The 119,277-nt window shown below is 39.5% G+C and overlaps 1 protein-coding gene across 1 annotated transcript; it reads right to left on the bottom strand.

Moving 5' to 3' along the window:
• Nucleotides 1-21,971: 21,971 nt before the first annotated feature.
• On the bottom strand, nt 21,972-118,551 carry C5 (complement C5). The gene is made up of 41 exons (XM_036261327.1): nt 118,463-118,551; nt 112,788-112,980; nt 109,653-109,815; nt 105,121-105,191; nt 103,742-103,833; nt 101,660-101,742; nt 96,185-96,275; nt 94,382-94,496; nt 92,253-92,379; nt 89,637-89,752; nt 87,407-87,592; nt 85,734-85,937; nt 83,981-84,190; nt 83,708-83,857; nt 81,242-81,371; nt 79,751-79,813; nt 78,479-78,676; nt 75,850-75,940; nt 72,199-72,272; nt 71,243-71,382; nt 69,492-69,719; nt 67,498-67,558; nt 62,676-62,765; nt 61,146-61,355; nt 60,608-60,683; nt 56,782-56,941; nt 54,821-54,916; nt 53,316-53,487; nt 50,381-50,586; nt 48,594-48,746; nt 45,920-45,982; nt 44,624-44,705; nt 42,591-42,642; nt 37,687-37,789; nt 36,591-36,665; nt 36,368-36,473; nt 35,175-35,258; nt 34,200-34,289; nt 24,726-24,809; nt 22,647-22,785; nt 21,972-22,110 (listed from the first exon to the last, which is right to left on the bottom strand). The coding sequence occupies exons 1-41, from the start codon at nt 118,525-118,527 to the stop codon at nt 21,972-21,974; spliced, it is 5,031 nt and encodes a 1,676-aa protein (XP_036117220.1). The 5' UTR covers nt 118,528-118,551.
• Nucleotides 118,552-119,277: the final 726 nt, after the last annotated feature.

The raw sequence follows: 119,277 nt of genomic DNA, 5'->3' as shown, positions 1-119,277 counted from the left end.
TACCGCAGGCCAACGCTCCAACCGCTGAGCCAAACCGGCCAGGGCTTTTTTTTTTTTTTCCAAAGAGAGAATCTTTTTTATTTTTATTTTTATTTATTTATTTTTTATCCTCACCCGAGGACATTTTTCCATTTTTTGTTCAGATAGAGCGGGAGGGAGAGAGAGGGAGAGAGAGAGAGAGAAACATCAATGTGAAGGGACACATCGAGTGGCTGCCACCCGCACGACCAACCAGGGCCGGGGACAAACTGCAACCGAGGTACATGCCCCTAGCGGGAACCGAACCCGGGTCTCTGTGTACCGCAGGCCGACGCTCCAACCGCTGAGCCAAAACGGCCAGGGCTATTCTTGCATATTTGATAAGGACTCCTCCATAGAGCCCTCAGGTCTGTCCGCAGGACTGTCAGCTGAGGGAGGAGTGAGGCTGCCTGCTGGTTGGTTTGGTTTTGTTTCGGTTCTTCAGAGGCACCCATTACATTCTCTTTACGAATCAGGGTTCCATTTTCTGTCTTGACACCCAACTGGAGTTCAGAACTGTGTTTTAGTTCTCTGTTTTTATTTGTTTTTTTTGTTAACCCTCACCAGAGGATATTTTTTCATTGATTAGACAGAATGGGCAGGAAGGAAGGAGGGAGAGAGAGAGAAACATCATAGATTGGTTGCCTCACGCATGACCCTGACCAGGGCTGGGGATCGAACCTGCAACCCAGGTACCTGCCCTTGACTGGGAATCGAACTTGAGACCCTTTAGTCCTGGGACCAGCGCTGTAACTAACCGCTGAGCCAATCCGGCAGGGCCTTTGTTTTTAAACCTGGGAGTATTCAAGCCCCCTACCCAGGGCAGAGCTTCTTCCAGCCTCTTGCTGAGAAGCTGGTGCTGCAGGACTGAGTCCCTCTGGTGAGTAGGGCGCACACCGGGTCTGGACGAGCGGAGGCTCTCGGGGACCTCCAAGACAGGCAGTTCGTGGGAAGTTGACCAGAGGTGGCCTCTGTGGGACCTTTCAACTCTAAGAGAAAAAAAGGATTCAGAGTTTGGAGTCTTTGATTTAAAATGTCACTGATTCTCAGTCTACTTCATGAAGGGTTTGGGACCTATAAAAGCCATTCTCGGGTCCCAGTTTCTCCCACCACCCCTTCCTCTCCGCCCCAAGCCAGTGTAGTGAGTGGGCAACCTGACCTCACTCTCTTCATGTGCCACATCCTGTTTTCAGATTAATGAGCTCATTTGGTGGAAATTTACCAAGGGAAATAGTTTAATTTTGGAAAGTACCAAAAACTTATCTGCAGTCACTTGGTTTATTTTGGGGGGCTCTTGAACGAGAGGGGGCATCACCGGGGGACCTCTGAGCATGCAGGGAGCAGTGAGGCTGCAGAAATCGAAAGCCAGGCCTCATGGGGCTGAACCTGACTCAGAAAGGAAATGAAACCTCTTGGAGATCACTCATGTCTACCCAGGAGAAAAAAAAAAATTTTTTTTCCAAAAATAAGTTTAAAAAGAAAAGTAGTCCATCTGGCGAAGGCCTAACATCTGGTGGTCTAAGCTTGGGGCCACGATTGAGGAACCAGAAAGCAAACCCAGGGAAGTCGGGCATGCTGGTGCCTCCGAGTCCCTTTCACATCCACGTCTGCTCTGCCTTCAAAGGGGCACGGAAAGGCTTCCATTCTCCAGTTTTGCCCCAGTTCTTTCGCCGTTAATTTCCTGACATCGAAGTTGCCCGCCTAGGAGCAAGGGAATGGCCAGGAGGACGCAGATGTTAAAGTTCTGTGACCCGCGCTCCATCCAGGATGGTAGAGCACATGTGACTAGCCCCCTGAATGTCTGACCACCTTCTGGCCTGTCGTATTTCCCAGAGTAGAGCTTTCTAACCCTTTTTCAGATGCAGGATAGAAAAATGGTGAAAACTGACAAAACTCTGACAGTTTAGCACTGGGATGAAAGGAATCGTGTCTCTCTTCAGTCTGCCCCCGTCTGAAACCTGTAGTGACATACTGGAGGACATATTTATATATCGAAATGAGCCCTGGCCGAGGAGTCAGGAGACGCATGTTCTGCCCCCCCCTCCCCCGGCCAATAAATCCGTTTTTGGGGGGTGAGGGGTAGAATGGGAAGATAAAGAAATGAATGCTTAAGTAATAATTTAAAAAATTTAAGTTCATAGATTTTTTAAAGCAGAAAGTGATCATAAAGAATGTGCTAGCGCCCTGGCCGGTTTGGCTCAGTGGTTACAGCCTCAGCCCATGGTTCAGAGAAAAGAATGTGTTAGGTTTTTCAAACTTTGTATTAGCTGTAGGACTGTGTCTTTGAATGTGTTCTCACTTGGAGCCCAAATATGTAAACCAGCCGGAAGCTGAGATGCTTTGTGAAACAGAGCACGTGGCCAGGAGTCTGTGCACTGGGCTTCTCTTCACCCCATCCTGACCTCTGGCTCTGGGGACGCAGTTTGAAAATCATGAACCTTAAAAAAAAAATCATGACCCTAATGAAATGTGAAAACTGGGATTCTCTCCTAGCTCGCTTGCCTCTGCTGTCCCAGCCTGTTCAAGCTTTTCCCTGACAACTGCCTTTCCATGTGCTATAGTTCAGGATGCTGGTAGCCAAGGGCGTTAGAGGAGGGAGAGATTACACTGGCCTGGGGGAGGCAGGACCAGATGAGAGCGTAAGCATCTGGAGGACTGGGGCCCGTGCTCATGCTAAAAATGCTAACAGAGACAATACTAGTGACTACCCTTTGTTTAATCTCAGAGACTGCTCTAAGCATATCACATGAATTGCTCTATTTATTAAAATCACCAAGAAGAGGTGAGAAAACTATTTTCTACTGTCCAGATGAGAAAAGTAAGGCTTAAAGAGTTCAGTCACTTGGTCAAAGCTAAGCAGCCAGAATTTGGCAGCACTGGGGGTGGGAAGGGCAGTCATTCAGGCTTTGCATGTTTTTTCCACATGTTCAGACCAAGCTGGGATCTCACCTGTTCCTCGCTGGCGAGCTGTGAGTCATTTGCCTGCTCTGGCCTCAGTTTCCTCATTTGTCAGGTGACAAGAATGGAACAGATACTCCCCCGGATCTTTTGCACACTGTCACTCTCGGTTCATGAAATCCAGGCCTGCAGTACAGGTAGGGGAAGGGGGCCACTCTCTAGCCTCTTCATTCTTGACATTTCTTTAAGAGACAGATCGATATCTTCTTCGGGGGAGAGGGGAAGAGCCAGTCATTGTGACCCACACTTGCTTTAAGAGTCAGGAGGAGAGTCTTTCCCGAGGGCATGTTGGGAGAGGAGAAGGAAATTGACTGTCCAGTCTGGGGGAAAAGTAGGCTCCAGGAAGGGGTGAAAGGGATGGATGGTGAGTCACAGTTGCTGCAGACATTTTCATTTGCTTCACCCCACACATACTTACTGTGAAGGTACATAGTGTGTTTGGTCCTGAGCAAGGCCCCAGATTATAGCTGTGAATGAGTCAGACAGGGCTCTTCGTCTCATGACTGCTACGTCCTAGATGTGAATGAACCAAGTGAGTGCATTCAGTCAGCTGACGACAGCCATGCTCCTGCTCGTCCACAACCCTTCAGATGTGGAGCCCAGAGTGGGCTACCACTCCCTGTGCTTATAAAAACCAAACGCTCCCAATTCTGCCCGCCTCATGCCTTGTCCTGGTCGTATTTATGGCTTATGTTTAGTACAAACAATTAGTGAACAGCTTTCCTGTTAGCATCATCTTAAACTCTGATAACTTCTGATTCCTGAAGCAGAAAATTTAGTTAAATGGATGATTGATTACAGGTTATCAGTCACCTGGTAGATTGGAAGACCAAATGGTACTGGGTTCTTCAACCCAAATTCAGTACCTCCCTGAGGTAACTTATACAAAGCCAATATCAACAACAAAACTAAGAAATACACCAAATGATCTTGTAAAAAGTATAGCCTATACTATTCATTTTCTGCTTTGGTGATGATTAAGAATGCCCAAGTTTCTTTCTATTAATCTCCATCTTGGTTTTTATTACACTTATTTTAACTGACAATTTAAGAAATGCACCTGTTTACAAGTTCTTTTCTTTTTGCCCCACTAGAATATGTGAATTATATTAATTAAAACTGTTAAAGTAAAGCTGTGTCTTAATTCTTCATTATTGTTTTCCCAGGCGTAGCTCAGTGCTAGGCACACAAGAGGCTCTCGATAAACACCTGTTCAATAAATGACTAATATGCAAGACCTTATCCAGAAACGTTTTTACTTAAGTTAACAATAGTTAATGATAATGTCACCAACATCAGAAAGCATTTATTAAGTATCTTTGGCCTGGCCTTTTTCAGGGTGTTATAAAGTTAGAAATAGCATTCTAACAAAAATTTGAAACAAAACCTGGGGTTGTTTGCTGAAGGGAGTGTCCATGTCTGGTGATTTCCTCCAACCTCAACAGATTTCCAGGTTTTAAGGAAGGAGACAAAGTAGCTCTGAGGTTATGTGACCTGTAGGCTCCAGAATTGTTCCTGGGGTGTTTCCAATTATCTGTGGGACTGGCCACTTTGAAAGTGCAACAGGGATTTCAATGCATGATGGGGGTGCCGATGATATTCATGGGGATGGTGACATGGCCCAGGTGAACGGCTTGGCAGACAGACCTTTCGATAAGAAAAGCTCCTAAGGTGCCAGTAATGAAGAAGGCAAATATCTTTGGACTAATACTAGCCAACCAACTGCCTCTCTTTGCCATCTCCGGCCACTCAGGTGCCGTGTTCTGAGTGATCGGCTTAGCTATGTGTCAGATTCCTACTTTCATGGACTTGGACCATAAAGACTTTTGCAAAGGTGGATACCCTGGGCCTCCAAGGCCCTTTGCTGGTCTGTGGAATCATTGCTCTCTCACACTTCCCTTTGTGAGGTTGGGTTTCCTGGGCTCTGGGCTGGTGCAGAATGAGAGTAACTCAACCTTCGAGCTCAACAGCAGTCACCGTCTGGCTGAGGAGGGGTGCAGCGTGCAGTCCTCATGCACACTGTCCTGAGGGAGACGAATCAGGGAGCCCCTGCTATGGGCGGTAGGACTGCGGGGGAGATCCCGCCCATGCCAGCTTCACATTTTTCTCATCTGCAGAGGACTCCTTCAGGGCGAACCCTGAAACCATTCAAACCCTGGTGCTATGGAAGGGCCCAACTCTTACCCCAGTCCAGGAGCTGCTCTCCTCACCTGGACCAGCTGGACCAGATGCTGGAAGCTTCCATTAGCTGCCTGATCTTTTGGGACTCTAGACATATTTTCTCTCTTCAAAAAAAAGCAATGTGGAAAACCTCCTCTGATGGATTTCTTTCTTTCTTTTTTTTTTTTTTCAGAGCTCAAGCCAGATGAATTCCCAGCACAAGCTAAGAGTTGGAAGCAAGGATGTGGGGGTGGGAGCCCGGTTCGATTCCTAGTCTGGGCACATGACCGGCGAGGCAGCCGATTGATGTTTTGCGCGCTCTCTCTCGCTCTCTTGCGCGCGCTCTCTCTCGCTCTCTCTCTCTCTCTCTCTGAGTGTAGGGTGGGTGTTTGGTAGTCTCTTCTGACCTTCTCCTCTTACAAAAGGGGAAATGGGCCCAGAGAGGGGCAGAGCTTGCACAGTAAGTCAGAAGTCCAGAGGCCTCTCCTCTATGTTCTGGTGCCCTTTAGTCTCAAAATGTCTCAATAATACCCTGTGCTTTCTTGTTCCCACTTTCACTGTTCCTCAGATACTTCTCCACAAGGGGGCCTGGGAGCAGGCATATTTGAGTTTATAGGCCCCTGATGCCCAGCCCACACCTTGTACACTGGAGGTAGGGGTGGGGGACACAATCAATGCCTATTAAGAAGGACCCATTTGCCATCTTAAAAGGATCCAGGAAAATATCATTCCTACCTTTCACATCTGTGGGTTCCTAAAATGTGTTTAGCAAATACATCTTTAGCTTCTACTGTGAATCAATTTGCTTATTTTTAAAAGAATCATGCTTACAACACTTCCGGGGAAATCATTGCCTTAATCATTTTAGAGCTATAATTGAAGAAGTTTAAAATGTAAAAGCCAATGGACAAAAAATCCATTCTGTCTTGCTGCCATTCTGGGTTACTGTCTTCTGTAACCAGTGTCCAGCCTCACGGCCAGAGAGCCTGGGGTGGGGCCCACAGCTCTCCCTGGTGCCCCCGATGCTGGAACTGGAGCTTCCTGGAGGCTGGGGCCCTGGCACCAGCTCCTGCTTGGTCCTGCTTCTCCTTTCACAGAGAACATGTCTGCACAGGAGCCCTCCCAAGCCACCTTGGAACTCCTCCAAGGACAGTCCTGGAGACTGGCCAGGGGAGAGGGTGCTCCTGGGAAGGACACATGGATGGGAAGTAGAGACTGTGGCATGCAGTCACACACATGCAAATGCTTGCAGGACAGCCAGATCTCCCAAGGTTTCAAGAAAAACAGGAAATCTGGATTTTCATGTGAAATGTCTTGATTTTTAGAACACTCAATTAGCAACAAAACCAAACAAAACAACAAGAAAAACACACCACCACCAAACTCAAACCAAACAATCATCCCCATAAACCACGTCTGTGGACCACTCTGTGCGACCTCTGACAGAGCCTGGCACTCCATACACACAGCCGAAGCAGAAGAGCTAACACCCACATGGAGCTCACCCGGACTTTGCACATTGCATGTGTTTATGCAGGTGCACATAACGGACCCATTGAACATTCACACACGTTATCTCCTAGGATGGCACTGTAACACATTCCCCTTGTAGCCAAGGGGACGGAGCGTTGGAGATCTCCAAGGCCGCGTAGCTAGTGGCTGGACTTGCATCCCAGGCTGCCCGCCCACAAATGCAGTGTTCCGAGCTGCCACCCAGCTCAGAACTGCCTCCCAGACGCCTGCGCTCCGAACTAAAATGCCGCTATCTGCCTCCCTCACTAAACTCAGCTCTGTAAGTTCAGAGACTTATTTGCTGTCACGTCCCCATCACCTAGCACTGTGCCCAGTGGAACATAGAAGGTGCTCAATAAATACTTGTGGGATTGCGCATAGGCACATGTAAACCCACACACAGGCACGTAACTCCACTGTGCCCAAGAACACGCAAACACTCACATTCCCACAGGCACACCACCCACCCCCACTCCCCACCTCCCAGGGCATCAGACCCAGCTGGGCCCCTCAAGTCCTCTGGCCAGCCTTGCCCAAAGCCTTCATAAATTGTTTCCTGGAAATCTCGAGGCGGCTGTGGTGTTCTTTTTCCCTAACTCAGGAGACAGCTCAGCAGTTTTGTTTTTCAAAGTCTGGGACTCATAAACCTGGATCTTTTCTTCGTTTTTTCCACTAGAATTTTCCTTGGCCTGGTGCCTTTCTCCAGGGCCTTGGCCTGGAGGTTATTCTCAGAGCGCCCTCTGCTGGGCGCCATCTTCTCAACCTAGTGGACAACTGCAGGGAGGGGAAGGAGGGGACTTGTATCAGACTCAACTGCTTTACAGATGGGGAAACTGAGTCAGACGGTGGTAATGGACAGAGGTTGCAGGGGCTGAAGGCTCATGCCAAGCGTGTGCCAGGTTTTGTGATTTTTTTTCATTGTTAAAAACAATAAAAGAAGAAATCGTTTCCAGAGCTCCGACACAGCAGAGAAAGGTCCCCTGCTCTCCCCAGGGCCTCTGTGTGGGGCAGAGGCTTAGGAACTTTATTAGATTCAACTTTCTCCTTGAATCCCCACCACATTTAATAGTCAAGGAAAATGAGACACAGAGAGATGACGGGAGGAGTAGGAGGAATATTTATTGAGCATCTGTTATGTGCTAGGTGGGCTTACAAATCTCTCACAGTTCATCTTCACAGCAACCTTGTGGGGTAGGTAGCTTTGTTTCCATTTTACAGATTAAGATGTAGAGGCTCAGCAAGGTCTCAAGATCAGAGAGGGAAGGGGGTAGCGAGGATTAGAATTCGTTCCTGCTGTGTTCTTGGCTTCATAGCCTTCATAGCCTTCTGGATTTTTCCCACTTCGCTCCAGTGGGCCCAGAGTGGAGCCTCTGTGGCTGGGGTTCTGGGGGCAAGGTTTTCTTTTCCTTCCTTCCTTCCTTCCTTCCTTTCTTTCTTTCTTTCTTCCTTCCTTCCTTCCTTCCTTCCTTCCTTCCTTCCTTCCTACCTACCTACCTACCTTCCTTCCTTCTATCCTTACTTCCTGCTCACCCGAGGACATTTTTCCATTTTTTGTTCAGATAGAGTGGGAGGAAGAGAGAGAGAGAGAGAAAGAGAAACATCAACGTGAAAGGGACACATTGAGGCTGCCACCTGCACGACCAACCAGGACCGGGGACAAACTGCAACCGAGATAAACGCCCTCAGTGGGAACCGAACCCGGGTCTCTCTGGTCCGCAGGCTGATGCTCTAACCGCTGAGCCAAACCGGCCAGGGCGGCAAGGTTTTTATGGCACTCCTGCTTAGAAAGGGGAGCCCCTGTCCTTGGCCTCCTCCAGATGGCTATATGGGGGGCCACGGGGAGATGGGTCAAGCAGCCCCATGAGGCTTGAAGCTGAGGCCCTCAGAGCTGGGAGGGGGGTCCTGGGACTGGCAGCTGTGCCAAAGCCCCTTAACTCACAGTAAAAACAGGATTGGGTGTCTTTATAAACTGAACTCAAGAGAGGTTCCAGAGGGCAAGGGTTTTCCTGAAAAAGAAAGCAGGTCCTAGAAGGTTTTTGTTTTGTTTTTCTTCTTAATGGGGTTCTGGTTAATGACACAAGGAAACAACCATCCTCCATCTTGCTGCCCTGTTCAGACCTTCAAAACATCTTACTTCCTGCAGGAAAAAAAATCCAACCTCCTTATCTTGTTGTTCTTCTTTGGTCTGGCTTGGCCTTCTTGTCTACTCGTCTCATCTAAACAGAACTCCTAGGGGTCTCTGTGCACGACTCCCTTCAGTACCACCACTGGGCATTTGCTCACATTATTTCCTGTCTCTGAAAAGACTTCATCTTATCCAGATCTTAGTCATTCTTCAAGACTCCACCCAGAAGTCACCTTCTCCACGGAGCCATCTCTACTGTGTCCAGTGGGAACCATCCTGCCTTGTGCTAACCTTGCATGTTCTAGTTCCCCTAAGACACTAAAGCCCTTGAGAAGCAGTGGTGGATTCATCTTTGATGCCCCTATATGGGCATGTGTGCGCGCGCGTGGTGTGTGTGCCGCCTTTTATACCACTTAGCAAGCAGGTGCTCTAGAAAGAGCCCTGAGACCCCAGCTGTCATTTGGAGATTAGGGCACCTTGCAGTGCAGCAATCACTGGTTGGGAGAAAAGATTGAACTTTAAATCAAATTTTAAATTTTGCTTTTTTTTTTTATCCTCACCCGAGGACATTTTTGCATTTATCTTCAGATAGAGTGGGAGGGAGAGAGGGAGGAAGAGAGAGAGAAACATTGATGTGAGAGAGACACATTGACTGGCTGCCACCCACACGACCCCAATCAGGGCTGGGGACAAACTGCAACCAAGGTACGTGCCCTTAGTGGGAACTGAACCTGGGACTCTCTGGTCCGAGGGCCAATGCTCCAACCCCTGAGCCAAACCGGCCAGGGCAAAATTTTGCTTTTTTAGGGAACTGAACATATACTTTAGAAAGAGTTTGGTGACTGCAGTGATCACAGGACTTTTTCTTTTTGAAGAGTGACCAGAAAAGTCATCGCTCGAGTTTTCATTAATGAGCAGAGTAAGGACTTCCCTCCCTTTCCTCTGAATAAATTTTATAGGGGGTTGGGAGACAAAATAAGGTTACCGTATAACTGTGCACTGTGAGTTTTATTTACTCACTGTATTGACTCGAATTGCTACTGTAAAATGGGTTGTCCCCTTCCACTATATTTTCCTAATTGGTGATGTTTTCTTCTATCACTTCTTCCAACACAATGAAGTCCTTGTTCTTACCTCATATAAAGCAACTTAACCATCACCCAAAAGTTCATCTGTGCTTCAGGCTTAAGATCCCCATCTTCTGGGGATCCTCACCCGAGGACTTTTTTCCATTTTTGTTCCGATGCGGGGGGGGGGGGGGGGAGAAACATCGACATAAAAGGGACACATTGAGTGGCTGCCTCCTGCACTACCCAACCAGGGCTGGGCACGAATTGCAACCGAGGTGCGTGCCCTTGACCGGAACCAAACCCGCAACTCATCAGTCTGTGGGCTGATGCGCTAACCGTTGAGCAAACCAGTCAGGGCTATTCTGGGGATTTTAAGGAGCCTCACGTCTGAGGGTCTATGGACTTGCTATCACCCTGCCTTTACTTCTAGGTCTTATGTGACAATCAAATTCTGATTCTGTTTTCTATAGAATGTAACAGACTTGACTTTGTGTCTCCTCTGTGCCAGTCTTGGGCTTAAGGCTACAGAGAAGATTGATCCCTGTCCTCCAGGAGCTCACAGTGGGACAGAGAGACACGGAGGAGCAATCGAAGCACTCCAGCACAGGTGTGTTCACAGAGAATGACTTTTTGGGGGTGTTACCGGGTCTACCCGATGCTGCCACATGCCTGTGGTAAGCACTCTGCTGCAGGCTGTGCACGTCTTTTGCAGAGGTCAGCTCTTCCAAGAAGTCTTCCTTGCTTAATTCCACTTGCGCTCTGATTGCTTCTTTACTCTGCCATCTCAGGGCTTTCCAATTCGGTCTTGTGTTCACTTACCCTGGTGCCACAAAGATACTGAGCAAACATAACTTGTGGGATACAGTGACAGGCGGCTTATCCCAGGCCATTCAGAAGAGTTGGATCTGGGGCACGAACCCAGACTGCTGCTCACCCGAACAGTTATTACACAGTGACAAGCACGGGCTGTGTGTGTGTGTGTGTGTGTGTGTGTGTGTGTGTGTGTGCAACCTTAGGATGAGTGCTTTCCAGGTTGCTACCTAGTTTTATGATGCTTTTTTTTAAAGACGGCATAATATTTAATAAAATGTATGTACCATTATTTATGAAATGATTTCTCCCTTTTGAGGCCATTACTTTATGTCTTACATAAAGTACTTCAATAAAGTACAGTGCATTACCTTCTAATATAACATACTTCCAGACTCCTATTTCATCGCTACTTGATCTCTCCACGGACGGCTAAAGACTCCTCAAACGTAACCAGGCCCCTGCAGAAACCCTTGTTGTCTTCTCTGTTAGATTCCTAAGGCTGCCATAACAAAGGATCACAGACTGGATGGCTTAAAACGGAAGAAATGTTTTCTCTCACGGTTCTGGAGATCAGAGGTCTGAGATCCAGGTGTCAGTAGGTTAGGGTCCCGCTGAGGGCTCTGAGGGAGAATCTTTTCCATGCCTCTCGTGCAGCTTCTGACGATGGCTGGCAATCCTCGGCACTCCGTGGCTTGCAGACATCACTCCGATCTCTGCCCGCCTTCACAGACTGGCTTCCTTCGAGTGTGTGCGTCTCCCCATGAGTTCTCCTTTCTGTGTGCCTCTATCTCTGTGTCCGAATTTCCCTCTTTTTATAAGGACACCAGTCACATCGGAGTAAAGGCTCACACTACTCCAGTACAATACACTGACTAATGACACCTGAAAAAACTATTTCCAAATAAGGTCACATTTTGAGGTACGGGGGGGTTAGGATTTCAACATGTGTTTTTAGGGGGACACTGTTCAACCCATAACACCTTCCCTCTTCTTTGCCCTAAATTTGCACCTGCTCCTGTCTTTCCCAGCTGTGTAAATGGCACTTGTACCAGCTCAAGCTGAGAATCCATGTGTGATCCTTGATCCCTCTGCCTTCATCACTTCCATACCAATACCTTCAAAAAACCCTTCAGTCCGACCTCCAAAAACATCCCGAATCCATCCATTTCTCGTCCTCTGCTTTGCTGCCACCCTAGTTCAAGCCCCTACCGTCTTTCATGGGACAGCGGCAACAGTTCCTAACCAGTCTCTTGCCCCTTTCTCATGTGCAGTCCGGTCTCACACCCTTGCTTAGCACTGTCTAATGAATAAAATTCTAACATCTCACCTGTGCTTACAAAAGCCTATTGATTTGGTGCCTCCCATTCCTCTGACGTCATTTCCAATCACTTTCTTTCCTTGATCCAGCTACACCAGCCTTCTTGGGGTTTCCTGGACCGCGGGCTTCGCTTTCTGAGTGCTCTCACTGGGCCTCACATGGCTGCCCCTTCTTGCCATGAGAATCTCAGCTCAAATGTCATCTTATTTAGTGACATTTGAAAGACCTTCCCTGACCACCCAATGTACAGCAACCGCTCAGTTCTCTATCACAGACTTTTAATATTCTGCACAGAATTTGGTAAATGTACTACTTTTCTCCTTTGTGTGGGTCTTTATTGTCTTTCTCCCCAGTTATCCCCAGGAGGGCAGGGACCTTGTTTATCCTGATTACACCACCTAGCGTTGTGTCTGGCACATAGGAGGAACTCAGTAAATATTTATTGAATGAATAATCAATCCTGCAGAGAAGATCGTTGTGTACAAACTTCTTTTTCTCCCTTTTGGGAATTTACTTTATATAAATAATCCAACGGGAGAAGAGTTACTGGATCAAGGGATATAAACATACTTTGGCTCTTGAAATGTATTCTCAAATTGCTTTGCAAAAAGGTAAGATCAGTTTTCATTTGTTAGGCAGCCTTGTGAACCCCAGCGCCAAGGCAGTGATTTCTGGTGTGTGGGGGGAGGGCATGGAGCAGAAGTGAGGGCGGCAGGTCAGGGCTGCTGCCCCCGGTGAGTTGGGCACTCCGCTGCAGCAGCAACCAACCTGCTTAGCAGGTCCCCCATTCTAGCGCCTGTCAGGATGGCAACAGCCTGGCTTCGCAGGCCTGCCTGGGGTGGTGCACGCAGGAGGACCCATCTGTGGCATGAGCTTGGGTCTGGCTATAGGTACCAGGGTAAGTAAAACAGCTGACCGGGGCACCTGCTCTGTAGTGCAGCGAGACCCATCCTATAGGCCAGGTGAGGAAGTGGTGAGGGGGTGGAAGCCAAGATCACAAAGTGGGCTTGGACCCCAAGGCCCCTTTGCTGAGGCCATTTCTGGATTGGAGCTTTTCTGCTTAGGACATGGGGTTTGGAACATTGGGTGATTCAACACCTCTGTTATAACCCTCTGGGAATAGAGAGGCCTGTTTTACACACCTCTGCACACAGGCAGGCCCATTCAGCAGTGCCTTGCCCATGTCTCTTAGAATTGCTACAAGAGCTAAAGAAGTAAATGCACGTAAAGTGCTCAGAATAACACCTGGCACATAATAGGCATCACCCAAGTGCTGGCCATTAGTTCTAGCCCATATATCTCACTGGTCTATAGGATTCATTTTTATTTATTTATTTTTGGTACATGCCCCTAGTAGGAACCGAACCCGGGACTCTCTGGTCCACAGGCCGACGCTCCAACCCCTGAGCCAAACCGGCCAGGGCTATAGGCTTCTTGAGTACAGAGATTATATTTGAGACAGAATAGTCTAGTGCTGATGAGTCAGGCTGCCTGAGTTCTCAATCCTGGCTCCACCATGTAGTAGCTAAGCAACCCTGGGCAAATTACCTAACCTCTCCATTCCTCAGTATCCTCCTATGTAAACTGGAGATAACAGTACCAAGCTCACTGGGTTGTTTTGTGGATTAATTGAGTTGATGAATATAAACGTAGAACAGTGCCTTACACATAGATGGATCTTAGTGAGTGAATGGATTAATTCATGGCCAAACCTGCCCTGGGCACATTCTGCAAAGACAGACTGCTTTTCCTTCACCTTCCTTCCTCCTCTTTTTTCTTAAGACTTCCTTCTTGTGTTTTGTGTTTCTCTTGTCCCCAGAATTCCTTTGCCTTTTCTGCCACCCGTTCCTGAAAGGCCTTGAGCACCTTTACACTCAACCAAAGTGCTGGCTGTTAAAGGGCTGCTTTCCTTCATGCAGGACTCCTTGACTTCACAGGGCGCTCTATGATCTTGCTAGGTCCAAAACCTGCATAGTACTCATCACCTGGGAGATGCAGAATCTTGGGTCACCCCAGATCTACAGCATCAAAATTTGCATTTTCACAAGTTCTAAAACAATACTTATTTACAGCCCAATGGCTATTCTGTAATCCCCAATTTGTACTTCTTAACCCCTTCACTTTTTTTTTTACCCATCAAGTACAGCATAGGGAATATAGTCAATAATATTGGAATAACTATGCATAGTGTCAGATAGGTACTAGATTTATTGGGATGATCACTTTGTAAATTATACAAATGTCTAATCACTGGATTGTACACCTGGAACTAATATAATATTGTGTATCAACTGTAATTGAAAAATAAAAAATTACTTAAAAAACAATACTTCTTAAACTTTAGTGTACCTGTGATTTTCCTTGAGATCCTTTTATAATACAGATTTCTGGGCTCTACTCCCAGAGTTTCTGATTCAGTAGGTAGGAGGTGGGGGCTCAGAACTGGCATTTCTAACAGCTCCCCGGGGCTGGGGATTGTGCTGGTCAGAGACTACACTTTGTGAACCACTGTTCTATGATGGACAGCTTCCAGGACCAACAAAATGAAGCTCTAACAGGGAAATCTGAGGCATTGAAGGAAATTTCTTCTTAAGATAGTGGACCCTTTCCCAGTCTTTTAAGAACACATGAGAAGGTCTCTGCCTGTGGTATCTTAGCACAAAGATGCTTTTGATTATTAATGCTATTTTCATATTTGTTCACAATTCTACAGTTTCAGGCTTCTTTCATTCGTTTGATCGTATTTCATCCTGCAACAATCCTATAAGTTGAGCCAGGAGAAAGTATTACCTCATTTCCAAAACGGAGAACTGAGGCACAGAGAGCTACGTGAGTTAGAGGTCTCAGGGCCAGTAGCTCCATTGGCTGACACCTGCGCTGCTCGCGGGTATTACTTCTAATTCCGACCACCCTTCAAGGCGGGTAATGCTCTTCTTACCTTACAGAGGGGCAAACTGAAAGGCTTGATGAGGCTCGGGAACTTCCCCAAGGTCACAAATGAATTCCTACTCTTTACCTTATCACTTCCGCATAGTGATAACTCCTTCCTGCCTCTGTCACACACACACTGGCCAAACCAAGGGGCCATTTTAATGTTTACGCTCAGCCTCAGTTAAGGAACAGGCCACAGCTTTGCCTTTCGCCTGTAGAGGTGACAGGAAATGGCAAGAGGAGGAGGATGATGACTGCCCCTGCCCCAAGGCCCCCACAGACTCAGGAAACCTTTCTGCTTTCTCCTCCTACTCTGGGCATATTTCCTTTCTCGTTCTCTGTGCCCAGAGAATTAGAGTTTAGTCTTGGCTCTAATTTCCTAAAGATTCTCTATTTGGAAAAAAATTTATTAAGCCAAACAATTTTTTCCTCAGCTCCAATTTCTCTTGCCTAGCATCAACCCCTCTTCCATCAACCCCGACAACACCAACAGCACACACACACACACACACACACACACACACACACACCCCAAAACTCCAGCCAAACAAAAACCCTCTTTCCAGGACAGTTAGGATTTCTCTCATCTCATCTGTAAGAAATGGTAGCCTGGACCCCACCTGGGGCTCTGTTCTCTGCTGGCCCATTTGGCCCAGCTGGTGGGAGCAGACACCAGGCACCAATATGAGGAAAGGAGAGCCTGGCACTCTGGTTCCAGCCCCGACTCCCCTGTGGGACCCCAGGAGAGTCCCTGCTTCTTCCCAGCCCACCTCATCTGTGAAATAGAGGGCAGGTGGATTAGATGATCTCTCGGGGGTTTTCAAACTTCAGTATTTTGATTCTACATGGGGGGTTCACACAGGAAAAAACATCAACTCTACTTCGAGGGGAGGTAAGGGCACCTGTCAATTGAGTTTGACAAGTTGTGTTGTATCAATGTAGAACATGATCTGAGGACACAATTTGCAAATCTATTTCTGGTGCCGCCTTCCTTCATTTTTCTACACTAGCGGCAGTGTCCCCACTGTCTCGGTACCCTGAACCCCGAGCCCTCATCTGCCTCACTCTGCCTCACCTGCTGTCCTAGCATGGGAGACAGCTTAGAGAGCATGTAATGAAACACACTTATTGGGTAGGGGGGGGCACTGAAGCCCAGAGAGGCAGAGTCTTTGCCAAGATTACATAATAACAATGACTGCCCTCCAGTATGTGAGAAGGCCATCCAGCTCCAAGGCTAGGAGCATGGGCCCCAGAGCCCAAAGGTACCCTGCCTCTTGTGAAGGTTTGCAGCTTAGCCTCCTGGAGCCTCAGCCGCTTCCTTCCTAAAGGTAAGGATGGTGACAATCAGCACAGGCGCCGTGCTCATCACTTTACGTGCAGGATCTATAATGGCCTCTCAGAGCTCAAGGGACGTTGGACATCATCGAGGCCAACTTCCCACCTTGAATGGCTCCTGCAACATTTCTGGAAGGAAGTAGCAATAGGGTCTATTCCGTCTTTGAATAGCTCTGGCCATAAGAAAATGCTTCTTACAAGGAGCGAAAACTGACTTCTCTGTAACCTCTACTCATCTGCGTGGAGGGAAGAACACGGGCTGTCAGAGGCCCTGGGCTAGTGCTCCAGTCCTTACACCTACCAGCGCTGGGACCACGGCAAGCTGCTCCTCGGGGCCATTGGATAAGATGAGCTCTAGATGCTTCTTGGTTTGGACAGTTGAGGGTTATATAATTCATGACTATGCACATAATACACACATATCTGATTATAATGGTGGAAAGAGTGAAGAAATGGGCTGTGTTCCAAGGAACAGGTCCATTTCTGCCAACATGTCTGTCAGGGCAGAGACCCTGCCAGCTGAGAAGAATCCAGAAGGTTCTTAGAAATGAAGTTCTCATCTTGTCTTAAAACAAAACCTCCTCCCTTTCTCCATTTTCCTCTCCTCTTCTCCTCCACCCTCTCTCCCTCATTCTTCTCTTTCTTCCTCCTCACTGCCTTTCTTCCCTTCTTTCTGATTCAGAGGCCTCAAGGAATATTTTAATCTCCCAATTAAAATGAAAGAGCATGTCCCTGGCAACAGGTTTCTGACATCACATTAATTACGCAGAATCAATCTGTGTTCAGGAGCAGGGAGAGCCTCTGGAAACATGACCCAGAGTCGCTTTGTGTCTCTGAGAACCTCCCAGATTTGGCTGCTGAATTCCCAGCTCTCGAGGTAGGAGTTTTCAGTCATGAGGTCATGCCTGGTCTCTCACGGTGGCCTCTGAGCTAGTATGTAAGTGTGCATTGTGTGCACAGGTGCGTTTTCCAGGGTAAAGGGTGTGCGGAAGGGAAGAGCAGCCCTTGACAGCTGGGAGGTAGGCTGGGAGCTGGGACTTGGTGTCCCCGGGGACTAGCTGGCCTGACACTCAGAGCCAGGCTGCGGTGTTCTCCGTGTCTGATGTCACAGAGCACCAACACCAGACAAAATGGATCAAGACCAAAAAAAACCCCCAAAACAAAAACAAACAAATCATGTTAGAGAAAAGAATAAACTAAGAACATTATCCAAACCACAAAAATGACCACTCATCTCCCTTTCCTGCCTAATGTGAATGACTGCAACTTCTTTTCCTTCTGGTTGGATAAGAGTTAAGATACTCATAGGATTAGCCTTGCTTCCTGATAGCATCCAATTAGAGCCAAGCCCCACCTTCTTGAACCCTCCCTAAAATAATTCATCACAACACCAAATACTATATAATAAGTCCTTTCTAATTCTCTTTTACTGAGAAGCTCATGGTTCCCATGGTGTGTGTTCCTTTTCACTGCAGAATCAATAAACTCAACTTTGTTCAATTACCATCCTCTCTTGCCTGGTATACTGCAGTTGCCTCCTGACTGGTCTCTCTGTCACTATCCTAGCTTTATTTTCAATATAGCAGTCGAAGTAATCCTATTCAAAGGTAAGACAAACTCTGTCACTCGTCTGCTCGAAACTGTGCAATGGTTGCCCCTCCCCTCTGAGCAAAGACTACATCCCTTCCATGACCTGCATACTCTGGTTCCTGGGGCCTCTCTGGCCTCATCTTACCTAACTTCCCCTTTGTTGCACAGCCTCCTTGCTTTTCCTGTCACACACCAGACACGCTCCTGCTTTCGGCGTGGGCACTAGATGCTCCCTCTGCCCGGAACACTTGTCCTTTAGATAGACACATGGTTCACTTTTTCAAGTCTCTGCTGGAATATTACCTTCTCACTGAAGCCCACCCTACCTAACCACCCTATTTAAAATGTAGCCCCTCCCTTGACCATTCCCAATCTTCCTTACTCTGCTCTACTTTTTCCTTTCCCCATAGTCCTTATCGTCGTCATCGTCTTCTTTTTTTTAATCCTCACCCCAGGAAACTGTTCCATTCTTTTTTTTTTTTTGGATAGAGTGGGAAGGAGAGGGAGGAGGAGAGAGAGAGAAACATTGATGTGAGAGAGACACATCGGTTGGTTGCCTTCTGCATGACCCCAACCAGGGTCAGGGATCGAACCTACAATCAAAGTGCATGTTCTTGACTGGGAATTGAACCCAAGACTCTTCAGACTGCGGGCCAACGCTCTAACCACTTAGCAAACTGGCTAGGGCAGTCCTTATCACTTTCTAACATTCAAGGTCAGTCCCCTAGTTTTATCTTTACTGTTTATTGCATGTCTCCTTCAGCGGGAATCTGAATCCCACAAGGGCAAAGATCTAGAACCAAGCACCTATAATTGGGTCTGGCCTACAATTACCAATCAATACATATCTGTTGGATGTTACTGAATAAATTAGCATCACGGGGACTGGAAAGTGAAACTAACTGGCTCAGGATCCCTCACTGAGAAATAGGGAGTGAGGCTGCCTGTCTCAACTTGGCTCATTGTCAAGTCTGTATATTTCATAAAGCTGAGTTTCCTGAACTTCAGTCATGTGCATGCCAACCTCATAATTTTTGCCCTAAGAACAACCTATGCTTTTATATACTTAAAACTTCTCCTTAAATAGACTTATTTTTTGACAAATAAATTTATTTTAAAAGGAAACTGTATATGTTGGCTTTTATGTGCTACTTATATATATTTTTTCTAATACAGATGCTCCTCAACTTATGGTAGGGTTATGTGTTGATAAACCCATCATAAGTTTAAAATATCCTAAGTCAAAAATGCATTTAACATACCTAACCTAATGAACCTAGCCTATCTTAACCATGCTCAGAACACAATATCCAAACATCTCTGGTAGCACAGTGCACTGTACAGTACTGGCTGTTTACCCGTGTGATCACGTGGCTGACAGAAGCACGACTCACGGCCACGGTCCAGCATCATGAGGAAGTAGTGTGCCACATATGACTAGTTTGGGGAAAGATCAACATTCAATGTATGGTTTCTACTGAATGAGTATCACTTTTGCACCATTGTAAAGTTGAAAAATCTTAAGTCAATCCATTGCAAGTCAGGAACTGTCTATACATATTAAAATAAACATATAGCTATTAAAATGAACAGTGTTCACCCTGGCTGGTGTGGCTCAGCAATTAGAGCATCGGCCCTCGAACCAGAGTCTTGGGTTTGATTATGGTCAAGGGCATATACCTTAGTTGCAGTAGTGGTTCGGTCCCTGGCCCTGGTCAGGGTTGTGGGAGAGGCAGCCAATCAATGTCTCTCTCTCTCTTTCTCTCTCCCCCTCCCTGCCTCCTTCTCTCCCATTATATCTGAAGATAAATGAAAAAATATCCTTGGGTGAGGATCAAAAAAATAAAATGAACAGTGTTCATCTGTACCACCTAAATCATCCTCCTTACCCCCAAGTAGAAACCTGCCTCCCCCTTAATCGCAAAAACCCTCCTGTTTTTACCTATGTAAATCCCACCCATCTTTTTCCACGAAGCCTCCAAAAACCCCTCCAGCTCACTCACTAACTTCTCTGAACTCCTTTCACACCCACAGAAAGAAATCCACACCCAAAATGTGAATGCTTACATGCAACTTTGTTTTCTGTTTCACAACATAAGATTATAAAATATCTTCATAGAGCTATAGATAAAAGAGATATTAGAGTGTTCAACTACCTTATTTTATTGGCTACCAAAGAGATAAAGAGGCCAACTTTAAATCTCTTCCAGGGGCGAAACCCAGACTAGACCTTGGGTCTTCTGATGCCCACACTCAGTGGGGAATCCACAAATATTTCCTGAGTCCCTATGTTTCTAGCACTGCGCCAGGCACAGGAAACAGTGGTGAAGAGAACAGATCCACACTTTGCCGACGTGGAGCTTACAGTGGAGCCAGAAGCTGTACACTAAACAATATACATGATTAAATAAATAATTGCAAGTGCCTTGGAAGAGAAGCACAGGGTTGAGTAAGGGCCCCAGCCCATCTGGAGGGAAACAAAGTCTCACTAAGGACGTATATTTAAATGCATAGGAATTACCTGAAGAGGAGCTGAAGGATTTTTAAGCGGTGCCAGGCTAACTCACAAAGGTCTGCTTTGATGTCTGAAAGCTCAGCTGCATTGTGGGTGAATTCGGCCACTGTGGCCCCACCTATTGGCCAGAGTGCTCAGGGAGAAGGCTGGTGCTCCTGGAGCACTACAGTGGTCTCCTCCAGCCTGCATCAGAAAGTGACAGCAGACACTTCAGGCTTGCCTGGAGGGGCCCTCACCCCTCGCTGGCAGAGTTTGGGCATATTGGACACATTGGTTGTTTTTGCCAAGGGAGTGCCTACAATGTGAGCTTTGACATTAACAAAAATAAATCCTTAGTTCCTGGAAGTGGAAAATCTTAGTATTACTTACAAGGCACACTGCAAGGCTTACTGTAGTTTTACCTAACTGGTAAAATGCAGATTTTTAATAAAAGGAATGCATTTTAGTCCTGTTCCTGTTATATCCAGAGTTTATCTTCATACTTGCTTGCTCATATTTCAGTGGGGCTGGTTCAAGTACACACATCTGAGAAACTCCAATGGCGTGCATCCTGCCTCAGCCTTACACAGCGAAACCTGACCAGCAACATGGCGGCGCAGTGATGCAGAAGAGGGGTGTGCTTCCATGGAGAGAGAGCCTTGAGGTGTGGTCACCAACTCTGCCCCTTACTAGGCTGGGAAAATTGCTTCATCTTTCTGAGCCTCTATGTATTCATCTGTAAAACGGGGATAATAATAATTCCTGTACTTTGTGAGATGCTTAACACATTAAATGGGAATATATGTGAGTGCTCTAATATGCTGCAAATGTTATTTAATAAAGAATCTCCTGTTATAAATCCTCTTTTATAAAACGCTCAAACTGAGGCTCAGACACCTGGTTGGGACTACAACAAAGGTCTCCTGATTCCTACACACCTTCTTTTCACCAGGTTACTGCGCTGGGGCCTGCCTTCCAGGAGAGCAATTATTGGCAAGAGTAAGTTCCCGGGGAAACCAATATGTGCTGGGAGGGAGGAGGAGGGAGTAGACGGACATGAAAGGGGGTAAGGAGAGGGCAACTTAAGGGGAGGGGTAAGGACAAACTCTCCTACCTTTCTCAGTTTGCCCAGGGCTCCAAGGTTAGGCCTTCTCAGGTCTCTACTGCTGCCTTCTCCACCTCCCTCGATTTGCCTGTCTTTGTGTGGGTGAAACTGACCTAGCATAAAATAACACGCTTTTCCGCCTTTTCGCACATTTTGAAAGCAAAGTCAGGCTTTAATGATCAGTTTTCTGTTCCTTGGTATTTTCTTTTAAGCAAAGGCTGTGTTTTTGTAAGATACTACATTTCAATGGGCTATTCTTTTGTCCCCAGCAAACATTCCTGAGTGGTAGGTTTTAGGAGACGTTCCAATTTATTCTTTCTGGTGTCCAATAACCTTGGAATGAGTATCTGTCTCCATGCCCCCAAGGCCATGTTATTTCAGAAAGTTACAGCTCTTAAAATCATTCTCTACTAAAAGCAAGTGCCACTAATTCTAAGTAAAGTGAGCTTTCCAAATAAGAACAGCTGTGAACGTTTTAAAAAAGGAAGAAAGAAATTTCAACAACAGAATCCATAGAGAAAACTGTACACAGATGAACTTTTTCAGGCGTTTTCACAGCCATTTAAAAAGATGTCTTCAGCAAAATCATCTAAATTAGCTAAAAATGCTTGGCATGATGGACACCTTGTGTCTGTAGGCCAATATTCAATCCAGGTGGAGGAATCTAAAGGGTAGATGTACCTGCCAAGAAAAAATGAAAATGAAGCATTTGCGATTATGGCCACAGAGAGGAGAGCCAAATTGGACTGAGGGGTCAGGCTGTTGGCCAAACTCTTCTGAACTTGCCTCCCCGTGGGAAGGTCCACAGGCCCCTGATGGTTGTGAAACTACTTGGGGCTCCTGCCGTTAAAGGCAGGAATGACATCTGTTTCAATGTCTATTTTTTAAAAATGATAAAATGCATATTTAAACATTTTTCTCTTTACAAACAGAACAGCCTGATGACTTATTGAGGGGGCAGATGTGGTCTAGGGTGTTCGGATGAGCACCCTCAGATTCATCTTCAAACCCAGACACTCAGTTTATCTGTCAGCAAGTCCTCAGCTGCCCTAATGGTTTTAAATAGTTCTTTGTTTTAAACTCATATTATTTCATTTATGCTTCTAATGGTTTGCTGGTTAACAGCAGGGCACATAAGAAACATGCAGTGTATTTAAGAATAAATTACACTCAATGTTGGAGGGAAGATCAGAGACTCCAAAATATTGGTGACTTACTTGATACTGAAATTGTGTTTTATCTGGAGAGCTTCTTTACCCATAATTAAATACTGTCTTCCTTTTTGCAGGTCAGCATTAATACAAGTTGCCTTTTTAATGAAGGTGACTTCAGAGTCTTTCTCAGCAACAGCTTCGCCTGAGAGGCATACAAGTCAAGTTATCACATTCATGCTACAGTGTCACAATTATACACTCTCTCAAGCATTCCAGTCCCTTGTGGCTATTAGTGAGTGTTAATTTATATTGAGAGGCTAATGGCTATTGGAGAGCAACAATGCCCACATGGTTAAAGCTTCAGACTAGGGTGCCTGGGTTATACCCCCGCTCTGTCACTTCCTGGCCGTGTGGCCCTAAACAAATGATTTATGCTCTTTGTGTAAGGGCTCAGCCCCCTCATATGAAAACTGGGCACGACAATAAAACCTATCTTGTAGAACTGTTATGAGATTAAATGGATTGATATATGAAAAGTGCTTAGAACTATATATACAGTAAGCGCTGTATATTTGTTTGTTATTATTACTCTTGTAGAACCAGGAAATAAAAGAACCTCTCTCCAGTTAAACAAAATTAATCTCTATATGTTGTATAGCAAAACTAAAACGTAATTGGTAGCTGGCAATGGGAAACTCTGTAGAAAAGTGAGAGACATATAAAAGACTTGTAAAATTTTAAATATCTGTCTTCCCCTTACTCCCATTATGCTTGAACTTCTACCACAATGTTTCACTCCACATGTCTGTTTCCTCAGCTCAGCTGGGAATTTCTTCAGGCAGGGACTGGGTCTAATTCATTGCTATATATTCAGGACTCAGCTCCAGTTAGTTGTCAGACTCTGGCAGAGTCATCCTAATTATTAAACCCTGAAAAACTTCTGAACATGTTGGTAAATAGTATACAACAGTAACTGTGCAAATGATCTACTTGAATTAGTAATACAAATTCTACTGTACACACATTAGTTCAAGTCAATTTCCTTAGGCCTTTCGGATGGCTTCCTGTTGCAGCAACATGTAAATAACATTCTCAGCACTATTTACCAGTTCAGTCTGTCATGATTAGCAGTGTGGCTGTGTGGTGCCTTTCCATTATTTTTATCTTCGAGTATTTTATTTTATTTTTAATTTATCTTTATTGTTGAAAGTATTACAGATGTCCCCTCTTTTTCCGCTGACTGACCCCCTCCTTCCTGCCCCCCCCCCCCCCCACTTTACTACACTACACTATCCTCTGTGTCCGTTGGTTATGCATATATGCATATAAGCTCTTTGGTTTATCTCTTCCTACCCTTCTCCACCATTCCCTTATGGAAAATTTAAAGTATAGACAATCACTAATCTTTTTATCATTTATATCCTATTCTACTCTAAGCACCGTGTGTTTTAGGAGAAACACCAATTTATCATTACCCTTGAAATACATAGTTGCCCTTGATTCTAAATAGTTTTGTTTTATTTTGGTTGTTGTTAGTGCGCAGCAATTCTTGTGTAAGTTGTTAAGTGCATGGTGTTTTGATATTTATATAAATTTAAAATTTATATATATTAAAAATGAACTCCCAGAATGGAGAGAAAACAAAGTATGCGAAAGTTTCTTAACATACTTTACAAACAAGACAAGTTTTTATAATTGTTTAATTTAGTTGTTCATTTCCTTTCTTTAAAAATGTGTCTCCTTAAATAGAATACAAGTTTTATGAAGACAGTAACTCTGGCTGTGTTATTGAAGTTGTATCTTTTGTGTCTAATAAAATGCCTGACACAAAGTAAGAACTAAATATTTGTTGAATGGAAAATGAATTAGTGGCCCTTAGTGGTTAGAGCGTCAGCCCGCAGACCAAAGAGTCACAGGTTTGATTCCGGTCAAGGGCACGTGCCTTGGTTGTGGTTCATCCCTGGCCCTGGTCAGGGTTATGCAGGAGGTAACTAGTCGATGTGTCCCTCTCACTTTGATGTTTCTCTCTCTCTCTTTCTTTCTCCCTCCCTCCAACTTTATCTGAAGATACATAAAAAAATATCCTCGGGTGAGGATTAAAAAAAACAAAGAAAGAAAGAAAATGAATGAGTGAATTCTCACCAGCTTTGTAGACATCCAGGAGGGTTGCAGTGTACTTGACAAAACCATTTTCTTCAGTGGAGGATGTGATAGTAACTTTATAAGCTGTTAAAAAACAAAACAATAGTTCGTGCTAAATACCACTAATGCCATGTTCAATAGAAGCCAGAGTTTGTCAAAATAGTGAGACATGAAGCATGACAAGCTCTTTTGTTTTAAATTTTAATTTATTTTTTGGTAAAGATGTTTCTCCTTTTTTACCCCATTGACACCCTCCTCCCCATCCCACCCCTGCCCCGTCCCCGGCTTTGTTGTCCATGTCCATTGGTTATGCATACACGCATATAAGTTCTGTGGTTTATCTCTTCCCACCCCCCATCCCCTCTTCTGAGGGATGTCAGTCTGTGCCCTACTTCCATGTTTCTGGGTCTACCGTATTCCTCAGACTGTTATGTTCATTATATTCCGTATATAAGTGAGATCATGTGGTATTTGTCTTTTTCTGCTTGGCTTATTTCACTTAGGATAATACTTTCCAGGTCCCTCCATGTCATCTCAAAGGATAAGAGATCTTTCTTTTTTTTTTATCCTCACCCGAGGACATTTTTCCATTTTTTGTTCAGATAGAGCGGGAGGGAGAGAGAGGAAGAGAGAGAGAGAGAAACATCGATGTGAAGGGACACATCGAGTGGCTGCCACCCGCACGACCAACCAGGGCCGGGGACAAACTGCAACCGAGGTACATGCCCTTAGCGGGAACCGAACCTGGGTCTCTCTGGACCGCAGGCCGACGCTCTAACCGCTGAGCCAAACCGGCCAGGGCAGAGATCTTTCTTTTTTACTGCTGCATAGTACTCCATTGTGTATATGTACCACTGCTTTTTTATCCATTCGTCTACTGATGGACACTTGGGCTGTTTCCAGATCTTAGCTATTGTAAATAGTGCTGCTATGAACATGGGGGTACATATATTCTTTCTGATTGGTGTTTCAGACTTCTTAGGGTATATTCCTAGAAGAGGGATCACTGGGTCAAATGGAAGTTCAATTTTTAATTTTTTGAGGTAACACCATATTGTTTTCCATAGTGGCTGCACCAGTCTGCATTCCCACCAGCAGTGTACTAGAGTCCCCTTTTCTCCACACCCTCGCCAACACTTGTTGTTTGATGATTTGTTGATGGCAGCCATTCGGAGAGGTGTGAGGTGATACCTCATTGCTGTTTGAATTTGCATCTCTCTGATGATTAGTGATGTTGAGCATTTCTTCATATGTCTCTTGGCCATTTGTATGTCTTGTTTGCAGAGGTGTCTATTCAGCTCCTCTGCCCATTTTTTAATTGGGTTATTCGTCTTCCTTTTGTTGAGTTGCATGAGCACTCTATATATATTGGAAATTAACCCCTTATCTGATATATCATTGGCAATGATGTTCTCCCATACAGTGGGTTGCCTTTCCATTTTGATGATTGTATCTTTTGCTGTGCAGAAGCTTTTTAGTTTGATGTAGTCCCATGTGTTCATTTTCTCTTTTGTTTCTGTTGCCTTAGGTGATGTATCAGTGAAAATTCTGGTGTGTATGATATCTGAAATTTTGTTGCCTATAGTTTCTTCTAGGATTTTTATGGATTCACGGGTCACATTTAATTCTTTTATTCATTTTGAGTTTATTTTTGTGCATAGTGTAAGTTGATGGTCTAGTTTCATTTTTTTGCATGTAGCTGTCCAATTTTCCCAACACCATTTATTAAAGAGGCTGTCTTTACTCCACTGTATGCTCTTGCCACCTTTGTCAAATATTAATTGAACGTATTGCCTTGGGTCCATTTCTAGGTTCTCTGTTGTTCCACTGGTCTATATGCCTGTTTTTGTGCCAGTACCAGGCTGTTTTGATTACAGTGGCTTTGTAGTGTAACCTGAAATCTGGTAATGTGATCCCTCCTACTTTGTTCTTCTTTTTCAAGATTGCTGTGGCTATTCGAGGTCTTTTTTGGTTCCATATGAACTTTTGAAGTATTTGTTCTAGTTCTGTGAAGTATGTCGTTGGTATTTTGATGGGGATTGCTTAGGGTAGTGTGGACATTTTAATGTTTTTTGGTTCCGTATGAACATTTGAAGTAGTTGTTCTAGTTCTGTGAAGTATGTCATTGGTATTTTGATGGGGATTGCATTGAATCTATAGATTGCTTAGGGTAGTGTGGACATTTTAATGATGTTAATTCTTCCAATCCATGAACAAGGTATGTGCTTCCACTTTTTTATATCTTTCTCTATTTCTTCTTTCAGTGACCTGTAGTTTTCTGCGAATAGGTCCTTTATTTCTTTGGTTAAGTTTATTCCTAGGTATCTTTATTTTTTTGTCACAATGGTAAATGGGATTATTTTCTTAAGTTTCTCTTTCTGTGAGTTCATCATTGGTGTGTAAGAATGCCATTGATTTCTTGACGTTAATTTTCTATCCTGCTACTTTGCCAAATTCATTAAATCTAGATTTTTGATGGAGTCTTTAGGGTTTTTTATGTAATATCATGTCATCTGCAAATAATGACAGTTTCACTTCCTCCTTTCCAATTTAGATCCCTTTTATTTTTTCCTCATGTCTGATTGCTGTGGCAAAGACTTCCAGTACTTCCAGTACTAAATAAGAGTGGTCAAAGTGGACATCCCTGTCCTTTTCTTAATGGAAATGTTTTTAGTTTCTGCCCATTGAGTATGATGTTGGCTGTAGCTCTTTCATATATGGCCTTTATTATGTTGAGATATGATCCCTCTATTCCCACATTGCTGAGAATTTTTATCAGAGATGGATGCTGGATTTTGTCGAATGCTTTTTCAGCGTCTATTGATATGATCATGTGGTTTTTATTCTTCATTTTGTTTATGTGGTGTATCACATTTATTGATTTGAGAATATTGTACCAGCCTTGCATCCCTGAAATGAATCCCACTTGGTCATGGTGAATACATTTTTTGATGTATTGTTGGATCCGACTTGCTAGTATTTTGTTCAGGATTTTGGTGTCTATGTTCATCAGGGATATTGGCCCGTAGTTTTCTTTGTAGTGTCTTTTTCTGGTTTTGGAATTAGAATTATGCTGGCCTCATAGAACGAGTCTGGAAGTCTTCCTTCTTCTTGAATTTTTTGAAATAGTTTGAGGAGAATGGGTGTTAGTTTTTTTTTTTTGTTTGTTTGTTTTTTTAATGTTTGGTAAAACTCCCCCATGAAGCCATCTGGGCCTGGGCTTTTGTTTGCTGGGAAAGTCTTGATTACATCTTCAATTTCCTTAGTTGTTATTGGTCTGTTCAAATTTTCTATCTCTACCCGGTCCAGTTTTGGGAGACTGTGTTTCTAGAAATTTGTCCATTTCGCTTAGATTGTTGAATTTGTTGCTATATAGTTGTTCATAGTAGCTGTTAACGATCTTTTGTATTTCTGTGGTGTCTTCTGTGGTTGTTACTTCTCCTCTTTTATTTTTGATTTTGTGTATTTGGGTTCTCTCTCTTTGTTTCTTGGTGAGTGTAGGTAAGGGTCCATCAATCTTGTTTATCTTTTCAAAAAACCAGCTCTTCGTTTCATTGATCCTTTGAATTATTTTTTTGGTCTCTATGTCATTTATTTCTGCTCTGATCTTTATTATTTCCTTCCTTCTACTTGCTCTGGGGTTTTCTTTTTGTTTGCTTTCTAATTCTTTAAGTTGTGAGGTTAGACAGTCAATTAGAAAATTTTCTTTTTTCTTGAGGTAGGCCTGTAGTGCTATGAACTTCCCTCTCAGAACTGCTTTTGCTGCATCCCATAGGTTTTGTGTTGTTGTGTGTTCATTTTCATTGGTTTCCAGGAAGTTTTTAATTTCTTCCTTGATTTCCTTGGTAACCCATTCATTGTTTAATAACATGCTATTTAGCCTCCATATGTTCAAATGTCTTTGCATGTTCTTGTTGCAATTGATTTCTAGTTTCATGCCATTGTGATCTGAGAAGATGCTTGATATGATTTCAATCTTCTTGAACTTGTAGAGATTTAGTTTGTGTCCTATCATGTGGTCTATCTTTGAGAATGTCCCATGTGCACTTGAGAAGAATGTGAATTCTGTAGTTTTGGGGTGTAATTCTCTGTAGATATCTATGAAATCCATTTGGTCTAGTGCTTTATTTAGAGTCTCTATTTCCTTGCTAATTTTTTGTCTAGAGGATCTATCCAGTGTTGTCAACGGGGTGTTGAAGTCCCCTGCTATGATTGCATTGCTGTCGATTTCTCCTTGGAAGTCCTCCAGAAGATTTTTAATATATTTTGATGCTCCTATATTGGATGCATATATCTTTATCAAGGTTATATCTTCCTGTTGGATAGATCTTTTCAATATTATGTAGTGGCCTTCTTTGTCTCTAGTTATGGCCTTCATTTTGAAATCTATTTTATCAGATATGAGTATTGCTACTCCAGCTTTTTTGCTTTTCATTTGCTTGAAAAAATTTTTTCCATCCCTTACTTTCAACCGATGTGAGTCTTTTGTTGTGAGGTGGGTCTCTTGTAAACAACATATAGATGAGTCACGCTTTCTTATCCAATCAGCTACTCTGTGTCTTTTTATCGGAGCATTCAGTCCATTTACATTTAAGGTGATTATTGATATGTACTTGTTTATTGCCATTTTTGTTTAGTTTGGTTATATATTTTTTTCCTGTTTCTTCTACTAATTACAGTTCTTTTAACATTTCTTGCAGTGCTGGTTTGGTGCTAATGTATTTCCCTTAGCCTTTTTTTTTTTGTCTTGGAAGCTCTTTATTTGACCTTCTATTTTGAATGATAGCCTTGCTGGATACAGTAGTCTTGGATTCAGATCCTTGTTTTTTATGACCTTGATTACTTCATGCCATTCCCTTCTGGCCTGTAGCGCTGCTTGTGAGAAGTCAGCTGAGAACCTTATGGGGTTTCTTTTGTAGGTAACCTGTTGCTTATCTCTTAATGCTTTTAGGATTCTCTCTTTGTCTTTAATTTTTTGCATTTTAATTACTATGTGTCTTTGTGTGGGCCTGTTTGGGTTCTTCTTACTTGGGGCTCTCTGTGCTTCTTGAACTTGAATGCCTTCTTCCTTCACCAAATTAGGGAAGTTTTCTGTCACTATTTCTTTGAATATATTCTCTATCCCTTGCTCATTTTCTTCTTCTTCGGGGACTCTCATGATGCGAATATATTATGTTTCCAGTTGTCCCACAGTTCTCTTAAGCTGTCTTCCTGTTTTTTAACCTTTTTTTCCTTTTGGTTTTCTGATTGGTTGATTTTTTTCTACCCTGTCTTCTGATTCACTGATCCGGTCCTCAGCTTCCTCTACTCTGCTTTTTAGACCTTCCAGTGTGTTTTTCATTTCTGATATGTCATTTTTTAATCTCTTCTTGGTGGTTTTTAATTTCCATTTGGCTTATTTTCAGCATCTCTATGTCCTTACTCATGCTGTTGAGCTTCCTTAAGATCATGGCTCTGAATTCTAGCTCTGTTAACATGCCTATCTGTTCCACATTGATCTCATCTTTGGTGGCGGTCTCTTGTTCTTTCATTTGGCTTCTGTTTCTGTGTTTCACCATTTTGGCTATCACAGTGGGCTTTGGAGCCTGTCAAGTTTTCCCTGTGGGTGTTGGTGTTCTGCTGTTTGTAGCTCCCTCTCCTGGGCTTAGATGAGCGAGGGAGGACCCACGTTAAACACCACTGACAAGTCTTACTTTCCTGGTTAAAGTTGCTAGCCCAGGAAAGGTACTGTTATCCTCTACCTTTTTGCCTGGAGGCTAGCAGTCGAGGTTACTTGAAGAGTTTTGGGTTGTCAGGTGATTGATTGAAAAACTCCCTCAGGTGCTCAGCATAAGGGGATTTCTCGAGAATGGGGCAGATGCTGGTTGTTAATGAGTCTCAATTAGCATTTCAATGGCCCACAGGGTGGGGTTGTATCTCCAAGGGAGGGGCTGCTGCCTCTCCCCAGAGCCCTGGGAAGGAGCAATATGGCCACCGTCCTGCGTAGCAGCAACTCAGCAAAAGCTCTGAGTGCCCTCCAAATCTCGAGTGTCCCCACACAGTTCCAGTCCAGTCTGACCTCCCTTTGCTGGAGCCCAAGGTGAGTGGCTGTGGCTTTTTTAGCCTCTGTCCCGGCTCTGCCCTTTGGGAGTATAACCCGAGGGAGCCGCTCCCAGCTAAGGCCGCTGCCGAGCTGCTGACCATGGGCTCCTAGCCCCCGTCTTGCGCCTTTGCAAATCAGTGTCCCTGGTTATATGGTTCTCGCAAGCTGCTTTTCTGTTGCTTTTTCCCATCGATTTGTCTGTGTTATAGTTGTAATTCCAATTTGGTTCTGGGAGACGGTCTGTGTAGCTTCCGTTCACTCTGCCGCCATTTTGGATCTCCCAGCATGACAAGCTCTTATGGACACCCTGAAGTAGATACTATTTCTTCCAAGAAGCCTTCCCAAATACTCTCAGTCTGATTTTACTGATCAGTACTCGAATGATTCACTCTATGTAGAATCATTAGCCCTGGCCACTGTTACAGAACAAGCTAAAGTAAGAACAATATCAAATTAAAAGACAGAACCACACAAAACAAACGAAATGAAACTTTGTTAGATATAAAGTTCAGATTCTGATCCTATAAGATCAGTGGAGTCATGCCCAAGGGGCACTTTGAAGAGCCCCTTCCTTTTCTGCACAACCACAGAGGGGACCTTTTATCAATCACTCAGGCCAGCCTTGTGAGCCTCCTTGTTCTCTTGCTCCAGTTCCTTAGATACCTCCACTGGCTTTGATCTTTGGATTTTGATAGGATTCTGTTTTCTGACTCATCTTTGCTTGGGTTGGCAACTCTCTGACATGAGCTGCTCCCAATGCTGTTTTTTCTTCATTCAGGCATCAATGTTTAACTCATGGTATGTTTGACCTCAATTCTGGAATGAGCAGATGAAGGGACCCAACCCTTTCATGTGGCCTGAGAAAGAATCCTTTTATTTTTGCTTTTGATGAGGTTGAATGACCTAAAAGGTTTGTCCATTTTTGTGATCCTAGCTAGTTAGCTAGATATCAGAAACCTACTTTAACACAGAGAATAAATGCAGTCTGGATTTAGTTTATTACTTTCAAGAAAAGACATAATAGATGAATGAATGAACAAATTTTGGCAAAAACAAAGGCTGTGTAAATTAGTGTCTTAAAAGAGATTAAAAACTGTCCTGTATTTCAGATTCATAAATCTTTTTGGTGGATATGAGTAATGTATTTACTGTGGGCATAGGTAGAGAGAGGAAACTACTTTATTTTGTTTCTATTCTGTTATTCCAGTAAAAAACCATAGTCTCCCAAAAAGTCAGCTAAGTTTTAAAAATATATATAATAAACTAAATCCAGATTGAATTTACTCTCTATGTTAAATAGATTACTGACATTTAAAAGTTTAAATAGCCCTGGCTGGTTTGGTTCAGCGGTTGGAGCGTCGGCCTGCGGTCCGAAGAGACCCGGGTTCGGTTCCCGCTAAGGGCACGTACCTCGGTTGCAGTTTGTCCCCGGCCCTGGTCGGTTGTGCGGGTGGCGACCACTCAATGTGTCCCTTTCACATCGATGTTTCTCTCTCTCTCTCTGTTCCTCTCTCTCCCCCCCCACTCTACCTGAACAAAAAATGGAAAAATGTTCTCGGGTGAGGAAAAAAAAAAAAGTTTAAATAGTTCTAAAATAGAAGGAAGAAATAATTTATTGAGATCTTTGTTTGCTAAAATAATATGGTCTTTTCTTCAGGTCCCAATGCATTTTAAAAACTACAGTGGGTTGTGGTTGAGTTGGGCCACTTTTTAGCTTTTATTAAAAAACAAAACAAAAAACAAGCCCAGCTGGTGTGGCTCAGTGGTTGAGCATCAACCCATGCACCAAGAGGTCGCTGGTTTGATTCTCAGTCAGGGCACATGCTCAGGTTGTGAGCTACATCCCCAGTAGGGGACACGTGGGAGGTGGCCCATCGATGTTCTCTCTTACGATGTTTCTATCTCTCTCTCTCTCCCTTCCTTTCTCTCAAAAAACAATAAAAAATTTTAAAAAAACAACAACAACAAGATGAATTAGGAGGAAAGAAAGACTATTAACCACACAAACTTCATTCTGATGGCTATATTTCCATTAAGAGAATTCAGTGTAATATAATGGAAATCATACTGGAGACCAGGATGCCTCCTAATTCTACTACTTATTTCCTGCATGGCTTTGAGAAAATTATTTCATTTCCCTGAGCCTCAGTTTCTTCACTGGTAAAATAAAAATAATGCTCTGTTACCTCAAAGGTATATTATGGAACTCCACTGAGAAACTATATGAAAGCAGTTGATAAACACATAGCACAAAATCAACTGTACTGATTTTTTATTTATAAATAATGCCCTACCAATTATCAAGAAAAGATTTGAGATAGTGTACAATATGTTTTCTTACTCTTAAAAAATCCAGAAATAAACATTAGAAACTATAAATAGAAAATAAAGAAGTTAATTCTATGAGGAACTTAAGATAAGACAACTGTACTTGAGCATTTATTTAATTTAGTGCTGAGCTCTGGACAACCAGAAGGAGATGCTCCTTTTGAAATAGAGAGTCTCAAACATGGATTGAAATTCTACATATATTAAATATTATTTAGTATTGATATTTTACCATGTCTGTGAAGAGATTTTTAAATGAAACAAACCTTAGCCCTGGCCGGTGTAGCTCAGTGGATTGAGAGTAATTCCATGAACTGAGAGGTCCCAGTTCGATTCCAGGTCAGGGTACATACCCGGGTTTCAGGCTCAATACCCAGTAGAGGGTGGGCAGGAGGCGATTGATCGATGTTTATCTCTCACATCAATGTTTCTATTTCTCTCCCCCTTCCTCTCTCAATATAAAAAAAAAACCATCCCAAACAAACCCTAAAACCACCTTTGTCTCTGCTTCTGCTCCATCAACGGAAAGAATACAGTAAATAGTGAAATTTTATACCTTAGTGGCTCTCTCTGAGCCCTGGCCAGGTGGCTCAGTTCATTGGAGCATCATCCTGTACCAAAGGGTTGCAGTTTTGACTCCTGTCTAGGGCACATATCTGGCTTGAGGTTTCGATCCCTGGTTGGGGTGAGTAGGGGAAGCAACCGATTGGGGTGTGTGTGTGTGTTTCTCTAAAAATCAATACAAAACATTTTCTTAGGTGAGGGAAAGAAAATTCTCCTTGAATCTGTTTCAGTGCCTTTAATTCAATGGGAACTATGGGAGTAAAGTATCTTGGCTAGGTGTACACATCACTTCCATCATTTTCATTAAAAATCATGTTCCTTGCTGAAGGATAAATAACTTTGCATGTTAATGCTGAAAACTGCTGGCATTTTTCTTCAAAGGAATACATGGGCTGTTGTACCCATACAATCACTAAATAAAGTTATTGATTTTCCTAACTGATTATGTATTTATAAAATGTCATGTTTAATGGAACTATATATTAAAAATTTGAACTTACCATATGCAATCTCTGGTTTACATGCTGTTGTTTTTCTAGTATCTGCAGAGATTGTCAGATTCAATTCTGGTTGCATTTGTCCACAGTCAGCTGGATTTTGTGAAAAATAGTAAAAGGTTAATGTAAGGAAGCCGACACTCTCCAAGGGAGTAAACACAGTGCCCATGAGATCTCAGACAATCTAATATAATCTTACAAATGCCAGATTCCCAAGACCCATCTATTTTCTCCTCTTCCAGAAAGTGAAACATTATATGAAGCAAAAACAAAACAAATAAAAACAAAATCTTGAACATCAGGCATTCTTAGAATGAATAATCACTCCACGTTCTGCTTTTAGAAATGTGTATGCTTCCACTGAAGAATGGAGGAAAATTCCCATTATAAGTATAATCAAAAGTACCTGGAAGGAAAAAAATGATAACTTCACTGATTTACAGATATTAAATGGTTGCAACACGATCCTAAGAAAAGTGTAGATATTAAGGATTTGGAAAAACAAAATAAAACCAAACTAACCCAGATGCTCAGCGAGTCAGTTGATTATTTTGAGTTCTGGGTCTTTTTCTTGGCCAAGAATTCAGTCTTGGATTTATAAAAGACTAATGGATAACTCACTATCTGGGAAGGACAAAGGGAAAGAAAGAGGAGCCTCTATTCTTTTAGGTTGTGGTCCTATTACATGAGAAAAGACCAGGTAAAAAGTAAGAATTTCACATCATGTTATCCCTCTGATAGCCAACAACCATCTAGATGGTACTTCTCCATCTCTGCACAGTAGAAAACATCAGGTTGTTTAGGAGTTGCTGAGAAGTAGCTTTACAGTGCTCAAGGAATCAGCTTTCAATCAACTGAGATTGCATTTCTACTTCTGAGATACCACAGTTTTTCACACAGTTCCCCCCAGATTAGCCCTGGATTATGAGTGGCTGCTTTAAACAAGTATGCAGTCTAAACATGTTAAATGAAGTTTACCTTCTACACATTTGCACGTTGTTCCTTCACAGACTTTCTGAAGTCGGCTATTGGATGTGCTATACAACATGGTGCACTTTTTATCTGTGGCAATGAAAGCATGGTTAGGAGAGGGGGCTGGATTGATGTACAACACATTTACCACTCCATGAATTTCACTCATGGTGTGTTGGAGATCACTAATTCCAAACCCTTCTTTTTGTAGGTAAGGCCCACGGGGGTTAAATTTTGAGTTGGTTGTCCTGACATGGGCCCCTCTATCCTCAAAATGACCTTCTCTTCTGTGCTAGAAATTTTACTATTCAATATTCATTTCTTAGAATGAAAATATTTGGTGCTTCCATTAATGAGAGGAAATAAATTATGTTACATGACAGTCTATTGAAAGAATTGTAATTGTCTAGGCTGAAGGAAAAAAGAAGCATGTATGTGAGTGTGTGTGTGTGTGCGCGCGCGCGCGCGTGTTATTTCTCAAGGGGAAGATGGGCTCAGTATGTTCTAATTTCAGAAGTTAAAACTAGAATGAACAGATGTTATAATTTGGTTCATTCTAAAATTTTTCTAAGTAGAGCTGTCTAAAGTGGAGTCATCTGTCTTGTAAATCAGAGAGCTCTCCAATCACTTAATATTCTCAGAAGTGGCAGAGTGATCAGATGTAGGTCATTCATTAAATATTTATCAACACACATTATGTACCTGACACTGTGTTAGATACTAGGGACACCACAGATGAAAACATTCTGTCTGGGGCTGGTGAAAAGGCCACACAAACAACTACAATACAATGTGAATGTGACAACCACTCTAATAGAGCTCTCTGCAAAATGTGAAGAGACTATTGATGGAGTAGAAGTTGATTCTGGAAGAATTAAAGAAGTTGTAGATAAGTGGGCTTCTCTAAAAAGGGGAGGTGCAATGAAAATGAACACAAAAGATAAACTTGAGGCAAACAATTTAAAAGCTGGAAGCAATCTAATACAGTTATTTTAAAAATGAAGAAACTAAAGACCAGAGAGGAGAAATGATTTGCTCCAAGTCATGCCATAGTCTGTACATGCAAACTGGGGTTTCTGTGGAGAGTGAGCCCTGGGAAAAACAATATATAAAATTTACAGAAATCTAGTGGATTTCTAAAGGTTCTGTAAAAAATACAAAGTAGTCTTTGGAGGAAATTTCAGAGTAGAGTTGGTTACCTGGTCTGTGGTATTCATACACCGTGAAAGTAGCAGGATTCAGAAACCCAACTTGAAACAATTCAACTATCCGAAATCGTACACAGAGGAACTTATCGGAAGGAATCTGTTTGGTAAATTCAAGGTTTAAGGAAATTATGGGAGAGAAAGGACTGAAAAATATTTTAGTTTGTACATTTTGAATGGTAATAGTAAATAAAGAATGTTGGGATGTGGAGCTTACCGAATTTAGTTGCAAAATAACACGTCCATCTTTGACTTGGTAATCAGTTAATAGTTGATCCACCCCTTCCACAAGCTAAGGAAGGAAAGAGAAAAGCTTGAATTTAATTTTATGATCTTTTTGTTTAAATGCATTCACCCAATAATGAGATGTTAGATCATGGTCATATAAGCCACTGTTCAAAGAAGTTGAAGAGCAGCTCCTCCCCTTAAAAAAGTTGGAACATGTTATCACATGTACCCACAGTTCTTGTGTCATGGAAATATTTCCTCACTTTGTTAGCACAGATAGCTAGTTAGTTAGGGAAGGGAGCAAATGGAATAGAACATTAAGCCTGATTCACTCCCAAGCAAGCAGGAAGAATTGGCTACTGGTCATTAACCAGGATTACTGAGGGAGGGATAAAAACAGTAGGGGAAATTCCTTTGCTAGGTGCATGCGCAGTAGAAGGCAAGATGGTGCAGGGAGAGGAAAGTACATGCACAGTAGAAACCAGGCGACTGCTGCAGAACTTTGGGGCATGCGCAGTAAGAGCCAAAATGGCGACATAAAGGGGGTGGAGTCTAGCCTGGGAAAATCTGGGATAAGAGTCAGATTGGATAAATTTGTGGAAACACCCCCCCACCCCAAGATACAAAAAAAGGGATTGGTTAGGGGGAAGGCCCAAGCAAGTCTGGGAAAATCCAGGAAGTAGGTTGGATAGTTTGAAAGAAAGCCTGCTCATTCCTGAAAACCAAGAAAATATATGGAGGATTATCAAGGATCTCAGAGCAGTTACTGCTAGAGCCTGCCCACCCTCCCCATCCCTGAGGGGGCTTGTTATGTCCCTTTACTCCAGTAAATTGCTACTAGTATAAACTATTCCCAGGCATGTGCCCTTTGAAATTCCTTTCTCAGACACTGCAAGAACCTATTTACTTCAGCAACAACTTCACTGAAAAATCAACGTTAGGTAGATTGTTTATTTGGAAAGAATATTCTGGAAGATTTTATGAAAGTTATGTATTAGAATTAGAGAAAATATCTTTGTAAAATAATACAGTAAAGAAAACCAATAATTATAACAATATTTAAAAAACAAACAAAAAAAATTTACAGCTCTTAAGTCTTCTGTGTTTGCACTGACTCCAGTAGGCAAAGAGATATCCATCACTGCATGGGAGGACCCAGATGATGATTCTTCTTCACTGGACTTGTAGCTAAAATAATTAGAGATAAGAAAATGGAGTAAATAAATAGATAAGATTCTTTAAGAAAAGGCCATATTCCTTAGTGGGCTTTAATTTTCAAAGGTAAATCTCCACTACAATATATGCATGGCAGTCTCTGAATTTTAAGTTGCAAGAGAACTTTTAGTCATCTATCCTAACTCCTTATTCACTTGACCAATAATCTCAATAGAGCTGGAAGAGATCATAGAAACTGTTCATTCCAAGCTCTTACTTAGTTAACTACCTGAGGAAACTGAGGATGAGATTAAGATACTTGGTTGAAGGTCTCATTACTGGTTCACCTCAGAGCTGCATAAGTCTCTTGATTCTCATTTTAGTTCTTATTCCAACAGCATATTCAAAGAAGAAAATTAGTTGTATATTGGAAAAAGACTCAATAAGCATGATCAGGAAGGAAATATGCTAAAATACTAACAGCTATTTTTTTCTGCATTGTGAGATTATAAGTGATTATCACTTTTCCATGCTTTTCTCTAATTTTCTCAATTTTCCACAATAGGCACCTCATCACCATTTATCCTCTCTATGCCCTCTTCCATTTCCACCACCCTAGCCCCCTCTGCAATCACCACATTGGACATTGTTGTCCATGTCCATGAGTTCTCTCTTTTTTTCTTTTTTGCACATTTCCCCCACCCCTACCAGAGCTGTCTACTGTTCTCTAGCTATGAGCCTGTCTCTATTTTGCTTGGTAGTTCAGTTTGTTTATAAAATTCCATATATGAGTGAAATCATATGGTACTTGTCTTTCTCTGACTGGCTTATTTCACTTGATATAATGTTCTTCAGGTCCCTCCATGCTGTTGCAAAGGGTTAAAGTGTTGGCGAGGGTGTGGAGAAAAGGGAACGCTGGTGCACTGTTGGAAATGCAGACTGGTGCAGTCACTATGGAAAGCAGTATGGAGTTACCTCAAAAAATTAAAAATGGAACTGCCTTATGACCCAGCAATTCCACTTCTGGAAATTTATCCAAAGCACCCTGAAACACCAATTCGAAAGAATATATGTACCCTTATGTACACTGCAGTGATATTTACAATAGCCAAGATGTGGAAGCAGCCCAAGTGTTCATCAGTAGATGAGTAGACAAAAAAACTTTGGTACATTTACACAATGGAATACTATTCTGCTGTAAAAAAAAAAAAAAAAAAAGTTTTAAGGACTAGACTTTGTCTAGGAATTGTGCTTATGGGGAAGCTAAGAAGTAAGATAAAGGGAGTAAAATGGAAGACTTTTTTCTTCTGGTAAGAGAGCAAATAACACTGAAATAGGGATTCAGGAAACTTGGACTTTATCCCAGTTCTGCTGAGAGATTTCCACAATCATCCTTCCTTTATAGAGCTCATTTTCTTATTTCTAAAACTAACTGCGAAGAAGTATAAACTTGTGTTTTTAATTTATCTTTATAATTCCAAAGTTTTAAGCAGAGTTAGAAGACTGAAAAAGGGGCAAGCCCTGGCCGGTTTGGCTCAGCAGTTAGAGCGTCAGCCTGTGGTCCAGAGAGTCCCAGGTTCGGTTCCCACTAAGGGCACGTATCTCAGTTGCAGTTTGTCTCTGGCCTTGGTTGGATCCTGTGGGAGGCAGACACTCAATGTGTCCCTTTCATATCGATGTTTCTCTCTCTGCCTCTCTCTCCTTCCCACTCTATCTTTACAAAAAATGGAAAGATCTCAGGTAAGGATTAAATAAATAAAAATATAAATAAATAAATAAAAATAAAAAGGGGGCAAGCTGGTGGGTCCAGGACTGGGGACAGGAGCAGAGTGAGAGAGGTTCTGCAAAGATTGAGTTTCAGGTTCCAGCTTCACCTCAAGATGCTTCAGAGGTAGCTGGACATTCGAGTGCAGCTTGGGCCCTGGTCATGTGGCTCAGTTGGTTGGAGTGTCATTCTGTACACCAAAAAGACTGTGGGTTCATTTCCTGGTCAGGGCACAAACCGAGGTTGTGGGTTTGGTCCCTGGTCAGGACACATATGGGAGGCAACCCATATGGGAGGCAGCCCATCAGTGTTTCTCCCTCATATTGATATTTCTCTGTTCCTTCTTCTCTCTCTAAAATCAATAAAATTATCCTCAGGTTAGAAAAAAAAAGAGTGGAACTTGGAAGAGCATTCAGGGTTAAAGAAAGAAACTGGAAAACAGCTTCATAAAAGGAGAAATGAATTGATTTCACCTAAAGGAATAAGTATCAGTGAAATGGGAGGTATTGTAGTATTGAGTTAGTGAGTTGGCAGAGGATCTCTCGTCCCCAATCACATTTCATAGAGCACATATAACGCAGACCCTATTGAAAGTTTTAGGTGTAATATGTACCATAATAATTTAAAATATTATAAAAGTTGTGGTTTATAAAAGTTTAACTTCATTCTTCACCAGGTTAACAGTTTAAACAGAATATACAGAAACTTGGAATTAATATGACATCTGGACACGTCCCTAATTGGATGGGTGAGTGTCACCAGAAGCAGAGAACTCTTGCTCACAGATGCAAATACTCTGTCAACAGCATGAAAAAAGGCCCCCTGAGTGGAAAGGGTCTATGAAAAGTTGCTGGAGCCTTGATGACTGATTGCCATGGTGACAGTTTCAACCATGGAACAGAAACCTTCCTTTCAAGAAGCCCTTTTTCTGCTGCCAAAGACAGCACTCTTTTCCAAAGGCATTTTGTTCCAAGAGAAGGGGAGAAATAAAATCCTTTTTACTTTTTTTATGAATGCAACAGAGAGGTTGTAAAAAGCTAAATACACGAAAGAGACCCTCTGAACACAGAAACTGTGCTGGCATTTAAATCAGGAGAGAATATTAGAAGGCAAAGAATTTCTCACATGAATAAGTATTACGCAGTTACTTTGGTAATTTATCCAAGGTAACTTCAGCATCACAGAGCCTAAAGCATATTCCATCTGGTTTTTTGAACATTCTGTCCCCAGTTTGTAAAAACCAATCTATGGACTATTCAATATTACATTTCTATTTGCTTTCTTTTGTGTATTAATAATCTGGAACTAGGCCTCAGGTTAATGTGTTCAAATGAATTAATTTTTGATGGAGAGCCTTTTTATAAAGGATGGGGCAAAAGTCAGTTTACAGTTGTTTGCATGGAAAATAATATATAATTAATAAATAATAAAACTCTGTGTTTTGCATACTCACAAATTTTGCCCCACTCTGTATATAGCAGAGTTGGGGAACATTAGAACTGGAGGACACTTTGAGATTACATTACCCAATATCCTGGCTTTACAGAAGAGGCCAGAGAAGTAAGCTGATTTACTGAAAGTCACAGCACTTCATGGCAGAGGCTGTCCCACAGGTGTCCAGCTCCACTGTCAGAAAGTGCTTCTTGTGCCCATTCTAGGTGTCTCCTAGGGACTATAGGGCTCTATTTTAGCCCTGTCCAGAACAAGTTTGCTCACCCTTCCCTGTGACAAATGTTATGGATTTAAAGACAACTGTGATTACATCCCTTCCCCAGAAGAGAGGTACCCAAGATTAGGAATGGCAGTTAGGAGGAAGGAGGCTGCTTGGGAAAGGGTTACCTTAACGAAAAGACCTTAGGGGATAAAAGAGGATGTTGGATAGGGAACAGACAGCAGAGATTGGCCAAGGAAGGAAAGAGAGATTGCGAGCGGGTTGGTGAAGGAGTCCTGAGAAGAGAATGGGCTGGGACCACAAACACAGCTGGGAAATGGCTGGGAAGGAGAAGGTGAGACTAATGTGCTATTCCTTGAGGTCAGTCGTCTAAGAGTAACTGATAAAGGAGATGGTGTAGATAATAGACTGTGTGTCAGGGTCTGGGATTTGAAACCCTAGCTCTGCCTCTAACTCTGTGAGAACGTGGCAGGTTAGCTCATCTCTTCGGGTCTCAGCTCTTTGTTTCCAAATGAAGGGGATTACGATATCATCCCTAAAATCCTTTCAGTTCTAATAATACAACACTATGGAAATTCTAAATTACCCATACTGAGTGCTTTGACATCAAGTATGATTATAAGTAAAAACAACAAAAATATCAGTAGAAATCACTGTTATTGAGAGTAGGAAGAGTTAAGGAAACAGAGCATAATGGGAGGTACTGAGGGGTGATGAAAAGAAGAGAGAAGTCTGTGTTCTAGTTCTGGCTCTTCCACTAACCGATTCACTCTGTGTCATTGCTAAGGAATATATACATATTTTAAAAACCCTACATCTTATTAAACATTTTAGGATGGCGGGTGTGGTAAGCAGAATAGTGGCCCCAAAGATGTCCAGGTCCTAATCTTCTGAACATGTGGATTGGTTACCTTATGTAGCAAAAAGGGCTTGCAATGTGATTACATTAAAGATCTTGAGATAGAGAAATTATTCTGGGTTATCTGGGTGGACCCAATGTAATCACAAGGTTCTATATAAAGAAAAGAAACAGGAGAGTCAGAGAAGATGTGATGATGGAAGCAGGAGTCAGAGTCAGAGAGAAAGATCAGAGGATGCTGTGCTGCTGGCTTTGAAGATGGAAGAAGGTGACCTCTATAATCTGGAAGAGGATTCTCTGCTAGAGCCTCTGGAAGGAATGCAGGCTTGATGACACAGTGATTTTTATATGAGCAAAAAACAAAGCTGTTCTGTACAGTAAATACCTATTTAAGAATACTTGTTATGTTCTACATTTAAACAAGTGAATGACTTTGCATCTTCCAGCCATATTAAAATTCAAAGAGATGTAAAGCAATAATATAATGACAAATATGAAATCCTGAAGTATACAGTCCCCTCTGTGGAAATGCACTCACCTGGCACATGCTATTAGGCGCTTGTGTTCCGAGGTACCTCTGTAGTTCAATGCTAGCACACACAACAAACAAACAAAAATAAGAGTAAACCACTTTAACTGTTTTTGAACCTGTCAGAACAGAATCATTGATAAGCAGGTCTGTGAACACAATTTAAAATGATTTGTGGCCCAGTCAGTGTGGCTCAGTGGTTGAGCATCAACCCATGCACCAAGAGGTCACCAGTTTGATTCCCATTCAGGGCACAAGCCCAGGTTGTGGGCCAAATCCCCAGTGGCGGGCATGCAGGAGGCGGCCAATCGATGTTTTCTCTCATCGATGTTTCTTTTTAATTAAAAATTTTTTTCTTTATTGATTTGAGAGAGAAAGGAAAGGAGAGAGAGATAGAAACATCGATGAGAGCCCTGGCCGGTTTGGCTCAGCGGTTAGAGTGTCGGCCTGCAGTCCGGAGAGACCCGGGTTCGGTTTCCGCTAAGGGCACGTACTTTGGTTGCAGTTTGTCCCCGGCCCTGGTTGGTCGTGCGGGTGGCAGCCACTCGATGTGTCCCTTCACGTCGATGTTTCTCTCTCTCTCCCTCCCTCTCTCTCCCTCCCACTCTATCTGTACAAAAAATGGAAAAATATCCTCGGGTGAGGATAAAAAAAAAAAAAGAAACATCGATGAGAGAGAACATCGATTGGCCGCCTCCTGCATGTCCCCAATGGGGATTTGGCCTGAATGGGAATGTGCCCTGAATGGGAATCGAACTGGCGACCTCTTGGTGCATGGGTTGATGCTCAACCACTGAGCCACACTGGCCAGGCTCATCGATGTTTCTCTCTTTCCCCCTCTCCCTTCCTCTCTCTAAAATCAATTAAGAAAAATTATTTTAAAAAATGATTTGTGCCCTGACCGGTTTGGCTCAGCGGTTAGAGAGTCGGCCTGTGGTCCAGAGAGACCCGGGTTTGGTTCCCGCTAAGGGCGTATATCTTGGTTGCAGTTTGTCCCCGGCCCTGGTTGGTCGTGTGGGTGGCAGCCACTCCATGTGTCCCTTTCACGTCTATGTTTCTCTCTCTCTCTCTTCCTCTCTCTCCCTCCCACTCTATCTGAACAATAGAATGGAAAAAAATGTCTTCGGGTGAGGATAAAAAAAAAAAAAGATCTGTGATTTGAAAATTGGCACTTTTGGTGATTTTAATGAAAATTCATGGCTACTGAAAATACCAGGAAGTCTTTAAATCATTACAACAGGTTGCTGCTCTCAAATTACTTATAATTTAAGGAAGGAGTCATTTAAGATAAATATGTATGGGTAACATGTTTGGGGGAGGTTGTAGGGAGAAAGAATAGATGCCTGGACACAGGTAGTTGGAAAATTTCCTGTAGGAAGAGGCCTCTGAGCCACACAGGAAAGGCATCAGGACAGAGGAGTAGCACATACCCTGACCCTGGGGTCACGGTTAGAGGAGTACTGGAGTGTGCATGTAGACTTGATTTTGGACTGAGAGGTGAGAACCAACCTACCAGAAGAGGGATGTGAAGGCCACGTGTAGAAAAAAGGACACATTAATAAAAGGCTGTAAGTATTGGAAACCAAGTTGAAGATGGAGGCAGGGAAATGTATATTTGTCAGAACCCTTGGAATATAGAAAAGGCAAGGGGTGGAGATCCAACAGGGTTATAGGAAAATTCAGGGTCCTAGAATGGAACACTGACCCAAAAGTAACTGAAATTCAAGTATCGGAAATTAGACCTTTCTGGAGCTTTACAACTAGATACATTCTTAAAAAGTAAATTAGTCAAAATAATTTCTTGATCAATAGTGCATACCTTTAGCTTAGTTATTAAGTTATTTAACATCAGTTTCCAACTATTATTAAAGAGAGTTACTTCTACTATAATAAATGGCAGTAATGTTTACTCTGACGTCAACCTGATAAAGAATTTGATTAAATAATTTTGATTTTTGAACAAGCACATATTCCTGATCAGGGAAGCTCTCTGATATTCTTTATGCTTAGGCAAAATTATAGTGTAAATCATGCTGTTTTACCATCAATGTCCAGGGCTTCAATTTTCAAATGAAAACTGCAAAATTCCTCAGAGGTACCGATTTTGTGAACCACAGTTACTACCTGCAGGGGGAAAAAGGAGAAACATCTGTAACAAAAATTAAAAAAAAAAAAAAACTAATTAAAAAAAAGTAAACAAGATTTTATTTAAAGTTGGAAAGTGGAAAAGGTATTATAGTAGGACTGCTGTTGTAAATGGGATGTTTGAAGTATCATTTTCAAAATCCAGTGCAAATGGTGTATTCAAGACCTATTTTTCCAGCAGCTGGACTTTTGGCAAACTCCACAACCTGAAACGTAGCTAAGAAGCCCAAAATAAGCAAAAACTGACCTCTGGCCAGGCAGAATCTTGGTCTAAATTCAATGTAGTTAAATTCAAGCAATTCACTCTTCAGGAAACTTCCTAAGATTCTCATCTTCAAGCCTGTACTCTCCAATTTTACACATAACACTACAAGGAAATGTGGTTTTCTCCCAGCCCACACACCCCTGTGGTAGTCAACAAATTATGGGGCTGGGGTGCTGCCAGAAGAAGGCATATTGAGAGCAACTAGAAGTTACAGAAAAATAGAAAATCCATCCCCTCCTCATGCAATTTGATAAACAGTCTTTGAAGGAATAAATGTACTAAAGATAAGAGCATAGCTAAAATCATCAATAGAATGTTAATTTATGCTCAGAACACATATATTTTAGCCATCTAGTGGCAAGTTTTTCTAAGCTGCTTATGTATGTTCATGCAGTCTGTGGCTTAAAGAAAATAAGCATATATATATATGCTCGATATATATCCACTGATGCTGGATAAATGAGATGTGACTCTGTTAGAAAACATGTATATATGTGTATGGGTATATATGCATATGTAAGCATAAAATTTCATATATACAATATACAGGGTGGGGCAAAAGTAGGTTTACAGTTGTGAGTATGTGAAGCAGAGTTTATTCTTGTATTATCATTTATTAATTATTATATTATTTTCCATACAAATATAGACCTACTTTTGCCCAGCCTTGTATATTTAATTATATATGTTATTTCCATAAATACACAGGCTATATACATACAAGGTTTGAAAATAGTAATTTTCAAAAAGAAATTGTGAGGACAGCTACTATGATAGCTAAAAAGAATTAGATAAATAAATCCTACTTCAGTCATAGTTACCAGAGCCCAGATTTCTGTAACTTTGTGGCAAAGTTCCTATTTTGTTTTATGTTAGTGTAAGCAGACACATAACTCCCAAATAAGTCTGTTCTCAATGAACTACTTACATGTACTGTAGACAAGCCACTGTTATATCCACTACGGACAATGAGGTCATCATTGAGAGGCACCTGGAAAGGTGGATGGAGAAAGCATGCTTTCTTTTATTATTTAATAGGGAGAGAGGAGAGCAATGAAAAGAGCAAACTGACACCTGTCAGCTTCCTCTCTCAAAACTCTTGTGAGATTAAATGGACAAGGCATTGAAGATCCTATGCACATAGTAGGCACACTAAAAAATACTGGAATTTCCTTTCCCTTCTACGTGTAAATAAGATGTTTGAAATAGCCTAAGTAAGCCAGTAAAACCAACATGTCAGAAGGCACTTTGGTCACATTTTCATTTTTATATAGTTATGGTAAAACTGGATCTTCATCTCCTTTGCCAACTAACTCAATTCCTTCCAGTGCCTAGCATCCTAGGTGCCAAAGGAGGTCCTTTTCATTAGCAAGAACAGGCAACCTCAACCTAACTCTAAAGTAGGTGTAATTGATCTTTGTCCCTCCCACCTTCTGCTTTGCATACCTCTTTCACCTCCTAATGGCTTGTTTTCCTTTCTTTCTCTGGTCTCTATTAATGGAAACTCTTGGCACCCTACCCAAACCCACTAACAGCTCACCCCAGCCTGCCAAATCCTTAGGTGCTGCTGCTCTTCTTCCCACTCTGCTGGGAGGAGATTAAAGACATGAACTGACTTAGTTCTCCCTTCCACAGAAAATCTATCATACAAATACTCTCTAATTTGTGCTGAGCATGGGAGTGATCATTTTAAGCAAGAGGCCTGAAGAGTTGGTTCTTTGCTCACACCAAGGCTGCAGTCTGCCCTTCCCTTTACCTAGCACACTAGAGCAAAAGGGATTCGGTGTGCATAAAAGGTTGTCAGCTCTTCCTCAAAATTTTAGTAAATGTGGGCAAATAGGCCAACTTTCTTGTTCTCTGATGGAATATGCAGCATATACTGGAAAGCCAGTAAATCAAGATATTGCAAGAAAGAATGGTTCCATGGACAAATAAGTGACAAATAAAGTTGGCAAAAGTACACTCCACTGTGCCCATAGCCCATTATTCCCCAGAATCACCACACTTAGTCACATACAGGTTAAAGATGAGGGAATCCTGTACTAAAGAACTTATTTAACTTCATTTAAACTAGAGTTTCCTACCAAACATTTTTTAATTTTATTTTATGTAACACATTTTAGGAAATGCTGGAGTAGAGAATTCCAAACTAGATTAAAAACAGCCCAGGTTTCACACACAGGCAGCATCATGAGCTAAGATTTAAGTTATTTTAAGATGACAAGAGGCCCTTAATAGCATTACTCCTACAAGAGAAGAATAACTCCAGCTACCTCAAATGGTGGTCTACCATGCTCTTTAGGCCAAGAGCTTCTCGTTAGAGTGCAGACCCTTGGCTCAGAATGCAAATGTCTGCTGAACTCTAAATGCTCCTAGGGGAAAGTTACCAAACTGGGGGCCACAATCACAAATGCCTGCAAAGGCCCAGACACAAAGCAAATATGGACATAAGTGCATATCCATACGTTACATGTCTGTTAGGGACTGTAACAAATTGAAAACGCATGCCACAGCCAACAGCACCCTATTGCCAGATCTTTTATTTTTCATGAAAATTTGGAAATCAGGTTTTTATTGGAAATCTCTAGATTTTAAATGTTGGAATATGTCTATGTCTACATCTATATTTATATCCATATCCATCTTTCTATTACTATATAGGGTGGGGGAAAAGTAGGTTTACAGCTATGAGTGTGTGAAACAGAGTTTATTCTTGCATTATTATTTATTAATTATTGTATTATTTTCAATACCAATAACTGTAAACCTCCTTTTGCCTCACCCTGTATATTTACCATGAGCTACTAGTTTGCAATTTTGACACTAAATTTTACTTCCCTTGCTTATTTACTTTTCACAAGCAAGGATTTGTGGAGAGTAAGAGTTATCTCTAGTTATTTGTACATTTAAATATACCTTACAATAATCTAAAATGGGTTAATTAGAGAAATAGGTATTAATAGCTGTATACTGGCAGTTACTATTATTAATATGAAACCTAGTTTTTTCAATGTGCCCTTTTCCTTGGGAAATTCTCATAGGTTGTCAAGGTTTTCATTTTGAAAAATCCAGTAGTAGCCAAGGACATGGGGCAAGTTGTTGGAGGACCTAAAGGTCAATTTCAATTTGGCCACAGTCTGCACGTGTGATGGAGCCGGATGGAACCACTGGAGGATTCCCAAATGTGTCTTCTCTGTTATTCTACTACTGCACCTTCGTGTATGCTGTTTTCCATGTCTGAAATGTTCTTCCTTTTTCTTCACCTGGCTAAATTCCTCCAGATTTAACCCACCCAAATGGACAAACTCTCAGCCTGGCTCAGGAGGCCCCTCTCTGTCCTTCCATGTGCCTATCAAGGCTCTTATTTTTCACTGTCTGTTTAAACTACTGTCCCCACCCCCTCTGCACATACACACAGGTTCTTTGTGCTTTATTTTTAAATCTTCAGTGACAAGAACATATTAGGCACTCCTGCTTAGGACACAGAAGGCACTCATAGTATGTTTAAGTCATGAATAGAAACATTTGTAAATTAAGGGTGAAACAAATTATTTCAAAGGTCCCATCCAATTATAAAACATTATAAAACCTCGTTCATTTACCTCTATTGGCTTCCCAAGGAAATTCTTCTGGGTTATCTTATAATGATAGAAGTCACCTTTATGCTTGTAAGAAACAGTGATATCCATATTCAAGTGGACTTGTTTAGTCAGGAGTGAATATTCTGTCAGGCCCTCGATGGCATTAATTGTATCCTATTGACAAGCAGCAAAGCACAAAAACAGGGTTAGGTTATTTATATGCTCTTTTACAAATATCCTTTCTTATGAGTGGGTAGGGCAATGTTGTTTAGAGATGAAATACCAACTGACTGAGTGAAATTGGTTGAGGGCCCTCTTGTGGAGGTGGAAGGAGGTTCTCTCCTTTCCCACTAAGGATGTGGCTCTTAGCAGGCACAGGAAAGATGTGTGGCTTCAGGTCCAGATTCTCCACAATCCTGAGCTTATAACCACAGGTAAGTTGCTCTTTGAAGAATGACTCCAACTCCTTGCATGACTATTTTCTTGTCATCCTTAGGCTTCAGCATGAAGTCATAAATAAACTCCCCCTTCCCTTTATTTAAGGTCCTCCCCTCTGCCCTTTAGAGCATTCATCTCAATTCGTAATACTTTCATGTATAGTTTCTTGTTGGCCTCCCCACTGTAATGTAGGAGCCACAGGGTAAGTATTATATCTTTCCTGGCATCTATTACATTTAGAAGGTATACACATGGTAGCTATTCAACAAGTATTTGTTGAAAGAATAAATGAATAAACTTAATTTTTCTGGACTTCATCTTTCTTATCTATAAAATCAGGAAATGTAACCACATCAGAAATGTCAAATACATGGCTATCTGTCCATGTCTTTGGTAGCCACTGCCAATCAATGAGTCACTATATCCTGCTAACCCTATAGTTATACCCAAGATGAAACCCATTTGCCCCCCAGGATTAGATGATCATCAAAGTAATCCTGAAAAACCTCTGTAGCTCTAAATTATATATATGTGTGTGTGTGTGTGTGTATATATATATATATTTACGCATTCTGTTATTGTCCAAACATCCAGAGAACAGAGAAGATATTAATATTTGAACCAAACTTGACTATAGATGTATAGTATATACAAACTATATAATATATCTAGTGTAAAATATATGTATCAAAGGAGTTTACATTGTTAGATAAACATGTAACAATCAGTATTTCTCTCATTTTTTTCATTTATTTTAGGGGGAGGAAACATCAGTACCTTTGTCTACATGGCAGCCACTGTTTATTACATAGGATGTAACATAATTGCTGATAACCTTACTAGTCATTCATGGTCATTAAGAATCGTAAAGGAGCCCCAGCCAGTTTGGCTTAGTGATTAGGGCGTCAGTCTGCCGACCAAAGAGTCGCAGGTTCAATTCCGGTCAAGGGCAGTATCTCAGTTGCAGTTCGGTCCCCCGCCCTGGTTAGGCTGTGTGGGAGGCAAGCAGTCAATGTGTCTCTCTCACATCGATATTTCTCTCTCTCTCTTTCTCCCTCTCACTCTACCTGAAGATAAGTGGAAAAATATCGAGTGAGAATTAAAAAAAAAAAAAAAAAGAATCATAAAAGAAATGCTGGACTTAGAGTCAAGAGAACTGAGTTTTGACTTGGCCACTAACTCCCTGAATGAACCTCTCAGGACTGATTTGCTCTTCTGTATTAGAAGGGTGTCAGTGCAGATAACCTCTAAGAGTTCTTTGATTCTAGACATTTATTCCTCACTATAGCATGCCAGAATGAGTGTGAAATGTGTGGTGAGGAAGGCAGCAAATATGTTTCAGGAGATGAAATGAGACAAAGAAACATTACCTGGGTTGAATAAAAGCCACCTCCATACCGCTGCTCTTCAGACAGCCATCTGATGATTGGGTTAGCATAAGTCATATCTTTCATGTTCAAAATGGTGAGTAAAGCATAGGCAGTGGTTTCTACCATATGTGCTGTACCAGTGTTAGGTACAGGGCTATCTTGCTCTTGAAGATCGTCTTTCCAAAAACGATAACTGGAAGAAATACCTGAACACCAACAAATCACATTGATTAATATGATTAAAAATGTGAATCTGCCCTGGCTGGTTTGGCTCAGTGGTTGGAGCGTCGACCTACGGTCCTGAGAGACCCGGGTTCGGTTCCCGCTAAGGGCGCATACCTCGGTTACAGTTTGTCCCTGGCCCTGGTCGGTCGTGCGGGTGGCAGCCACTCGATGTGTTCCTTTCACATCGATGTTTCTCTCTCTCTCTCTGTTCCTCTCTCTCCCTCCCACTCTACCTGAACAAAAAAATGGGAAAATGTCCTCGGTTGAGGATAAAAAAAAAAAGGTGAATCTGACATAGCAATTCTAGCAGATTTTTAGCAATTTCTTCTGATAGAGGTCTTCTGGTTTCCAGAAGTTTCTTATTCTTTTGTAAGAACTTCCTCAAGGTGACGAATATAAAACAAGATCCCTTAATACTGTGTTATTTGCCTTTATTTAAAAAGGTCAACATGGAATGTCTACATCTTTTGGTAGAGAGGATAGTTCTGAGATTCAATTTCCAATGGGGTAGGGGGTCCTCACACCAACAAACGATTCTTAGACACCTGCAGGGTGTTGGAGAATTCAAGTCAGTTTTGACCCTATCTACCCAGAGATAGCATCATCAAATTCCACAGGTCTTAAGAGTTCGGTTCTACTAGATGATTGCTTCCCCAGCACTCTTAGCACTTGGGAAATTCCTTGATAGAAAACAATACACATACTGGAAATTATGAGATCACATCCAAAGCCTTAGTTCAGTCTTTTATTATTTACTCCCAATTTAAAGCACTAAAAATAATTTCACATATGCAACACTTTCTATAAATTAGGTTCTAAATTATATTTGTTTGCTATTGCTTTAGTAATTTAAACTTGTCACCTCAAATCCTTTTAAATACAAATATATACTTTTAAAAAAACAGTAAAGCATATTTATAAATCATTTTTTAAGATTAGTGAAAAATTTGATGCGTTTGTTTTAAATTCAGGATTCCTTTATTTGCATGACTTTGGGCAAGATGTTTTCCTTCCCTCTCAGACTCAGATTTGCTGTATTTAGAATGACAGATTTGGTTTTTAAAGATACTTGCAGTTAAAATATTATTTGAATTAAGTTCTCTTCCAGCTCTTAAATTCTATAATTTTATGATCCATATCTTACAATACTCAAGACATTTCTTTTGTGTTAGTACAAGTATTATATAAGTGGTTTTGAGATATATGTTAAGTTTTAGTCATTTTTAAATGTTGACTGCAGTTAAATGTTGTAGATGGTGATAAATATCATGTAAGATTGATTAAACTTTTATTTATTTATTTATTTATTTATTTATTTATTTATTTTTTTCATCCTCACCCGAGGACATTTTTCCATTTTTTACTCAGACAGAGCGGGAAGGAGAGAGGAAGAGAGAAAAACATCGATGTGAAAGGGACACATTGAGTGGCCGCCACCCACACGACCCAACCAGTGCCGGGGACAAACTGCAGCCAAGGTACATGCCCTTAGCGGGAACCGAACCTGGGTCTCTGTGGACCGCAGGCTGACTCTCTAACCGCTGAGCCAAACCGGCCAGGGCTGATTAAACTTTTAAAAAACCTCAGCCAAGAGAGGGCTCAGAAGTGTCCAACCATGCTTGTGCTGAAATAGGCACATTGGCCAATGATCACTGTTACTATTTCTTTACTCTTGACTTATAGGAAGCAGTATATTTAGTCTTCAAAACAAAATATACAGCTTTATAGCAAAGCTGGTACAATATAAGTCAAGTAATACACTCTCCTGCTAAAAATCCTCCAATGTCTTCCTTTTGCACTTAAAGTAGAAATTAAAGTTTAGGGCTACCACTGGCCCCCATAGCATGAATGAGACACAGGAACCCCTTGCTCAGGGTGGAAGCAGACCCAAGCTATGGCGCATGGCTGGGAAAGTAGAGCATGGGCTGGATTTAAGTCTCAATTCATTGTCTTGCTTGAGAGTCTTGTACAGTGCACAACTATACACAGGAGTCCTGCAGAGCTCCTGTAATGACCTCTTAGGACCTACATAACTGCTTCAACCTTTCCTTCCCTGACCTCACTTTCTACCCTTCATCTCACTTCTTTCCAGCCACACTGGCCCCCTTGCCATTTTTGAAGCACCAGGCATATTCCTGTCTTGGGGTGTTTGCACATGCTGTTTCTCGACCAGGAATGCCCTTCTAGATAGCCACTGGCTTGCTTCACCTCACCTCCTTCAGCTTTCAACTCAAATACCATCTTCTCAGTGAGGTTTAAGCCTGATCATCCTATCAAAAATTACAACTCATCACTTTGCTCTGTCCCCCTTCCCTGCTTGATTTTTCTTCATATCAGTCATCACCAACCTATTCACTATATGCAGTGATTTACTTATTATATTTGTTCTCCTTATCTAGAATGTAAATTTCATGAGGGCCTGAATTTTTGTTGTTGTTGTTACTGTTTTATCCCCAGAGCCTAGAACAGTGCATGGTACATAGGAGGTACTTGATACATATTTATTAGATTTAGGAATGAATAAATATGTGCTGAATGAATGAATACATAAATGAATAATGGCACTTATTACATTACATTGTGATGATTTGTTTCTTGGGGGCAGGATTGTGCCTTACTCAACTCTGCATGCCACCACCTACTTTCCAGAATGAGCAGACTCTATATACTTAGTAAATGCTTGCCGAAAAATGTATGGAACCAATCATACCTTTAACTGAAGCTTTCTTCTTCAGGGCTGAGAGAATGACACGAAACTGTGAGTGACTAGTATCTCCCAGGGAAAGAGCATAAGCAGCAATGGCCAGTGTGAAGGTACTCTGGGCCGAGAGAGCATTTTCAAGCAGAAAAGTGTCAGCTGCAGTTAGAGCTGTGCTGATTTTCTGGAAACAAGGGCAAAAGAGTTTCTTTGTGAAGCTTCAACTTATCAACTAATGCAAACTACCTGCAGGTGGCACCATCCTGGGGTAGGCAAGATAAAGGGTGGAGAGAGAAATGGCCTAATGGAAATGGATGATGTCCAACTGAAGTGAACCCTTCCTGGAGAAGAAGCAGAACATAATCTCAGAAGTGAAAACGAGGTTGTCCAAATTAAGTCAAGCTTTTTGCCCCTGAATTCTCATCTCCCTCTAAAGGTTTGTCCCTTTAGTGTCTACTTCCCAGGTCAGACCTAGCCGCCAGGAAGAAAAAGCACTGAGCATAGACAAAGTTTTCATCATTCGCCCTCAGCATAACTGAGTCAGGTTCACATTTTCAAAAGAAATTTTACTAAATAAAACCATAACTAGCAGAAAAAGAGCTAAGCTGCCAAAGTACTTTTTGATCCTAAGGATTCCTGGAAAATAGTCTCTATTACTTCGTCCTGAGACAACTAAAATAGTTATTTTGGATAAGTGGTTAGGGGAAGGCATAGTGCAATGTTACTAACATCTTGCCTGACTCCTTCTCTCCCAGCTTCAACTGTATCTTACTCATGTACTGCTAGGAGCCAACTGGTTCTCTAAGTCCCTGGAAACTGGTCCTCATTGATTATTTTGCCTTGTTAAGTATAAATAACAATTCTCTTGAAACAAACAAAAAGCATTATCTTGCTTTACTGTTCTAGTTCTACGAACCCCCTTGGGTTTTCCATCTCCATTCTGATGCTTGTTTGAAGGACTTGTTTAATTTACTTCTGATTTGTAGGCAGAAGCATTTAACCTCAGCTCAGGGACCTGTCTCTTCCCAGATCAGAGTTTCATATCTGTTACCCCTTGGGATCTTTTATGTTGATTCACTTAAGTGAATCCTCTCCTTATTCCCCTCAGTTTCCAACCAAATGAAACAGCACAACCCAAAGAAGCAAACCACTGTGTATACTCAGTGGTTCCATGATACAGAGTGCCTCAACTATAGATAAGAGTCATATACATATCATAAGATTTGGTAGAGATAAGAGAAGGAAGCTGGGAATGCTGGGTCATTTTCTCATCACAGTCAGAAGTCAGTTCTAGTCCCAGTTTTATGATTTAGTAGCCTGTGAAAGTGAAAAATTAAATTCACCTGTCCATTAGGTCTCAGTTTTCCCAACTGTTCAGTGGGTTAGATCATAATTCTGAAATCCTCTGATTCTGGAGTTACAATTATCTTCAAGTTCTGCCTCCCTGTCCCCTCCCCCACCCAGTATACGGTACAGAAATAGATAATGGGTGTCAGAGAAAGAAAACTCTTACTTACCATTAGGGGGCATACATCAAAAACCTTTCTAATTCCAATCACAGTAAAGGCTGTAAGATATAAGGTGTTCTCTTGGGGTTCAGTAGACAAGGTACCCTAAAAATAATTATAAAGGAAAGTGAAATGACCTCGTTCTAATCTCCATTCCGAGCTTAATATCCCTCTCTCCCTTTGTACATTCCAGTTGGACTACTTGCCATTTCTCAGTAAACCCCACCCGGGTCTTTCTTACTTCATGCTTTCACATGCCCTTCTCTTCCTCACCTCCCAACCTGAAGCTCCACTTCACACCTCTTCACCACATTCAAATTCTCCCCCTCCTTCAAGATCCTGTTAAAATGCACAGAGCACTATTCTGCCACAATTCTCCCTTATTTTTTTCTCTTGGGGCAGTGACATTCCAATGCAATGCTTCAAGACCTCCCATGAAGTGACCTCTAGTACCTGTCCAGTTTTATTTCATGCCACTCACCCCCTAGCTCTCTTGGCCTCAGCTCTTTGAAACATGCTCTCTCTCTCCACTTCAAAAGTGCTGTTGACTCCACTTGGAACTCTTCCTAACTCCTACCTGGCTTCCAGGAGCCTGGCAACTCATTTTTTCAACTCCCTCAATCTAAGTTAGATCCCTTGCTTTCAATTAAATGATATTCCCCTTTTCTTAACATGTACCACACATTTGAAATTATCTACTCAATAACTCTGCTAGATCATAAGCTCTGTGGCCTCAGTGATTATATTTGTTTTGTTCACTGTTTTGTCTCTACCATGTAGTACTTAGTGTGCGTTCAATGAATATTTATTGAACAAATGAATGAACACACACACTTACATCTTGATTAGAGTCACTAGTATTTTTACTCTTCTTTCCCTACCAGTGTGTGAGCTCCTTTGTGGCAGGGATACTGCCTGGTCCATCCTTCCCACTCTTCCTTCCCCTTGCTGCCCAAAATAGGCCCTTGCATGTATTAGGTGCTCAGTGAATGGTTGTTGAATTAATGTAGATAGATGGATGGATGGGGTGGACAGCTTAAGAAAAGTAATTTTGTACCATTTTATTCTTCAAATGTCATTGTCAGTTGCCCCCATATCTTGTGGGAGTTCTAATCTGCTATTGGTCCAACAGAAGATCATTATGAGACTCCTATTAGCCAGGGAACCCCTTGTGTCTGATAAAAAAATTCTAAGGAGTAGAATATATTGGAACAATATTGAAATTACTTTGTATGCTAAGCATATAAGTAGATTCTAATCTCAAAAAACACTTTGTTGCACTTTGTAATAAATTGACCCCAATCTCTCTTTTCAACATAGTGTAAATAGAGTCCCTCCCATCTTTCATGACAACACCCTGTAGCCTTGATCTGTAAGAAGGCTTTGAACTTCAGGTACAGATTCCACACCAAGGGTTCATGGACAGTTAGTGCATTTTACCCATTCTGAGATCTCTAGCACTTGCTCCCTATGAACCATCAATGCCTGTTATACAAGATGTCTAGGATATCACTTATTTGACCTATACTGGATGTCTGAAGAGCAGTATAAGAAGAACTTTCAAATTCTTTGCCTGTATGCAAGAGGAGTTTCTTGCAGGAATACACATATATATATTTTTTTATCCTCACCCGAGGACATTTTTCCATTTTTTGTTCAGATAGAGCGGGAGGGAGAGAGAGGAAGAGAGAGAGAGAGAGAAACATCGACGTGAAGGGACACATCGAGTGGCTGCCACCCGCATGACCAAACAGGGCCGGGGACAAACTGCTACCAAGGTACGCGCCCTTAGCGGGAACCGAACCCGGGTCTCTCAGGACCACAGGCCGACGCTTTAACCGCTGAGCCAAACCGGCCAGGGCGGAATACACATATTTCTACTCTCTTCTTCATCCTCCTAAAATAGGATGAGAATAAAACTCAAACTTGTAAATAGAAATATTACTAATCTGTACATTTGGTTTCCTTACCCGTAATTTTAGTGGTTGATAATTAGAATATTTCTTGAAAGATCCATTTGGTAGTTGACATTGCTCAATCAGCCACATTAAAGAATTACAAATTGAATTTTGGTTCTGAGGTAAATATTTATGTAATTGTCCCAGTACTCTTAAAACAAAAGCTGTTAACCTTTAAGACAAAATCAAATAAATAAACATTTAGACATTGACTCCCTTCTGGTTCTCAATTTACAGTGTATTTTAGTTCATACAGTGTTTATTATTTAAAAGGAAATAACATTTTTTTGTTGTTAATTCTCACCCGAGGATATTTTTTCCATTGATGTTTAGAGAGATTGAAAGGGAGGGAGAGAGAGGAGGAGAGAGAGAGAGAAAAACATAGATGTGAGAGAGATACATCGATTGCTTGCCTCTCGCATGCACCTCAACAGGGGCTGGGCATCAAACCTGCAACTAGGTATGTGCCTTTGACCAGGAATCAAACCCATGACCCTTTGGTGCATGGGCTGATGCTCTGACCACTGAACCACACCGGCCAGGGCAAAAATAAGATTTTAAAACATGTAATTCCAATGTAAGTTGTCACCATTTTACAAGAGAAGGGAAGATTTTAGGAAGATCTCCAAAAACACTCAGTCAACAAATGTGAGCCACACATATTCTGTGATAGCAACATTGTTAGTCTGTACACAAGCTAAAAATTGATGCCTGATTTTTTAAAAAATTGTTTTTAAAGTTAAAGATGGTATGCCCTGGCTGGTTTGTTTCAGTGGTTAGAGCATTGGCCCACCCACTGAAGAGTCATGAGTTTCATTCCTGGTCAAGGGCATGTACCTAGGTTGCAGGTTTGATCCCCACCTCAGTCGGGGTGTGTTTGGGAGGCAATCAATCAGTGTGTCTCTCTCACATCCATGTCTCTCTTCCCCTCTCTTCCTTCCACTCTCTCTAAAGAAATCAATGAAAAAAATATCCTCAGGTGAGGATTAACCACCACAACAAAAAAGTTAAAGACAATGAAACCAACAGTACCCATGAACATGAGATGTGGAAGAGCAAAATCATTAAATTCCAAATTGTAAAATTTGTACAAGCCATCTAATCTGAATCCCTGTCTAAAGCCTGAATGCCCACACCCATGGGAGTGTTTATCTGCTTCCCTTTGAGCCATGCCACTGATTCAGGACTCACTCCCTCACAGGAAGTTTTAATTATCATTAGTCAGTCAAAAAGCAATTTAAGTCTTTACTAATATCTCTCAAAGAATATCAGACAGGATCTAATTCATAACCCCACATGCCTCTTATGCCTTCATTTCTCTCTTCTGGTTCCCTCACTCACTCGGCTGCCCTAGATCTGCCCATTCTTTAGCTCCTCAGAAGCCTTTGAGACACTTGACTCCCTCCCTCACTTTAAAATTTTGTTTTCATTTTCCTTTTTTAAATGAATGATATATCATTCATTGTACTTTTTGCATATTTCCTGCATCTCTCAAAAAAAATAAATCTGAAAGTATTCAGGTAGAGGCCATTTTTCTCTATGTATCTATTTCTCTCAAGGAACTTGGGGAGTTGGGTCTAGGACAATAGACAGTGTTTCTGTTTCTGGCTGAACGCCATTCACTCAGTTTTTCCCAGAACTCCTGAGAGGCTCTGGGTGTTTACTGAGAGGCTGTTGTATCTTCCGGGGGCGGGGGGGAGGTTTCTGTTCTCTAGTTGCCAGCTCCTATTGTGGTTTCCAGTTTGGATCAACACCCACCCACCACATCCTGGTAGTTACCTTCTGGTTGGCATGCTCCAGGGATATACATGTCTTTTAGAATGTGCCATCCAGCCCTGGCCGGTTTGGCTCAGCGGTTAGAGCATCAGCCTGTGGTCCAGAGAGACCCGGGTTCGGTTCCCGCTAAGGGCACGTGCCTCAGTTGCAGTTTGTCCCTGGCTCTGATTGGTCATGTGGGTGGCAGCCACTCGATGTGTCCTTTTCACGTCGATGTTTCTCTCTCTCTCTCTCTCTCTTCCTCTCTCTCCCTCCCACTCTGAACAGAAAATGGAAGAATGTCCTTGGGTGAGGAAAAAAAATACAAATAGAATGTGCCATCCACACAAGGTTAGACCCATTGCTAAGGTACAATCTGTGAGATTTGGTGACTGACTGTATATAAAGCCAAAAGGAAAGTGAGGAGTCAAATCAGGAATAAAGTACAGAGTATTGCTGTGCACTGATTAAGGAACAGAGAAACAAAAGAATGAATTTGGTATGGGTTGTGTTTGAAGGACCTTTGGCTCCCAGACCCAAAGTGTGGATCTGGAGCTTAAGAAAGAAGTTAGGCCTGGAGACATCGATTAGGGAATCATCTGCAGAGAAGTTATCAAAGTCATAGGCAAAGGTGAGATCGTACATGGAGACATTACAGAAAATAAGAGGGTCAAGGATGAAATCCTGGGGCCTCTCAATGGTTAAAGAGGATAATCTAAAAGTTAATTATTCTAGATTGTAAAATCTTTAAAAGTGTTTCATATTGCAGAATCTACAAAACACATGGCATAGTATGTTTTTAGTAAATTATCAAAGTGTGATAGTATTTTTTGAAAATAGATTGCTGTATGGATTTAATTCAGACTGTGTTTTCCGCAAATCATCAGAACTATGGAAGTTATTATGTTTCACTAAGTAAGTACTTATTGAGCACCTACTATGTGCCAGGCTTGTGCAAGTTACTAGGTATACTTTGAATTGCCTATGTAGAGTTTACATTCTAGTGGCTGTCTGACGGACAATAAGTGAGATAAGTAAGAATGTTAGTAATAGTCAGAGGGGAGGGGTGAGGGGGCTAGGTGAAAAAGGTGAAGGGATTAAGAAAAAAACAACTCATAGACACAGACAACAGTATGGTGATTATCAGAGGAAAGGGGGTGGGGCAGGTAGATAAGGGTAAAGGGGGGATAAATGATGACAGAAGGAGACTTGACTTTGGGTGATAAACACACAGTACAATATATAGATGATGTATTATAGAATTGTACTTTGAAACCTGTATAATTTTATTAACCAATGTTATCCCAATAAATTCAATTTTTAAAAAATTTAAAAGAATGTTAATAATACATTCTGAGGAGAAAAGGAAAGTTGGGGAGAAGGATATAAAGTATTGGGATGGAAATGGGTAGGATTTTAGATAGAATGATAAGCAGAGGCCTCGCTGAGAAGGTGACTTTTGGTAAAGACCTAAGGGAGGTAAAGAAGCCAGCCATGCTGATACCTTGGGGGAGCATTCCAGATAGAAAGAATAGTCAATGCAAAGGCCATGAGTTGGAAGCATAGCTGGCATGTTTGAGGAACAGCAAAGTGGCCATTGGAGTTCGAGTGGAATGAAAGAAAGTAGAAGGGGGTACAGATGGAGAGATGAGATGAGGAGGGCCTTGTAAGAATTTGGGTTTTTACCCTGGTAAAATGGGAAGCTTCTGAATGGTTTTGAATGGCATGAACTAACTTTTAACAAGGTCATTCCAGATGCTGTGCTGCACAGACTGAAGAGGGGCAAGGGCTGAAGCTGAAAAACCTGGGGAGGCTAGAGCCATAATCCAGGTGAGAGATGAGAGTGGCTTGGACCAGGATGGTTCAGTGGAGTTGGTAAGAAGTAGTCACATCAGGATATATTTTGAAGGTACAGCCAAAAGTATTTGCTGGATCAGATGTGGCTTGTAAGAGAAGGAGGGCACTGAAGGATAACTAGGCTCTTAGCCTGAGCAACTAGACAAATGAAGTTTCCATTAAGGTTGTTATTCTTTAGTTAATTAATCAACTACTATTTAAAGGGTAAGATAAAACTTCTACTTACCAAGTACTGGCTTGTCCACCTTTCCACATGCTATAAGAATAGTCAGGATTTTTGTAGGACATGATGCTTATCATCCCTAAGAGGCACCAGAAAAAGAACAGAGTGCTTTATTGACCTCCATTTCTACTCAGAGTGCTTTATTAGCTGCTGGGAGTGGTAAAGCTCCCTTGATGTTGGGCAGCAAGTATTGCTCTGTGGCCAACAGTGAACTTCTCAAAGGAAGTATATGAATCACTTGAATTGGGAATTATCAAGTAAAACATTCTGAGCTCATTCAAGAAGGAAGGAAGTGCTCTGTAGCTTTGGAATGCAGGTGTCTTGTCTCTCATGCAGGCCTTTTAGTAAGTTAAGCCAAAACGCAACAGCAAGGAATATTTATTCATATAGTAGAGTCTACCTTATGATGTTTTTTGCTGACCTGCTTTTACAGTTAAGCTTTTGTATAATTCATAACAACATAAATATTAGTTTAATTAAACTGTTAGTTTAAAAACACAAGATTTTTATGTGTAATATGTGAAATAGATTTATTTTTTACCTTCTTTTAATTTTTTCTTCAGGTACTGTTTTTCAGTTGCTGAGTTAGAAAAAATGTTCCAATGATGCCCTGCTTCCAGGTAGTGATAAACGTAGAATACTGGGACTACACTCATCAATTCTGCCTCTGCGTTCCCCTTGGGAAGGTTGGTAAGGATATCAATGCCTTCTCGACTCAGAGCTGCAGACATGACCTCACCCATTAGCAGTCCTGAAACACACACACAAACAAAATTCGAAGGAGACACAATCAATTTCTATTAATTTTTGAGTAACAGTATATTTTAAATAGAGATAAGAGTAAGCATATCTATTCTTTCCTCTTTATCCAGACATTTGAATTACTTCTCAGAACTGGGGAGATACAAAATAAAAGATCTGGTTAGGAAGATAGATTAAAAAAAACCAAAAAACAAAAAACCACACACACACATACACACCAAAGTAGGTTTAAAAATAAAACTGTTATGTGGTGGTAAGATGGTGTAATACAGTGGGTAAATTACTGCACAGAGTACATGGCAAGTTAATTGCCATCCAACCTGATAGTGTTAGACACTATAAACCCTATGAATCAGTTGCTTCCATAATTGAATGGAATTGTGTATGCTCTGTGAGTGCTGTGAGGGTCCTGTCCATGACTCACTGTTTGATCCTGGGCAAACTGCTTTCTTATATATGCAAAAACAGGGTGGCACATAATTAAAAAGTTCTTTCCAGCCCTGGCCAGTTTGGCTCAGCAGTTAGAGCATCAGGCCGCGGACTAATGAGTTGCGGGTTTGATTCTGGTCAAGGGCACATACCTTGGTTGCAGTTCATCCTGGGCTCTGGGCGGAGTGGTGCGGGAGGCAACCAGTTGATGTGTCTCTTTCACATCGATGTTTCTTTCTCTCTCCCTCCCTTCTACTCTATCTGAAGATAACCAGAAAAATATCCTTTGGTGAGGATAAAAAAATAAAATAAATGATTTTTAAAAAAGTTCTTTCCAGTACTAACATTCAGTGATTCCAAGATCTTATCTAAGACAAAGTGTAATCAGAACCTTTTATTATTTTGATGATATATCATTGAATTTTAAAGGCTGGAGACCAAGGAAAACCCAGCAAAGGTACCATTTTTGCAAATGCAAAAGAACCGTTCTCAGACTGATAATTGAACAGAGCAGTGCTGTGTTTTGGGGCCATTTGCAGCTCATAAGGCATTCTCTGGAGCAGAACTGGCCACTAAGATCCTGGAAAGTTCTTAAGTCTAGAAGCAGCTGCACCTCCATTGTAGAGAAGTCTTTGGGCCAATGACACCCCCTCCCTCTCCATCATGGAGAATAAATCTCCATTTAAATGAGGCCAGTGGAAGAAGATAGTTGGAAAAGTTGAAGATTTGAGGGTGGGTATAGGAGTAGGCTACTCCCAGAGGTGAATCTGTATATGCTACTGAGTAGAGAAGAGGAGAAATAGGATAATCTCGAGGATATTTGATTTTTGTCTGAAGCACAAAGTGAAATGATAAATAAAAATGGCATTTGTTAACTTACCTTTTACACTCACAATCCTTTGGACTTTTGTTTTGGGGACCAAATCTAATGGTACCCTGTATGGGAACTCTTTTTGTCTGCTAATGACACCTGAAATTAAATTTTAAAAAGTTATTAGATTTACACAGAGTTCTTGAGGAAAGACTATTTGCAGATTATTTACAATATAGCAACTTCCAAGGAAGTAAAAAACAAAACAAAACTCTTTTATAATAACAATATTAAAATTTTAGAAGGAAGTTTAAAAAATTAAGGATTTTAATCAAACCTTAGGCTTATGTAATCTCTTTAAATAAAGCATTAAATTTGACTGTAAGCTTTCTGGCCATGACAAGATAGGAAACAAGTAGGTTATATAAAACTTATTCACTAATAAAAGTGAGATAGTCATTTTGTCCAGAGAGAAAATTGTTCTTGGAACTGAAATCTAAAAATAACTAACATGTAATTCCTTAGTCAAGGGAATGTGAAGATTAGTTCTATTAGGAAACATGACCTGAAATTCTTTCCACCTTCTCTTTTCAGTCTTACTTGGACACTTTCTTTATGCACAGAGTTAACTGAGTTTTAGCATACCAGTATCAGAGCATTTTTCTATTGTAATCACTGATTTATTTAATAAACATGATAATATTTACCATTTTACCGATAGAATAGTAAAGACTCTGCTAAACTCTTTAAATGCATTGTTACATTGGATCCTTACATCATCCCTGCATGCTAGGTTTATTATTATTTTTATTTTATAGATGAGGTAACTGAGGCTTAGAAAACAAATTCTAAGCAAGGTCACAGAGCTACTACAGATGGACCTGTGATCTGAACTCCAGAAGTTTTATTGCAGAGCCCAAAGTAGTCACCACAAAGAGACTCTACCTTCCATTGTCCTGCTAAGAAAGCTCTGTGTGGGCAGGAACCATCTCTTATCGAATGCTGTAGTTCCAGCACTTAATACAGTCCCTGGCACATGGCTGATGCTTTAAAAAATTGTGAAATTTTGCAATTTAATGGACAAGCTACATGGCTTTGCAGAAGAGACAGGAATGTTCCTCAGGTAAATTCTTTCTTCATTAACCTTTGATAAATGCTGAGGATATAACATTAAAAAACTCAGTGGAGTCATTTAAGAGGTTTGCAGTGTGATAGAAAGAACATGAAGTTCAGAGAGAGTTTACTCTATATGTGAAACTGGGCAAGACACTTAATCTTTCTATGCCTTGATTTGCTCATCAGTTAAATGGAGACAATATCTTTCCTCAAAGGGGTTTTGTGAGGGTAAAAATAATATAACCAAAGAATCTGAAAAACAGTTCATGCACTATATATGATACTTAATGATAGTAGGTTGTTTGAAATTATCTTAATTTGATCCTCCACCATTTTTCCCACTTACACCTGCAAAACTATTTCGATTCTCATTATCAACTCTGCTATCAGATGGAAAAGGTACAGAAGAGAAAGCCAGCATTAAGACAAGTCAATTTTACTCCTTGTCAGAGATCATTATAAAAGACCCATCAAGACATCCCATATAAAGGTAGATGCAAGCGAGATTAAAACATTTAAACGGTACATCTGTAAAACCAATAACAAAATACACAGTAATGTCTTTCTGAACTAACGGCATGGAAAAACTTCTTAAAAATTACCCCCCAAATATATAATAATAAAATGAAATTATAGCCCTGGCCAGTTTGGCTCAGCAGTTAGAGCGTCGGCCTGCGGTCCAGAGAGACCCGGGTTCGGTTCCCGCTAAGGGCATGTACCTCGGTTGCAGTTTGTCCCCGGCCCTGGTTGAGTCGTGCGGCTGCCAACCACTCGATGTATCCCTTTCACATCGATTTTTCTTTCTCTCTCTCTCTCTCTCTCTCTCTCTCTCTCTCTCTCTCCCCCTCCCTCCCACTCTATCTGAACAAAAAATAAAAAAATGTCCTCGGGTGAGGATAAAAAAAAAGAAATTATAATGAATTTAACTATATCGACATTAAGGATTCCTGTTCAAACTGCACTATGGTTCATTATTGTATGAAGAAGTACACCAGAGATAAAATTAATAAGAAATAGATAAGAAAACTCAAATGTAAAATAGAAAAAAGTGTAAAAGATACAAATAGGCAATTTATGGATGGGAAGCCTAAGTGGCCAACACCTATGTAAAGAAATGCCAAAAATCAAGAGTAATCAGAAGACTCCAAGTTAAAACAATAATGCAGTGTTAGTGGAAGTGTAAATAGTACAGGCATTAAGAAGAGCAATGACAGAAGTATATGACACTCAATATATGTACGCCCTTTGACCCAGCAGTCCTACTCCTGGATACATGGTTCAGATAAATGTTTACACAAATTTGCAAAGGGAGATGCATAGGATGTTTACTGCAGCATCGTCTATGGTAGTGGAATCCATCAATAGAGGATGGCTAAGTAAAACTGTGGTGGACTATACTTTAAAATACCACGCACGAAGCAGTGAATTAAATGTACATATAGCATTAGAGATATTTCTTTAAAACAGAGTATTGAGTTGAAAAACTTAATAAAACAAGAGCTATAATATAGTACCTTTCATATGTTAAAACTAACATTATGTCCCTACTCAAAGTCATGACATATATCTAGCAAGCATATTTAAGTGGGTGCATTTGGAGGAAGGAAAAATGAGAGTCAGGAATGAAAGGAGAAAATAAAACATGAGATTGGCTTGTCCATACCAATGATAATGGTGTGCCAGGAAGTGGGGTGGGGGTAGGGAGCTGAACTCTGCATCTGAGATGTGACAAAAGGGGGAAAGGGTTTGTTAGGGAGAGAAAGTAGAAACTAACAACTAGGGCTAGTCTTAAGTATTGAGTCTCTGTGTTTAGTCTCTTTTAAACTAATGTCACACAATGTTAATTATTATTACTTAACTATTTGTTCTGATACCTCATTCTCCCTCACTGATGTATTTTTCAGATTTCTTCTAATATTATTGTTCATTTACAATGATTTTATTTTTCCAAATATATTTTAGGGGTGTGTGTGTGTGTGTGTGTGTGTGTGTTTAAAACAAACTCTATAGCCCTGGCCGGTTTGGCTCAGCGGTTGGAGCATTGGCCTGCGGACCAGAGAGTCCTGGGTTTGGTTCCCAGTAGGGGCACGCACCAATAAATAAATAAATAAATAAATAAATAAATAAATAAATAAATAAATAAATAAAACCTATAAAGCTAACTCTATAAAGTCTTACCCTGGTATAGCAATTCCAATATATAAATATTGAACGTATTTAATAAAATCTGAAATAAACTGGACAGAATCGACTGCCACCTTTACTCTATGTAGCTCTCTAGAAAGTAACATAGTTACCTAACTCTAAATTATCTAAAATAATAAGGGGGAAAATGACAGGACAAGATTGGAAAGAGGCATATTTTTTTTAAATCAAGGTTTTTGATGGAGAGATCAATTCCCAGAGAAAAGATCATTCATTCCTATCTTGTGGCCCTCATGTGCACACCTAGGATGGTAAGACAGGGCCATTTTGGAAAGCTGTTTGCAATAATGTTAGTATAGGAGGCAAAGGGTAAAAAGGAGGACAAGCCAAAGGATGAAGTAGCTCTGAGTTACGATGTGATTGTTTGAGGCTAAAACCCTCAAAACTTAGCAATATCTCTACCCACAAGATACCCCACAGTGGGCAAGCTGGGAGGAGGTCTGTGTGTAGATAAAATTAGAGAAAAACTCTGGTGTATGGATACATGTATACAGGACAGATTTTTCTTTTGCTACTCCACTGAAGTGGTCCTTATTCAGTTCATGATACTCAGCTAGTTTAAAATGTTAAGGTCCTGCCCTGGCCGGTTTGGCTCAGCAGTTAGAGCGTCGGCCTGTGGTCCAGAGAGACCTGGGTTCGGTTTCCGCTAAGGGCATGTACCTCGGTTGCAGTTTGTCCCTGACCCTGGATGGGTCGTGCGGGTGGCAACCACTTGATGTGTCCCTTTCACGTCGATGTTTCTCTCTCTTTCTCTTCCTCTCTCTCCCTCCCACTCTATCTGAACAAAAAATGGAAAAATGTCCTCGGCTGAGGATTAAAAAAATAATAACAAAAAAATAAAATGTTAAGGTCTTAATTCTTTGCTTTCCCAGAGGAAATGACACTCTGAAATAAACTTTTTAAACCCCCATTGCTATATCACTGAAAGAAAAGAAAAACAATTCAATGCAATAATAAGGTAAATTTTAACCATTTAATAAGAACTACAGAAATCTGTTTTTTTGTTGTTGAAAAGGATTGTTAACTGAACACATTATAAATTTCATAAATAGATAATGTATTTGGATTTGATTAAGTGTTTAAATGTTTGCAAAATTCTAACTTTGAGAAGATTCAGAATATCTCAAAAGAAAAAAGGTAAGCAGGAACAATGAGGAATGGTTTGTAAAGTGATTAATCAGCATTGTGTTTTCAAATAATGCATGTTAACTACGTAATTGACTTTTTCTTATGTGTTCTTTGGACTGATGGTTCAATAAAATATTATAATTATTATTGTGTTGGATAGAAAATTATTAGTATCTAGGGAAGTCATGCAATTATTAATATTTCAATGCTTTGCATTTAAAACTAATGGAATTCTTTTTCTTTGTTCTACACCCATCCAGATTACAGTATAATACATACTATCAAGAATGGCAATGAACTAAAATGTGGACATTTCTGAGTCCAGACAATTAACATTTAGAAAAATAGTGTTTCAAATTGCATACACACTTTAATTTCAGGACAACTGGAAAGAGGCATAGAATAAAAGATGACATATAAAATACAATATTATTTTGCCTACCATAAATACCCTTTGGGTCCAGAGTAACACCAGCAAAACTTTCCTTTTTAACACCTTCAGGCTAAAATGAAGACAGAAAACATTCAGTTAAGAACATAATTAAATCTATGTTTTCTCAATTCTTAGATCAACTTGATCACTTTTCCAATTAAAAAATCCTTTTTGCAGGGGTGGGGGGGGGAAGCAAAATATGTTTAAATACTTAAATGCATATATGCAAGAATAAAATTTTCTGGCTATTTGCATAATAATCAGAGCAAACACTACATACAAATTATTATAAGCCTGACCTAAGTAAATTATATGTATTAGCTCATTTAACCTCAAAAATACTTTATGAAGTAGGTGCTATTATTATTCCCATTTGACAGATGAGGAAACTGACTCACAGAGAGATCAAGAAACTTATCCAGTGGCACACTGCTGGGAATTGGTGGAGCCAGGACTCAAACCCAGACAGCCTGGTTCCAGAGCCCAAGCATGGAACCACCATGCAAGGATGCATAGAATAAGCCTTGCACAAAATAAATCAATACATGTTTACCAAAGTGAATTTTATGGATGAAATCAGAACTCAGAGCATGAACACTGTGCACCTTGAGAAAGAAGACACCTATTAAGAAGAGCTCCTGGTGGCTAGCTGGGCTCAAATTAAAACAAAACAAAAGGAGAACCTAGCAGCCATTTGTATGCAGGAGCCTCTCACACAAACTGTACTTCAGGAAGAAGGCTGTACTGAACTGCCTGACTACACTGTGTTTCTGCCATCTGAGGCCGTTCTTATAAAGGAGTTCCTGGAATCCTATTTCAACCAATAGGACTGAGGCTTTCCCCATCCAATTGGAGCTGTGCAGCTCCGACCAACCAGAGTGGCTCTATTCTGACCAATCAGGACAGTGCCTTTTGGACCGGCATTTGGAGTCCTCATTTGCATGAGGGCAGACCAATTAGGGTCCAGGGGTAGGGACTTCTATCCATATAAGCCAGCTCGCCTCTGGCTCCCTTTCCACAGAAAACTGAAGACTGTATTTCCCTGGCTGAGCTGAAACAGAGCAGAGTAGACCAATGCAGGCCAGAACAGACTGGCCCAGAATGGAGCAGACCAAGTCACAGTAGAGCAAATGACACAGCACAAAGCAGACCAGGAAGGAGCAGAGCAGAGCTTTCTAGCTAAAGAGGGGCCTGGCCCTAGGGCCACCTGTCCCTAGGGCTGCCTCACAGCTGTACTATATCACAATTGAGCTATTTTTCACTGAATAAAGTTTCCTTCCTGCACCCCAAATTGGGGATTCCTGTTGGCATTGAAGTGGCACCAATGACCACTGGTTGATAAGACCTAGGAAGACACAATTCTGCCATTAATTAGCCATGTGACTCTAGGCAATAATCTTATTAATAAGATAACACGAAGACACTCAACAGACTGGGTAAATTGTACTTAATAAATGATAGTTTGTTTTTTTTTCTTTTTTGGCCTGTTTACTTATTTATAAAATGGAAAAACTTCTAGACTGTAAATTCTAAACTATAAATGCATGGGCATGTCTTATTTATAGCTCTAGTTGCTAGTATAATATCTGGCACATAGATTTCAAGAACACATTCTTTAAATGTGTTGGAAGTGGGAGAGGGGGAACCTAGAAGGCTATATACCAAATTGTTAAAATTGGATAGCTCTGAGTGTGGGAATTATTGGTGACTTTAATTTTTTTCTTCTTCTTCTTCTTTTTTTTTTGAGTATTCTATATATTCTACAATAAGCAAGTATTGTTTTGTTTAAAAATTTTAAATATAATTTCAGAGTTAAGAAAAATTACAAGGATAATACAAAAAAGATCTGAGATAACTCATATTTCCCCAAATGTTAACATTTTGTTACATGTATATTATCATTTCCTGTCTCTTTCTGAATTACTAAGCATAAGTTGCTGAATAACTTTTTTTCAGAATGAAAAAAGTGATTTTAAAAGAGTCAGGAAAAACATATTTCTTACCACCACTCGTAATGTTTTTACTAAGATTTCTTTGCCTAGTGAAGTCTCCAGTGTAAAGTTGACTTTATGAAGGCCAATTTCCAGAGGAAGCACTGTAAAGGTCACCAAATGACTGGAGGAGCCCTCTACTCTCTGGCGCAGACATCTGGAGGGTTTTCTCCTCTGAGGGTCCATGACTGAACTTCCCGAGGAACAGATTCCCTCCACGGGAGACATTGTTACGCAGAACTGAAATATCACCAATGAACAAATATATCAAAACACTTTATAAGGAAAATATGCCCTATGTTCATCTGGACACAAACTCTCTTCTGATACTTTTCCAGTGTTAAATAATCCCTTAGATTCTAAGGCAGAGGAGAAAGCTCATTTCAGAGTTTCTAAAACATACATACAAGTTACTGTAGACTTTAGCAATCTGAGGGGATATCTAGAAAGCTCAACACTGCTCAGAAATATCTTACCTTCCTTACACTGTTACCTACTAAGTCAGGGGCAAAGCTACTGAAGTTCTTTGTTCATGTTGTGTTAGCATTTGTTACAATGTCTCTTTGTTTGTATGTTATTTATTTATTTATTTTATCCTCACCTGAGGACACTTTTCCATTTTTTGTTCAGATAGAGTGGGAGGGAGAGAGAGGAAGAGAGAGAGAGAGAAACATCGATGTGAAAGGGACACATTGATTGGCTGCCACCCGCATGACCAACCAGGGCCGGGCACAAACTGCAACCGAGGTATGTGCCCTTAGCAGGAACCAAGTCCCGGTCTCTCTGGACCGCAGGCCGACGCTCTAACCACTTAGCCAAACCGGCCAGGGCTCTTTGTATTTTAGACAGTGGAACCCAGCCTCAGGCATTCTGTCTTACTCATCTTTGTGTCGTTTAGCTCAGCCTTTGGTATTCAAAAAATGGTTTTAAGAAAGACAGAAAACTCCCATCTCTTGGCATTCAAGGTCCTGCACAATATGTTCCCAAATTAATTTTCCAATCTCACCTCTTAACTTCTCACTTGTACCTAATTTTACAACCGGGCTCTGACGCCAGAATGACCTAGGTTCAAATCTTGGCTCTGCCTCTTGCTGTATAATGAGAGCAGGTTGTAAGACCTCTTTCACTATTCATTTCCTTATAGTTATAGTAGAAATAATAGTGAACTTTTTTTTATCCTCACCTGAGGACATTTTTCCATTTTTTGTTCAGATAGAGTGGGAGGGAGAGAGAGGAAGAGAGAGAAACATAGACGTGAAAGGGACACATTGAGTGGCTGCCACCCGCATGACCCAATCAGGGCCGGGGACAAACTGCAACCGAAGTACGTGCCCTTAGCAGGAATAGAACCCGGGTCTCTCTGGACTGCAGGCTGACCCTCTAACCGCTGAGCCAAACTGGCCAGGGCCATTTTTAAAATCTCCCTTCTAAAATTCAGTGAATAGACAAAATTGAGAACTGTACCCAAAAGAACAAATCTATATCAACCAGTATAAATTAAGCAGAGAAACAAGAAGTTCTAATATTCAACAACAAATTTTGAGGAATTTCTCATAAATAAAAAGTTTCTTCTCCCTCTTCAGAAACACAGACAACCAGGGTGGGTGGGGCAGGAATTAAAGAAGTTTATTGGGTCATATTGGTTTATATTGTTGAACCTAGTTGAATTTTTATTTTTTGTGTTTGTAATAATTCCATTACTAGAATTCTCAGAGAATTCTTCTTTTTTTATTTATTTGAACATACCATGAATATCTACTTACCCCTATCCCAGATGTCCTATAGTTGTAAACAGTTCCTTTCAATTGGATCTGTTCCCCTCGTACAATAGAATATGGTATATTCATTTCCAAGAAGATATCTTTGAACACCTTTGCCTTGACCATATCAGAAACACATATACCTTCAGCACAAAATAAAAGCAAATTAGAAGCATATTAGGGAATTCTTATAATACTTGATTAGTACTAAAATGTCTCACATTTGCTTTGCTTCTAAAAAAAAAAATTATATCATGTGTTTTTTTTTTTTTATCACTGTCACCCTATGTCCTTGAATTTTCTATTCATTGATCTTTATTTCAATAATTATTGGTATTAACAGAAAACTTTATCTGTCTAACAAATATTGAATTCTATTTAAGGCATGAGATTTTCAACTAAAGCACCAAATCTCTTTTTAGATATTTATCATTGGCTCCATTTAATGGGTATCAAATTTTGATTGTGGAAACCAAGATTTTATAAAAACAAAAAATAGCAAACAAACAAACACAACCAATTCTGAAGTTATTTACAAAGTATCTTCACTAAATTACCGCACAAGTTTCATCAGCCCAGGAATAAAGTTATACATTAGTTTTTAACTCTACTTAAACTCTCAGTCACTAAGAAAAATGAAAGAAAATAGGGACTTGACATTAGCATTTATAAAATGATAGCTGATAGAAGAGCAAAAGAGGAAATTGATATGGTTAAAAATGTGAGCATACTTAAGCCTTTTTGTAATACTTTAAAAAGAATATTATTTAAAATGTCACCACTTAAGTCCTGGGTAAACTAAATAGACAATAACAACAACAACAACAACAAAAATTACATTTTTTTTAACGATGGCAAAAATACAGCATTCTATAATCTCATCATTTAGGCAAAGCATCAAACTACATTTTGATAATCAAATTCCTACTTAAATGAGTATGTGACTTAAACTTGCTTACCACTATCTGAAATGCCAACACCTTGAATTTCCCAGGTAGTTAGAGAATCAGGTAATACAAACTGCAGCTGCTTTCTGAAAGTTAAAATAATAATGTTCAAATACAGTAAAACATCAATAAACCCAACTGGACAGCGTTCTTTAACAGAATTTTTGCTTCATATTCCTTTAGAAGAAAAAAAAATTAAAGCAAAATAAAAATCACATCAGGTATTAAAAAAAATGAAGCAGGAAAAAGATATTCCATAAATCTTCTACTTGTGTTATGTTTTTAGATTTTTCACTTGTACGATGAGAATTCAAATTCAGAAGGATGCCTTTGAAACATTGCAAATTCAAAACATACAAAACAAAGAAAAATTATGTTCATTATGTAGTATGTTCTAAAATGAGAAGCAAAGCAATGCATCTTAACAGTGCTCATAAAGTTGACATAACTAAAAATTTCTGATCAAGTTTACATATTTATTTCATTCAACAAGCAGCTATTGTCCACCAATTTTGTGTCAGGCGTAGTGCTAAGTATTGAGTATACAGCACTTACATGATGTAGTCCTGCTCTCAAGCAGTTTACAATCTATTGGGAAAAACTTTAAGTAAATAAATAGCAATGCACTGTAATAACCGTACCAATAAAGCATTAAAACTTTAGAGGCAGTTTGCATTTATTCCACACATTTGTTTTAGTGCCTCTAAAGGGCAGACAGACTCTATGGCAGGTCCTAGATATAAAACAGTAATCTGAATTTAATCCTTGCCCTGGAGGTAATTACATTTTAATGTGGAAAATGTGTAAGTAAATAGGTCATTATAACACTGTGATACATGCAACAGGGTAGATCAGGAGGAGTGATTTATCCAATCACTGGTAGGTTAGGGAACAGTGATGGGGAGGCTTACCAGAGTAAGTGCTAGCCACGGGGCAATGTTAGCTGAAATGACAACACTATGGAGGAAGAATTAGAGGGAATATGGATAGAGACAAGGAGACCAATTAGAAAATTAATGCCAGGTTCAGGACTCAGTGCCTTGATGTTCCTTGGGAAGTCAGTGTTTTGAACCCCCAAGGTTAGGGACTTGGCATTATTCATCACTGTTTTCAGTGCCTGGTACCAAGTAGGCATTCTATAAAAATGTGTTGAATAAATAAATTTCATGAAGAAGAAGATACACAGAGTAGAAGCACATACCTTGTTCATGGATTGGAAAAATTAACATAATTAAAATGTCCATACTACCCAAAGCAATCTATAGATTCAATGCAATCCCCGTCAAAATACCAATGACATTATTTCACAGAACTAGAACAAATACTTCAAAAGTTCATCTGGAACCAAAAAAAGACCCTGAATAGCCACAGCAATCTTGAAAAAGAAGGACAAAGTAGGAGGGATCACAATACCGAATATCTGGTTATACTACAAAGCTACTATAATCAAAACAGCCTGGTACTGGCACAAGAACAGGCACGTAAATCAATGGAATAGAACAGAGAACCCAGAAATTGACCCAATATTATGCTCAATATTTGACAAAGGTGGCAAAAGCATAAAATGGAGTAAAGACAGCCTCTTTAATAAATGGTGCAGCTACGCGCAAAAAAAATGAACTTACACCATACACAAGAATAAACTCAAAATGGATAAAAGACTTAAATGTGACTTGTGAATCCATAAAAATTCTAGAAGAAAATGTAGGCAACAAAATATTAGACATCATACGCAGCAGCAATTTTACTGATATATCACCTAAGGCAACAGAAATAAAGGAAAAAATGAACACATGGGACTACATCAAACTCCAAAGCTTCTGCACAGCAAAAGAAACAACCATCAAAATAGAAAGGCAACCCACTGTATGGGAGAGCATAATTGCCAATGATACATCAGATACGAGGTTAATTTCCAAAATATATAGAGTGCTCATATAACTCAACAAAAAGAAGACAAAGAACCCAATTAAAAAATGGACAGAAGAGCTAAATAGACACCTCTCCAAAGAGGACATGCAAATGGCTAAGAGACATATGATGAAATGCTCAACATCACTAATCATCAGAGAGATGCAAATTAAAACAACAATGAGGTATCAACTTACACCTGTCAGAATGGCCATCAACAAATCATCAAACAACAAGTGTTGGCAAGGGTGTGGAGAAAAGGAGACTCTAGTACACTGCTGGTGGGGATACAGCCTGGTGCAGCCACTATGGAAAACACTATGGTGTTACCTCAAAAAATTAAAAATTTGCCCTGGCTGGTTTGGTTTGGTGGTTGGAGAGTTGGCCTACAGACAGAGGGTCCCAGGTTCAGTTCCCGCTAGGGACACATACCAAAAAAAAAAAAAAAAAAAAATTAAAAATTGAATTGCCATTTGACCCACTGATTCCATTTCTAGGAATATACCCTAAGAAGCCTGAAACACCAATCAGAAAGAATATATGTGCCCCCATGTTCATAGCAGCACTATTTACAATAGCTAAGATCTGGAAACAGCCCAAGTGTCCATCAGTAGACGAATGGATAAAAAAGCAGTGGTACATATACACAATGGAGTACTATGCAGCTGTAAGAAAGAAAGATCTCTTATCCTTTGAGACGACATGGAGGAAACTGCAAAGTATTATCCTAAGAGAAACAAGCCAAGCAGAGAAATACAAATATCATATGATCTCTTATTTGTGGAATATAATGAACATAACAGTCTGAAGAACAGGGTAGTCTCAAAGACGTGGAAGTAGGATACATACTGACAATCCCCAGAAGAGGGGGTGGGGTGGAAAGAGATAAACTACAGAATTTATATGCATGTACACATAACCAGTGGACATGGACAACAAAGCTGGGGATGGGGCGGAGAGGGAGGGTAAGGAGGGTGTCAATGGGGGAAAAAGGAGAAACATCTGTAACAATAATAAATAAATAAAATAAAATAAAATAAGAAATATAATGAGAAAAGAACCTTTCTTCTTATTAATCAATATTTGTTTTATTGTACAAATATTTCAGGATAAAAAAGGCTGCTTACAGTATATAGCACAGTTGTGCTAAGTTAATGTTTACTGAAGTGAAATTAAAGTAATGGCATAGAACTCTTCTTCCTTGAGAGTTAATTCTGCCTTGGAATCAACTCCTAGAGCAAAGCACACATTTAAGAAAAAAAAAAAAGTGAAGCAAAAAACAAAATTTGGCTAAATGGTAGTATATCATCTTAACTCTTAAATAAACTATTAAGAAATGGGTAGTCTTCAGGTTTTTTGGCAATAATATTTGCATTTTTTCCCACATTTTTCAGAGGAACGTCAAAGAAGTATGTATATAATGCCTTCGTTAGATAGGACAAGGGTCTCAAGATCTGGGCCATTCTTACTAAATGCTATTCTTGCTAAATGTTAAAATGTAGCACAGTATTTTTGCAGACCAGCTGTAAACAGGATAACCAACCTCATAAATGAAGCCAAACTGCAAAGAAGACATCAATACCCAATTAACCAAATAGTGTACATAGGCAATGGCTAAGCCTCCGTTTTGGAGGCAGAACTTTGGACATGAATCCTTTACTTGCTGCAAGTAAATATAATTGCCTTGCTTTAGCTGATTGAATAGGGCACACAAAGGAATCAAAGTGGGGAACTACTTGAGTTCATTAATACCTTCTAGAGACATGATGAACTTCCCATAACCAGCTTTCTGGAAAATAGCTCCTTATTTCTGCTTTGGTTATTGGTGCCTGGGTCCGCATATCTGGGGGGAAAGTATATTAGATTATAAAAAAAACAACATAAATTCTACTTAGAGCCAAATTTTAAAATATAGACATTAATCTAAAACATTTTCTGAAAGTTCAGTGAAACATGTTGTTTAGTGAGATCAAAATAGAACTATTAGGATTTCTCCATTAATAGTATTGATAAAACAAAACATAAAAATATCTTTATTTGTTTTGTAAATTGCTAAATGTTTAGCACTCCTGAAATAATACAAGATACAAATCAGTCGATAAAGTTATTTGCATTTTTATAATTGCAGTAATTCTGTTTATGTGATTCTCTGCCTTAGCTTAGAAATTTATTTATATTCCCTTTAGTCGAAATGAACAGAACTTCTGCTCCTGTCCAAGATGAATTAACAGGGACTGGGGTTATCTTCCTGTAGTAAAAAAAAAAAAAAAAAGAATACCAGATACACCATATAAAACAGTTTTCAGACACCAGGGAACTTAAGTAATCCAAGACTATAATCCCTGAGAGAAGGGAGAAGATAAGGTAAAGTCTAAAGTTGTCCAGGTTTCCTGTCTGAAGACAGTTTTACAGGCTGCAGGTCAGGGAGAGGAACCCATGCAGACCCTTGCAGAGTTGCAGCAACACACACGGGAGTTTTGGGAGGCCAAGCTGTTTAGAATGCAGAGCACAGTACCAAAGAGAAGCTGCAGAGATTGAGTTCCATGCAGCTGAAATGAAACCAGAAGACTATATTTGAAAAATTGGGCCATGAAAAATATATATACTAAATTGTTCATGAAAATGCTGCTTGTAATAAGCAAAAAGTCTGAAAACACCCTAAATATATCTAATAACATGATTTTGGTAAGCAACCACAACAATTTATATTTTCAGAAATATATTCAAATGGGTGATGTTTAAAACACACTATTAAGCAAAACAATCAGATTATAAAGCAGGAGCTGTCATTCTGCTTTTGTCTGTTTTATTTTGACTATATATAAATGAAACAGAAGTCCTAAAAGTTCTGAAAACAAAGAGTTCTATGAAATCTGAAAATATATATTGTGCTTGAAACTGAAATAAGATTTCAACTTTTATATAAGTACACTTTACTTTATGCTAGATTTAGAAATCTTTTGCTATATTTGGCAATATAGGTATAAACAGAATTTTTTTTTTTTTTTTATCCTCACCCGAGGACATTTTTCCATTTTTTGTTCAGGTAGAGTGGGGGGGGGGGGGGAGAGAGAAACATCGACGTGAAAGGAACACATCGAGTGGCTGCCACCCGCACAACCGACCAGGGCTGGGGACAAACTGCAACCGAGGTATGCGCCCTTAGCGGGAACCGAACCCGGGTCTCTCAGGACCGCAGGCCGACGCTCTAAGCGCTGAGCCAAACCGGCCAGGGCTAAACAGAATTTTTAATGGTTGTAATATCATAGAACCATAGAAGTTTAGAGCTCAAAGGCATATTGGAGATTATCTGGCCTAGCACTCTTGCTTTAAAAATAAGAAAGTTGTGCCTGACCATTGTAGCTCAGTGGATTGAGCATTGTTCCACAGACTGAGAAGTCATAGGTTCGATTCCTGGTCAGGGCACATGCCCAAGTAGTGGACTCAATCCTCAGTAGAGGGCGTGCAGGAGGCAGCCAATTGATGTTTCTCTCTTACATCAATGTTTCTATCTCTCTCTCTCCCTTCCTCTCTCTCCAAAAAAAGAAAAAATGAACAAGCCCTGGCTGGTTTTGCTCAGCGGTTAGAGCATCGGTTCCTGGACCAGAGAGTCCTGGATTTGATTCCCGCTAAGGGCGCGTACTTCGGTTGCAGTTTGTCCCCAGCCTCGGTTGGGGGGTTGGGGTCGTGCAGGTGGCAGCCAGTCGATGTATCTCTCTCACATTGGTGTTTCTCTCTCTCTCTTCCTCCTTCTCTCCTTCCCACTCTATCTAAAGATAAATTTCAAAATGTCCTTGGGTGAGGATAAAAAAAATTTTTTATAAAAAAATGAACAAGTTGAAACTCCGAGAGTATAAACAATCATTCAAGTTTATAGAATGAGTCAGTGAGTCCGTTTTAAACTGGCCCTGGGTCTTGACTATGGACTAGTGTACTACATATACCTCTTTGGATTCCCCCAAATGATTAACAGATATTTTTCTTTTTTTTTTTTTTTTATCCTCACCCGAGGACATTTTTCCATTTTTTGTTCAGATAGAGCTGGAGGGAGAGAGAGGAAGAGAGAGAGAGAGAAACATCGATGTGAAGGGACACATCGAGTGGCTGCCACCCACACAACCAACCAGGGCCGGGGACAAACTGCAACCGAGGTACATGCCCTTAGCGGGAACCGAACCCGGGTCTCTCTGTACCGCAGGTTGACGCTCCAACCGCTGAGCCAAACCGGCCAGGGCAACAGATATTTTTCTTATGGCCATTTATAAGCTGTCTGTGCTACTTTCAATCTTAAATAGAGCATGGTAATTCCTTTCTTAGCAGCATAAAATTACACAAACTTCCTCATATTGGGCAGAATTCTGATAACAAATGTCAAACTTACGTAGCCTTCCCAATAGTATAGGTTTATGAGTCTCCTCATCACGGAACTGTTTTGACATGTTACAACATTTCTTAAAAGCCATGACGCATCTTGGGCCTACTGTAATCCGGGCAGCTCGTTCTTCACAGGTTTCATAATCACTATGAATGGCTCCATCATAACAACATTTCTTCACTTGTCTATGTAGGTATTTAGCAGCTGAAATGATAATAATACAGGTGCCCTAGATTATGCATAACGTCATAACACCTCTAGTTTAGAAGGGATCTGAAAGGATACTTGGTTTCTACTGCCCTATGACCACCCTCCCCACAACAGTCATGGTTAGTTGGCTGACCAGCCTCCCTTTGGAACTACTCTAGGAAAGGAGAATGTGGCCTCATGAGGTAGGTAGTGCACTCTGATTCATATTAAATGGCTGAAGGGCTTCCTGCAACTAAGCTAAATACTAAGTCTTGAAACGGGCACATTGGGGTCAACACCCTTTTACTGTCTGAGACACCCTCAAGTATTTGAAGATAACTATCATCACTATACAAGAATTTCCTTCTTCAAGTTAAATATCCTATTTTTTTTTTCAAACATTTCTTATGTGATATGGTTTGTGGACCTTCACTAGTGGCATCACTCTTCACTTAAGTACTTAAATTAATGTGTCTCTCTTTCCATATCATTAGAACTTAGAATAAAAGTTAGAATTAAAATAATTCATATACAGATGGAAGAAATTAGTATATTATTGTAAGCATGATTATTAGTTGAACTCAGGTCACTGACTCCCAGTTCAATGTTCTTTCTATTATAACACTGCCAATTATCAATTTTATATTTAAATAATTTCTATTAGACTTTTTTCCCCAAAGAGTAATCCAAAATACTATTAACATTAAACACATGAAATAGAAGAAACAGATTTTCAGGCATATCCCAAAGTTAATTAAATTATGGCTTTTTCAGAATAAAATGAAAGAATATCATTTTAATTGCTAGATTAAGTTTGTAGAGGGGAAATATTTGTAACAAATAAAAGTTTATCTTTTAGATTTCAGAGATAGAAACAATACTTATTTTCTTCATATTAAAGTTATGGCAAATGAACTATTGAACTTATTTGAATTAATCTTTTTGAGAGAGGTGAATTAGATGTCTGTACATATCTTTCTTTTTGCCCATTCTATCTGAGTTAGGGAACATTAGATAATGTTTCATTTTCTCCAGCTTTTGAATCATATGACCATAACCTTTCACAATCACATGAAACTTTTAGAGTACCTTGCTCATCTATTATCTTTTGCAGCATTCTTCTTGGCCTGAGAGTTTCTTCACAAGTTTTATCTGTTTGGTTTTTTTTTAATGATAAAAACAAAAAAGAAGAAAGAAAAAAGGAGATTAAAATCTCAAAAAAAGAAAATTCCATGAAATATGTAAGTATTTAAAACATTCACAAAGCATTCCTTCAAAATATTGAGAACCTGCTTTCAACTAGGCATTGAACACTACACATCTTATGATGATTTGTTTTATCTTAGGGGAGCTCATGGTCTATGAGTGTTATGTAGTTTGACTTGTTTGATTTGAGTTTGATTTTGAATATCGTAATCTTTTGATCCATTTATTACAGAGAAATAGCTAAGTATTAAGAGTGAGCAAAGTTTTTGTTGGATATGCTATTTTTAAAAATATGTTTTTATTGATTTGTTAGAGAATAAGGGAGAGAGAGATAGAAACATCGATGTGAGAAAGAAGTATCAATTGGCTGCCTCCTGCACGCCCCCTACTGGAGATTGAGCCTGCAACCCCGGGCATGTGTCCTGACCAGGAATGAAACAGGGACCTATCAGTCCATGGGGCGACGTTCAATCCACTGAGCCACACCGACCGGGCAGAAATGCTATTTTTATTAATTGTTCTTTGTGCTATGTTATTACAAATAATAGTATTGAGCATATTTTTGAATAATTTTAAAACCATAGAAAGAAGATGATTAAGATGTTGTCCTTGTCTTTAGAGACCTCACAGTGCAGTGACTGAGAAAAGATGTATAATTAAGTATATGAGTGTGCAGTGATGTAATGCTATTGTATTAATTATAAATAGAGCTAGTCTCTACAATATTCTCACTATTAAAGGAGGAGGGAAGGATCAATTTTTTTTAAAGTTTTTTTCTTTATTGATTTTAGAGAGGAAGGGAAAGAGAGATAGAAACATCGATGAGAGAGCACATTGATTGGTCGCCTCCCACATGCCCCCCACTAGGGATTTGTCCCACAACCTGGGCATGTGCCCTGACAGGGAATTGAACTGGTGACCTCATTCATGGTGCATGAGTCGATGTTCAACCACTGAGACACACTGGCCAAGTGAGGGAATGATCAATTTTATGGGGGGAAGAATTATCATAGAGGAGATGATTCTTACATTAGCTTCTCCAGGTTCATAAAAGAGAAAGCAGTTCTGATGAGGAAAGGCCCAAAAGTGCAAAATAGCATAGTGTCACCCAAGAACCACACTTGGTTCTGTATAGCTTAAACATAAGGTAAGGTAAGGTAGAGCAAGATGAGAAATAGTTTGAGAGAGCTAGGGATGTGTACTTTATCTTAAAAGCTAATGAAACTATATAAGGGTATCACATAGTCATGCCATTCTAATATCAGTATAGAGAATATTCTGGAGGACAAACAAAAATGAAACCTGGGAGGCAAACGATTGATGTAAATTTCAGTATCAGTTTGAAGAATAAACAAAAAGGGCTGAGTGTTTTACCATTTTCTTGGGTGTCATCTGCATTTGCATTGGTGAGAAAGGTGAGCCCAGCCAGGTGGAATACATTCGCATTGTTGTGGCCACCACCTGCCCCACAGCCCAGGTCACTCTTCTCTAAAGCTTGAAATACCTGTCCAGACAGGCAAAATGTTGAGCCTATTCACACGCAGAAATCATTCCTCTAAAGAACCAAAGATATGAGTTGTTTGTTTCATGGTTAGAACAAACCTGTGAAATACACAGGCCATTCATTTATCAAATGACCTAAAACCAAATTTCCTAATTTCATTCCTTTAGTTTGTAGTTTTGTATTTATAAATATATACCGATTCAAAACTAAATCAAGAACTAAGTCTTAACTTTTGGTGAGGAGATTCTTAGAAACTGATCCATGGTGTTTTGTACTTAGAATACATGCTACAATTGATAGAATAGGCAGTTAGGCATGAGTAGAGCAGGAACAATAAGCCAGGTATGGAATGTCACCAGGGCAGAAAGTCTTGGGTACCTAGCAATGGGCAAAACTGGGAAAACAAGTATTACAGGCTAGAAACTTACCTGCAGGTGACCTTCTTACCCCTACCATGTTGTTATTCATTTAGACCCCCTGACCTTTCACACTGCTAGTCATGCAGTTTAGACCCCCTGACCTTTCCTCCCCTAGCATGTCACTAATCATGTGGTTTAGACCCTCTTAAAGGAGGAACAGGGGTCCAGAGAATAGCCTCATATGATTCCCTTATAAGCCCTTAAACATTAAGCCCTCAGGACAATGAGGTTCTGACACACATCAAATAATCTTAGGAACAAAGTCTCAGGTCTGTTGACCACAAAGAGTTTTAGTCAAACTAGAGATAACATCTAGTCTTTGGTTGTGTTTCAGCTCCAGGCCCAGAAAAGCAGCAAATCAGATGAAGCAACACCATGGCTGATGTGAGGATCAGATGCAATGACTAATGACCCCAGTCAGTAGAAACCACAACCCTGAAAGGACACACCTGGAAAGCTAATGAATATTTTATTGAGATCCTCCCCTGAGATCTTCCCTAAAATCCTGGCCTTTGGAAAACAGGTAAAAACCTTTAAGACAATAGACCCAGGGGTCTTTCTGCGGTCTCAGTCAGTTTCTCTCTCTTCTCTCTCTCTCTCTCTCTCTCTCTCTCTCTCTCTCTCTCTCTCTCTCTCTCTCTCATGCCTGTGCTGTTCCCCACCCCCTTCTTTCCTTAAGTGTGCTCTCTCTGGGGCATGCCTGCACCTTTCCCCTCTTCTTCTGTCAGGTGTGTCATCTTTGCTTTCTTTCTCCTAAGCTCTGAGGACCCTTCTATTGCCACTGTAACTTGTTACTTGAGTCCTGCATCCCAGCTAGCTCACTTCTTCTACCTCTGTAACTTTCTATATAAACTTCTTGCATCAGAGTTCTTGGCTCTAAATTCTTAGCTGAACTTAAGAACCAAGGTCTAACTTCACTGTTAACACAATCAGTATAATATCTTCCCCCAAACAAAATAAAAATAAATGGATGAATGCATAAATGAGTGAATTAGCAAACAAATTAATTTTTAAGTTGCTTAAAACAAATAAAAAAGAACACAACTTCTTGCCTTTGGGGGAGGAATGCTGTAGTTTCTAAGTGGGTAAGAACTTGTTTGGGGTGTTTATTCTAGTTTTAATTTTGACCCTAAATGTTTTCCTTTCTTAATTTTTTAAACTTTAGTTTCTTAGTTCTTTATTCCTTGTCCAAAGAACTTCAAGCCTAGGAAACAGTAGCAGAGCATAGGGGAGATAAACAGAAACTTAGGGGAACCGAATCATTTTCAAATTCTTCTGTGTTACAGACTTTTATGAAAGTAAACAAACAAAACAAAACAAAAGAATCCCAGAGATTGCTATCCAATCTTTTTTTTTTATCCTCACCCGAGGACAAAGGGACACATTGAGTGGTTGCCCCCCGCACGACCCAACCAGGGCCCAGGACAAACTGCAACCGAGATACGTGCCCTTAGTGGGGCAAACAGCAACCGAGGTATGTGCCCTTAGTGGGAACTCAACCCGGGCCTCTCTGGACCGCAGGCCGATGCTCTAACCGCTGAGCCAAACCGGCTAGGACCCAATCTTTTCTTGTGCTGCTACTGTAATACCCCCCTCCCCAGCCTGTCCCCCACCTGAATCCCCAAACCCCCTCAATTACTGGCATTTTTGTTCCATGAATGTAATTGCTTTCATTGTCATATGTTTTTAAAGTGCTTAACTCCACACTTGGAAGAACAAGAACAGATGGACTTGTGCTTTGGGGAGTAACATGACAATCGTTTACCTTCCTACTGTTAGAGGATACATTTTGATTATGAAAAGGCAGGCCCAGTCTTCCGTTAATTCTTCCCTCACAACCTACCCTGGAGGCCACACTTTTTGAAGCACTGCACAAAGCCACCCATGCACCATAACCAAAACTATACACTACTTAACTTTTTCCAGGGCCTTCTTGGCTTTCCTTTGGACTCCATATATAGCACTGTCCACTGCTGTTAAAGCCACCCAGGAATCTGATTGAGTTACCATATTAAGAGATGCATGTTCACCTGGAGAATATTCATCTTCACTTGAAGACAGATAAACCTAAAAGGTTATTTGAAAAAAAAAAAGGTCATTTTTATGAGACAAAATTTCAGAGGTTGCTGTGTTTACACTCTCCTTTGTTCAGAAAAAAAAATTTTGATTGTGACAAAATTTGTAGCTTACCTGAAGCTGGTTGCCACATTTTTCTTCAATATTTAGCCAGACTGAGTCAGACACTAATTCTGCTGTTTCCTGTACTGTGACGATGTAATAGACCAGGAGACGGGCCGAAGGAACCATGTTCTGTGTCACTGGGACATTTATATTTTGATAAGAGGAATGTTGAATTTTCTCCTTTGTGCCAAAGTGAACAATTTTGCCCTTGGATAATATCTAAAAATAAGAGTGGCAGCAATAATAACTACAAAAACCAAACCTCTGGTTCGGGATAGATCTTGGAGTTGGAGTAAAAATTATGTTAGAAAAAAAGAAAGTTAACATGTATGAGCTTACTATGTACCAGGAACTTTTATATTTACTTTAACTCTGTTAATTTTCATAATAACCAATAGGATAGAAATATTATTTCCATTGTGCAAATGGAGGGACTGAGGCTCAGGAATTAACAAAATGTCATACTGATTTTATTTTATTATTTTTATTTTTTATCCTCATCCAAGGACATTTTTCCATTTTTTTGTTCAGATAGAGTGGGAGGGAGAGAGAGGAAGAGAGAGAGAGAAACATCGATGTGAAAGGGACACATCAAGTGGCTGCCACCCGCACGACCCATCCAGGGCTGGGGACAAACTGCAATGGGGGTACATGCCCTTAGCGGGAACCAAACCCGGGTCTCTCTGGACGACAGGACGACACTCTAACCGCTGAGCCAAACTGGCCAGGGCTGTCATACTGATTTTAGTTCAAAATCACATAATTAGAAAAACAGAGAACTAAAATTTAACCCAAAATATGTTTAAAGTCATCACACTGTCACTAAAATCTCTCTTGTTTTACTGATTGAAAAAATAGATAAGTAGAGTACATGTTACTAAGGAATTGACTTTTAAAGGCAGAGATTAGGTTCTAAATTAGAGGCATAAGTTTTTAAAAATAATTACAAATTATAAGAAGCTAAAATGTCCTCAAAGATCTCTTAAATTGTCCTTAGCAGGACTGCATACAATAAACAGCAAGTTTTGGCACAAGGTCCCTGAATAGGTCCCCTAATACTTCTTCAGTCAATGTGATCTTTGGTCCACATTTATTTATTAATTTATTTCCCAAAAATATTGAAAAATCCATCACTACCACCTGTTTGGCCTGCCCATTCCATTTCTTTGACAGTTGTCAGGAAGCCCTTAACATTGTTCACAGATTCTTCTCTATGTTTCATGGACAGACTTGACCGATCACCTCTGCTAACATAAATGATATAGTAAAGGATGTTATAGAGCTGTAGTATTGGAGCAGGTATGATATGACTCAACACTTAAAAACAGGATTTGGGTTCTCCTTTTATGCTAGCGAAGTGCACATATTTTAAATAGGTCTAAGTGTGTAATCTTTGGCCATGATATAGAGCAGAGGTTATATGAGAATTTAATCAGACTTTCTCTCTGAGGAGTATAGTCAGCTCTCTGGTGAAAGGAGATCAGACAAGGAGTCAGAGTTCAAATAAAAATCTTCCTCTTCCAAGCTGAGTGACCATGGCAAGTCTTTTAACCTCTCTGTCTTTGTTTCCTCATCTATGAAATGGTCATGCAAACCATGACCAATCTCAAAGGTTTAAAAAAAACTGGCTATCAAAATAGATGATGTTGAAATGCCTTGTTAAAATAAATGTAAGGGATCATTCTAATGTTCCTCTATAAGCAAAGACAAGTCCTCCAGGTAGGGGAATAAATAGATGCAATTCTATCATTATTATACTTACCAAGTAATTATAGTGAGTTATTTTGTCAATGTATGGACTTTTGGGGGTAACAACAATATTCAGATTGTCTCCCACGAGCAAAGGTTTATAGGTTCCAGGCCAGTCAATGTAAAGGTAACTTTGGCTGAGAGATGAATATTGTACTGCTCTGTAATCTCTGCTGGCCTGATTTTCTTCTGGGAGATCTGGGTCGTCGGTCCTGACCTAAAAAGGAACATTTCAGAGAAGACATGTGGACTGTGAAAGATAACTTTTTTTCACATTTTCTGTGAAAGATAACTTTTAAATTCCTTTCTTTGCTTTATAAATTTCTAAATTTTATACCACCAAATGCTGAAGAAAGAAAAACTGCCAGTACTCCCATCTCCCATGTTTATTCTGCTGTGGTATTAAGTAACTTTACACAGACTCTGGACAATAATTAGAATCATATTAGATTATAGGCTGTGGTGGGAAGGTCTGATGAAGAGAGAAAGATGCTCCTGGAACAAATATTGGCCCCCTTTTTGAAATGTAATGGCAAGTTAGGGATTCCTCTTCTTATGTGCTAGAATGGCAGAAATTCTGGGTAGTGGTGGGGAGGTCATGAGAACTGGAGGACAGGAGTTATGAATGGACATCACAGAAATTCTCTGGTCCAGTTACATTGTAAGGTAGTGGCACAGAGGAGTGCTTATAAACATGGGGTGGGGCATAAATGCTGTAATGGCAGCAATATCCATTGTTGACAACAAAGGGGTTAGTAGTTCACGCTCTGGGTGTAATATGCATTGGTTTGCATCCCAGTGCTGCTATTGATTAACTCTGGATGTTATTTAAGAGAAGTTTGAAGTCTCTGTTTCCTCAACTGCAAAATGGCCAAGATAGTATTCTCTAAATCATAGAGCTGATTAAGTGGGTATTAAATGTGATCTATATGAAGCTCTTAGCACAATGCTTAGCACTTCATAAGCACTCAGTAGATGACTGAATGGATGCATGCTGCGGTCATTAACATGCATTATTAACTAACTTAAAAATTTTTTTTTTCTTTATTGACTTTAGAGAGAGAGGAAGGGAGAGGGAGAAAGAGATGGAAACATCAATGAAAGAGAACATTGATTGGCCACCTCCTACATCTCCCCCCACTGGGGATTTGGCCCATAACCTGGTTGGGAATGATTGGGAATCGAACTAGTGACCTCTTGGTGCATGGGTTGATGCTCAACCACTGAGCCACATCGGCCAGGCAACTTATTCACTTTTTAATTGGAATTGGGAACTTAGACATTATTTGCTGGAAGAGAAGACTATTAAGTAAGCTCTAAGGTGGAGTGGTTCACGCAGCTAGAAAAAAAGGGAAGCTCCCACATTTTACCCTTTTATGGGCCTGAAAAGAGACAAAAATTGGGGGTAGGGGAAGAAAATATTCCTACCACTGACTTTCACTGCTATACCTATTCTGAAGCTTCTAGATGCTAATATAGTTTTACAAATGTAAGAGAAAATAATTAATTCCCAAATACAAAAGTGACAGATTTGTCTTTCTCTAGTGTATTTGTATTTATTTATTTATTTTGGGGTGCAAAATTGTGGAACTGTTCACTAGGCTCAAGTATAAAGTCGGCTGCATCTCTTCTGCACACTAGCCAAAGCACACATTGACTTAGAAAATTTAACAGAATTCAGCTCACGTTAAACTCCAGTGCTGTCACTCCAGATGGGACATTAACAACAAATGAGGCCACTCCATCACTGGAACCTGTTTTGCTTTTCTTCGACTCCACATCAGCCATCTCTTGGTTTTCATCAACTGTTTGTGCATTCAGGATAATCGGCATCTCTCCTACTAATTCATCAAGCAAATCCTTAACTTGCACCTATTTGTCAGAAGAGTTCAAATTCAATTCAACAGCTCAGCACTTGTTTGAAAGCATAACTCCAACATAATTTTCTTTCCTCCCCACCAAAGTATAAACTATTCTTGTTTAATTTAGTAAAGAGAAGTGTTCTCAGCCTATAAAAAGGTTTAATTCTATTTAGTGAAATCATTTTTAATAGATTCTCCTGTATATCAAGCAGACTCAGAACATAAATATTTTTTAACTTTTCCAAGTAGGTGTGATAGGGTCTTCTGTTATCTAACTTCTGTGTTTCTTCAATTGGTTTAAAACTAAATAAAAGAGAAAAATGGGACAGTCACTTCTGAGAATGATTCTCTTGGATATGAGAAACAATAAATACATCCTTTTTTCTCTTAACCTCTACTTCTCACTGCCGTGCATATAATCATATATAATTTCCACAAAGATTTATTTTATTTATTTATTTTTCTATTCTCACTCGAGGATATTTTTCCATTGAGTTGTAGACAGAATGGGAGAGAGAGAGAGAGAGATCGATGTGAGAGAGACACATGGATTGACTGCCTCCCACACGACCCCAAGTGGGACTGGGGATCGAACTTGCAGCTGAGGTATGTGTCCTTGACTGGGAATCAAACCCAGGACTCTTTGATCCATAGGCCAATGCTCTAACCACTGAGCAAAACCAGCCAGGGCACAAAGATATATTCAATATTATTTTCCTTGTGTATGTGATATTAAAAGCCAGTAACTGCCCTGGCCGTTTTGGCTCAGCAGTAGAGCGTTGGCCTGCGGTCTGGAGAGACCTGGGTTTGGTTCCCGCTAAAGGCATGTACCTAAGATGCAGTTTGTCCCTGGCCCTGGTTGGGTCGTGTGGGTGGCAGCCACTCGATGTGTCCCTTTCACGTCGATGTTTCTCTCTCTCTCTCTCTCCCTCCCACTCTATCTGAACAAAATGTCGAAGAATGTCCTCTGGTGAGGATAAAAAAAAAAAGCCAGCAACCTACAGTAAGTAATAAGTAAAACCTTTTAATTATACTGAATTTGATTTCTTTTTAATTTTTTTCTTTTTTATTGATTTTTAGAGAGAGATGAAGAGGGAGGGAGGGAGGGAGAGAGAGAAACATCCATGAGAGAGAACATTGACTGTCCGCCTCTTGCATGCTCCCCACTGGGGACTGGGCCCACAACCTGGGCATATGCCCTGACTGGGAATTGAACCGACGACCTCGTGGCACATGGGGTTGACGCTCAACCATTAAGCCACACCGGCTAGGCTGAATTTGATTTCTAAAAGCACATTTTCAAAGAATAAAAAAACCATTCTTCTCTGGCTTTCTAAACTAAGGACAGGTCACAAAAATTTCTCCTTTAAAAATATAATATGCATAATAAAATATAATATGATATATTATACAAAATAAATGTATATACTAAATATAATAAAAGTCAAATGAATATTTTAATTCCATACTATCAGCTTTTTAAAAAGGAAAAGTGGAGGAAGGAGAGAAAACTTTAAATAGGAAGGAGGAAGCAAAAAAGACAGAAAAGTCAGGGACAGGACAAGTCAAGATGGAAAGAATGGAGAACAATACAGACAGATGAGATCAGACAGTTATGTACAAGGAGAATATAGAGTGAAAAGCACAGAGATGCAAACTCAGAGACACATAGTATATAAAAAATGGCAGGAGACAGGCTTTCTTTTCAAGGAATGATATCTCCATCTTCAGGCTTTTTAGGAACATGCCAACAAATAGTTTTAAATATAAGTGTTTTTTAAAAATATAAACAGTCTTATGGGGTTTTATCCATATATAATTTAATGTGATGCTTGTTTAGGGAATGCCTAACACAGGCTATCTTACTAAATACTGACACTTGTCCTAAGGCTGAGGCTGGCCTGCAGTTTCCCACCCCTGTCTACATCCACAGGAGGGTTCCCTCCATGATTTGCCACTCTGGCATTCTTCTTCTATTTGCCACCCGTTGTGCTTTCTATGAATAGAAAAAAGAAAATTATATTCAGCAGTTCCCCATACCCTTCTTCATCTACCTTGACAAAATATGGAATTCCAGGCTTCAAGTAAAGAGGAGTAGCAACCAAATTCAGTTTGTAGGGAGAGAGGACATATTTGACGCCAGTAAATTCTGCCTGTTCAGAAAATCCACCTAAAGAAATGACAAGGATCATGTTGACTTTTTTTCCCCTTTATTGATTTTAGAGAGAGAGAAAGTGAGGGAGAGAGAGATAGAAACATCAATGAGAGGGAATATTGATTGGCCTGCATGCCCCACACTAGGTCTCAGGCCCACAACCTGAGCATGTGTCCTGACCAGGAATCGAACTGGCTACCTCTTGGTGCATGGGTCGATGCTCAACCACTGAGCCACACTGGCCGAACTCATGTTCACCTTTTAAAGAAGGATACTGATCTGTATGGGGATCTATTTTATTTTGATATGTTTCCACACACTTGTTTCTTTATTCACTCCATTTAACAACAGTAGGTAGGAAGTGTGTCTTGGTTCAGAGGAGCAGTGCAGGGAAGAATTTAAACCTCAGGAGTTTCCAGAGTCTTATGTGCACAGCTTGCATGTAAAGATGCCCCACGTAGAATTAGAGCTATAGGGCTGGATTGAGGAAGAATGAAAAGAGGTACACAGCTTTTCGTCAGTAGTCTGAGTTTCAGTTGAATATATACAAAGGATTAAGGAGAGAAGAAAAGGGTAGGCCAGAGACTGAGCCTTACAGGGGTTTACCATTAGAGTGTGAAGAGAAATGTAGGGGAAATCAGGAAAGAGTGCTTGAGGTAGAGGGAACCCTGAGGGTCCCCTGGCAAGAGCCTAATAGTGTTACCCTCTAGCTAAAACTTAATCTAAACTATCAAGAATAACATGCAAAACTCTAGCATCCCCAAACTCCTTCCCAATATTATATCCCCAATACCCTCCATATTTTAACTAACTGGATAATCTGTTATTCTCAAAGATGAAGATTCACTTTCTACCCTCGGTGTGTCCTTCTACAGAGGGTGCCCACTTCACCCTGTCTACCATCCTTACCTCACAACTCTATTTATTCTGCAAGACTGATCATCTTCAGGACATTGTTGTTGGTTGCTCAACCATCACCTAGGAGCTCACCTTCCTCTCAAGGTCAATAACATTAACTATTATGCTTAAAGCACACATGGAATTCCTTCTTGTTACAGAATTTTTTTTTTTTTATCCTCACCCGAGGACATTTTTCCATTTTTTGTTCAGGTAGAGTGGGAGGGAGAGAGAGGAACAGAGAGAGAGAGAAACATCGATGTGAAAGGAACACATCAAGTGGCTGCCACCCGCACAACCGACCAGGGCGGGGGACAAACTGCAACCGAGGTACGTGCCCTTAGCGGGAACCGAACCCGGGTCTCTCAGGACCGCAGGCCGACGCTCTAACCGCTGAACCAAACCGGCCAGGGCCAGAATTCTTTGTTTACCTGTGTTATGGCTGAGGCTAGTGTGTTTTAAGCCACTTGAGTGCTGGGATTATACATCATTCATATTTGGAAGCCTGGATATTTAGCAACACTCTTTGACTACTTCATAAATATTTATTAAACTGAATTTATTTGAAATAAATTGAACAAAAATAAAAGTAAGAAAGAAACATTAAAATAATGTCAAAACAACAGCCAGGGCAAGGAGTATAGATCTTTCATCATTATCCAACATCTTGAGCATCTGATATATACAAGGTGCTCAATAAGTGAATAATTACCTCCATTTTTCATTCTGCTACCCTAGAAGGACAAATTTAAAGAGGTGGAAGAGGCCTTAGGGATCATCCGGTTTAACATTAGTTTTACAGAAAAATAATAATAGATTCAGTATGGTTAAATTATTTGTTCAAGGTTAGTTTGAGGTTCAATATAAACCTGAAAACATAAAGAATATTAGTAATCAAGACATACTAGAATTAAGACAATTTGACTCAACTTGGAATAATAATTACTATTAAAAACCACTGGAGTGGGGTTGAGAGCACCATGCAAGATGTTAAGGATTCTAAGAAAGTAGTAGGTGGACCGAAGAAGGAGGACAAGAGAAGGAGGAAGAGGAGGAGAAGGGCTAACACTTATATGGTCCTCATTATGTGACAAGTACTGTTTTAAGTACTTTGGGTATATTGACTCTTTGATCCTCATCACAACCCTATAAAGTATATACTATTATTGTACTAATTTTAGAAACATATTGCCTCCAATTTTAGATAAAAGTCCTGAACATTACAGTTGAAAAAGGCTTTAGAAGGCATTTGGTTCAACTTTGTCATTATACAAATTAGGAGACTAAAAGAATGATAATAACTTTCATTTGTATAGTACTTTATCAAAGATTTTTACATACATAATTTTATTTTGATTTTGTTTCTCACCAGGTGAGAAAACTGGGGTGCCAGATGTCCTGCAGAGCCATTCAGGATATCAACTGGGCAGGTGTTATCCTGCAGTTGAGGCAATGGGAACCCAATGACTAGAGAGTGGTAGAGCTATATTCTAATACCAGCTTTTAATGACATAAAAAGTTAAATTTAACTATGAAAGAACTGTAGAAATTTTTTATACCTTTAATATACTGTCTAAATATTTCCCAAGTGAAAAAAAGGAAAAAGAAAGAAACTTACCTGTAGACTCTATGACTGTTACACCAATATAAAGGTACTTATCGTTTAAGTCTTCCAGACTGCTGTAGGACAATTCTTTAATTGCCGTTTCAGAGTTAAGTGTGACTTTAGTGATTCCATTTATCAACTTTTTAAAGGGGGAAAATGAAAGAGTTATTTCAGAGAAAAACTTATAAGAAAAAATTAACAAAATCTGCTTTTACTAGCCTCTCAAGTGAAGGCCAACGGAATGATTTATCATCACCAATAAACAACTGATCTACAATAAGCCCAAAATTATTTTCTAATCTATATTATAAATTATAGACATGGAGAGTCTTAAATATCATTTGATTCAATAGGTCTTTTTCATACTAACTGACAAAGATGTCTTCTTCTAATTTCTGAGTCATCATCCACCTTCCTAGGCCTCTCAGTTTACTTTTGTTGGGTTTTATATTTAAAGTCTTTTTAAAATATGTTTTTATTGACTTTTAGAGAGAGAGTGAGGGAGAGAAAGATAGAAACATTGATGAGAGAGAAACATTGATTGGCTATCTCCTGCACATCCCCAATGGGGATTGAGCCTGAAAGCTGGGCATGTGCCCTGACTGGGAATCGAACTGGCAACCTCTTGGTCCATGGATCGGCGCTCAATCACTGAGCCACACCGGCTGGGCTGGTTTTATATTTAACTTGCGCTTTGAGGCTTATATATTAAAACACTAATTAAAACATACAGCAGGTGTGACTCAGCGGTTGAGCATTGACCCATACACCAAGAGGTCGTCAGTTTGATTCCTGGTCAGGGCACATGCCCAGGTTGTGGGGCTGATCCCCAGTGGGGGGCATGCAGGAGGAGACCAGTTGATGTTCTCTCTCATCGATGTTCCTATCTCTCTCTCCCTCTCCCTTCCTCTCTCTCTAAAATCAATAAAGAAAAAAAAAGTACAGTAGGTAAAGGGATATGGGGTAAAGTCATATATTGTTTAATTAATAAGCACAATAGTAAAATGGATATTCTTATTTATTTCTTCTAAAATTAAATAACTTGAACCAGGGATTTTTGTATTATTTAGCTTTAAGTCTCAGTGTCTACCATATAATCTTGTATTAAAAAGAGGCCTCTAATTTCTATCTTAAACAAATAAAACTATCTTTTGAAAAAGCAAGAGCTAAATAACTGGTGGTAAAAACTATATGAATATGCAACAGTGAGTAGAATGACATGAGTCCTTATCATCTGTGATATAATCTAGAAATCACTGAACGAGGGAAAATGGGACTAGGGCTCTACTCTGGTCCTAGCAACCACCAGCCCTTAACCATGGACAAGTAACTTCCCAATGAATTCATTCACTAACAGATTTATCAGGAACCATGCTGGCCTTGAGCATATAATGGGAACAATTCAGACCCACAAAGAGTTTAGTGTAGAAAATGATAGAGAAGTAAACAAACCATTATAATAAGGAAGGGTTTTTCAACCTCAGTATTGTGGAAGGACAACTCTGCTGTGGGGTGCTGCTCTGGGCATTGTAGGAATTTAGCAGCATCCCTGGCCTCTATCCATTAAGTGCCAGCAGCATCCTCTTCCCAGTTATGACAACCACCAATGTCTGTGGACATTGCCAAATGTCCCCTTAGGAGTAAAAATAGTCCCTGGTTGAGAACCATTGCAATAAATTGTCAAATGTACTCTACTCAGAGTGGCTCAAGGTGTAAGGGGGTAAGTACCTGGCAGGGGCAGTTAACCTAGATAAGAGCAATCAGGGAGACTTTCCAGAGAAAAGGTGTCAAGTTTGAGACTTAAAGTCCGAAGAGGAATTAGCCAGGCAAAGATGAGGCAGGAGTGGACAAAGGCAAGAGCATTCCCAAGCAGGAGCAGCATTATAAAGACTTGAAAGCAAGAGCGACTTGTAAGAGAGACAAAAGGGGGAAGCGGCATGAGATAGGCTGGCAAGGGGGGGTTGATGTCATGGAAAGTGGACTTTATCCTAAGGAAAATGAGAAGCCAGTGGAGGATTTTCAGCTTCCATTTCCCATATCTATATAAAATGAGAGATCAGATTAGATAATTTTAAAGTAATTTTTCATCTCTAGCATTCATGACATGTCTTTAGGTATGAGTGAACATCTTAACATCTTACCGTTTTGGTTTGCATTGCTTTTTCCATCATTTCTTTATTCTCATTATGTAAGTCATCTTTTATTCCAAAAGAGATATAAACTTCAGCCTCACTGACAACTTTGTTATAAAAATATCTGTCGAACAATAATACCATAAGATTGTTTTGCTAACAAGGTTACAAAAATAAAATTCAGATAAACTAAGGATGTGAAATTACATAGAGCACTTGATACACTTTAAATTGTCTTCCATCCACTATTACATTTCATCCTCATAAAGTTACAATAATAAAACCAAAGTGCAGATTGTGTGACTATGAGCTTGATGAAATAATTTATCTTGAGGAGATCAAAAGGCTCAGGTCCGAGGCACTTTCCTACAGAACACATTACTTCCTTAATGATTTTGATGTCAGTGGGGAGCTGCTTCCTATGTCCTTTTATGTATTTAAAAGCAGCATGTCTAATCTTACTGTTATATGAGATAAATTTTATCTTAATCCTAACTGCATATTACCTTTTTAGTTTAGGATTAAAGTAAAAATAAAGAAGCTTTCTGCACAGCAAATAATACTATAGCAAACTTATTCATAGTGAGCCTTTTAATGTAGTTTAGATTAAGTAACACTCTGTTTTAGGAATAAATGCTAGTACGAGAGGCAGTAAAGGTAGCATTTGAGGGCAGGGACTCTGAAACCAGACAGATTGTGCAGCTTACTAGCTGTGCAATCTTGGACAAATTACTGAACATTTATGTACCTCCATTATTTCATTTATAAAATGGGGATAGTAATAGGATCTACCTCATAGAGTTTTCATAGAGATTAAATGAGCTAATATATACAGAGTGCTTCAAAAGTACCTGACAAACATATAAATTGGTTATTGTTATTAATAATTACATGATATTGTCATTTTTAAATGACCTAAACTTTTGAGGTAGATTGTTTGTAAAACTAACCCCTATTTCCACTTCCCCATATATCCACTATCTTTACAGGTACTTATGTGCAAAGGGTGTGAAGAGAGTCTATTTCCTGTGGTGGAAGTGATGGTGTGCTAGTCTCAAGCTTAGGCCTCTAGAGGATTTTTATGCTTCCATATACTCTCTCCGAGCATTTCTGCTGCCACAGTCTAGCCTGCTGGATGGTGAGAGACGCACATAGCCCAATCATCCTTTTAGCCTCAGTCAACTGCTAGCCAACTACCAGATATGTGAGTAAGACCTCCCTAGACCAGCCAGCCTCCAGCTGACCTGCCAAGTGACTGCAGGCACATGGGCGAGCCCAGCTGAGATGAGCCTCATCCAGATCAGCAGAACTGTCCAGTTAACTCATAAATGGTCGTGGTATTAAGGTATTGAGTCATGAAGTAGTTATGCAGCACTAGTTGGCTGGTTAAGCCATTAATAAATGACAAGGAAAGAAGGCTTCATATCTCAGTCCCAATATCCTAAGTCATGCTGGTTCCTAAACATACACAATGACTCTAGGATTTCTTTTTTTTTTTTTTTTGGCAGGTGAATAACCAACAAAGCTAAGATCAGAACCAGCTCACATCAGAATGAGCAAATAAACTATAGACATGATGTCTTCTCAGTCAGTCAATCCAAAAGTCATGGCAGACATTGCCAATAAATTACAGATCTCAGTAACATATGTGTATTAAATCAACACATTCAGCACCTTAAACTTTCACAATGTTATATGTCAATTACATCTCAATAAAGCTAGAAAAAAGTCATAGATCTCGTTTTGGGTATCTATAACTAGAGTTAGCATGCAATTTATCTGGATAATATGAAAAATAATCAACTTTCTTACCTTGCTTTTATAGTAATTTCAAAGTTATTAAAGTTCTTATAGCTAATGAAACTATTTTCTGGTTCTATTGAGACAGAAAACTGTGGCAACACTGAAAATAAAAAGGAAAAGGCAATATTACCAGTTAAATTAGGACAGCCTTCTTTCTGGTATAGTTGATGTAACATCAACACAACATCTAGCTGTCATCATCATCATCAACGACAACAACAACAATGATGACATCACTGGAAGCCTCCCACTTCACCAATCAGAGGTCAATCCAGCTATCTATGTACCAGAGCACTTTGTTTATACTTAGATTACAGAATTTATTATAGGCAATTGTTTATTTCCTTGACTGGAGTCTGGGTTCCTTGAAAACAAAAAGACTATTCTGTCTTTATCTTAGTATATCTCCCCTATCACCCTTACCACAAGTCTTAAACATAATAAATGTTTAACAAATGTTTATTAAATTAAAAATGAAAAATTATTGCTTATTTAACATTTCCCTTTTTTGTCTTTTAGATAAAATTTACCCGGTCCCCAAATTTCAGCATAAAACTCTGACATTAGTGAAGAAGAGAGAGCTTATAGTTAACTATAAGAAATAATATCCATGCAAATTAAAAATTAGAGCAAAAGGTGTTGTGTTTTTTTCCCATTATTGTTATTATTATTGTTATTATTATTGGTATCTTGATTGCCCAAAAGAAAAATAATATCACCTGTTGAAATGTCATTGTCTTTCTCTCTTTTTTTTATCCTCACCCGAGGACACTTTTTTGCATTTATCTACAGATAGAGCAGGAGGGAGAAAAGGAGGAAGAGAGAGAGAGAGAAACATCGATGTGAGAGAGACACATCGAGTGGCTGCCACCCACATGACCCCAACTGGGGCCAGGGACAAACTGCAACCAAGGTACGTGCCCTTAGCGGGAACCAAACCCTGGACTCTCTGGTCCGCAGGCCGACACTAACCACTAAGCCAAACCAGCCAGGGCATTGTCTTCTCTTTATACTTACTCAGACTGTGTACCAGGGCTTATTCTATTAGCCTCCACAATAGTTAATAGAAAATTGGGTGATTGAGTGACCCTGATATTGTGGACACACAAAGACTGGCACCCAAGTGTAAGTAATATAGTTGGCTTCAGATATGGCTTGTGTGTTTTCTAGATGGTGAAGTCTAGAAGTAAAAGAACAATGCAATTTGTTGCTCTGGGCTGTGTTCCTGTATTATCGAAAATCCAGGCAGGTGTGCTCTCCTCAGGATATGAAGTGCAAGGAAATATTTCACCCTTTCATCTAATAACCACCTGCCGTGGAGCAAGGACACTCCTGTCAACAGGGATATACCAGTAAACAAAACAGACACTATTCCTGTCCTCAGTGTGCTCAAGTCAAGCAGGGAAGATAGGCATAAGCAAAAAAATTACACAGGTAAACACCTAAACCACAATTATGAAAACAGATACAAAGAAGTACAAAGAATCCTACTCAGGAAAGAGAATTCAGGGAAACCTTCTTTGAATAAATAGCTTTTTGATTGAGACTTGAAAGGTGAGTAGCAATTGGCTAGGCAATGAGGGAAGGGAAAAGTTTTCTAGGCAGATGGGATATCATGCACTAAGTCCCCACTGTTGGAGGGAAACCAGGGGAAGAGTAATATATTTTTATTTATTTTTGCCCTTTATATATTTTTTATTCAATGAATTTATTTTTGTTACAGATGTTTCTCCTTTTTCCCCCCTTGACAAATCCTCCCATTCCTCCCCCCGCCCCCAGCGGTGTTATCTATGTCCATTGGTTATGCTTATATGCATAAGTTCTTTAGTTTATCTCTTCCCTTCCCCCCAAGCCCTCCTCTGAAGTTTGTCACTCTGAACCCTACTTCTATGTCTCTGGGCCTATTTTCTTCATCACCTTATTTTGTTCATTATATTCCACATATAAGTGAGATCATGAGATACTTGTCTTTCTCTGACTGGCTTCTTTCGTTTAGCATAATACTCTCTAGGTCCCTCCATGTCATCTCAAAGAATAGATATCTTTCTTTCTTACAGCTGCATAGTATTCCATTGTGTATATGTACCACTGCTTTTTTATCTACTCAACTACTGATGGACACTTGGGCTGTTTCCAGATCTTAGCAATTGTAACTGGTACTGCTATGAACACAGGGGTACATATATTCGGTGTTTCAGGCTTCTTAGAATATATTCCTAGAAGTGGGATCACTGGGTCAAATAGCAGTTCCATTTTTAATTTTTTGAGGAAACACAATATTGTTTTCCATAGTGGCTGCACCAGTCTGCATTCCCACCAGCAGTGTACTAGAGTACCCTTTTCTCCACACCCATGCCAGTACTTGTTTGATGATTTATTGATGGCAGCCATTCTGACAGGTATGAGGTGATACCTCATAGTTGTTTTAATTTGCATCTCTCTGATGATTAGTGACGTTGAGCATTTCTTCATGTCTCTTGGCCATTTTTATGTCCTGTTTGGAGAGGTGTCTATTTAGTTTCTCTGCCCATTTTTCAATTGGGTTCTTTGTCTTCCTTTTGTTGAGTTGTATGAGTACTCTCTATATTTTTTTTTAATCCTCACCTGAGGATATTTTTCCATTTTTTGTACAGATAGAATGGGAGGGAGAGAGAGGAAGGGGGAGAGAGAGAGAAACATCGACGTGAAGGGACACATCGAGTGGCTGCCACCCACACGACCAACCAGGGCCGGGGACAAACTGCAACCGAAGTACGTGCCCTTAGCGGGAACCGAACCCGGGTCTCTCCGGACTGCAGGCCGACGCTCTAACCGCTGAGCCAAACTGGCCAGGGCTACATTTTGGAAATTAACCCCTTATCTGATGTATTGTTGGCAATTATGCTCTCCCATATAGTGGGTTCCCTTTCCATTTTGGTAATTTTTTTCTTTTGCTGTGCAGAAGTTTTTAGTTTGATGTAGTCCCACGTATTCATTTTTTCCTTTGTTTCTCTTGCCTTAGGCGTTGTATCAGTGCAAATTCTGCTGTCGGTGATGTCTGAAATTTTGTTGCTTACATTTTCTTCTAGGATTTTTATGGATTTACGAGTCACATTTAAGACTTTTATCCATTTTGAGTTTCTTCTTGTGTATGGTGTACGTTGGTGGTCTAGCTTCATTTTTTTGCACGTAGCTGTCCAATTTTCCCAGCACCATTTATTAAAGAGGCTGTCTTTACTCTATTGTATGCTCTTGCCACCTTTGTCAAATATTAATTGAGCATAATGTCTTGGGTCAATTTCTGGGTTCTTTATTCTGTTCCATTGATCTATAAGCCTGTTCTTGTGCAAGTACCAGGCTGTTTTGATTACAGTGGTTTTATAGTAAAACCTGATATCTGGTATTGTGATCCCTCCTACTTTGTTCTTTTTTTTTAAAAAAAGATTGCTATGGCTATTTCAGGTCTTTTTTGGTTTCATATAAACTTTTGGAGTATTTGTTCTAGTTCTGTGAAATATGTCATTGGTATTTTAATGGGTATTGCATTGAATGTATAGATTTCTTTGGGTAGTATGAACATTTTAATGATGTTAATTCTTCTAATCCATGAACAAGGTATATACTTCCACTTTTTTATATCTTCCTCTATTATTTTTTCAATGTCCTGTAGTTTTCTGCGAACAGGTCCTTTACTTCTTTGGTTAAATTTATCCTAGGTATGTTAATTTTTTTGTTGCAATGGTAAATGGGATTGTTTTTTTAGTTTCTCTTTCTGTGTGTTCATTATTGGTGTATAAAAATGCCAGTGATTTCTGGATATTAATTTTGTATCCTGCCACTTTGCCAAATTCATTTATTAAATCTAGTAGTTTTTTGATGGAGTCTTTAGGGTTTTCTATGAGGGAAAGAGTAGTATAAAATGAGGCTGAAGAGGAAGTAGGTCAGCTCAAAATATGGATTTTGATTTTCATTATAAAAGGAATGGGTAGCCCTGACCAATTTGGCTCAGTGGTTAGAGCGTCAGCCTGCGGTCCAGAGAGACACCGGTTCAGTTCCTGCTAAGGGCATGTACTTCGGTTGTCCCGGCCCTGGTTGGGTCGTGCAGGTGGCAGCCACTCTATGTGTCCCTTTCACATCGATGTTTCTCTCTCTCTCTCTTCCACTTTATCTGAACAAAATACGGGAAAATGTCCTCGAGTGAGGATTTAAAAAAAAAAAAATGAAAGGAATCGGTAGCTATTGGGAACTTTTCAATAGTGATATAATATGATGAGATTTGCGTTTCAAGATTATTTTGGTTAAAGCCAAGGGAGAAGAATTTGAAAGCAGAGATAGCAATCAAGAGGTTTTTGCAGTTATCCACGAGAGCCTGGTGATGAATCGGTGAGGGTGGCCACAGATAATAAGACGTGGATGAATTTCAGATATATACAGAAAGTAGCAAAAACACTTGGAGGAAAAGATGGTTGGTTGTAATTATATGTACTGACAGCCTATAATCTTTTACTTTTTTTTTGAATCCTCACTCGAGGACATTTTATTTTATTTTATTTTTTGCATTTATCTTCAGATAAGGAGAGGGGGAGGGAGAAAGAGAGAGAAACATCGATGTGAGAGAGACACATTGAGTGGTTGCCACCCATATGACCCCAACCGGGGCCGGGGACAAACTGCAACCAAGGTATGTGCCCTTAGCGGGAACCGAACCCTGGGACTCTCTGGTCCAGGAGCTGACGCTCCAACCACTGAGCTAAACTGGCCAGGGCAACAGCCTATAATCTTTAAAGTTGAGTTTCATTGTAACAAATTTGTTGTCACTGTTTGTTAATTGTGAAAATTTGTGTATTTATTTTCCATATTAAGAGTCTCCTGGGGGATTAAAAAATGACTTCAAGCAGAACAAAGTTAAATTTAATATCAGAGCACAAAAATACTCTAATAAATAACCATTAAAAATGGAATGATTAAGCTATTTATATGTTAACTATTAGTCCATTAACATGATTGATTTCAAAATAAGAATATCTTTAATTTCCAAATAAACATATTAAGGCATTGTGTACCAGAAGGAAAACAGCACTGGACTAGAGGTAAGGAAATCCAATTGTTGGTCTTGTTCTGTCACTAATTGGTTGTAATGACGTTAGTAAATCATCTATTAGTCTTTCTGAGTTCCACTCACCTCATCTCTGATTAAGTTTTTCCTAAAATCACAATTCTGGAAAAGGACCTTAACTAGTGAAGCACCTCAGGGGACTAGGTTCCTTCAGGTTCTATGATGAGGAACATAGGTCCAGAGAGGTCGGTGTGCTTATTCAAGGTTGACAAGAGCATGCTGAAACTAGAGGCTAGGCATTGGGACAATCATTTCCACCCCCTCTACCAGTACTTAAAACCATACTAGTAGGCTGCCTCATCTTCAGGGAGTGCTTTTGCATTAAGTTCATTAATGAAAATAATTATTGAAAAAACACTATAGATAAACTTTTAATTGTCATAAATTACCATATTCTTTAACTTCAAAATATGCAGTTGTAGTTGTTGAAAAGTCCTCTTTATATTTAGCTTGAACTGTCCACACACCATATCTGTGGAAACAAAATATTTAAAATTACAGAAGTCATCAAATATTTTTAATTTACCCAGAGAAAATCTAATCAATTCTTGTTTTAAGAAGGGAAAAGTAAGTAAAGATGTATTTAGCCTAAGTAATATATTTGTAATAAACTAAAATAATTGAGTGTTTTTAGGGAATTAGAAACTGTTTAGTAATTCGTTTTTCATACTTTTTAAAGGTATTTTTATATTAATATTTATAATATTAATAATTTTTATATTTATATTAATTGAAGAGCTTATGATACTTGAAAATGTACTTGATCCTGGAGCTTAATTATACTAACATAATATTAAAATCTACATTATAGTAAGAAATTCATAATAATGTCTCTACAAACATATAATACAGGTCAAGCCCATCCAGATGATAAAATTCACACGTCATGTAAAAATAGCTGGAGACAAAGTATGGTTTGTTTAAAGAGGGAAATGACCTGGGTTTAATTAAAAACCTTTAGTCAAAAATATTGACTGAGCACTGGATTAAACAGCTGAGATAACAAAAATAAACAGGATAAAAGAAACCCTTGTCTTCATAAGGCTAATAGTCCATGGGAGTTCACATTTTTACTTTTTCATTTACTTGCAGATTGGATTTGGGGAAGTTGCTTAGCCTCATTTATGAAATGGGAAAGATAATATAGACTTTGCATATTGATTATATAATCAATTTAATATTATTAATTCAATGTGCCTGTTATGTTGAAGTTCTGGAGATATAACAGTGAGCAATACAAACATGATCCCTGTCCTCAAGGAATTTACAGTCTAGTGGGAAACAAAAGGGCAATTAAATAACTAAATACATAATTGCAAAATTGAAATAAGTGCCACCAAGAAATAAGAGAATAAAAAAAAAGGAGAGGGACTACATTAGATCATGTGTCCAGGAATAACCTCTTTGAAAAGGGAGAATGTATCCTGTGTTTTACAGAATGGGAAGAAGCCAGCCTTATAAAAATCAAGGTGAAGTACATTCTAAGTAAAGGGGACAACATGTGCAAAGGTACTGGGGCAGGAAAGTACTGACCATGAGAAACTACCCATGGCTGACACATAATCTGTCGCAGAGCAAATGGCACAAGATGAAGAAATGATAATAGTTGGAGAAATGATAAAAGTTATAAAATAGGTTCAATTCTGTGCTACAGAGCATGTAATATTTTCAAGAAAGTATACAATTTAAAAATGATCCAAATGATTTAAATCCCCCAATTTAATCTAAATTTTTAGATAATCTTCAGTACAGTAAATTCACTGGGAACTCCTTTCTAAAGAGCAGAGCAAAACTCTCTGCTCATAAAAAGATTTTGCTTTAAATGTAGCTATTATAGATGCACCTATCTTATTTGTCCTACTGTAAACAAATTGAAGGCAGGGACTGTGGATTCTTCATTTTTATTTTACACCTCTCATTCCTATTGTAGTTTGCACATACTAGAAATGTGTTCACTAAATATTTTTTACATTGGATTATATTTAAACATATTCTTAAATCCTTTAACATGAGGCCAAGTGGAAGAAATTACTCTGAGAACATCCTCCCTCTTGAAATATTTTAGTCTATGCAGAAAAGACTACAGAAGAGTAATATATTTATAACTCTCAGAGCAAGGCATGGGACCACACCAGCATTTCATACTGAGAGTCTATTAGAGTTTCTTAAAGAATGAATGGTTGATAGTTTTGATAAAGGAAAAAAAAAAGCCTGGGGTCTATTTTTTTCCTCTTCCAAATTTTAATTTCTATGTGTAAAGCATATTGGTGAGAAGTATTGGGAATTTCTCCTCTCTCCCTCTCCCCAGAAACTGAATCTAGCTTCTTATTACTCTTTAAAAGATTTCGCATATCCTCATTTTTTTCACACTGGCACCCTTTGTTAATACCAGGTGGCTTCATCTGCCTCACTACCAAAAGTTCCAGATGTGGGTTTTAGAGAAAACTTTATTAACAAATATTTTTAAATACTTAGGATTAGATGGAATCTTGAAGTCAGGAAAAGAAATGATTCCAGTATAATCACTTTCTTCTACAATGTCAACTCCTGATTCTTCAGGATCCTTTGAATAAAAACAAGCAACATCAAAGCACATAAACCACATTTTAAAAATTAACTGATTATGTTATCTTTGATCTACAGAAATATTTACTAACAAATATCCATGTCTTTAAATTGCATATGAAGGAGAAAGATCATCTAAAAGTGTAGAAGGCAAATGTGGTTCATTTAAGCAACTTCCTTCCCTCTTTTTGGACCCCTCCTCCATCTCCTGCCTTGTCCCCCCAACACACACACACACACACACACACACACACACACACACACGAAGGTATAAATCAGCATCCACACATCCTAGTCTCAGTTATCTAGATGAGACTCAACTCTATCATTTATAAAAAGATTTATAACAATAACTAATGCTATAATTAATCAAATGTGAACTTACAGGCTTTACAGATACCAGAATCTAAATTTCTTATCATTTGAAGTTTTCCAAAGCAAACATACTATAAAATGCATTTATTAGCTAGACACTTTATCTATATAATTTTATTAATCAATGTCACCCCAATAAGTTCAATTTAAAACATTAAAATAAATAAAAATAGTCAGATGTTAAAGTTTGTAAAGGTTTATGATTATTGTGAATTATAAAGGATTTAACATTTTCCAATACATTCCTCTTTTTCATTTGTGTTTTGGTAAGGTTTTGTATTTTTGTTTTTCAGTAGAAGAAAAGGTGTTGCAGCCTATAGTGAAGGACCATTACTAATAACACTGTTAATAGATAAGCAGTTATTTCCCCACAAAAAATCGTGTAGGGTTGTGACACAAACTGGTTAAGACAATGGGAGTTTATTGCACACGTGCCTATTATCTGTTATGTGTCATGGCTGATAAAAGGTTGATAACTGCTCATCTTTATCTCATGGTTTAGCACTATTTTTCACATATGTTAGTATATTAGTTACTAAACTAAGTTCTTTAATTGTAAGTATCATAAATTGCAATTCTTTATCTTGAATTGTTACAAATAAAAAATCTCACAATAGGTATTCAATTAATTCTTAGTGATTTATTGATGTTCTTAAAAAAAAGAAATCATAAAGTACATATTTAAATGATTTACTTTAAAATCATAAGTTGTTGAGACTTAATTTTCATGAGGTCTTTACACATGCCTATTTTAGAGGTATAGACCTACATTATTATATTCACAGAAAGTGTTTAGTCACCATTTACTGAGCATTGAATGAGTCAGTATGGTATTAGGGCAGGGTTATGAAATAATGTATCTTATCCTACAAATGAGTTAAATTATTACTTAAATAAATAACATACTTACAGTGAAAGTTAAGACAACTTCTCTTTTGGCTGGCTTCAAGTCATCATTCAGTGAATAAACTCTAATCTTTACTGTAAGAATAATTGATAGCATAAAAAACTCTGTTAAATACAGGATATTTTGGTTTTTAACAATAATCATCCTTAAAAAAGATGAGTCTCATTAAAATAAATCAACACTTGGTCAATACACCAAAATCCATTTTTAAAAGAAAGAAAAAGTCTGCAGATATATAAATTGCTAATGAGCCTTTTCTTTTAAAGAGAATCCTTTTGGATTCCTTTAAAGAGTTCATTAAGTTAATTTAAAGTACAGTTCACTTTGTTTTTGTTTTTGTTTTTTATCCTCACCCGAGGACATTTTTTTTGTTCAGGTAGAGTGGGAGGGAGAGAGAGGAAGAGAGAGAAACATCGATGTGAAAGGGACACATCGAGTGGCTGCCACCCGCACGACCGACTAGGGCCGGGGACAAACTGCAACCAAGGTACATGCCCTTAGCGGGAACCGAACCCGGGTCTCTCGGGACCGCAGGCTGATGCTCTAACCGCTGAGCCAAACAGGCCAGGGCCACTTTGTTAAAATGTACATACAACTCTTTTGGAACACATATATAGTACAAATTAGGTATATCTGTAATTAGGCCACTGTTTATCAAGAATCTCATAGTGTCAAAATAGTAATGTCTACCATATGGTTATATGGGAATATAATATATTGTTTCGTATTAGAGCTGAAGATTTTAATAGAAAGTTCGGTAGTTTGATTCAGATTTTATACACTTTTACGAGGCCCCAAATTATCTCTTACTGTTGGTAAAGGCATCTTTGAATTGTATGGTTTTGTTATATTTATTGAGCTAGATCCTAAAATTGCTTTCTCATTGTTAAAAGAATAACGTCAATGGCTCAATAATGATTAGTTCTCTTCCATTTCTGTCAATTAATAGATCCCCATCTTTTTTTTTTCCTCCTCACCCAAGGACATTTCTCCATTTTTTGTTCAGACAGAGTGGGAGGAAGAGAGAGGAAGAGAGAGAGAAAGAGAGAGACAGAGAGACAGAGACAGAGAGACAGAGAGACAGAGACAGAGAAACATCGACCTGAAAGGGAGACATTGAGTGGCGGATTCATGCACAACCCAACCAGGGCCGGGGACAAACTGCAACCAAGGCATGGGTCCCTAGTGGGAACCAAACCCGGTCCTCTCTGGACCACAGGCCGACGCCCTAACCGCTGAGCCAAACCGGTCAGGGCTACATCCCCATCTTTTAAACAAACATATCTGCTTAACTTTTAACTCATGATTTTCTAGTTCCAATGACATATTGTGATTTCTCTAGGGTCTTACTAATGCTCAAATCATTTTATGGCCAAAACTTCACCCACGAAATAAAACTGTACTGGCACCAAAAACCTTTTAAAGAATATTATGCAAAGCTCTACAAAAGAAGCCACATTAACATCTCTAAAATTGGTTTGACCAAGAGCATTAAGATTAGCCCTGGCCAGTTTGGCTCAGCAGCTGGAGCACCAGCCTGTGGTCCCAAGAGACCAGGTTCAGTTCCTGCTAAGGGTATGTACCTCGGTTGCAGTTTGTCCCTGGCCCTGTTTGGTGGTGCGGGTGGCAGCTGCTCGATGTGTCCCTTTCACATCGATATTTCTCTCTCTCTCTCTGTTCCTCTCTCTACCTCTCACTCTACCTGAACAAAAAAAAATGGAAAAATGTCCTTGGGTGAGGATAAAAAAAAAAAAATTAAAGCAAAATGTTCAGTAAATCTCCTTACTCTGCTGTCCCCTTACCCTCACCCCTATCTCCAACCTTGAATTCTCCCTTCTGCCTTACAAACACACCTGGTTCATGCTGAGCATCACTGGGATGCTTGCCATAGGCAGTATGCCACAAAAGTTCAGGCCCAGGAGTTCAAAACTTTGGTTTCATGCCTGCCTCTGCCACTTCCTGGTGTGATCCTGAGTGTAATACTTAATTCCTTTAAATCTTAGTTCCCTTATCCGTAGAACAGGACTGCTAGTATCTGTTTCACAGTATTGTGAAAACTCAATGAGACACAACTTTTGCATAGCCTGGCACACAATAACTAATCAATAAATGTTTATTATTTTTATGACTACTACTGGTATAAGTTTGTGTTTAGGTTAGAAAATTAAGTATGTCTTCAGAGCAATGGTGTATCGGAGGTAAGATCACCAATAACTTTTTGTGCCAAAGATATGGCTTTTGAATTAAAAAAAAATTTAAGTGCCTTCTATGTGTAGGCACCATGCTAGGCACGGAGATAAGTGGTGAAAGAAATCAGACATGGAAGTCTTCTAATGGAATGGAGGAGAGAGGCAAGCACATGATCACACAAGTACATGTAAAAATCCAGGGATGAGAGGCACTACAAAGGACATTTCCTGGCTGTCTGAGAGTGTAGTCAGGGAAGTCAGAGAAGGCTGCCCTCTATGGGATGACATGTAAGGGTTGAATAAGAATTAACAAGGCAATGAAAGGGCATGAATGTACCAGGCCTTAATACGGTTGGGAAAATGGTATGAGCCACAGATGAGGTGGAGCATGGTGAAGCTAGAGGGGAGGGCAGGACACAAACTGTATGGAATTGGAGGATTTTGGTCCATAGTCTAAAGACCTTTATCCTATAAAGCCTTGAAAGTTTAAACCTTTAATCTAAACATGCTTATACTAAAAAAATCCCTCAAGGATCTTCAGATTAAATGTGTGCATCAGGACATTAGAGCTATAATAGCAAGGTTCACTCAATTTTAAAAGAATTACTTTTAAGTAATTCTTTTTCTTCTGTGTACATAAGGCTTTGTGTTACTCCACATATTAAATAATAATGGAAAACACTTTCCTAGTGTTTACTCTGCTAGGCATGGTTTTAAGTGCTTTACACATAAGAATTCACTTACTTCTCACAATTCTATGAGGCATTTTTATTATTTCTACTATTATTTCCATTTTACAAATGAGGAAAGTGGAGCTCGGAGAGATTGAGTAACTCATGCAGAGTCCCAGAGCTAATAATAGCCCGAGCTGGGATGTGAACCCAGACAATTTTGCTCTAGAATCTGCTTAGTAAAAACTAGAGGAAAATTTCTATTTTCTTCTATGATTAGAATAGATGAAGATACCAAATCTTTTTACAGTAAAGTCCTGATAGAGAAATAATAGATGAGTCTGTTCTTAAGGAAAGCCTTGATAGCAAAGAAAGGTCCCAGACTCTGAGTATCAGACAACTTACTGGACGAATACCGAGGACCTTAAATGGGTCCATAGGACCTAATTAATGAAGCATCCTCTAATATAGAAGGAGGAAGGGCAAAGATATATTTATTTCTGGATATGGTTATGTTCAAAAGGGCCCACGCTTTATGGGCAGAGATGATCTCCTTGTATACCAAGTTATCTTGTTTGAGTCAAGAGATGGTACTATTTTGATAATGATATTCTTGCCCAAACTGAGAATAATATTCCACCCTTCCTAGGCCTTTCTGAACTGATAATAACAGGTGCTCCTGCTGAAATGGTAATGGTGTAGGTCTGTTCCATCCCACTACTGTTTTCATTACCATCAACCACCATTTAGTAAGTATATACTGTGTGAAAAGTTTTACAACAAAACTGGCTGAGCCTGCTCCTTTCCTCTGTCCTTCATCAATGGTATCATTATCAAAATTCCATAACCTTCCCATCCCACATAGAGTTCTTTCATAATTCCATCTCTAATGTGCTCAAAAGTCATTGATGATGAGAGGGAGATATGGAGGAATTGAAAACTTGAATACACTTGAAAATATTTGGACAGCATTCACACTTTTCTGTGTTTTACGTTTGGTTCACTGGGAATGAATTCAGTCATTTCTCAATTCCAGTGTTTTGATAGACTATCCTGCCCTTTCCCTCGCTAACAAAAGAACCATGAATATGAAACAATGTTCTAATAGGAAGTTCTTAGGTTGATTCCCCTTAGAAAAATAACATTCATATATTTCTGTAATCTAGTTTATTCTTTGCTTAAGCATCTGATCTTCTAGGGTTGGATTTTTTTTTCTCTGAATTTGAGGGTTAGCTCCAAAGTAATAGAAATTTTTAGTGAATGTGCCTCTATGATACATTATTTTCCCATTGTAGAAATTATATTGGCAATTACATCTTACACTTGTTTAATTAATAAGATATTATGCAACATTTTACAATTTTTTTAAAAGCTTTTTAAATACATGGAATAACTGATAGGGCAGATAATGTGATTGTTGATTTTACAATTTAAATATAAATTTAAAATTTATATTTAAAATCAAATTTAAATGTAAAATTAATTGTTATTTGTTTATTTAGCAATTTTTATATACATTTAAAATTAACATGGTATTTATATGTGTAAAAGTCATTGGGAATCGAGACTCTTTTAAACAAGTTGAAAACCTGTCCCCACTTAATTTCAAGTGTTAAAATAACTCTACAGTACTGTCAGTTGTTCTCCCCAGGGAAAGAAGCATCTTATACTCTACCGGACTGTTCTGGAGTGTAAACAGGTTTGTCTGTTTGAATGAAGAGAAATCCATTGTCATAGGTTATTGACATTTTTTTTGATTTTGAAAAATGCTTTGACAAAATGTCCAAATACACATGTGAAACTGGGTTTTGTCCTCCAGACAGTTGTTTGGGTTGTATCTGTAACAGAAAATGTTGACAAAAAAGATTATAATAATTTTAAGGTTATAAAACATGTTGACTTTGTAAATACCACTGCAATGTCAGTAGATGGAGAAATAAGTGTGTATAGTTAATAATTTAAAAAACAGTAGAGGAGCCAGAATAGTAAATAAATTTTGCCCAAAGCCCTTCAGTGTTAAATAGCATAACCAAAATTTAGCTTTAAGCAATTAAAAATGTTTCCTAAATATTATATGCATTTAGTAAAATTATTTAAGCTATGGAAGCTCTTTCAACAAACTTTCACTTCATCAGCTTCCTGGATTAGCCCATGCTCTCCATTCTCTCCCTTCAACATCCTGACTGATGTAAGGACACTTTGTATTATATCTATATCCTTCTGCTCCCACCAGTTGTGCTGCATGCTTTCCAATATTTGTAAGTAATTGTAATTATTCACTTTACATTGCAAGATATGCAAATTTAACACATAAAAAGTAATAGAAGAAACATAAGTGCTTCTGTAAAAAATTAGGCTTTGGACACATAAAATAAAAATTAATCATTAAAATCAACTGCTGTGAAATTAGATATGTGAGAGTACTGAAAAAGTTTGGAAAACAGTAAAAATCTATAAAGATTCTGTACTCAGATTCTTTGCAAGTGTCTTTAAGTTCTTTGTCCACTTTAAAGAAACAGCAACTGTAGAACAAAGATGATTTGTTAAAGGTGTGGCACATAATAAAGATTTGGCATTCCAATTAGTGGGCTTGCACTTAAAAGACCTTGGCACAATATCAAACAATTGGCAAATAAAGATACATTATAATGTTAAGATAAAATTGGTGAAGGTGTGCACCAATTTTTATGATTTTTCCACCTTAATTTACTTTCCAATGAACCGTCTAAGATAGCACTGTTCAACAGAACTTTCTGTGATAGTGGAAATGTTCTATTATCTATGCTGTCCAATACAGTGGCCACCAGTCACATGTGGCTATTTCAGTACTTGATATATGGCTAATGTGACTGAGGAACTGAATTGTTGTTGTTAAATCTGATTGATTTAAATTTAAAGGTAACAACCGCATGTAGCTAGTGGCTACCTTGAGTCACATCATATATGAGTTTCTACTGAAAGTATCACTTTTGGGAGATTAATTTTAATTCTTTTTTTATTGATTTTTTTTTTTTTTTTAGAAAGAGAGAAAGAAACATTGATTTGTTGTTCCACATATTTATGCTTTCATTGATTGCTTCTTGTATGTCTCCTGACTGGGGGTCAAACCTGCAACCCGGGCCTATAGGCATGACGCTGTAACCAACTGAGCTACCAGGCCAGGGCTTGAATTTTAATTCTTAATAAACCTAACAAGTGAAGTATTATTAAGAGATTAGAGCATTTACCATAAAAAACATTAATGAAAGAATTCCTACAGTTGGTTGAATTTATTTAGGTCAATTTCTCAAACCTGAGTAATATACATACCTCTTTCAAAGGATAAAAAGGTTCTGGAGGGCCTTGGCTGGTTGCTCAGTGGTTAGTGCGTCAACCCGCACATACCAAAGTATCTCAAGTTCAATTCCTGATCAAGGGCACCTACCTGGGTTGCAGGATGGATCCCCCAGCCCCACTTGGGGCTCTGCGAAAGGCAATCAATTGAGGTGTTTTTCTCACATCAATGTTTCTCTCTCTCTCTCTCCGTCCCACTTCCTCCCTCCCTTCCACTCTAAAAATCAATGGAAAAAATATCCTCAGGTGAGGATTAACAGAACAAAAAAAAAGATTCTAGAGGACTTTCAATATAAACTTTTAATTATTTATAATACAATAAAAATTTATTTTTATTACAATATTATTTAAATGAGTACAAATCTAAAATTAGGTATAATCTTATGCACACGACTTTTATAAAGTCAAAATAAATTTACAAAATAAATTCAAAATGCTAAAAATCAATTTATAATTATCATTTTAAACTCTATAAAATTTCAAATTTTAATTTCGTTTTTAGAGGGTTCACATTTAAGAAATAGTGGTATAAATGAACCCCAGAGCCCTTTCCAGGTCTAGTAGTCTTTGCTTCTTCTGGTTCTTCATTTTTGAATTTTTATTGGTATTTAAAATAATATTTTTGTTATATTTATCCATTTAACTAAATAAATATGAAAAATCATTTTTAATTACCAGAATTTTTTTATCCTCACCCGAGGACATTTTTGCATTTATCTTCAGATAGAGCGGAGGGAGAGAGGAAGGAAGAGAGAGAGGGAGAAACATTGATGCAAGAGAGACACATTGAATGGTTGCCACCCACACGACCCCAACCAGGGCTGGGGACAAACTGCAACTGAGGTATGTGCCTCTAGCAGGAACTGAACCCAGAACTCTCTGGTCCGCGGGCTGATAGTGATCAGAACTTTTAATAAGAAATGAGTTGCAAGCACTTTTATAATCAAGCTATACTATAATATCTTAATAGAAGAAAAAGTTATTTGATCAAGGTTGTGTTTTTCTAATAACTACAGGTTGTCAAGGAGAGCTATTCACTTTAGTAGTCAATTATTAGTTTTAGAAACTATACTTGTAGAGTATTGGAATTTAAACAAACAAATGTTCAATAGCATCTATGGCTTTCTGTAGACAATACATTACAGATCAATATGCATATTCATATTTCTCTATTTCTTTGTAATGATAATTTTCACAGAAAACAAATATTTTCAAATACTTACACATTAGTACAATTTTATTTTCCAGTAAGAACATTACAGTTTACATGCATTGCTCCAAAAACAGACACAACTCTCCTATTTAGAATTTTCTGTTTTCTTCATGTGATCATTAGTAACTGACATACATCATCGTATAATCATACAGAGGTATAATGGTACAAATGATCAAATCTCTGTTATCAATATTTAAACTTTGAACATATTTTATTGAGAATATTCTGTATGTTTAAAGAAAATAAAGGATAAATACATACTGTTAAGATTGCAGAGTTTTGAAATTTATTTTCTGTGGATAAAGTAACAGAGGCTGAAGCATAATTAGTTTTTTTATCAGGATAACTTTTAATGGAGATTATTGCATCAAATGCTTCAGTGTATCCATAAGCCTGAACTACAATATTTTCAGATGCTCCAACACGAAGTACTTTTGGTGCTGATATGACATATCTGTTGAAACAAGAAAACAGAAGGATCAGTATTTCTATATGACATATTTGTTATACTTCTGACTTTTTTCTTCTCACTTGAGATATGCAATTTAAAATAGGCACATTTTCTCAACTTAAAAATGATTTTTAATTAAAATTTGTGATCTATGATCATTTCAGCACAGTTTCTAAGAAATAGTTTGAAATGAGGACACACAAAAAAAGCACTGAGATTTAGTTAACATTTAGAAAAGTAGTAATAGCATCTCCTGAGCTACTACTGCAAAGGAAGGCTTGATGTTCACTAGAACATGTAAATAGGGTCACTATTTTTGCCCAAGGAAGAAAAAAGCAACATAGTTACCAGTGATTGAATTCCAGCTGCCATCTACTGGCTAAGTAACCATGGTAAAGTCACTAACCCTCTCTGAGACTAAAATAATTTAACTGTGAAAATATCACCTTCTTTACAAACTGAGGTAAGGATGAAATGAGACTATGTATATGAAAGCTATTAGTATGCTTAGTACTCAATAAATGTTGACTCATTAATTTCACTAAATTTTTTGAAAGAAAGTAATCTTAGAAGTATTAGTGTTATACTAGTGAGTGGATTTTTTAAAAAGGATACAATAAAAGTAAGTTTGGGGGCCCAGCCAGTGTGGCCCAGTGGTTGAACATCAACCCATGCATCAAGAGGTCGCCAGTTCGATTCCGGATCAGGGCACATGCCTAGGTAGTGGGCCCAGTCCCTGGGGGGGGCACAGGAGGCAGCTAATTGATGTTCTCTCTCATCGATGTTTCTCTCTCTCTCTCTCCCTCTCCCTTCCCATCTCTCTATAATCAGTAAAGAAAAAATATATTTGAAAAAAAAAATGAGCTTGGGGGAATGCATTTGAAAATGGAAGTAGCTACAGAGTCCCTAGCAAATAATCACAATCATAAAATAATAATGATAACAGTAACTGAATAGTTCTGATAGTATTAGCACTTTATATACAATTATTTTAATCTTTACAACAGGCCAATTACATAGATAGATACTATTGTTTTCTTAGTTTACAAATGATAAAAGTTTAATTTGACAAAGGTCACCTGGGTCAGAAATGAATAAAGAAGGACTTTATAAAATTCAGGTCACCCTTGTGTTTAATTGAGGTCAAAATTTACAAGCTTGTTCACAACTACAGGCTGTTCCCTCAGTTTTATTTTTCATGTAATTTATACAGGAATGAAAATGAATCTACATATTTTTGAAATAAATTTTTTATTTTTTTCATTGTTGATTATAAGAAAACCCACAAATATAAACTAGATTATTAATGACATGTCACAAAGTATATAGTTTGAATAGTAAGAGCTACTTATGCTATTACATAGAAAAAAAAGTGTTTCAACTCAAAAGGTCATAATGATTGACTAATTCAAGAGGCCTAAGAGCCCATTACTTCAACTTGCAGAATTATTGCAGGCTCCAGTCAAAATTATAACTTTTAAAGACTTTTCAAATCAGCAAGTCTTTAGTAACAATGATATTAATTTGGAAGCAATTAAATCCTTTAAAACATCTGGCAGTTCGCCCTGGCTGGTTTGGCTCAGCAGTTGGAGCATCGACCTGTAGACCAAAGAGTCCCAGGTTCGATTCCAGTCAGGGGCACATGCCTCCGTTGCAGTTCGTCCTCCGCCCTGGTTGGGGTCATTTGGGAGGCAGCCAGTTGATGTGTTTCTCTCATATCTATGTCTCTCTCCCCTCCTACTCTACCAGGAGATAAATGGAAAAAAATATCCTTGGGTAAGGATTTAAAAAAAATAATAATAAAAAACATCTGGCAGTTCTACATGACAACTAATTTGGAACCATTTATAGGCAAACTGTGAAAGAGAGAAAAGAGCCCTGGCCAGTTCGGCTCAGCGGTTAGAGCGTCGGCCTGCAGTCCAGAGAGACCTGGGTTCAGTTCCCGCTAAGGGCGCGTGCCTCGGTTGCGGTTTATCCCCCACCCTGGTTGGTCGTGTGGGTGGCGGCCACTTGGTGTGTTCCTTTCACGTCGATGTTTCTCTCTCTCTCTTCCTCTCTCTCCCTCCCACTCTATCTGAACAACAACAACAAAATAGAAAGAGAGAAAAGAATCTCTGCACTTCCAACCATCATCTGATTTCCCCATGTGCTTACCCCAGGAACAGCAGAAAGTAAGAAAACTCGCTTTGATGATACTAGGGTACATTTACAGAAATGTTACAACGTGCTAAGCACTGTTTTTAAGTACTTTATACATACATAAACTCACTGTGTTGCTACAACCATTCTGTGAGGAAGGTCTTATTATTAGCCTCATTTTACAGATGAGAAAACTGATAATTAACTTGCCCAAGGTCACATAGCTAATAAATCACAGAATTAGGAATTAATCTTGAGTATCCTGTTTCCTGAATTAACACTTTCAATTGCTGTACTACACTGAATTTATCAAGTTTTTCAAATCTAGAAAAAAAATAGGTATTTTAATTTCATTATTCTTAGAAATTTTATATTTTTTTGTTTGGTATTATTTTAATTTTGAATTGTCTATGTGGTAGTGGTGGTGAAACATAAAATATTCAGTGTTTACCAGTCCCTAAAAGATGCCACTCTTTGTACAAACTTTGGTTCTTATTGACAATCTAATCTAAAGAATTTTGTACTTGTTTAAAAATATATGATTTTAGAGAAAGAGGAAAAGAGAGGGAGAGAGAGAGAGAGAACCACTGATTGGGTTGTCTCTTGCATGTGACCTGACTGGAAATTGGATAGGTGACCTTTTGGTGCATAGGACGATACTTGACCAATTGAGCCACACTGGCCAGGGCAAAATAATTTTTTATTTTTCTTATTTCAATAGTTGTAGAGGATCAGGCCACTGACCTTGCAGGGGAGCAAAAATGTCACTTAGGCCTCCACCTGGAATGTTCTTTCCCTAAATATTTGCTAAGCTTACTCCTTTACTTCCTTCAAGTTCTGTATGAGTGCCTCAAAGAATGGTGATGGAAAAAATTTAAAAATAATGAAGTAAAAAAAAAAAAAAAGGACCTCATCTGTCCACAGTTTCAAACAGTTCCCCATCATTTTTTTAAATCCTATTCCTCTTCTTTTTCCTTCACAGTATTAATAACCACCTGACCTTACTTATTCATTCATTTGTTGGTTCATTCATTCATTATTTGCTTCTCCCACTAGAATGCAAGCTCTACATAAATTTATTAATTTAATTGACTGATGACCACGTTGTAAATGGTACACTCTCACTTTTTCAAGAGAAAGAGAGGCAATGCTTATTAAGGTCCAGTATAGTGTAGTAGAAAGAATTCAGAATCAGGGGACCCAGGTTCTAGTTCTAGTCCTAGTTCTACCACTTAATATCAATCTCTTTGAACTTCAGCCACTTGGTTTTCTTTTTTTTTCCTTTTTCTTTTATTGATTTTAAAGAGAGGGGAAATGAGAGGGAGAGAGAGATAGAAACATCGATGCGAGAGAACATGGATTGGCTGCCTCCTGTATGCCCCCCACTGGGGATTGGGCCCACAACCTGGGCATGTGTCCTGACTGGGAATTGAACCGGCGACCTTTTAGTGCATGGGTCGACGCTCAACCACTGAGCCACACCAGCCAGACAGACACTTGTTTTTCAAAAATGAATGAATAAAAACTACTAAAGATACTGGGGTGGTTTAGCAATGTAAGAAAATCAGGTTTATGACATCCTAAGTACATATTTATATTCATAATATAGTTTACATATTCATACATTTACGCAAACTGGAAAAAATTTGAGGTGGTAAAGAGGAGTCCTTAATTACTAGTCCCTCCTCTGTCACTCTTTATCAGTGTGACCTTTGGCAAGTCTCTTCCCCTGTCTGTACTTATCCTCATGTGTGAAATAAGTAGATTCAATTTAGATATTCTCCAGTTCCTTTTCTTTTTAATCCTCACCTGAGGATATTTTTCCATTTATCTTCAGATAAAGGGAGGGAGGGAGGGAGGGAAGAAGGGAGGTAGAGGGAGAGAGAGAGAGAGAGAGAGAGAAAGAAACAAACATCGATGTGAGAGAGACTCATGGATGGGCTGCCTCCTACAAGACCCCTACCAGGACCGGAGACGAACCACAGTGGAGGTATGTGCCCTTGACCGGAATCAAATCTGTGACGCTCTGGTTTGTGAGCAAGTGCTCTAACCACTGAGAAAACCGGCCAGGGCTCTCCAGTTCCTCTTCAATAATGTTATTTCTAGATATGAGATCACTATTTTAGGGCATAGTTTAAAATAAACAGTATTTCATTTAAAAAATATTTTTTCTTGATTTTAGAGAGAGTGGAAGGGAGAAGGAAAGAGAAAAACATCAATGAGAGAGAACATCGATTGGCCGCCTCCTGCATGCCCCCCACTGGGGATCGGGCCCACAACGTGGACATGTGCCCTGACCAGGAATCAAACCTGCAGCCTTTTGGTGCATGGGTCAATGCTCAACCGCTGAGCCACACTGGCTGGGCACTGAACAGTATTTCAATAATACATAACATTGTGAAGAATATGCTCATAAATATAAAAGTAATTACAACAACAGTTTTTCAAATAACTGTATTAGAATTAAGCCCCAAGGGGTTTGGGGGAATGGGTGAAAAAAGGTGAAGAGATTAAGAAGTACAAAATGGTTGTTAGACTGACAAACCTCAAAGGGAAGGGGGTTGGGGTGGGAAGAAATAAACCAAGGAACTTATATGCATATATGTATAATCAATGGACACAGACAACAGTGTAGGGAAAGGCAAGAGGTGGTCGGGAGCAGGGAGGAGGGGGTTAATAGGTGAAAAAGGGGGGACATCTGTAATACATTCAACAACAACAACAAAAGAAGAAGCCCCAAGTAACCCTTGTTTTGCAATGCACAGTATATAAACAACACAAAGAAAACTATGCACTAAATAGAAATAAGCAACAAATGACAAAAAATATATTTAGAGTTTTTGTGCTTTTTCAAAGAGGAATTTGCATAATGACTATGTAGTTTTAAAAAATAGCAATCTGGCCCTGGCCAGTTTGGCTCAGCAGTTGGAGCGTCGGCCTGCGGTCCAGAGAGACCCACGTTCGGTTCCCGCTAAGGGCATGTACCTCGGTTGCAGTTTGTCCCCGGCCCTGGTTGGTGGTGCGTATGGCAGCCACTCGATGTGTCCATTTCACGTCGATGTTTCTCTCTCTCTCTCTTCCTCTCTCTCCCTCCCACTCTATCTGAACAAAAAAATGGAACATCCTCGAGTGAGGATGAAAAAAAAAATAGCAATCCCATAAAAACTGTCCTGTTACCTATTCATCAAAACAAACTACTTCCATGACTTTCTCATCCAGATAAGACTATTCACTTGATATTCTCAGAAGTAGAAAGTAATTTTCAAATTAACACAGTCAACTGATTTTACTTTTCACTCATCACAACTAAGATGCATTGAAAATGAAGATGCATTCTTTCACTTACGTTTGTTCCTGTCCCCAACTTTTTCCCAGAAAGATGAAGAAACAAAGTATGCCCCAAAGACCCATGGCTGGAGATAGCAGTAAAGCATGGGTATACTTTTCCTGAAGTTACTCTCCTTTTAAAATCCCAGTTTAAAGAATTTGAGTAAACTGGTCTACTGGTTAATTATTAATGTCAGAAAGAGGAACTTCTAAGTTGAAGAAATAACATAGAAACTGAAGCAATATTTAATGCTCAGGTATAAAAATACAAGATATTATATAGGGATTTATACCTAGAGAATTTATTTTAATTAATACAAATAAAAGATTCTAACAGGTGAGTTTGGCACTATAATGAATGGCTTAAAGCTAGAAACCAGTAACTCACATTGCCTTTGGCCTTTCCTCTTTTGACCAGGGTAGTTGCTCTGCTGTTTATCATCTGTGAGCATCTGGTTTAAACAGAGCTTACTAGGTGGCCATTCTAGAGAAGTTCTGAGCAATAACGTTGTTAGCGCTGGAAATGGCCCAAGGATAAGTGGAATCTACAATGGAGGTCTATGGAATAGTTCCTTGGTCTCAGTCTAGAGAAGAAGCTGAACATTAGGTGGAGTGATGGGCAATGAAAATGCCACCCTGAGCTTGCCAGCATCATTCTTTAGGAAATAAGTAACCAGTTAAATACCTTAGTATTTAGTAGGGAATGGATATCCTCCAATATCTATTAATTCATACATCACAAACACAAAATTTATATCCATTCAAACACAGAATATCTTTCTTTATCCTCACCCAAGGACATTTTTCCTTTTTTTTTTTTGTACAGATAGAGTG

This window comes from Molossus molossus, unplaced genomic scaffold, assembly GCF_014108415.1.
Source record: "Molossus molossus isolate mMolMol1 unplaced genomic scaffold, mMolMol1.p scaffold_m16_p_14, whole genome shotgun sequence".
In the NCBI taxonomy this organism is placed as follows: Eukaryota; Metazoa; Chordata; class Mammalia; order Chiroptera; family Molossidae; genus Molossus; species Molossus molossus.
This window is presented reverse-complemented; position numbering and strand designations above follow the sequence as displayed.

Bases quoted from the DNA above. Each gene is read 5' to 3' on its own strand.
- C5 (XM_036261327.1), bottom strand. From the start codon at position 118,527: ATGGGTCTTTGGGGCATACTTTGTTTCTTCATCTTTCTGGGAAAAAGT. The intron at 69,720-71,242 runs GTAAGTAGATAT...GTGATATTTCAG, and splicing joins ATAGGACATCTGGGATAGGG to TTCTGCGTAACAATGTCTCC. The intron at 50,587-53,315 runs GTATGATTGGTT...GTTGGTGTTCAG, and splicing joins GAAGAAAGCTTCAGTTAAAG to GTATTTCTTCCAGTTATCGT.